General features: G+C 37.4%; 1 protein-coding gene across 3 annotated transcripts; it reads left to right on the top strand.

Moving 5' to 3' along the window:
• Positions 1–30,108: 30,108 nt before the first annotated feature.
• npffr2.L (neuropeptide FF receptor 2 L homeolog) lies at positions 30,109–103,915 on the top strand. Of its 3 annotated transcripts, XM_041591053.1 has the most exons (5): positions 31,035–31,482; positions 51,165–51,232; positions 88,190–88,515; positions 89,822–89,921; positions 102,658–103,915. In XM_041591053.1, coding segments are annotated over exons 2-5 (1,287 nt in total). In that variant the 5' UTR covers positions 31,035–31,482; positions 51,165–51,230; the 3' UTR covers positions 103,517–103,915. The 3 variants fall into 3 exon arrangements, with proteins under 3 accessions (XP_041446991.1, XP_041446987.1, XP_018108019.1); XM_041591057.1 differs by lacking the exons at positions 31,035–31,482; positions 51,165–51,232 and adding an exon at positions 30,109–30,209; XM_018252530.2 differs by lacking the exon at positions 51,165–51,232.
• The last annotated feature ends 40,264 nt before the right edge of the window (positions 103,916–144,179 follow it).

The following is a 144,179-nucleotide window of genomic DNA, read 5'->3' as shown; positions in this document are numbered from 1 at the left end:
ATCAATAAGCCACTAAATGTATGAGTAATAAGACCTCTTAAGTTGTTTCTCTCATCTCTATATCTGGATGTGCTGGTTTCCTCTGAAAATGTATCTTTCATTATCCTTGATTTAAGATAATCAACTAGGAGATAATAAAGCTTTACCAGTGGTGTAACTACCGAGGAAGCAGACCTCACAGTGGCGCGGGGGTGGCGGGACTACAGGGTGCCCGGTGGGGGCCTGCTTCCTCAGTATTATGTGCAACTGGCAGGGACCGGTTTGGGGGATAGTGCTGGCAAAGCAGATCGCTACAGGTCTGATTTTTTAACCTGGAGTGCCTTGCTGCCTTCACTAATAAAAACAGTGGCAGACTGAGGGAGTTCAAGGGATTGTGCTCCACTTACGTGCCTTGCATGACCTCACCTGAGCAATACAATGTCCAATGGAAGGCAGGAAAAAGGGAGCCTGTATAAGTTGAACTTTCCAGGACTCTGCTGACAGGCAGGATGGATGGTCTTTCCCTACTCTGCTGCAGTTCCCCCCCCCTCCTCCTTCACCTACCAGACTATCAGCATAGAAAGAATGTGGGGCCAGTAAGGATTCACGTGTAGGGCATTATAACAACTCTATTTTCTTTATTAAGGTTCCCTGGACTTGTGTAATGTAATGTATTTGTTGAAACATATACGTCCATTGAACTTTATAATTTCTCGCCGTATGCAAATTAGCCTGAGGGAAGACCTCTAACGAATTTTATTTTATTTCTACAATCACTTTTGCTTTGATTGCCAAACTAACGCTAGCGAAAATTCGCCAGCATTTGGCGCCCTGGATGCAACTTTGCATTTTGTAAGTGTTGTCTGAGCAAATTTTCGCCTGGCGAAGTGTTGCGATAGCTGCGAAGCCGTTGCTGCCGAATTTTCGACACGTAAATTTGTTCTGATGATATGTATACATGGAATTGTCACTATACCATCCTTATATGAGTTCTGGGGTATTTATACAAGAAATTGCCACTGTGCCAGCCTTCTATGAGTTCTGAGGATATTATACATGAAATTCTCCCACTATTATGTGCAGAGGGTACCCTGAAATTTTTTTTGCAGGGGGCCTGGCATCCAAAGTTACACCATTGAGCTTTACAGTAATCACATCTGTATACTAAACGCACACATCAGGTAAAACATTACATTTTGCTCTGTGGGCATGGTATAAAGCTGCTCAGCATTCCTTTAATATACTCTTATATTTTGAGCATGCTTCTAGTTTCTTTTAGCTTGTGACAAGTATGTAATTTAACTGCAGAGAAAATAAAGCAGAAATAAAGCAACTAACTCTGATATATACTCTCTTGGGCTTATGTCAGCATTGTGCTCTGTTGGTGCTTGGGTCAGCAACTTGTATGGAACAGTACATCTTAAAGAGATAAGCAAGCGCTAAAATGTTTACTTTAACAATCATTGCCATTGCCATTGCATTTATTTAATTCCAACATTTACTCCTATACTTTGCAAACTATTATTGTATGTTAAACCAATAAATCAACTTTCGAAGGTAGGAGAAAATGAAAAATGTATTAACAGCTTACAAAATTGAAGAATTTAGAAGGAAAGGTAAATGCTAGACATGGGATTTTGAAAGTAATGTGAATTGTAATTTATTCTAGTTTTATTCAGATGAGGGTACATCAAGACACTTGTGTATTGTGGAGAGTATGCAACATAGGACCACTATACTGGTGGTCTTAATTGACTGAAGAACATATAGCTAGCTACCTTTTATTCCTTTCCTATAAACATTTTCATATATGATGGCTATTATAACTCCCATATTGAAAGTCTAAACATTTTAAATATAATCTCTGGACCCCTGGCTTGTAGGTTTAAATGGACAGAGCAGTGACTGACTTTTACTTCCACATGTATTCTGGTGATGCACAGGACAGAACATAACGGTGGCACAAGGTAAAATATTTAGATGGACAATATTTAATGATATGTATATACCAATTTCATTAAAAAAAATGGTTATTTGGATCTAAATTACCTGTAGGATTGATTTTGTTCAGAGCATACAGTTCTCTTTTATATGAATTATATAACCATATCTTATATTTAAACCAGAATAACTGGTTTTAAGGGTTTTCATTGTTTCATGTTCAAGGCCATCTAATGAGAGTTTGCTTCTAGTTTACTATTACAATTACATTGTTACAAGCTTTTGTGCTTTTGACCTTTAAAGGAAGCGTAAACCCTCAACAAATTAATGTAAAATTCTGCAATTTACATTAATTGATTTTTTTCTAATTTTGCATTATAATGAAAGAGCACAATTGATAGAATATTATGTTAGTAAGAGAACAAATGCACTTTCTATCGATTGTAGTCCAGTTTTCCAAAATGAAAAGTAGCTAGCAATGTTTCAAATTCATTATGGGAGCAGTGTGATAACTTCTAATATCAAGATAATTAGAAAAAAACAACAAATGGAAACTGACAGTGCTCAGAAGAGGCTGCCACAAGGTATCAAACTAGGATCTCTCATCATTCATAGTTTATAACAGAAGTCTCATCAATGTTGCTCACAGAAGTGGACTGAAAATTGGAAGGTGGTTATTTGTGACCATAGCCCTAAAGGTAATTATTGCTATATAACACCAACTGATAATTGACAAAGTTATTGACAAACAGATTATTGTTTTAAATGTGTAATATTATATAAATTGAGAAACTAAAGATTTGAACATGTTTGCTTTGTTTGGTATTTAAAAATAGCTGTAATTCAAGAATATTATTGCTATTATTGCGTGAATATGATCTTATGTGCAAACAGCATTCACTAAAAACCAAACATGTTGACACATTCTGATTGTATATTTATAGCGAGGATCATTTTTCTGTCCCGCTCTCTCTCACACACATATATTATTTAATATACTAGCCGAATATAATAGCTTAATATTTTACTTCTACAATTCATATTCATTTAGCAAGGGAAGCAATGCATTCTAACCATCTTTTGATGCTTCCATCGAACATATTATGAAGCAGAATTTCTTTAACACTGAATTATTATTATTCAACTTCAATTCCATTCTCACATGAGAATGACTGTTTCACTTTCCCATGCGTATTTGGTTTCTGCATATATGCTTGTTTTTTTTTCTGGAGAATTTCAGTTATTATTTCCACTTCAAGTCTGTGATCTGATAATGAACAGGATTCTTCTTATCTTTTCTCTTGCTTTCTGTGCTATCCAATTTAAGTTCAATCCTATTCAAAGCAGGGGTCCTTCTGAAGAACAGTTTGAGTACTCTGAAAAATAATGTTAGAGATAAGTATATGATGGGTAGGTGTTTATCTGTGATTTTATATGCCTCCTCTCCAATGCCATTTTATGGTAACACCCAAATTTGAAGAACCAAAATGTTTTTAAAAGATTCTTTTACAGTCAATGTGTTACTGTAAATATTTTGCTGTGCCTACAACCACTTTCAAATTAATTAGATGCTGCGCTCTGCTCAGTAGCCATGATGGACTAATGACACATTGGGCTGTTTCATGCGTGTAAGCATGATGTTTCCTGTTGGTGCTTTATATGTTTAAAGTTATTAATGTGTGGCAGCCATTGCCAGCAACAAAATAACGGGCTAATTCCTAGGTTCAACAGGTCTTGACTACAAAAAATGGTTTCTGCTTGATGATCCCAGAGGTGTCAATTGCCAATCCTCTTGTCAAATTCATTAAAAGTGCATGGAGAAATAATGCCACTGAATTTATCTAAGATGATAAACTTTACTGGGCAGGGACCTCCTTCCTCGTTTATTTTTTAGAACATGGCAAATAAATTTATTGCAGTGCTTGTCAAGAGTCATGCAAACATCTTAACTGCTGTACATATTTTATGACCTTGCAGACTAATTGTTGCTTCATCTACAACTTCAGTTCTCTCAGTAGAAAATGCTTCAATTTGCATAAATTATCAGTTTGAAACAGAATATTTTATACGCCTCCATACATTTAGCAAAACGTGCTAACATCACAGGAAATCAACATAATACAAACACACAGGGATTCCTTTTTAAAACTGAAAAAGTTATATCAAACCCAGTGGCTATAATAACTTGAAATCAAATAATTCATTTGATAATGTACATGATACGCTTTCCAGGTTTAAGTTTAAGTTATTAGCTGAAAGAATAAGTTTTCAGCATTGGTAGATCAGCTGAGAAAATTGTGGATGATGTCACAAACCATTCAATGCATCAAACAAAATATGTAAATAATGCATTTCTGACTTAGAAGGGACATAGTTATGGACATAGGCAGCAGAAGATGGTTTTGGCAGGGAAGAGAAAGAACATAGGTGGGACTCCACCCACTTTCCCGTGTGCTTTCACTGAATTTTCAGTAACAGTGGGGGCAAAATTTGCTTAAAGTCTGGCACTGCAGGTAGGGGATATTAACACCTCATGTACAATTTTAACTGAAAGCTGTGAATACTGCACTACAAGCACATCATGGGGAAAAGGGGGGAAAAGATTCTGGCACCTAAAGTACATTACATACAGAGACTGTGAGGTACTCAAAAGACATACAAAGGAGCAGTAGGTACTGATCTCCCAAGAACATAGAGAAGGCAACACAAGCACTATAAAGAATATTATATAGTAAGAAGCAGAGGGCATTGGCAAACAAAATACATTAAACAATGGCACCACGAGCAGTAAGATATAGAGAATACTGGCAGGCCAAGCACAATAAAACAAAGTGGGTATAAGTACAAGAATGCATTGTATAGTAAGAATCATGGAGCATATGCGCTCCAAACCTATTTATCTAGCACCTCCTGATGCACTGCCTCACTCTATTGCTCTGCCAAAATGCAAGGTATGAGGAGCTGTAGGCCTAAACATTGTGCAACCTGTAGTAGGGAAAGCCATGTAGCAACTGCATTAGTATGTGAAAAATTCAAATATCTCTTGGATCATGGATCCCTTTTATGCTAGTTAAACAGCAATGTTATATTATAATGGGGCAGTTTTACAAATTCTCCAATCCCACTGCATCAGCATAATAATTATATATTAACATAGTAATTTAGTTTGAAAAAAGACACGTCTAGCCTTTTGGCCTAAGTAAAACCTTTCTAACTTATAGCTGAAAGGAGAAGGAGAACAACCCCTTCTAAAGCTTCTCCAATTTGCTTCTTAAAATTTCTTCCTGACTCCAAGATGCAATTGGACCATTTTCTGGATTAATTTTGTACTAATATCTTTAACTCTGTATTTTCTGTATAATACCCTGCCCAAAAAGCAGGATGGCACAATAGAAATTCCAAGTATAAATACCCCTAGAACTCATAGTAGAATGGCAACTTAATTTTATAAATCCCCCAGAATTCACAGCATAATTGCAACTTCATTTATAAATACCCCCACAATTCATAGCAGAATGGCAAATCCATGTATAAATATCCCCACAATTCACGACAAGATGGCACCATGGCAATTCCATGTATAAATAACTACAATAAATAAGGGGTATAAAGGGCAGGTACTTGAGTCCAATGGTACCTCCCCCTATAATAGAACCCACATGCAAACCAGTTCAGGCTATGTCGCCAAGTATTTTGTGATAAAACACAATAAAGGACTACATTAAAACTTCACCTTTAATATTAAATATTAAAAACACTGCAAATCACTGGGCCGAGAAATAAAATCTTAAAATAGCAAAGCTTTTATTATGAAATACAGTACAGTAACTCTGCTTCCGCTCCTCTTCAGAAAAGGCGACACGGCGACCATCCATACTGCGGAGCTCGATTTCTCCTCCCTGGCTATTCTAGTGACAGTGTTTCCTCTGCCCCCATCTCCTTTTCCAGCTCTCGGTGCCGATACCTCTTCCTGCGCTGCGATATCAGTCGACAGCTGCGAATGCCACAAAGAAACAGGACTTCTTCACCAGCCTGGATGAGACCCTATTGGCCCGAGCAGAAGCATTCACTGCGGTTGACATCGCCATGTCCCAAGGCAAGAGCCATCCCTTCAAGCCAGATGCCACGTACTATACTATGAACAGCGTGCCATGCTCCTCCAACATCACTGTGCCACGCGGCCCTCACCATCACCACCATCAGGTGCTGGAGCCCGAAGACTTCCTGGAACACGTAACCTCCCCGTTCCTAGCATTGATGACCAGTCCCGAACATGAAGGAGTCAGCGGCGGCGGTGGAGGTGGAGGGGGAGGAGGTGGTGGCGGAGGCTTGATCTCTACCTCGGCCCATCCGCACAGCCACATGCACGGACTGAGCCACCTGTCCCACCAGGCGGCCATGAACTTGACCTCTGTCCTTCAGCACCCTGGACTGGTCACCCCTAGTTTGATCCTCCGCTGCTTGAATCGCTGAGCGAAGGCTTCCAACTCGCGGGGGTCAGTCTCTGAGTCGGACAAAAAGCAACATTGTCTATTTAGTAAAAGATGAGCAACACACTTCGCTAGCGAATCTCTTTGCCAGGTGAAATAGATTTGACTGGTGAAATAATACAATGAAGCTACATCCTCAACATAATTAGGTCAATGACATCATATCCTGTAATCCAAACAAGTCATAAGCAAAAGTAAAAAAAATGGCATTTTTTCATAGTTAAAATGGGAATATTTTTATAAGTTGTAACTGTTAAAAATATTTTATTTACACTTTTTTTAAAACATTTCATGCTCATTCTTTTAGGATGAATTCATGGCCTAAGACAATAGATGATCTCTGTCTTCATTTTGCTGCCTTGGACATTTTTAATAAAAAGTGTCCACTTCCAGCAATTTCACTAACATCACTAATAAATACATACACATTACCTTTCTATACCCACTGAATTTAAAATGACATAAGCGTAAGTTAACAAAGTTTCACTAGGAAGAAAATAATGCTAGAGAAAATATGTTGTGAAATTTTCTCACCAAAAACATTGTTGGCAAAAGTGCACCAGCATTCTTTTGCCGAGACTAATTGCGTTGGTTTCTGGGAGGGGTTATTATTTTTGGTCTCTGGGAGGTGTTAATATTATTGTTATAACACTGTTATTAATATTTATGGTTATGTATTTTTATTACTTAATGCTTATTTCTTGTAATAAAGCTGTGGCCATCATAAATTCCAAGACAAGTGGTAATTATTATTGGGCCAGTAGTTGGGGAAATGGGGTAGGAATTTCGACCAGTCTTTGTGATGACATGGAGAGTTTAATTAATGGACACTGACTTTGTGTGCAACTGCATTACACAACTATACTCAAAAACTTAATTTTGCACAACCAAGATCCTCGAGGGATCATAAATATGCCCATATATGCTCATAAGACTCAAATCCCTTTAGTGATTGCAGAATTAAACCCATTTGCAGCACATAATAACAATTAAAAACAATTTGTATTGTCGCAGGTCAACACAGGTCACATTGGTGTCTTCATTTTAGATCATTTTGGTACACTGGCCTGTAATAAATAATACTCCCCACTATTTATTGTCAGTAAATATATTCTTGTGGTTACATAAATAGTACATACTTTCCACTTTGCATGCATCAGGGCATATAAGAAAAAGAAAAGGAACATAAGCATAGATTTCCCTAGCACATGAGATGAAAGAAAATAACCACCTTAAATTAGATCGTGGAGAAAAGTTCTTCAAAGTTATCTTTAGCCAGTTGAAAATGAAAGAGAATGCCTCAGGATATACACTAATGCTATTTTTGATGTATTATTCATCAACCTTACAGAACAAAGATATGTTTTTATTTTTTTATTATGTTTTAATTATTTCTAGATTACATTGACCGGGTTCATAGATGGAAGCATGTATATCATAGGATAAATCACCATAAGCTGCCACAAATAACTAATAAAATTCTAGCCAAAGAGCTTCAAAACATTAATAAAACCACAAAACTGTCTGTAAGAACAAGAGCCTTGACCAATATTTTACAGTACTAATGAAAGGAACAGTGAGGCAGAGTGTCCTCTATAGTAAGGCTGCACCTGAATTTCAGTAGCTACAGCTTGGGGTGCTTAAGTTAGACTTATTAAGTTATTATATATTTTCTACAAGGTAGGCTCATATTCAGAGATAGGTGCCAACTGTAGCTATTTCGGAGACTCTATGACAAAAGACAATGATTGCATCAGTCAAGGACACATTGGCCTAGAATAGCTTCACATCACATGGCAGCATTGTAACCTATACTTTCTTAATCACAATTCATAATCAGCCCTGTAGCATCAGCTTCTATGACAGATATAACCACATTTTCTGCTATGTTTTGATGATTTCCAACAACTTTTCGGCAACAGCAGCCCAGAGCGCACAAACAAAGTCACTGACACTCAATAGAGGACAAGATCATAAAATGGAAAGTTACTATTGGCAACTTTGAAGGCATGGATCATATTCTACAGCTGCCACATGTCTGAGCTGATAACATCAGTTAAAGATACAACACTTCAGGCCATGTTTTTGTTGGCTTTTGTTCAGGATTCCCCTCTTTAAATTTTCATGATTTTAAAAGGGTTTTTTTTACTTAAAAGTAAGACAGTTTAGCAAATTACAAAAACAGCAACAATTGGCCATTTGGTCCTGACTGCTTTCTGTTTCAGAGACCTGTGACCAAATTAATATAGCACTGTCTGCCTTTGCCATAGTTGTATTTGGGAGGGGCAGGACGCAATGGAGCCATAAAGGCTTCCCACTGTAAGGTGAGGTATCCCAGACCCAGAACAGATTTCAATGTTCTGGTCACAGCCCACTTTTCTGCTTATAGCAGTCGCCTTTGGCTTTAGGAGGAGCCCTCTGTTACACAGGTGCCGCCAAGTATTATTGTGGGAGAACCAGGGAGAGAGTTCTGGGGGAACCAAACATGTACAAAAGGAACAGTGGAGCAGGCAGCATAAACAAGAATAGGCCAGGAAAACCAATCAGCAATGCGGTACCAAATCAGAGATGAAGAACAAAGTCAAAGTCACAGGCCAAGGTCATACACAGCGCAGAAACACAGAACCAAATCAGGATCCAAAGAATAGTCAAACAGCAGGGGTCAGTTCAGGCAGTGAATTGACATGGTCAGGAACAGGCAAGGATCGAAAACTGAATATCAGACTAACAAGAGACTTAGAAACACACCCAGGAACTTTGAAAGGAACCTTATGTTGTGCAATTGGGACAAGTCAGATGCTCCTTTAAATATTTAAAACTAGTGCCAAACATGATAACATTAGACGAGTCAAAACCTAGAAGTGCACGCTTCAGAGAGGATCTGTGTATGTATGAGGAACCAGGACATGGTGGGGTCCAGGCGGTTCTCCAACTCCCACAGGTACCCTGTCACTCCCTTCCCATCCAATAATGTTTGCATTATACAGACACATGTTAGGCTGTGGCAAAGGACACAGGCTGCAATTGGGCCCTGTCCTGAGAGGGGCTGCCCCCCTGTGCTATGGTCTATAACTTGCACCATATTTTTTTAATCTGGATCGGGATGCACAGCGCAGACAGACTAGGAAAAGAAGCACTTTGTAGCAGTGTCGGACACCGGGAAAAAACCCGGTGGGCCCCCGCCGGGCCAGTCCCCCTCTCCCGATCTCAAGGACCTAAACACTCCAGAGTGAACTTTACTTTTACCTTAAACAAAAAATAAAACTGCTGGGCCGCACAGTGTGGTTCCGGATGCGAATGCGTGCCGTTCCTTGCTCATACGTGTGCTGTTTAACTCTGTGCGGTTCCGTGCGCACATCGCAGATGGGGGACAGGGGGTCCGGAGGGGGGCCCTGGACAGCAGTCCTGGTGGGCCCCGGGCCCCCCAGTCCGACCCTGCTTTTTAGTGAACATACATGTGCTGTTGTGTCACTTTCCCCTGGTCTAAGTAAATGACACCTTTTTTATATATGTTACTTTAATTTCAAAAAGAGGGGAACTGCTGCTGCCACAGCTTATTTTATTAACAACCATAGCCCTGATTTCTATAAGCATTACAGTGTTCTTTTGTAAATTACGCATTTTTATTCATTAATGTTTGGGTATGTCATTCCCACTTTTCAGAATTCAGCTTCTATGACAGATGTAACCACATATTCTACTAATGTTTTGATGATTTCCAATTACTAAGCAACAACAGCAGCCCAGAGCACAGAGCATAAACAATGTCACTGACAGTGAAAAGATGGCCTGAAAAGATCATAACATGGAAAGCTACTGTGGGCAACTTTAAAGGCATGTATTATTACTATTCTAGAGCTGCTGAACACCTGGGCTGGAACAATAAGTTAAAAATATAAAATACACAACATGAAAAGTGCAGGAGTAGATCGGAAACAGACTGGAAGGATAGGACAGGATGGCACGTGCATAGACCAGGAGCAGACTGGAAGGATAGGACAGAACAGTTGGATAGCAGGAGGACTGGATCTGTATAGATAAGGATCAGGCTAGGCAGACGAGATTTAGAAAGGAGGGCAAAGGAAGAAACATAGGGCAAGGTGCAAGGTAAGGTCAAGGCAAGATCAGGATTGGAGCAAAGCAAGATTCAGAATAGCAACAAAGTCAGAACAGGGCAAGTTCAAGGCAAGGTTAAAGCAAGACAAGATAAAGGTCAAAGCAGGACTGGAACCAGAGTAGGAACAGGCAAGGCAAGGTTTAAAGCAGGACTGGAGCAGAACCGGAAGGGGAAGGCAAGGTAGATCAAGGTCAGAGCAAGACAAGGTAAACACAACAAAGTTTAGGGTAAGGCAGGATAAGGCAGAACAAAGCAAGACAAGACAAGACAATGAAAGGAGACCAGAGCAGGAACCTTTATCTAGGGGCATGCCACAGTGCTAGTAAAGGTAGCCAATGCTCAGGCAAGGAGGGTGAGGGGGCTGACCTTAAATAGGGCAGAATCAGCCCTATTTGGCTGACTCCAAACCACCAATCAGGCTGCTGCTTGACTAGGGCTGCAAAGGCCAGGTAATAGACAGTGAACAGTCCTCTAGGCTGCTCACCTGGCCCAATGGTTAAGGCACTGAGCCAGAAACCCAGAGGTCCCTGACTGGAATCTCAGCAAAGCCTGACAAATGCCTAATACAGTAGATGACTACTTTTGAAAAAACGAGGTGGAACAAAACCATTTCTCTATTATCTGTTGCCTTTGCTTTCCTACCTGTAATCTTTCCCAATTGTAACTACATCCAGTTATTCTAATGGAATCCCCTGTTTGCCTTTTAAATTAAAGCCATAGAAACAAATTTTTATGCAAATCCTGTAATTACAGAAAATTAGCTTGTGGCTAATGTAATTAGAAGTCTCATCAAAAATACTTGTAGTAGGGACTGGTAAATCCCTGGCATGTTATGTATACATCAAGTGCTCTTAATTCATATGGATTTGATTTTATCACTACCAGTGATGGCCGAATTTCTCCTGTTTTGCTTCGCCGAAAATTTCCACTGAAATTCGAAAAATGAGCATTAAAGTCAATGGGTGCCTAATTAATGTCGCCGGCATCGGAATTGTCGCCGCTGAATTTTCGCAGCAATTTCGCAAATTTATTCGCCGGCAGCACCTGGCAAATAAATTTGCCCATTACTAATCACTACCTTCAAATTCACATAGGAAAAGAGGTGATGAACTTTAGTCAAACGCAGTGGGTTGCTGCAAAATAAGTGCTTTTATTTAACACTACGGGGCCGATTCACTAACTTCGAGTGAAGGATTCGAAGTAAAAAAACTTTGAATTTTGAAGTGTTTTTGGGCTACTTCGACCATCGAATGGGCTACTACGACCTTCGACTACGACTGCGACTTCGAATCGAAGGATTCGAACTAAAAATCGTTCGACTATTCGATAGTCTAAGTACTGTCTCTTTAAGAAAAAACTTCGACCCCCTAGTTCGCCATCTAAAAGCTACCGAACTCAATGTTAGCCTATGGGGAAGGTCCCCATAGGCTTTCCTAAATTTTTTTGATCGAAGGATATTCCTTCGATCGTTGGATTTAAATCCTTCGAATTGTTCGATTTGAAGGATTTTATCGTTCGATCGAAGGAATAATCCTTCGATTGTTCAATCGCACTATTTGCGCTAAAATCCTTCGACTTCGATATTCGAAGTCGAAGGATTTTAATTCCCAGGCGAATATCGAGGGTTAATTAACCCTCGATATTTGACCCTTTGTGAATCAGCCCCTACATGTTTCGAGTTTAGCTCTTTGTCAAGTGTAATACATTTTTAATAGTAATACATATTTTTACAGATTCACTTTCCACTTTATGGATTTGGAATTGCACAGTTATCCTTTATGCTGTCATTAATATGGAAATTGTCAACACACTGTGGGACACTATATACTGTATATATTTAATATATTTAATAACTTTTTTCGGATGGGGTCAGGCTGGATAATTCCCTAACAGCAATAACCTGCATCCGATCATCACTAATGAAGGGTGGAGTTAAAGTCATATAAGGTTGTCTGTTGTTCCTTTTGTATTACACTTGACAAAGAGCTAAGCTCGAATCATGTAGTGTTAAATAAAAGCACTTATTTTGCAGCAACCCACTGCGTTTGACTAAAGTTCATCACCTCTTTTCCTATGTGCTCTTGGCTTCATTGGACGGAAGCACAGTGATTGAACAGTCTGGTTGAATCCACTTTATTTGTCTACCTTCAAATACAGACAGTGTGCTATGTCCCATGAAAATGCATATCTTATCTTAATTATATTACAAATATGGGATGGTTTGTCTTAAAAACACCAATATCAAGAATTCTCTGGAAATTAATCATACCATTCCAACACAAAAAGCCTCATTTACAAGTACAGTTACAAGTGCATTTTTTTGGTAGAATAGATACAATTGTTGCATGTATTGGCAACATTGATTAATCAGGCAGTACGGGTATGGGACTTGTTATCTAGAATGCTTGGAACCTAGGGTGTTCTGGATGACAGATATTTCCGTAATTTGGATGGTTTTGCTTCATTAAGGATTAATTACATCTTAAGTGGGGACCAGTACAAGGTACTGTTTTAGTATTACAGAGAAAAAGGAAATTATTTTTAAAACTTTGGATTACAGGTATAGGATCCCTTATTCGGAAACCTAATATCCAGAAAGCTCCGAATTACGGAATGGCTGTCTCCCATAGACTCCATATTATCCAAATTTTTAAAAATGATTTAATTTTTCTTTGTAATAATAAAACAGTAGCTTGTACTTGATCCAAACTAAGATATAAGTAATCCTTACTGGAAGTAAAACCAGCCTATTGGGTTTATTTAATGTTTAAATGAATTTCTAGTAGACTTAAGGCACGAAGACCCAAATTACGGAAAGATCCATTATCCGGAAAACCCCAGGTCCCGAGCATTCTGTATAACAGGTCCCATACCTGTATTTGAATAAAATGGAGTCTATGGGAGATGGCCTTTCCATAATTTGGAGCTTTCTGGATAACATGTTTCTGGATAATGTAATCCCATACCTCTGCATGCATCCAAACATGCTCCATGCACTTCTTTATTGTTGTGCTGTGCTTGATTGTGCCTTCTAAGTCCACTCTAATGAATAATAAGCAAGTGCCCCTATTAATAACCAGAACCCTGGAATTACCTGAATGTGGCAATAAGTATATGGTTCCGATGGTAGACTATGTCAATAGCCACAAAAGAATCACACACTTATTCCATTTTAACTTTTTATCCTGGAAATAATGCAGTCCCCACTCCCAAAATGTTAGTCACAGCTTGCAACTGATTGACAAAAATGGGTACATTAAACTCAATTTTGATGCTTTGTGTGCAATTGTGGTAGATGTGCTCAGCAGCAATGACACTGAAATTCTGGGGAAAAGCTCAGTTATTGTTTTTCATGGTATCAAGTTTTTATCCAAATACAGCCCACTGCATTGAGTTCTTAAATGAGGCTTAACATATTTCTTAAACCCTAATTTGCTCTTATATAACAATAATTGGGCTCATTTATATAGATGAGACATAACACTAGCGCAGTTATAGTTACCAAATATTTGCTTTCATTTTCTAAATAAACTGTTATTTGGTTCCTATTGGCAGCTATGCATTTGTAATTTAGTACATGTATTGCTAACTAAGCTTCTACTTGATAGTAACTAAGACTATATCTATAGCCAAGTCTATATCTATAGCTAAGTTATTTTAGCAATAGTCTGCCACAATTTTTACATGTGAAAGGAGTGAAAGCATAACAAGCTTTAAAAGCTTCCCTTTATTTTGAATCTAGTCTCTTTCCTTTGATCTCCAGTATGTTGTAACTGTAAGTATAATTACAAGTTTCTCCCTCGCTGTATTAACCCTTGGAGCTGTACTTGTAATAACTGTTACTGAACCCAGGTTTTGACATTCAGACAGTAGTTCACTGATACACATACTGATAAACATCCCATCTGTCAGAGATTCATATAAGATACAGAATTACAATTTTCTGTTTCAGGCTTGAGTTTTATCTGGAGCTCCAGTGTTAGCACATTATATATTGGTGGAACAAAAAAATCTATAAAATCAGGGAAAACGTAAAATGTAAAATTTAGGTTTCTCTGTAATTGATAATATAGAGCGTGTACCATTGAATAGTCATCTCTCTTAGAAGATGTATGGATACATAACCTGTTAAAAGGCAGGTATCAAACTGTGATGGTGTCACAGGTACTGTACCGTATTGTTGTTGGTTTCATGCATTTCTGATCATAATCTTAATCATACTAAGCTATTTGGCTGCCATGTCAGATCAAATAACTAATTTAAGATGGGAGGACAATGTGCAAAAGTACAAAAAATAGGTGCCACATCCTATTTGTTTTGTTATATGTGTTGTTACCTAAAGCACAGGTCTTTACACTCCTTTATACTTCTACAAATCCCTTCCCTTGAAATACAACACAGCCTGTGTTCAGCAATGCCAAATTAAGTCATCCCTTGAAAGGCAGGCTAAGGAGCAGCAGGGGCTGGAAGGTGCGGGAGAGCCCTGCGATGTTAATGAATGGTCTTGCTCCTGACTGCACTGTGCTTTGCACCTTTAACTTGGCCTGCATAGCTATTGCAATTGCTCTGTTCAAGGGCCCCAAGATGTCTTGCGTTTGCATCAAAGACAATGCTAAATTAGCCCTTATATATTTTGAAATCATTATCCTTAAAGTCCTTAATGTCCATAATGTGTCCTATGTGAGCAGCTAATGTTTTGCTATGTTTGCTCCCATGTTCATAATACAGCTTTCTATTGAACATCAAGAATATAATGTAATTACCATTCATTTTTTACTAGATTGAGTGCAGACGGCCGTATGTTGTAACTCTAGTCTATCTTTAGAAAGGAATCATTAAACCCCAGTGTTTCACTGCTCCTTTCTAAGAACACCAATGCAAAAGGACAGAAGACAGGAGCATGAGCTGACCAGGAAATCATATAAATTTACAGTCTCTCTGTAAATCATCTTCATTCTGTTGTATCAATATGTAATAAGTCTTGTTAGAGGTCCCATTTCCCGCTATTGGGCGCTTCATCAGAGGAGGACCTCCTCTGATGAAGCGCCCAATAGGGTGAAACGTGTCAGGAGGGTGTGGCTAACGCAAGGTAGGCAGACGGGGGGAAGACACTGCACTGTGGTGTGTTTGTAAAATGTGTTTATATGTAGTGATGGGCGAATTTGCGCCATTTCGCTTCGCCGAAAAATTCGCGAAATTGCGCCGGCGTCTCGTTTTTGACGCTGGTGCCCGTTTTTGACACCGGCGCCCGTTTTTGGCGCCGGCGTCCGTTTTTTCGAAAAAAAATTTTGACGTTGGCGAATTTTTGCCGCGATTTTCGCTGGCATTTTGCGAATTTATTCGCTGGCGGCGAATCGCGCAAATTCGCAGCGAATTCGCGCCTGGCGAATAAATTCGCCCATCACTATTTATATGTAATTTTGCTGTGGTAAAAATGCACAAATAAATGTTTTAAGTGAGAAGCTGTGCATGGCTTTAATTAATATATAACAATTATAGTGGACCTGTGCATGGTTCTCACTATATAGATAGCATCTACCCCAAAATCCTTAACTAATAGAGGTCCCATTTAAATTTAATAAAAAAGATATAAATTTCATTCACCAGTCTATGTTGCAACAAGTAAAGTATAACTGTAGAATGTGGTGCTATTCCAGAGAAAGCCAATACAAACCATAACAGAAAAGCCTTCCTTTAAAGGGGAACTATCCCAAAAATTTAAATTTAATATATGCTTCATCATACTGAAATAAGAAACTTTTTAGATACAACCAATTAAAAATTCTGTACCATTTCTGAAATAATCAAGTCTATATTCACTATTCCTCTCTCAGCATCTGTTTCTCTTCATTCTCTCCATGTAGGAGTTGGATGTCAAATAATCATATATGATATATTGGATCTAACTGTCAATGACTATCTGACACCCAACTGCTGCATAAAGAGAGCATGAAGAGAAACAAATGCTGAGAGAGGGATAGTGAAGATAAACATGATTATTTCAGAAACAATGCAGAATATTTAATTTAACTTTTACAAAGTTTCTTATTTCAGTATGATGATGCTTATATTAAATTTTCATTTTTGCAATAGTTCCCCTACAAAGAGCGAAACTGCACAATAAAACTTTTTTCTCTATTTACTTTTGAACATATTTTTTTTGTTTTATATAGTCATGGAAGACTTTAAAATATTTTTTTCTAGCCCTGAACAGCAAGCAAAAAAAGCAAATAGTAACCTCAATATTTTACTTAACATTATTAGGGATGATTCTACTTTTTTATCTACAAATAAGTTTGTGTTGTCTACTTTGGAGAGGTAGGGGTGAAAAATAGTTGTTTTAGGTAAGGTTTATGTCCCCTTTAACAAAAGTACATTGGGTCTGAGAATCAAAATAGATTGAAATCTTTATATTACCGTTCCACTTATATATTTTTTCCCCACATATCAGTGCCCTATGGTTACAGATTAAATCCTATGGCATATAGTAGTGATGATCAAATTTTTTCATCAGCCATGGATTTGCGGCGAAATTTGCATTTTATCATCTACAAATGTTTTCACAAAACTGCGGCAAAAAAATTGCCAATGAAAAATCTGCCACAACAAAAAAAGTGCCCATAAGAAAAACGCCCATTGACTTGCATTAGCATTTGGACAAAAAAGTCAGAGACAAGAAAAGTTGGCTCAAGAAAAAACTCCCATTGACTTTAATGCATTTGGAGCAAGAAAAATTGTCACTCGCATAAAAAATGTTGTGTAAAAAAATGTTGACGCCAATTGACTTCAATGCCTTTCACCTTTTTCGCCATTTTGCAATTTAAATTTTTTTGCATTTTTGCTAGTACATATAGCTCTCCCCACGACTAAAGCTTCCAGGACTTTAAAATACTTTCATTGGAGTCAAGGAGAATTATTTATTACATGTGGTCAGTTGTTGGCCCCTGCTCCCATAAGTTGGGAGTTGGCATAGAACATGGGTTCCCAACCTTTTTACTCGTTAGCCACATTCAAATATTAAAAGAGCAACACAAGCATGAAAAAAGTCCTTGGGAATGCCAAATAAGGGCAGTGTTTGTTAGCCTCTGTGTGGATTGGCAGCCTACAAGAGCCTCTCTTGGCAGTGCCTCCACCTAATGGAATCCGGGAATATACCTGTGGGTGGCTCTATTAGGAAAAACAAATCAAAACCACTGTTTGCAGTAAAACATATACCTTTATATAAAATCAAAGGCAAAGTAACTATTAATTCATAATAATGACCCACTACCCTGAGGAACCTGTTGCAGTCCCATCCTGGCACCTCCTTGCCAGGTAAAGTCCCACACTCCACTCCTGGTGGACAAAGATTCTCCCTTTTTACTTTCCCCAGGTAGCACTACCTACCCGAATACCTCTTCGGTTGGACAAAAATATATGCTCTCACGTAGCAGACACATGAACAAAGCCTGTTTCAAAAACAGGAGACACGCTAGATCCTCTCTCTCTCTACCCTCCCTTAGGCAGACTCACCTGAGGGCTCACAAAGAGCTTAAACAGGCATCCACAGCGGTGAAATCCTTCAGCATAGTGCACACAGCTTGCTTTATTCTTACGCATAGCTCTTAGCACTCTCCATAGTGCGAGCACATACAATCCTCCTCTGTTGTACTATAGCTCCCAGCACTTTCCATACAGCGAGCAAATAAAAGTCCACCTTTGCATTTGGAGCTCAAGACCTACGTGGTCTTGCTCCCAGGCTTGGAACTCCTGTACCCCAAGCCGTTCCAAAGGCTTCATATCTTGGCAGCAGTTTTCATTCACTCTGTCTCCAGTTAGTAGAAATGAGCAATGGCAGTGTGAGCACATGGCTCTAACTATATCATATAGTTGCGCAGTAGCAAAACTTTGTGACACCCTCCGGTATCTGCCGGACACGCTGCACAGGGACAAAGGGCTTCTTCCCTTTACCCTGTAGCTGGACAGGCAAGGGATTTCCAACCATGTGGTTTCACAGGAACATAGGGGAATTAACCATTAACCATATGGATCCCTACATAAATAGAATGAATGCCCCACTCCAGAATGTGCAAGCTTTAATGGTACAATATGGCACATACAGTATCGCACCCCCAAGAAAAGCACATAGGATGAGGGGGAAATGGCATTGTCTTTAAAATCACCTAATTTTCATGGCATCTCTTCTTCATGGAAAATGAATGGTCTACAGTGGATTCAACCATTTCACTGATGCTTTTCTTATGTGTTGCATGTCACATTTGCATATTTGCTCAGCGGGAGCTGCATTTATCAAAAGGTTCTTCAAGTAAAAATACATAATGTTTGAAAGATCTTGTATATTCCTTGCATCATTCAGGATGCCAACTATTGCAGTTTGTAGTGACAAGATATGATCTAAGAATAATCAGAAGAAATCTATTTCTAAGGATACATATCACAATAGGGGTTTAATGCTCTCATATATCTTATGTTAAACCATATTAGTTTCTGTTTGGTAATAAAGAACTGATACTGGAAAAATACAAAATGCACTCGTAAATCATTGTTTGACATGAGGTAGAATTCCCCCACAAGTATATTCCTCTGAGAAATATAACATGCTAAACTGTCATATATTCAAATACATATTTTATTGTTAATTTTCCTTGCCCTCTGTTACACAGACTCAACAGACTTAACTCTCAGGTTTAGGTGTGCATTAGCTGGCCACAGAAATCCAAACAACAATTGAGTAAGAAACATGGCCAAGTGACTAATAGGATAAAATATGAAGTCATTGGGCACTGACAAGTCAAAAGATAAAATGACCATTCAGCTATAGCTCAGCTCAGTCATTCATTGCCTGCATCCCTCTACAACATATTATTTGCTGTTGTGTTTTCATAACAACACAACAAACAATGAAACTAGAACAAACTGTCTTCTTGGCCTACAATGAACTGCTACTATGTATTTAAAGGAGAACTACCACCCAATTCTTCAAAATCCTCATGATTTGACAAAAGTTAGCAATCCTTGTTTAGATCTTTTTTTTAAGTTTAGTTGGTTTATAACTTTACATTAAAAATATTAATTAAAAAAAAATTATCAGTAGTCAGATAAATATCCCCCTCTTAAATGTCACATTATTCTGTGAATGGAGGATTTACTCAGACTTCCAGAAATAGGTAGGCTGTGCAAAATAAAAAATGTTAGCCAAAAATGTAATCTATAAAGCCTGTGAGTGAACGTGGGTGTGTGAGGGAGGGGTGTGGAAATCTTATTTCAGTTAGTCACTGAATTCCAGCTATCAGTTAGTATTTGACCTTGGCCTTTCTGATTTTGATTTTGTATTGATTCTTGAGTACCATGTTGTCTAATTTAATGGTTACGAACTAGCTCTGTTCTAGTTAATGCCTTTGCCTCTGTTTAATCCCAGGTACTGCACTATTGCCCCTACCCCCTTGCGATCCGGCTAGCTTCCTGACTATGTTCCTTTCTTACCCCTTAGCATCACAGCTTCTCCCATGTTGTCTGACCATTCCTTTGCTACCAGTGTTCTCAGTGATGTGCTCACTCCTTGCCTCTCTGGCACAGTTGTAAGTTATAGTTCAGCATCCAGCTGTACTTGCAAAGGTGCTGGGGCTCACAAATACAATTTCTGGCACTGATTTGAACGATAGTTATGCATCCATGTACAAAGTTAAATATCCAGTTGCTGCTTTACATTAACACTGTGTCCTAATAATTACATACATCCCAATAGTCCTAATTCATGGACCACCAGATAGGGTACTGGCATAAATTGTCCCATTTTTGGAGATTTAAAGGATGGAAAATATGCAGGTGATGCCTATCAACAAAACAAATACATTTGCCTTAGGAATACCATAATAACTGTGGCCAGCACCCCTATAACTATGCAAACAAAAAAACTGTTAACAAAATGTATATGGATGGTTTTCCAGGCAAGGGTGCCAACATTTGTCACAGCCCATTACCCTTACAATTTACACTGCTTCCACCAAAATATGTAAGCAGTAATGCAACATCTTTTATGTGTTGTATAAACACAGAGCTTCAGTTCCAGGTCACTTGTTTAGAACAGATCTTTGGTTAATGCATATAGTCAAAATAAAAGTAAAGAAACAAGGAATACTAACCCTATTCTGAATCTAAAGTGTAAAGTAAAATATAAAGTTTAAAGTTAAAGCTCCAAGTGCTCTTATTAGCATGTTTGCAATTTAAATTTCTATATTAAAATGTTATTGCTCGGGATGGGCGACTTTATTCGACAGGCGCAAATTCGCGGCTAATTTCCGCGTTTCGCCGGCGGCAAATAAATTTGCGAAATTGCCGCAAAAATATATTTGATGGCCATTGACTTTAATGGGCATCAGAATTGTCACCAGCGTCAAAATTTTTCGCTGTTTCGCGAATTTTGCAGGAAATTCGATAATTTTTCGGCCAATCGAAACAGGACAAATTCGCCCATCACTAGTTATTGCCTATGTTATAAGCAGTTTTTGTAGCTAAGCTACTGTTCTCATGGATTTTTGAACACACACAGCATAACAAATGTGGCACTGCTATGTATACTGTTCTATGTTCCCTTAGGGTCATAGACCTGTATTTACAGCCAGAGAAAAGTATCTACCCTCCAGCACAGGTTTCTAAGTCCTTTACTTGACAACTATTGGATTGTATCGCCTTAAATAAATAGACCAAAAACACTCACACTCCCCTCAAGGAAAAGACAGTCCATGTTAAATGTGCATACTGTGCATGTAACGTATTTTAAGGCCAAATGACAGATTCTGTGGGGCATAAACATCACGCCATGGGCACCACCATCTTGGCAAAGAAGCAGAGTACTCCGCAACAGATCGCTCTCTTTACAGGACCAGAGGTAAAAATTCTGCCCCTCATTATTCATTTGAATATGATTTTTACTAGCCTATTTATTAATGGGTGCCCTCTCACTTTCACTCTTTGATAAATAATCCTCTAAAAATCCTATGGCAATTTATAGAGAGAGGCGGAATTTTACTTATGGCTGGCTGTAGCAATCTTTATTTTTTCTTTTAATAAATATAGCCCAATGTTTCATTTCAATCCATAAAGTAAACCACAGGTTGCCACAATGTGCTGCAGTACTGGGGTCTTAGGTTTGATTCCAGCCAGGGCAATGAGTTTGTATGTTTTCCCCATGTTTGCTTTCATTTCCTCTAATGCTCCAAATACATAAAGGCAATATAATCAGCACCTGAACTGACCATATTGTGTGTAAACGTGATAGGGACCTTAGATAGTAATCTGTAATAAAGCATGTGTTATGTCTGTAAAGCTTTGCAGAATATATCAGTTCTATGTAAATAAATGATAACAGACTAGGGAGAGGTAATCAAAATCACTGCACAGGAATCACATCACTTGCTGCGTTAATTCCATATTCCTTTGCTGATAAATTATTTTCTCTGGTGATCTTATTCTGAACTCTTGTGAGAAGTGTTCATTACCCCTGTCAGATATGCCTGTATATACCTCTAACCAAAGGATTATGAAAGCAGTCATATTCATTTTTATCCTAGATTCATGATTCCTGCTTATTTTGGGCAAAACACATGATTGAAACATAACTCTTAAAAGTAAAAGCCCATGGTTACACGTAGATAACCATCCTATACTAGTGAACCTAGGCATGAGTAGATTTTATTTAGTCCAGTTCTTTGCATACATCATACCTTTTTATGAGCAACTTTTACAATTAAATATTTTCAGTCGGAAAATTATTATATTTATGTTTTTTTGTCAAATAAAGCATGAAACCACATAGAGACTTATACAAGTGAAACTAAATTGGTTAGAGGGACGGAAGACTTAAATTATGAGGGTAGACTGTCAAGGTTGAGGTTGTTTTCTCTGGAAAAAAGGCGCTTGCGTGGGGACATGATTACACTTTACAAGTACATTAGAGGACATTATAGACAAATGGCAGGGGACCTTTTTACCCATAAAGTGGATCACCGTACCAGAGGCCACCCCTTTAGACTAGAAGAAAAGAACTTTCATTTGAAGCAACGTAGGGGGTTCCTCACAGTCAGGACAGTGAGGTTGTGGAATGCACTGCCGGGTGATGTTGTGATGGCTGATTCAGTTAATGCCTTTAAGAATGGCTTGGATGATTTTTTGGACAGACATAATATCAAAGGCTATTGTGATACTAAGCTCTATAGTTAGTATAGGTATGGGTATATAGAATTTAATTAAAAGTAGAGAGGGGTGTATGTATGGATGCTGGGTTTTCATTTGGAGGGGTTGAACTTGATGGACTTTGTCTTTTTTCAACCCAATTTAACTATGTAACTATGTAACTATGTAACAAGACACGAGCAGCTGTGAGTACCACTTCATTGCAAAATAATATTTATAGTAAGCATATGTTGAGCACTGTATGTGTGATATATATATAGTGATGTTAATTAATTTAAATATTGAAAACATGTTAACAAACATATCTACTGTTCTGATAGATCTAGAAATCCAATTTAAAGTTGAACCAGGTTTCTTACCCCTGCAGAATCAAAAATGCTTTATAAACAGTAGCAGAAATCCACCCTAGGAAATGTATAGGCCATGGATCTTTAAACACATTAACATGAAAGCACATTATCATTTGTTTAAAAGATCAAAATCATGGCTATGATTTATAAGTGACTTCTCTTACAAATTGTCTTTCATAATATTTTAAACAGAACCAGCATAGCATGACCTACTCTATATCAAATATCCTTTTAATCTGGCAACATAAAAGACATTCTTCAACGTCAAAGCAAGGCTGGGGTTAACAGAAAGTTGGCTTCTCTTTTATTTATTAAAAAAAATGTGATTTTGCAATAATCGACATTTAAAGATTTAACATGAAGATAGCAACTTAGTAAGAAAAGATAAAAATACATAATTTCATCACTTCCTGCTGTGCTGGTACTAGATACTGCATCATTTTATTTTTATACTGTATCTAAATAATCTTACTCAACCATACTGGGCATTTTAAATTTAGCCAAACTGCTATATCCAATTTACTCCAACATGTTATCAAGCTGGGTGCTGTATTTAAGCAACATTACTCACAAAAAAAGCTTTAATCAACCTTTTCAGGGTCATTGACACAATGAAGACAAGACTTCAGGATAAATTGCACTGGATCTGTGTTCTTTAATCCTGTAACTGTAGCTGGAAGCATTCAACACAAAAACTGAAAAGCCACATCTTTTCCCTCCTCATGTCTGATTACAGGAAGCCAAAGCAAATATCTCTGTATGCTAGATAACAGCAAAATTATTTATGGGTGCAGGTAAGTAGGATTCTCATGATTAGTATTTTTGTATATGTAATTAAGTTTGGGTACCTACGTTAGCATTCCCTTTAAGGTATATGACTGATCCGACTGTGGAATACAAATTGTATAATAGCTGATTACAGTGTTGTTCTCTTTGTTGGCAATCTGTTGATCTATCAAGCAGTGAAGGGGAGCTACTGCTTGTTTCATTTCCTTATCTGCCTTTGCACCATGCAGCTGATAGCAAGGTGCCTCAGCAGATGTAATTTTTAGCTGGGACAGAACAATGTAATCAGACAGGATCATAGTATGGTTTGTCAAAAGTGCACCCCTCCCCAGCATGACATACATGAATAGTTAGTAGGGCCGGCCTGTTTTTTAATTAACTTAAATAAAATGAAGTTTTAAATAAACCTATTGAATGGTTCCCAGTGTGCACTCACTACTAGCGGACTGTTATCGATAGTGTTTGGAGTAGCACTTGGGTAATTTGTTCATTCCAGTGGAGTGTGGACACACCAAGGCTTTACAGAAATCTCTGAATTACGAAATGGCTCCCATAGACTCCATTTTATCTAAATAATCCACATTTTTAAAAATTATTTCCTTTTTCTCTGTAATAATTAAACAGTACATTGTACTTGATCCCAACTAAGATATAATTAATCCTTATAGGAAGCAAAACCATCCTATTGGGTTTATTTAATGTTTAAATTAATTTCTAGTAGACTTACATGAAGACCCAAATTACGGAAAGATCCGTTATTTGGAAAACGCGAAGGTCCCGAGCACTCTGGATAACTGGTCCCATACCTGTAGTAGTAATAGTCGTAAGAAGTTGCACTCACAGGTCTTAAGGTGAAAAATATTTTATTATCAACGCACTCAGAGGCGCAACTAACTTTTTCAAAGTGCAAATACAAACACAGACACCATTTCAAATACACAATTTTGGCCTTGTGGGCTGTTTCTTTACCTCTTTACTTCTGCTGTCTGTGTTACATGGTACCTTAGACCATAGACTTTTAACCACCACCTCTTGGCACCGGTGTTTTGAGCATGCTTATTCTACTTAACTTGGCAGTTTTTATTACACCCCTTTGAGCTCTCCCACCCACAACAGGCAATTCTGGGAACAACCAGTTGATCAGTGGTCCCACTGTACATTCAAAGTGGTCCCAGCACCACTGTATTGAACCAGCACCCGGTAGATCTCATACGCTTTTTGAGCACACTTTGCCCACAGTGCTGTCAATTCCTGAGCGAGTGAAATGACATATGGATGGGGAGGAGCTTCCCCTCTAACAGTGTATCCTGTATTTGGTGCACACCGTAGCACCTCAACAAAACTGAATTGGCTCCTCTGGTGAACCCAATCCGGGCTTGTAAAATACACTAACAGGCTGATTTATCAATTTTAATTTTTAAAATACACTAACAGGCTGATTAATCAATTTTAAATTTTTTGTTACAGCAATTTATCTTAATTTTGTTTGAGTTAAAATACACAAGTTGAAATGAGAGTTTTCAAAACCCAAATTTTTGAGATTTAAGCACAAAAATCTTGAAAAACTCAAATGTAAAATTTCAGCATCTAAATGGTGACAAATTTACATAGATGTCAAGGGTAGTTGTCTATGGCAAAATCAAAACAACTTATTGGGGGTTATGTATCAAAGGTCAGGTTTGTGAGGTTTTTTTCTTCCTCGAACAAACTCACAACTCGAATGTTTGCTTATATATGAAAAATCCTAATGTAGGAAACTTGATTGAATGCAAGGAAAAAACTATGAATACCTCAAATTGATCGAGTTTTCAAGCAAAAACCATGGTAAGAACCCGAAGTCATGAATGCAAAAAATATCTTCAAATGGTTCAAGGAACCTCTGCCATTGACTTCTACATGATCTTGACAGGCTTTAGCTAGAGTATTTTCGGATTCAGGCTTTTAGCAGCTTTGGGGCATAATAAATCTGAAAAAACTTTTTTTATATCTCAAATTTTTTTGTGAAATTACAGTACCCTTGAAAAACTCGACCTTGAATAAATAAACCCCTTTAATTCAAGTTTTAAGAGTTGGTAGACCCATTGAAAATGATGAGTAGAATAATTGTCCTTAGTTTCCATGGGTTACTGCAACCTGGGTTAACTTAGTGCTGTTGTATAACATATAATAGATAATGTGCACCCTACTGTAATTTATAAAGATATTATACAATTTACAGGATATTCATGGCATCTTGCTTATTATAAGGATATCATGTATAGTCTGGTCCCTTAGAGAAATTTTCAAACTGTAGATTGCAAGGTGTTATATTCATAAATTGTTACTGAGGCTCTTTCCTATATATCTAGCTACGTGATTGTTTGGGTAAATGTACCCAAAAATTTTTATTTTTAAGTAAAAAACTCTTTTTAATGTATGTGTGAGCTATTACAGAAAATATATACACACACATATATTTACAGGGAATCTTTGAGTTAGAGACACCCGACTTCCATACAACTGTTACATACAGCGGCTATTACAATAATGTACTGTGGTTTGCTTAGCGTTTTTTAGCATTTACCTTTAATAAACCACCTGACCCAATCCGAGCAGACCATATATATATATATATATATATATATATATATATATATATATATATATATATTATATATATATATATATATATACATATATATATATATATATACATATATATATATATATATATATATATATATATATATATATATATATATATATATATATATATATATATATTACAGTGATAAATAATCACTGTAAATCAGTCTTATGTGGAAACAACATTTGAATTGGTTTTAGCTAGCCTTACGCTAAATGGGGCATAAATAATGAAGCTGCTCCTTGCCTTTTCCAACAACATTTATGGAGCCATTGTATTTGTAAATGATTACAGCATGTGCTCATTGACAGAAAAATCCTGTTACTGTTTGCTGAAGTGCTGCTAGTTATCTTCCATACAATGATGGGTTTCCAGGGAGGAAGCAGGACTGCCGAAGAAGATCTTCACTTACTCTCATGTCAGTGAGCCATGAAGCCTATAAATTAGTTACTTTTTAATGAATTCCCGTGTCCTTCTGCTGTAACAGTTGTCAGATATCTGAAGTGAAATACTGTGAACTAAATGCAATAAAGGTTATTCTGTGTCTTTAACATTAGAGGCATCCCAAGGTTTAGACACATCATTGTTTGAATCTGGCAACAATCTTTTTTCATGACATGCTAAATACAACCTTCTTTAATTACGGGTTTTGTAATCTGGCTAACAATCCTTTGCAATATACTGTAAATGAACATGAGGATATCTCATTTACTTTTTAAATTTGGGTTCACCAATATTATATACACACATAAACACAATATAACAAATACACTATGGGGAGGGGTCATAGAATAATATTTTTAGAGACAGAAGGCTTTTGAAGGCATAAGTGTATCAGGAGGGGCATGCAGAAACTTACATTTTTTTTAATGTAGCTTGACAAGCCTGCACTGCAATGTCTGTATTAGTTTAAGAAACGTTGAACAATATCTCAAGCCGGTGAAGATGGCAGAGCCACTGATTAATTGTAGACAGCTGCATACCTGTAAATGTGTCTGGCAGTAGTATTTTGTTAGCATTTAATGGAGAACGTCTGCTAGCTAGCTTTGTGATTAATCAGTGTGTCCTTCTCTTTTCAGCCAGAAGGACACACCTTGTGTTTTGGTGTGTGTTTTTGGATGGGATTCTTATGTGAGTGTTCACAATGTGAGTTACATGGGTCTGTGAATACCCCGCTATACCCAGTTGCATGCGACTTGACATAATAATAGGTGTCAAATAAATCTGTGGTGGAAATAAGAAAGGTCTCATGGGAAATATCCTTGGCTGGGGTCAAAAGAAGACCCTCTTTTAGCCTAACATGCCACAAAACTGTTAATGTACACTCAGAGATGCCATATAGTATATACATACATATCATAGGCAAATACCGAACATGATGTTTACCCCCCAAAGCTCCGTGCCAGATGTTTGAACATCGAGTAAGTACTGTGGGGCACATTTACTTAGCTCGAATGAAGGAATAGAATAAAAAATACTTTGAATTTCGAATCGTTTTTGTGGCTACTTCGACCATCTTTTATTTACTGCTGTTTCTACTGACTTTGCATTGTGTCTTGACCTTGCCTCTTGGTCATCCTTATGTGGAACTCTGCTTGTTTCTTTTACTTTTACCCCCACCTGTTTATTGTTTTACCACTTGCTGCCTGCCCATGAAAACTGCCTGCATTGTGATTGATTACCTGTTGTAAAGCCAGATTCCTTCAACTATTCTTGGCTCTTGCACCCCTCTGTCACCACTCTCTCTCTGTCTCCACTTGAGGGTGCACTGCATGAAGAGTTGTAAGAGCAGCCTCCAAATTAAGCATCCTGCTTACTACTGACGATTCTGGGCCTACTACCAGAAAATCATCCAAGTATTGTGCTATACCACAGTGGCCTGACTTTGTTTCCAAACACCAGTCTATGAACATGCTGAAACACCCACAACATACTGCACAAACCAAAGGAAAAAAATAACTCTGCATAAAATATTTCTCTTGAAAAAAGCATCCAGTACATTTAAAACTTTCTGTGTTTAATGAAAGCAGCCAGAAAGCTTTAAACCTAGCCAAGGCAACTTTGCATTTAGCCTTCCGGATTTCACTACCTTAAATGCTTGGTCAAATGACTGATACCAGATGATACTGGGTAGACCATTGTTCCTTGTCAATACCATTATTTACTGAACTATCTTTTGGGTAGGATAAATGCTAAATACGTCTAAATGTGTCTGTCTCATTCATGGGTTCTACTCCGTCCTAATCAGGATAAAATCAAATCTTCTTGAAGGGTCTTAAAAGGTTAAATTATCATATCAAGTAGCACTTTGTTTTTACTGGGTTGTCATATGAAGATTTTATTTTATTTTTTATTATTCTTATATTTGTCCCACTTGCTGGGGTTTGAACTGGGATCTTAAAACCTTCAACAAAAACTTTCTACAGTTTGAAAACTTGTTTAACCAGGGAATCTTTTTATCCTAATTGGGGTTAACGCCCTTGTCAGTATTGCTTTGAAAGGAATTACTTATGGCTATTGCTTATTTTTTCTTTTTGCACAATCACCTGCAGGGTGGTTACCTATACAGTACGAACAACCCTTATCACATCTCTTCTCATTAAATCCCCAATATTATTTAACTTTGGGTGGTGGCAGACGGGGAGTTTAGTCGCCGGTATGATCGTTTCAGATTTCCGGTCACCCCAAGTTGCCTCACTAGGAATCTTGGGTCGACTTCGGAAATCTGAAGCGATCCTGCTGATGATTCGTATTATTGCAGGTGGGAAGGCAGTTCGGGGAGATTAGTTGCCCGCAGTAGAGTAGATTTGTTTCTGAGGAGATTCAATTCGAGGAGAAAAAACGTTTCTCCAAATTTAGTTCTAGTATTTTCCTAGAGAGTTTTCATGCGATAAACCTTGAGATATGTTTTTCTTTCTCACTGAATTGAATCCAGCCCCATGATGGGGAAGGATCATCCCTGAATCCCTGTGAGTGTCCAGCTGCACGCCTTGACTGTCTGCTCTCCATCACACAGTTCAGCATTTTTTCAGCTCCTGTTTAACTTTCAGCTCCTCTGCAGATTCTGTTCCAGCTCCTGAATCCAAAAATAAACATTAAAGGGGTTGTTCACCTTCCAGCACTTTTTTCAATTCAATTCTAAACCAAATCATGTTGTGTAACTGTTCATTTCTCATCTCTGCCTCAGCTCAGATTAGCATTTATTAGTTGCTGTTGCTAATACAAATCATACTCTTATGTCAATAGTATTTGCTATTCAACATTCTTGCAGTTTGGGAAGCAATGAAACATACTATTAAATCCAGCAAAGAGCGGATAGGTAGGCGATCTGTGGTTCAGTGTTCCAGATGCAAACACAGCATCATTCAGTGCCCGGCGAGTGAGTATAAATACGCACCACTCATCTCAACCTGCTTTACGCACAATCCACTTGTTTATCAGCACAACTAGCACCACAACAATAACAGGATAGAGGGTGAAAACATAGTGGAGCTAGGCTACCCTTCACTGCTAGCCTATATCTGGGTGACTGTCTACTCAGAAAGAGAAAAGGCACCTGCTCCCTCTGCAGCTCAGAGCTGGGAAGTGTCTTTAGATTGCTACTGCCCACTAACCCAGAGACAGAACATATGTGGCTGCTGGATATCATCATCTGGCAAAGCCTTCCTCCTCCTCCTCTTGCAGATTTCTGCTTCCCTCTTGTCTTCTGTCACTTGCCTGCAATCCAGGTCAGTACCCTCTGCCTTATCACCTTACAGAAATCTGCTTTCAGTCTAGCTAAACATATACATTCTTCTCTGCAGTTCTAATTACTTGCCAATAAGGCTAATGCACTTTTTTTCATTTCAAATGAACAGCTTTTGCAATAAGATTCCTATTGTTGTCTTGACAACCTACAGTTTTAGTGCTGGGACCTCTTTCTCTTGTTTGTAGTTTTTGCTGCACAGTAACAAGGATTAAATATGCTGTAAAATCATTTAAGTGCATTTTATTAGGTGAGCTCAGGCAAAGAGGGGAGTTAATGGTGAAACCTAAGTCATAGGCAAGTCTGTTAATGTGTTGCTGTGAAGTACAGTGAAGTACAGTTCTCTGTGTGTGCAACATTGATAGAGAGTTTATAAATGTATTTGAGCTCATTTGCTCAAAGCTAAACTGATAGCAGCATATGAAACACACTATACAGTGATAAACAAATATATATTCATACATACACATGCACAAACCCAACCATTGAAGCACATCAAAATGATCTCTGTTATTATAATTATTTATATTGTTGATGTCTTTTTAAAATGTTACTGCCCATTCACTTGCTGCTTGGAAAGTCTCTGTTATTATCTGTTTGATCTCCTTACCTGATGATCTTGGCACTGCTGTGTCAGTTCATTGAATGGAAAAATATTTTAAAGTCACAGGAGCAACGGATGTACTGTAATATCATTTTTTTCCACCAAAACTTGAGTGAATTGAAAAACGTGTACTTCAAGAATGTAGACTGCATTGAATCCCCTTCAGTTCTGCCTGTTGACCGACAGAGCATTTTATCAGTATATTGGTAGTCTTCTTCCCCTTTAAACCATGGAAAACTGAACTTTTATTGGAGCACAATCAGCAGCTGCTAAGTGCTAGTGAGTGAAGAGGAGGTATAAATACGAACCACCCCTCCCAACCTTCTTTATTCACAATCCATGACGTGCACTTGCTCATCAGCACAACTAGCACCAAAACAATAACAGAAGGGAGGGTGAAAACGTGGTGGTGCTAGGCTCCCCCTCACTGCCAGCCTATATCTGGATGACTGGCTTTTCAGAAAGAAAAAAAGGCACCTGCTCCCTCTGCAGCTCAGAGCTGGGAAGTGTCTGTAGAGCGCAACTTGAGAGTGTATCCTGCTCACTAACCCAGAAACATCTGTGGCTGCTGGACAGCATCTTCTGGCAAAACCTTCCTCCACCTCACAGCCTTCTACTTCCCTCTGCCTTCTGTCACTTGTCTGCAATCCAGGTCAGTACCCTCTACCTTATTACCTTACAGATATCTGCTTTGAGTCTAGCTAATAACATACATTCTTCTCTGCAAGTCTAATTACTTTCTAATAAGGGCAATGCACTTTTCAAATTTCAAATGCACAGCTTTGCAAGAAGATTCCTATTGTTGTCTTGGTAACCTGCAGTTTTAGTGCCGGCAAATCTTTTTTCTTGTTTGTAGATTTCGCTGCACAGTAACAAGGATTAAATATGCTGTAAAATCATTCAAGTGCATTTTATTAGCTGACCTCATGCAAATAAGGGAGTTAATGGTGAAACCTAAATGATAGGCAAGGTTATTAATGTGCTTGTTGTGTAGTGCAGTGAAGTACAATGTGTGTGCCACATTGATGAAGAGTTTATCAATGTATTTGAACTCATTTGCTCAAAGCTAAACTGATAGCAGAGGATACACACTATACCGTTATATCCAAATATATACACATATACATACCTAACCTGGGAAGCACATTATGATGATTTCTGTTATTATCATATTTATATTTATAATGTTCATGTCTTTTTAAGATTGCTAACTATTTTAATCATCTTAAAAATTCTGTATACACTCCTCACACTGGCTGCTGAATGTTCTATAGAGAAACTTTAATAACCCTTAGAAGTTACTGCCCATTCACTTGCTGCTTATAAAGAGATTATTAATTTGATCTTTTTACCTAATGATCTTGGCACTGCTGTGCCAGTCTTCATTTTTTTTTATTTTTAAAGTCACAGCCACAACTGATGTAATACAGTTTTTTTTACACAAAAGTAGATGAATTAAAAAAAAAAGTGAACTTAAATGTATAAAATTTGACCTGCATTGAAATCCCCTTCAGTTCTGCCTGTTGACTAACCAAGTGTTTTACTGCTTGGTCTTCTTTCCATTTTAACCATAGAAAATAGAGCTTTTACTGGAGCAAATACCTCTTCTGTGTCTATGGCAATATTTGCATGGCATCACCAGTAACTTTATGATAAGACTTTAAAATTGTAAGCACACAAACAATATTGTTGTTGTAGGCAATTATATCATGTAACAAACACAATTGCTGTATATGATTGTTCTTATAGCATAAACATTTGTAATACCCTCTTAAATAGCATTTATGGTAATGGAAAATGTTCTTTTGGCACTGACTGTAGTGAGTAAGCTAATGTGTGTTTAAGCTATATTACATGTTTGTCGACTGCACCTGTCACAGTGGTCATAAAATGCATATCACAGGGAAAGGAAATATGTGTAGGCGTCTTGAATCCCATAAACCTGCCTTTCGCATTTAGCCTCAGCATAGAGAATGGAATGTTTCCTACAGATTAATAAGGAACCGTTTAAACTATCTTACTCACTTCCCCAAATGAACAGAATTAAGTGGGATTTGAATTTTAATGTTATCTGACCATGTACGGTGTGTTCACATGGGAACACAATTGTATGTGGTGTTAGGGGTCTGGTATTTCTTAGTTACAGATGCCCTCTAGTTCCTCAGTAAGCACTCAGTAAGTCTTTGTGTCTCTCTGGGAGAGTGATATCAAATAAAGAATTACAACTTTCAGGACCCAGAAGTTTTTTCCCCTCTGTGTAACAGATATTTGTATTATAGATCTTAAACTAATGAATAATCTTGTAATGTGCACAGCGTGTACACTAACTTTATGGTGCATTATGGATGTAATTTTTTTTTAAAAAAATGTATTTTAATAGGTTCCTTTATGTTGTTAAATCAGTTTAGATAAAAAATTCTTTAAATAAAGGCAAGAAAATCAAGGTATCAGAAGAACTTTTTTTCTAAGATAAGAGACTATGTGAAATATCTGTAGTTTGACATCATTAAATACTGATGCGTTCCATGATGTCATACGATCTGTAGTTGTACATCACTGCTGAACATACATTTTTTATGCTGGAGGCTCCCTAGGGTCCTATGAATTCCAGTGAAACCAACCTGTGCTAGAAGAACCAAGTCACAACTTTTATACACAGTATGTATGTAAGCTTGGCTTTCTGCTACTGTACTGTAGGAGCCTAACACAAGGAAAAAGACCATCACTGTATTGAAGAAGGTGCCCAAATCACTATGTTGCCTATGGCCTAATTTGGTTTTAATCAGTTATGCCATTCATGAAGCTGTTCCTTACATGTGCACACCACAGCTATTCAGACACAGTAATTCCCAATGATAATGATAGCCTCCTACAGAATTCAAACCATAATTGGTTATTATGGACTTCCTTTGTGAATTAGGTACCTGATTTTTTTTTTGTAATACAACATAATATTGTTGCATGTGATTAAACTAGATGTCTCAGCATTCATGCTGCTGGGGCTGCTGTGATGAGCATTGTCACAGCTTTTTGCCTCCTTTTTTGTCAAGGGGCAGTGTCTACAGAAATTAAACCTATCTCATCTACCTTCACAATCCAGCTCAGGAACAGTTGCAATAAAGGTTTTTTTGCTAAATTGTAATTTAACATCTACCATGCTGGAGATATTTGTCCTATTACAAATGATTACTTGGAGGTCTAGAATTAAGAACAGTTAGTGTATGTTTTGGGGTAAATTCTTATATTCTCTCTCATAGATATATTTGTAAGCCTTGTGGAAACCTATATTTGGAAAGCATTGTAGGATACTATCAGTGGTAGTGCTTAGTACTCATTTGCAATGATCCATCCAGAAACCTATATGCACCATGTTTAAAAAAAGTTAGTAAATCTACTGAAGAAAAACTCAATTCAATACAAACTATAGGAAGTAGCCTACAATCTTTTTTGCAGAGGAACTACAATAATGTAATCCTTTACTCTGTATCAGTTTATTCAGTTTCTTTAGTTATGTTAAAATTTTGCTTAGTTGATTAGTCTTGCCTGTCTACTGCTCTCTTAGGCTGGCTGGCCACATTAAAAGGGGTGTGGCATAAAGGGACATAGTCTATACTAGTAATATGCTAAAATAGATAAATTTTTGCTGCAAAATACAGAAATCCTGCTCTATGTGTTACCAGGGGCAGCCTCAGGCTATGATTGCACTGGTTCTTATTTGTATTGTGAATAGCTGAACAGTGTAGGTAATTGGAGACTCCTGACATAGCAACAACAGGAATATGCTGTTAAGTTTGATTAAAGTCTACAATAAAACTAAGTTTGATTAAAGTCTACAATAAAACTATGCAAACACCTATCGTAATCTGTTTTTTTTTTGTTTTGTTTCTTTCTGTGTAGCTAAACAGGAAAATAGAAACGATTACAGGTTAGGTTCCTACAAAGTAAATAATATTACCAGTACACCCTGAATAATGAACTTATGTTTACACCCTTTGTTGTGATTGTTCTGTAAGAAGGAGTCCATTATGTATTCACTGAATTCAAGTCAAACTAGGAGGTATACTGTCCCTTAAAAATACAAGGACATCTCCCAATCCAAGTTTGGCATCAAATATTCTTCTTCCTTGATCACTATATTAGTTTGTCCAAAATCAATTCTGTCTCTATTAAGATAAGTAGTATGTTTTTATTAATCTTTGCAAAAAAACCTTTACAATGTTGTTTGCTCTGGGGGGTGATTCAAGTCCTAAACCACCTCACGCAGCTTTTACAACTCAAAGGGGGGTCCAGGGGGGGAGCTTGGAAAAGCAGAATTTTTTCTTCCAGTTTTTCTCTGCCAGTACTTCCATATAAGGCAAGGTTCTGAGAACAAACCCTTTTCTGAGAACATGACAATGGTACTGTCTTTTTGAGTGTGAATTTATGCCAATTGGTTGAAAACTTTTTCGATCTTTCAGGATTCCCCAATTTGATGTTTGATATTTGAGTCCATCATGGCTGCTTCCAGTTCCAGTTATGTTAACAAAAATGCACAGATAAATGTGCAGAATGATCTGTGCTGTTACCGTATGTTTACTTAATTTTAAACCACGTTCTATAAATGTTAAATGTAAAGCATATTATTAACAGCTTATTTTTTCCTTGAAATGCCTTACTCATAACCTAATTCTTTCTCTTACTTAAGGTCTTCTGATTTCTTGCTTAAAACATTAGCATGCTGCCATTTAGACCGTGATTACATTTGAATAGATTTTCATGTATTGTAATGAGCAATAAAAAGGTAAAACGATGCACATCCTTTTCTGTAACTAAACAAATGGCCTGCTCAGGGTCATGTGGTGCACTGAAATGTGTATTTATTTATTTATTTCAGGAATATGCTAAATGTGATGTTGCTCTTTATTTCCCAAACTAAAAAAGATTCTAAAGACACAGTCAAGCAAAGCAATAACCAGATGAAATAAATACGAATTTCAGTAAGATAGGATTATATTTATAAAGCCATAAAGTAGTAACAGTCAGGGCCAACAGCCAATTTTACAGCTGACAGTGGAGTCATTTAATCTGTAGACATCTTCCTTTTCTGTAGTAATAGCAATCCTTCCTAATAGCAAAGGATCCACTAGTCAAGTTGTACAACATGGACTGGCACTTGGTGGAGCAAAGATGAAAGACTAAGTAAGGACTGTCAATTATACTGAAGTGCCTATGACAGCATAGATCAGAATTCAGAAAATCTAGACAGTGAAGAATCAGTAAAGGAAAATATTAACACTATGTTGTTAGCAAATACTTTTGTGGATACAGTGGAGAGCAAAGAAAAGAAACAAACAGATAGATAGATATTTGACCAAGTGAAGCCTTTTCGACTACTTGATGACCGAAAAAATACTAAAGCAGTCTAACTTTTTACATATGAGAAGATCCAATAAAAATACAATTATGTTTGAAAAAAAATGCAATAAAAATAGGAAGGGGATGACTGGGAGGAAAATGGATAGACTCAACGGTCATAACCATCCCATTGAGAAACCTGAAAACCCAAACAGAATATATTCTAGTGAAACACTATCCATATGGTTGCCAAGAGTTGAAACTGACCTAATGGCACTTAATGATACAACTACTGTTACTACTAATAATAAAAATAGTAAAAAATTACTTTGCTAGTTTATGTTGCAAATGGAATTTTATAAAGCTTCAAAAAGCTTCTAGGAAAGTCAAAGTGATGTCAAAATTGTTGTTGCTTTGGTCAAAACAAAAATGTGAAATATTGCTGAAATCCATTTCAACATCTTTCACAAAAGAATTGATATAATTAATTCATGCATGATTGAATTCTTCTCTCATTTTGACCAAAACAAGTACTTCATCCTCCCACAGGAAATAATATGATTTCAAAAAAATGTGAATTTTTAGGCCTTGTTAAAAGAGCAAAGAGTGGGAAAAATTTCAAAGTTGTAAAAAAATGAAACATTTGGGTTGAAAATAACATTTTAATGTTAAATAAACGAGAAATCTGCCTGCTCAACTACTTTTTTCTTCATTGATGTTTTAAATTCAGTATCCTAAATCCTTACTGTTGTTATAATTAAAGTGTTGCACAGTACACAATAGAAGGTATGTGCTATGTTGCATATGCCCACACAACAAATTTCCACTACTGTGTGGTTCAAGGTTTCAAATTCCTGTGATATCTTACATAGCTAGGGCTGCAGTGCATTATTAAAAAAAAGTTTATTTTTCATGGTTCAGTTTATTTTGCACAAACTAGAACATGAACAATAACAAGAGAAAAGTTTTCTCCAAATAAGTAAGTAACCCCATATGTTAATTAAAGGTGGCCATAGATGGGTAGATTTTACCTGCTGATTCGGGCTCCTTTAGACCAATTCAGCAGCGTGATTGGGACCCTCTCATGGGCCTACCCAACAAATATCTATGTGTTGGATGTTGATCAGCAGGCGTGATCATGGACCACATTGGCTCTTCGATGCTCTCTCCAATGGACTGTATTCCCCTTAGGTAGGCATATCAAAGAAAAGATCCCGCTCTTTAGGTGACCTCAAAAATCACAAATCTTAAAATGTGTGGCCAACTTGCTTTGATGGACAATGCAGCAGCAATACAAAACAAAACAAAACAAATGTACATCTATCTATGCCTCCAAATAGTTTCTTAGTATACTGCATCTCCATACTAAATGGGGGGGGTGATTTATTTGAGGCTATGAAGGATATTTCTGTAAGGAATGAGAAAACCACTAGTGATTTTTCTGATATATATATGGTGCAGCATTCTTCTTACGAAACTTGCAAAAACATTTCACTTATCTTTAATTTCACATTACCATGGGAGAGGCAGTATTACATAAGCCATCACACTTTCCAGTTGTTGACTCATAAAACATCCAGTGCTGAATAAACTATACCCATATAGACAAAAATAAAGTAATACATTTAAGTATAAAGCATATCCATTTTCTTTGAGTCTTTTCAAGAAATAACATGTATTGCTAATTAATGTGATTATTCTAATCTTGTTAAAATGAAGCTCTGATCTAATTATTGATCCTTTTTTTGCAATATAGTTTTAACAGAGATGTTTGAAAAAAGGTGACATTCGACTCTCACCTGGATAAAAAATAATTAGCCAAAAAGTTGGCTAAACTATTTAATTCCAATACTGCAATGCACTGAAACTTTTAAAGTTTTCATTGTTTGCTGTTACACTGTTTTACATAAAAAATTTTAATTTCATTTATTGTATTATACAAGTGATAATCTTTCAGTGGCTGTTATGCAGGCCATAGTTATTTTATGTAAATGTTATTCTGTTTTGAATACTTTTTAAAATAACTGGCATAATGAAAGTGTTTTTTCTGTAGTTTAACACTAATATCTTTATATCTCAATAATTTGTAATTTTTCTAGGGTACATGTTTTATTTAGTCTTACATTGAAAAAACTACTGGCAAACGTTCTGCATGATTATTATATGATTATAACAATATCATAAAAAGGAACACTGGCTTCAGTGGCAGAATGAGAGATCAGTTGCAGTCTTTTTATGTTTCACAGTCTAGTAATATGTGTAGGACCAATGGGTTTACCCATGGATTTGGTGGGTTCAGGCCAACAATCTCACTGGATTTGCACCTCGGTTTGAGCTCTCGCTTACGCCATCTTCTGATGCAACTTTACACTGCCTGTCTTCTTCCTTTAGCAGCATCTATTTGTAAGCCTCCATTTAAGTGACGTCAGAGATGGGATGGGTCGGACACAGGTATATAAGTGACTAGCCAGGTCGAGTTGGGCTCAGGTTAGGAGCAGGCGGGTTAGGGTCATATTGATCATTGCTTTCATAGCAGGTGACTGAACATTAACATGTTGTGTTTGAACAGAATACCACAGTGACAAAATAATTATTTAATATAGTTTATCATCTAGTCCAAAACTGAAGAGCTGATCTACTACGTCTATCTACTATCACTAACATCAGTTGCATATACAGTAGGTGTTAGACTAATGGCACAATTGTTTTGAATGTAAGGAAAAAAGGCCTGGAAAACTGAAAGAGCTACAACTCAGCATAGACAAAATGCAGTAGGACATATTACAGAACATGCTAAAGAAATTTCGTCGGGACACAAGGGATTACGAAAAAGGAGAAGTCTATTCCTGGAAGGAGGGCAGAAGACCCCATACTTGAAAAAAAGGAAAAAAGTCCCATGTGTCTCCATTAGGTTAGAAAAAAATGTTTCCAAAAATGTTTCAAATAGTTCTCTCCAGGTGAAAGTCCATTAGTTAGTGATGTAACAAAAAGTAGCAAAACAGTCTGCAAATCCTTATATTATAAACAGTCTCTTCAAAATTGTATACTGTTTCTAATATAAGGATGAATATTTTTTCTTTAGTTTTTAAGATTTATAAATTGAAAAAAATCTTGAACATTTAAATGAAAAAATTTGGCATCTTTAACCTGGCAAGCTTCCGTATAATTCAATGGAAGGTGTATTTTCAACATTCATTCTTTGTACATGAACATGTAGAGCAGTAGATGCTGTAAAGAATATTTCATGTGGATGTCAATTAGAGACACACCAAACTTCAGAATTTTTGGTTTTAGCCAAATAAATCTTTCATAAAAGATTAGTCTCAAAGTAATCCGTCACTAAGGATAAGAGTCAAAATTCTCAAAGCTGGAGATGGGAATCCTGTAGAACATAATTGAAACCATTATTTTTATTAATCTAAGAATCTCTATGAATTGGGGCCCTACGTGGTTTTTTTTTAAGAAAAGATTTTATTTATTCTCAGAAGTCCAAATATCATATTCAGTTTGTTTCCCATATTGCATTTACTATCCAGCACAATCAGATGTCTCCAGAGCTTCCAGTGTCAAGTAATAGAAAATACTTTTTCTGCAGGAATAAAGATAAAATATGAAACGCCAAAACAAGGCTGCTACTGATTCAGCCGCAAAGACAGGTTTGTTTTAACAAAACTAAAACAATTTAAAGATCTGACATGCCTGTTTTCATATTTAAATGCTAATCAATGTTCAAGAGCTATGGCGGAGAACCTGCAAAAAATAGGCTTGTTATGTTTTGTGAGTATGCTATGTATCCTGTAATCTGAAAGGAATTGGTAAAGTATATTAGGTGGAAACGCAGCTTCTTTTTCTAAAGCAGCTGTTTCTAAACAACTAGCTCTCCTAAAATTGAGCTTAAGGCTAGAATAAGCATTAATTAGTATTAAGAGTCATAGGGAATAGGACTGGCATGTCACTTTTCATGGCCAGCCCAGCAACACTACATAAATAATTATTCTGGTTAAAAAAATATATATATATTTATAAATAATATTCATCAAGGTGCATCAAATCAACTGTAGGAATATAACATATATGTACTGTATACTGATCGTATTTCTTTCTCCATTTATTCAGTACAAAAATAAATACCGTGTGCATGCAACCTCTGCAGATGTGTACATTTCAACCATAACACAGCATCCCGAAGTATATGTGCTCATAGAAAAGTGAGTGTGGACAACAAAAGAGTATATATATATATATACTGATATATAAGGGAGTACATAAAAATAATACTTATCATTTCTGACATTTACAATATTTGGTAAGAAAATAAATGAAAAAGCACAAAAGTGATTGTTAATAATACATTATGAATATACTGCAAATGAAACAAATAGTACATGCTGTACTCTACTCTGTAAAAATAGACCCACCACTGCTATAAGAATAAGAATTAAAACACATCAAAGCTGCTATAGACAATAACAAGTACAAAGCATGAAAAAGTAAGCTACTGTTTGGGGGCCCCTGGTATAGAGGATTGGATTTGTTCCTGCAGGGAATGCATCATCAAGCCCAAGTATTTATATCTTTTATGTGAATTTAATTTAACTCTTACAAAGAATGAATAACGAGAAACATTCCTGCTAAACTAATATGTTTTGCTACATAGCTCTTTTGGACTTTGAATAGAGCTAAGTATATTGATTTAAACTCTTACAGGGGAATGTAATAAAAGTCGCAAAGAGCAAAACAATTCGCACCAATAAGACTAAAAATCCACATCTCGCAATGTAATATTGTTCCTTAAACTGTTACTGCATTGCGAATTTTAATTGCGCATTGCGAATTTTAATTGCGCACTCATTAGAAGTGCTTGAAGGTGTCGTAATCTTTTGGAGCAAACATAACGACTTTTTCAGTAAGAAGTTTTATTACATTGACTGCGCATTGGCTCAAACTATAAAAATTCGCAAACGGTCTTTCACTGTCGGAAGTAGTCGCTAAACAGTTTCCAGGCTCGCAAAAGCTATATTAAATTCGCACAAAGCAAAATTTGTTCGCAAAAAGGCATAACTTTTCGCATTGCGAATAGTTTTTCCATTAGCGATTTTTATTACATTCCCCCGTTGCTGCTTAATTAGTAATGCATGCAGTACAATGTCACTATTACATCAATTATCACTTTTTATCTTTATTAGTAAAATATTTATTTTGAAGTATATTTTCAGTCATATGATGGATTTATACATTCACTTTGAGACTTTGATGGTGTAGTATCTTGTACCACTTATTTCTGGAGTAATAATAGAATTATTTATATCTTTGTTGGAATAAAGTCCAATACACTGTTTTATTATTGCAGAGAAAAAAACCATTGAATTATTTGCTTAAAATTGATGGGTGATGGCCTTCCTGTAATTCGGAGCTTTCTGGAAAATGGGTTTCCGGATAATGGATGCCATACCTGTACCAAATTATGAACCATAATCAAACCTAATTCTCTTCTCTTTAAAAACTCTTTTCAAGAAAAAATAACTTAAGACAATTTTGAATATTCGTTTTCCATTGATATATTGATGATTAAAATAAAGACTCAAGGTATTATGTCACAGCTCACAGCTGTTGCCCTTTGAAATAAATTTAGTGGAATGCACATGTGTAATTAATGTATATTTCTACATGGAAAACAGGCTACTCATGTCTGGTATTTTTCTTATTTAAGCTTTAGTTAAATATAACTTTCTGGACAATAATATGTGTCACAGTAGAAAGCAATATCACATACCAATAGTTTATTATTATTTCTCCAGAATTTCTTCTGAAGGAATTCGCATTCGCAGGCTTCTCATTGACATTTTTTATGACTTGAGGTCTGACCATCTTGTTGGTGGTTGTCTGCTTGCTTCTTCTTTTTCAAGCAGTGTCCTTTTTAATGAACTCAGTTCTTATAATATGTCTAAGGCAACTATTAGTTTTTTCAGAATCTAAAAGAAGATCATTCATTCATTGGATCTATGTATAGTGCACCTTCTGTGAACATATAATGTACTACTAAAAGACTATCTGTGGGCAATCCATCCTTATCTTCAGTAAAAAGAAAAGAAAATCAATAAGGTTTTAATTACCTTTTAGATTATACCCTTTAAATGGTTGAAGAAGAACTTAAAGATATTGTTTAAAACATATCAGCATCTAGTATTTTGTGTTAAGTGACTTCATTTGGAGTCATTTGGGGCTTTCACAAACCAAAATAGATTAATTTTCAAACGGGGCACTATAATGGTATTATTATTTTGGTATTATTGAGCAATATTGCTTTAATAATACTCCCCAATATTGCTAGACTACTAGTGATGGGCGAATTTATTCGGCAGGCGTGAATTTGCGGCGAATTTGCGTGATTCGCCGCCAGTGAATAAATTCGCGAAAATTCACCGGCGTCGTTTTGCGAATTTCGCACTAAATTCACAAATTTTTCGGCGAAGCGAAACGGCGCAAATTGGCCCATCACTATAGACTACAAGTTCTACCATGCTTTTACTCTTAAGAAAATAGGATGGGGAATGTTTCTTTCTGAGGCCCAGGAACATTTGGGTGAAGCAAAGCAAGGGTTTCAGAAGGGTACACCTTTCATTTAAGGAAACAGGGTTGTGTATGCTTTTACTATAGTGGACTATTAACATGCACTGGTAAACATGTTTTGCTTTGTTTGTTTTTGTTTCAGAAACACTACTACAATTTACAGTTATATAAATGAGCTGCTATGCACTTATGTCGACAGTCATTCACGCCAAACAGAGCATAAAGATAGCAGCAGATAAGCTGTGCAATTTTTTAGTTGTTATAGAAGAAGTTAACCTGGAGACAAAGGCTGAGCCATACTCCAGTATTCAGTGACTTACAGCTACGTCTTACATGTAAAGGCATAAAACTGGATAGATAACCAGAAAAGACAATGCAGTGACTCAAATCATTGAACATCTAACAATATTCATAAGAATGACTGAAAACTAATTCTGTGTTAATAAATAGAGAGAACATTATTTTAAAGGGGACCTGTAACCTTGACTAATTCCAAATCCTTTTTTTTATTGTGCTAGTAAGGCAAAATAAACTTTATTGGCACTGTATAAATTATTTAATTCTTGTTTCATTCAGTCTTGGAATTCACGATCTTAGCAAGCAGTCAGGCAACATTTTGTGAACACTGTTACCAAGACAAGCCTTGCATTATTCCAAAATCTTGTTTATGAGCAAGAATGTGGCAATGTAATCTGATACACATGCCCATATACTGGCTTCACAATTATAGTAGAGTATATTAAAACTGGTGTCAAACTGTAGGACCTCCTCTGATTCTATTGTTGTTGCTTGAAATGTCAACAATAAATTCAATTCTGCTTGTGCCTGTTCCAGGACCTAAACCCATTTGCATGATTAAAATATTACATTTTAATTTCTCACTTCATGGTTTATGCCCAAAGTTGATTCAGCAATCTTGTTGATTAGGTATTTTGTGGCTGAAGACCTGTAAAAAATAAATTTCAATTTACCATAGAGTTTTATTCATTCCAATTAAATATTCAGTAAGAAGGAGAAACCAAATAAACAATTTCATTCTGTATACAAACTCACTGATAAGAACAGCATGAAATTAGTACTTAATATTGGCACTGATCTCCATTTGACCTCTACAGCATAGAAATACTGTTAGATAATGAAAGGTAAAAAAAATAATTTATTATAGCTTATAATTGCAAGTGAATATTGCACTTAAGTCAAGGGTGTTTGGATTCTGAACTGCTCTATATTTTAACAACCATAGAAGAAAAATTCATGAATTGTTTTAAGATGTGGAGAATGTTGGAGAAAAAAAACACAGTTCACATTAAAATAAAATAAATATCCTTTAAGATTGTTTATAATTATTTTTTTGTTAATGTGGACTATTTATGGATATATCTATAGAGTGTAGAATACTAAAAGTTGTTGATGTGTGCATAATCTGCACTACATATCATTCACTTCACTATAACAAGTATGAAAGAGGATTCCGTTAAGCCTTATTTATCTCTGAATTTTTCAGTTGGATCACAGTTTCAATAAATATGTAAAGAACTGGAGCTCAGATTTCTCCAAATATAAGCAACCCCCATTATAATTTATGAAATTGTTGGAAAACAAATACATATATATATATATATATATATATATATATATATATATATATATATATATATATATTCTATGTAGATAGTTGTTTTTTTGGGATTGAAATTAGACTATTTTCTATGGCAACGATGTGCAAATACCTAAGGAACATTGTTTTTATTTTGCCACATAATCCTTATACATGCCTCAGATTTGGTCATTCAGTTTGGTCAATTTTGAACTCATTTCCCAACCATCTGAGCATGTTAATTTTTTACATGTTTTTCACGTTACCCATTTATTAGCTACAAAGTGTGTCAAAAAAAACATGTCGGATAGAAGATGAGTTAAGTGCCCTTCACTTTACAGTGTAAATTGCTTCTATTATTTCTTCTTAAATGTTCCATGATTGATGTACCGCCAGACATCTAGGGTATGATGGTGTAATATTACGAATTTATCAACATTAACTATTTCAACTTGAAGTGAAAAGTCACCAATCCTATTTGCTTTGCACAGCCCATACAAAAGGAATAATGGTATTTGATCATTCTCATAGAAAGCTGAATCACATGGCGTGTGTCCATGCCACATTCAGTGCAGATTATTGGATACCTGGCAGAGGGGTCAGCCTGTGCCTGCCGTTACTAGCACAGATATATACAGTATAGACTGCTGTCTTCATGACAAGATAATCAATTGTAATGGAATAAAATGAAGAAACTCGCCACAATTAAGAAAACAAAGACATTGGTCCCAAAAAGTTGGACAGCTGGTACTGAGACCACTCCTTTATTTTCTTAAAGTTTTTAATGAATTCTAGTGCTCGCAATCTGATTAGAGCTGTCTCAGCTAATAATATCACTTTCTCTTTTGCACGCATTTGACGTTAACATCTATTTTGCATGTTGCTAAATGATTAACTTCACACTTAAATTATTTTTGCTTTTGCTCCCGGCTTGACGTAGATGCAAATAACATTAACTTTTCGCATTTTCACTGCCTCAACAGATGTTCTCCAAAGTTTAATATTCAAAGTTTTGTGACTGGTTTACTCATTTCTTTAGAACCCTGTGTGGCTACATATGTTCCCTTATGAAATGATTAATTCCAAAGAATTTCAGTACAAAGAATAAAAAATGTGCAAATGGGAAAATTATTTTGTAGATAAAATTTACCAGATACAAAATATAAATATTTACTCCTATATAAATATTCCTACAATTTATCCAAGTCGCTAGGTGTTAAGAAAAATATTGTGGCTAACATATGAATACATTTGATGTTTTTTCCCCTCTCATTTCTTTTTTACTAATATGAAGAAATTATTGATTTTATTGATTATTAAGAAAAATATTGCCCAGCAGCACCAGTTAAAATGAGGATTTTTTTTATTAAAATAATATAAGGCATCTATCCAGTGTTTATATGTTAGAACTGTGGAGTGGGGACTTTGTAGATATCGGAAGAAAAACTCATTATTTATTTCAAACTTTCGGTGAGGAAGTAGAAAACTTTTTTCATTATAATTGCTAAAACTTTTTTTAAAATGTCTAATTTCCTCTTTTCACAAATGAACCATTTTAAAATTACAGTTTCATGGTTGTTTGAAAAAAAGAGTATGCCTATATAGTCTCTAAAAGAGTCAACTGAAAATGAAGTTGAAGTGAACAGTAATAAGAGAACATTTGTTTTATGAATAGGGCCTTTGTTTCATACTAAAATAACCTATTATTCAATTGAATGTAAAAGTAACATGTAGCAGAGTGACTTTTCCAAAACATTTCCCTGTCTCTGTACTTTGTTTTGATTTTGTAAATTTGTTTAGATTATTTCTGTTAAGGGTTCTTCAGCAATATCTTGTACAATATAGAGTAGCTAAGTAAAAGAGTGAGGTGACTGACTCCTTCCAGGTAGAATAGCTCCTTCCAGCAAAATGTCTAATCAAAGACATGTAAGGGGGAATGTAATCAAAATCGCTAACGGAAAAACTATTCGCAATGCGAAAAGTTATGCCTTTGCGCGATACAAATTTTGCTTCGTTAATATAGCTTTTGCCAGCCCGGAAACTGTTTAGCGACCACTTCCGACATTGGAAGACCGTTTGCGAATTTTATAGTTTGCGCCAATGCGCAGTCAATGTAATAAAACTTCTTACTGAAAAAGTCGTTATGTTTGCTCCAAAAGATTACGACACCTTCAAGCACTTCTTATGAGTGCGCAATTAAAATTCGCAATGCGCAATTAAAATTCGCAATGCAATAACAGTTTAAGGAACAATATTACATTGCAAGATGTGGATTTTTAGTCTTATTGGTGCGAATTGTTTTGCTCTTTGCGACTTTTATTACATTCCCCTGTACATGTTCCTCAAATAAAAAACTTGTACAGTATGAAAGATTCAACCCTCCACCCTTTCCATCTTTGTGTGTATATCATACAAGAAAGACTTTTAGACCTCTCCTTCTTGAGATGCTTTTTATAGCTCTCGCATCACTTGATAGTCACAAGGAGGAAACTTGAAGACTTATCTGTTTATATTTTAGGTAGTTGTCTTAGGGATCAGAAAAGCATGTACATTCAAGGCACAGTGTTTAGATCTGTCAACAGTCCAGTGGTCAAATTGTACTGCAGGGAAAACAGAAACTATAAAAAGAAACCATACGAAGAACCATATATGATGTAAAGGCAGTGCTTTCCTAAAGAAAACATAATAACAACTATACCACATGCCACAGAAAAAGAGGTGATGCTATGTCAAATTAAGGAAGCTTGCCAAGGTTAAAGGGTACCCAAATATAGTATCATATTTTTTAAAAACAAAATGTAATTATATATAACATATTTGTGGAATAGTTTATGATACATTTGCTGATATTATATATTATATAATATATTATAAAATTAAACCATACACACATTTCAGCTTGCTTCTCTTGATGAGCCTAAGGACATTTTATTTCATGCAAAATATATTACCAGCCTTTTTCCATATGCTAAATTTCCTCTTTCAGAATGAATAATTCAATTCTTCTCATTTTAAATTAAGAGCTTTAATTGACATGATTTAAAGTGACTATATCCTTAATTTACAGCTGTATTATATCTGGATCTAATCTACCAAGCAAAAGTACAAATATATATATAAAATCTTGGGAAAAATAGAAAATTTGGAGATAATGTAATTGGTTACAGTAAAGGCATGCAGTAATGAGTGAATACAACAGTTAATTCTATGCCTGTGAGTAATCAGATTTTGGATGCTACTAATATATATTGTATTTATATATAAAGTCCATAATGCTATCTTGATAAAGACCCCATTGAGGGTCAAAACGTCGATTCTAATAAAGTTTTTTTTACTGCAAAAGTCCCTAGAGTGCAACAGCATTTTGAAAATTATATATATATATATATATATATATATATATATATATATATATATATATATATATATATATATATATATATATATATATATTTATACTTCCAGATGAGTATCCGCACTCCAAGGCAAATAATTTCAGCAAAGGGAGGGGTGCACGGTAATTATGTATACACCAATTATTCTCAGACCAGCACACCAATTATTCTCAGACCAGCACTCCCTGTTATAAAAGTCAATAAAAAGTCAATAATTTTTATTGTTACATCGTATCAATGCCAGACGTTTCGGTCCCTGTCGGGACCTTTTTCAAGGTCCCCCAACAGGGACCGAAACGTCGGGCATTGATACTATGTAACAATAAAATTATTGACTTTTATAACATTGAGTGCTGGTCTGAGAAAAATTGGTGTATATATATATATATATATATATATATATATATATATATATATATATATATATATATATATACACACACACACACTCACAGGACTAGTGTATTTATTAAGTAGTGACATTTCGCTAGCAGTCTCGCCTTTTTGTAGAAAACAGCCTAATAAATTCCAAGTGACGGGAAAAGTCATCCGTGATGTCATGGCACATCTCAGGTGTCAGGTGAAGGACTAACTAATAAATAAAACAGGAAACAGAAAAAGAAAATACCTGCATATAAAGGACAGCACACTACATATCAGTGTGTAAAAAAATAGTCCTTATAGGGGGGGCACCTACGTAATGTTAAAGGAATAGTTCAGTGTAAAAATAAAAACTGGGTAAATAGATAGGCTGTGCAAAATAAAAGATGTTTCTAATATAGTTAGTTAGCCAAATATGTAATGTATAAAGGATGGAGTGATTTGATGTATAACATGTCAGTTAGAACAGTACTTCCTGCTTTTCAGCTCTCTTGGTTTACTCTGACTGGTTATCCTGGCTACCAGGCAGTAACCAATCAGAGACTTGAGGGGGGGGCCACATGGGTCATATCTGTTGCTTTTGAATCTGAGCTGAATGCTGAGGATCAATTACAAACTCACTGAACAGAAATGTACCATGTGGCCCCCCTTCAAATCGCTGACTAGCTCAGAGTTATAGAGCTGAAAAGCAGGAAGTTGGATTCTGGATGTTTTATTAGACATCTGTTCACTCCAGTCTTTATACATTACATTTTTGGCTAACTAACTATATTAGAAACATTTTTTATTTTGCACAGCCTATCCATTTACCCAGTTTTTATTTTCACACTGAACTGTTCCTTTAAGGGAGAGGAATTCTCAACCCCTCAGTCCTTCACATATTGCAAAAGTACTCCTATTTTTTATTGCTTTCCATTTTTAATTGTTTGCCGTTTTTTCCAAAATCTAAGTTTAAAGTTTAATGTTTCTGTCTCTGGGGATCTGGCAACTCAGTAATTCAGGTGCAGACTCTATACTGTTGCAATTTTGCAACATTTAGTTGATACATTTCTCAGCAGCATCTCTGGAGTATTAGCAACTATTGTATCAATTCTAACAGCTGCCTTTAATGAAACTCAGGAATTCTGCTCAGCAGGGACAATGTTAAGAAATGTATTAACTAAATGTAACAATTTAGAACAATTTAGAGAGTCGGCGACCCCCCCTCCCAGAGCAGCTTTAGGTGAAAAATTAGACTTACACTTCAGTGTTAGAAAAATGGTCACAAATAGAAAATAGAAAGTAATTGTAAAACCTCTTTATTTCAGGGGAACTATCTGAAACAAACTGAACTGAAAAAAGTGTTGGACAAAAACTTTTTACACTGTTATTTTTTTACATAGTATCTATCTCCGCTATTTTTCTCTTTATATTTTGTATTTCTTGTATACCTGAGACCTGAGATATGCCATGATGTCACAGATGACTTTTCCCGCCACTAGGGGTTAGTAGGTTGTTTGCTACATATTTGTTCACTTTGCTAGACTAGACTTTGCTAGGCTAGCTGAAACGTCAGTCATTACTAAATGCAGTGCTCAACTTTTTAAGTCCTGTGAGTGAGGACCTTCTTTCGGGTTAGGCTTCTCTTATGGAACTGCACCCAGGCACTGATTGATTTTTTACGTGAGTACTGGCATCCTTCCTGTTGATATATATACTGTAAACTGTATATATATAACACACAGATGGCATCTACTATCAAGTGCTATAAAATAGAAATGCCATTTAATGCCATTTAAACAATTCTATTTTAAACTGATTTGCATGTTTTGTAACATTAAGACATTGCCTTGCAGAATTTTTTGATAGCAAAACAATTATGTTGGCACGTCCCAGTAGTCATCTCAGCCCCACTTAAAGGCCATCGCACATTGCTGCACACACACACACATCTGTTTTACAAGTTGTAGTGCCATGGGAGATTTCTCACACCTCCAGTTGGAGTGTCACAAATACAAAAAGAGTCTGGAATAAATTAGATGTGATTAACAGAATATTTAACAAGCATTTTCCCATAAGAAGCAGAATTAGACAGGCAGTTACTCTTAAGCCTAAGGGTTAGCACTTTTTTTTAAAAGATGAAGAAAGAAATGTGTAAATTTTCTATATCTGAGAATAGTGATAGCTTCCATGTGGCTTTCTATGTAAGTTTTCCTGAAGGGGGGTAATTAAGAGGATCATCAAATTATTTCATGAGGATTATGCATGCAGTTGCTGCTAAAAGATAAAAAAAAAGAGCAATAGTCTAAAAGTGTTGCTTTATTTTAGCAGAAACTATAGATTGTTATATAATATAAACATGGTAAGTAGATATTTGTATGTATATATATATATATATATATATATATATATATATATATATATGTATATATATATATATATATAATGTTTCCACCTCCACCTTTCCTTAATATAGAGGCTTGATACCTCTGTTGTATTTACCAACAGAAACACTTTGGCAATGTATCCCAGAGAGTCAATAAGAAATTATCTAATGGAAAAACCAAAGGGTCCTTGTATCTCTGTGCTGATTAGAATTGGTTTCCTGCACTACTCCAACATGCGGGTTGTTCTGCCAGTAACAGATGTACAAACAGTTTTCTGTGCAGCAGTGCTGCATTACTATAGTAGTGCCTATTAGAACGAGCGAGTACGGTTATTCACAAAAAGCAAGCTTCATTATAGATAGATAGATGATAGATAGATAGATAGATAGATTCATAGGGTTTGTTAAACCCCCCACGTGTTGCCTTTATATTTGATTGTAATCACTATCAATCTGGTACATGACAATTAATATCATGGAAGTGAGTTGTGAAAATGTGCACTTTCTATTTCTTATTAAAATTGCCTTTCTTATCTAACATATGGTATTTAAATTAACTGGAGATGTCATTATTATTTTGAAATAATCTCATTTGTTATCTATTCCTAGAATGTAGTGAAATCTGCACAAAAATGAGATGTGTTTTACTGCTGTGAATTATTCTTCTTTTTCACATTACTTCTCATCCGCAGGGCTGGATTTCATAGCGTGACGCCCCGAGGCCGCATGGTCCCAGCAACTGCTCATCCAATACTAAAATGTAAACATTTTGCTGCTTACTATATTTAACAAAATAACATGGACAAATATTGTCCAATTATAATTTGTAAACATTGTATTTGTATGTCATTAATGTACATAAAATGCTAGGGAACTGGTATATGCAGGACAGAATGATGATAGTATACAAACACATATACAGTATCAATTGCTTTACAGATTAACATTTTGAACTCTCATGAAATTAATGAGCATACCAATGGAGAATATTTAACTGTTCCACAATGATTATAATCTAACTGAAACAGATACAGATGTGGAAATAATGTAAATGCACAAGCTAAAGTTAAAACTCAGTGCTCAAGGAGCTACTGAGATGGTTTCATGGGGCGAACAAAAGGAATTAATTAGCCCAGCAAACAGAATGTTGGATTAAATAAGATTTTAAATTATGAAAATTTGAGTTATTATTTTTGTAGATAGACAATTTTCCCCAAATGCAAACAAGCCTCAGCTCATTTTTCATATGGTCTCCACTTACCTCATAATTCAGTATTTCTGGGCCAAGGTTGCAGAACACATTACACAAACATACGATATAGTTTATCCAGAGGTGTGGAAAGAAGGACGCAACTACAGGATTCCTGCTAATGTGCTATTTATTAGCCACACAACATGTTTCGGACAGCATGTGTCCTTTCTCAAGTGTGAACACAAGTGAAAAGCATACAACATATAAAGCCACACAGTGGAGTAAAAACACACCCACTTCCACCTGGCACCTAACTAAGTATCAATTAGGCACAGAAATAAGATGCACTGTGTTAGTGTCAATATAAATATATAACGTTGCAAAATGTCATACAGATACCGGTTGACTCTGAAAAGGATCCTGAAAGTTAAAGAACATAACATTTAGACTGTGATTAAAATATATAAAGTGCATATCCATATATAAACAGTAAAAACCGTTTTAAAATGATTAAAACCAATAGAAACTTGATATAAGGAGTAAGAACTGCCCACACAGGGCCTACTTACCCTCAGACGCATGCAGCCTTACATAATAACAATATATATGCTGTCCCTGCCCAACTTTAAATACAAGGCAATAGCTCTTACCCTTGTGTGGAAAACGTAAGTTTTCAAAATCTGAAAAGAGAAAATTGTATTAAAATGGATTATAGGAACGGTGTTAAGCTCCAATGGTCATTTAGACCCATAGGTAGCAAAGTATTCATTTTTTTAATCCATTTAGCCTCTTGTTGAAGCAATAATTTCTGTAAATTGCCACCTCTTTTTGGCAATGTAATGTTTTCCAAAACTAGCCATTTTAATTGCATATGGTTATGTCCCAGCGAGGCAAAATGCCTTGATACAGGTGTATCAGATTGAGTACCTGCTTTAAAATTTCTAATATTGCCCCTGTGTTCCTTAATGCGTTCTTTAACCGCTCGGCAAGTTTGTCCAATGTATGCCATTCCACAGGGGCATTTCAGCATATAAACTACATTTTTTGTTTCACAAGTAGAGAAATTATGAAGACGTCCCTTTAGTAGGGTGGTTGACTGTATCCCCTCTAATAATAGCGGAGCAACAAATGCAATTCAAACAAGCAAATGTTCCTCTTTTCGGAGGACCCCAAAATAATTTGTCCTTTTTTTGTGGGGCAATATCAGAGGGACAGAGAATATCTCTGAAGTTACGACCTCTTGTATAGCTGAATATGGGACTGGACTTAAAGAGGGCACCGTACTTAGGGTCCTGTTGTAGAATGGGCCAATATTTTTGGACAAGATTTTCAATTTGTTTACTCTGTCTGCCATATTTGGACACAAAAGGGATTCGATCAGACTTTTGTCGTTTATTATTAGACTGTTTCAACAATGCCTGTCGATCCATTTTATCAATGTCATTCTGTATTGAACGCAATTTAGAAACCTGATAACCACGTTTAACAAATTTATGTGTAAGAGAATCAGCCGCCTTCTTATACTCAGTGTTAGTAGTTGCTATGCGGCGTGCACGTAGATACTGACTCTTTGGTATAGCATTCAAAATACGTGGATTATGGTAGCTCGTGTGGAGCAAAAGGGTATTGCGATCTGTAGGTTTTGAATACATTTCAGAGGTAATGACATTGTCGCTAATCCTAAATTTAACGTCCAAGAAATTTAATGAAGTGCTGGACCATTCTCCCGTAAACTTTATGGTAGGGTGGCATAGGTTAACTGAAGATAGCATGTTATTAAAATCCTCTTCAGAGCCCTGCCATAAAATAAGAATGTCGTCCACATAGCGCCAATACTTAAAGATGTATTTATTATAGGGACCCTTTAGAAAAATTTTTTGTTCCAAATGGTGTACGAAAATATTGGCAAGGGAAGGAGCTACGGACGCACCCATAGACGTGCCTTGGCGTTGCCAATAGTATTTATCCTCAAATCTAAAATAGTTTTTTTGTAACACCAATGCAAGGCAGTCCAGCAGAAAGAACATTAAATGATGTTCTATGTTAGTTTCTAACAGGGAAGCCTCTACACACTGTAATCCTTCATTCTGGGGAATAGAGGTGTATAGGCTCTGTATGTCTATGCTACAGAGGTGTAAATCTTGATTGGGCAAGATTAAATTATTCAATTGTCTAAGTAGATCAGTGGTATCACGTAAACAAGTTGGTATACAACATACTATGGGTTGCAAATATTCATCAACCAACTTTGATAGCGGTTCTAATACAGAACCAATCCCAGAAATGATCGGGCGTCCTGGTGGATCTACTAGGGATTTGTGAATCTTGGGAAGTAAATGTAGAATTGGTGTACGCGGATGGTCAGTAATGAGAAAATCTTTAGTGGATTTATTAATTACGCCCTGTTCCCATGCTTCAGTAACCAAATGATCTACCTCATGTTTAATGGACAAAACAGGGTCTATAGAAATTGCTTCATAATGTTCTAGTACAGATAGTTGTTTATACGCTTCCTCCAAATATTGAATTTTATTCATTACCACGATTGCTCCCCCTTTATCGGCAGGTCTAATTATAATTAAGGGATTATTAGTAAGGGAATGTAGTGCCTCTTTTTCCTTTCTAGTAAGGTTAGGCTCATAAGAGCGGGCACCCCTTATATCCCATATTTTTTGAACCTCTTTCCGAATAACGTTTTCAAAGGTTACAATAGCAGGATTATCAATTGTGGGGTTAAAAGTACTAGGTTTTTTAAGTGATGGAGGATTAGAAGCGTTATTACAATCTGTAATAGGATAGTCTGCAAAATACATTTTAAGATTAAGGACTTTGATTTACTTCACATTGTGTATATATCTTTACTTTGCTACATTACACAAACATTAGGGGCAGCAGAGGACTGGTGCCTAGGGTATCATATAAGTTGTTCCCCCAAATCATCCTGCATGGATAAACCTCCTTAAAATCTCCCTATACAACAAGTTTGATAGAATATGGTCAACATGAAGAGCAGACTGGTGACAAATTACAATAATTTATTTTCCTTTCCCTCTAAAGCCATGGTTTAGTAATGAAGACAAACACGATTATCATAAGGAAATTGTCAAAAATGTGTTATTGTATTTAGCTTTGGTTTAAATAATGATTGATAAATATAACGACTCCCCAGACTTGATGTTATCAAACAAATACTCACTTTATTCACCTGGGCTATATTATATGTTCTTGCTTCTAAAACTCTGACTTGACCAACCCATTTTATAAACGAATGGATTGAAATAATCTAATACAAATGTGACCAAACATAGTCACTTTAAGTAATATTTACATAATACCCCCAAATGAGAAGCCATCCACTATTAATGCTACTCTTCTAGACAAGGATTTTTTGAATGCTTGTGATGTTTTCTAGCAATGTATTGATAAAGGTCAGGTGTTGCAGGCCATCTGCCAGGCATGCACAATGGTAGTACAACAAAAAGTATTTTCTAAGACATGTTTTTAATTATAATGATACTAAATTCTAAAGGGATTTACTGAACCTATTGTGCAGTTTTGCATATGATTAGTAGCAAGCACTGGCACATAGTAAAAGCTTTTAGCTAAAGGGTTGGCCATCCTTTCCATTATTTATACATTACATGCTTCTTACCCTTTTGTGCCTTCTAAAAACTGTATATCTGTTCTGTTGAAAGGCACTGTACATTTGAGTTGTATTTATTGTTAGTCAATATATATATATTGCATATGTGCTGACTCTTCCTTGCAACACATTTTATTAGCATTAGAAGCAAGTTCCTCCTTGAAAGTTAAGCATATCCATGTGTAAGTGCAACCTAAGTTTTGCCAAATGTCACAATGAACCTTTTTGTTTAGGGTTTTTGTTGAGTGTGAACATAACACACTGCAGTATGGAGGTGTCTATTATTTTGTATATTAACTGCCAATATTGTAGCTAAATTAACAATGTACTTTTTTAACACAATTTTAGATTTGTATATGATATATATACAATATATATATATATATATATATATATATATATATATATATATATATATATATATATATATATATATATATATATATACATTCACAAAGTACCTGCACTCCTTCCTTGTTGGTCGAACGTGGGTGCTTGGTCAATCAGAGTATACAATGTTCAAAGTGGACCAGCACACCAAAATCTTCAATCAAAAGAGGTTTATTTCAACATCACTCATGTGTCCAACGTTTCGGCCCACATTATCATCCTTGATAAAGGCCCTAATGTGGGCCGAAACGTTGGACACATGAGTGATGTTGAAATAAACCTCTTTTGATTGAAGATTTTGGTGTGCTGGTCCACTTTGAACATATATATATATATCATGGGCAGGACCACCATGAGAAAGACCACCATGAGCTGTTCACAGTTGCCTTTGCTTCATATTTAAGGTACATATATTTCTACTTTCTACGGAGGTCTTTACAAAAGTTGCATATGTTTCTATGTAATTCAAGCAAGTTTTAACATATGTTTAACATATGTTTTACTATATCTTTCTGGTGGGGGCCCTGGATATGGGAGTATAATAAGCATTGGGATAAGCAGTTGGTTTCAAGTATTTTTGCTCGCCATTTATCCTGTGAGTAACCAGCTTTACTTCACTCTGCATGGTGCATGGTGGTGGATCAGTCCCTTATATTTATGGTTAGATTTTACTTTATTAGTTGCAATAGTTATATTTGTTATAAAGTTATATTTGTGCTTCCTTTTTAAACTTGCTTTAAAACTTTAACATCATAGGAAAATATTGCCAAATGATACACATCTACAGTATGTACTAAACCCCAAGATATTGTCACAGATGTTTGTAGGCATCTGTGAGTGTGCAAGTAAGAGCCTTTTATTTAGGGTTTGTGCAGATGTTCATCCATGCTGCACCTAGGCATATGTAGGTTGTTTGTGCATGTGTGAATGAGAGCAGATCTGTGATGGTTCTGGTATACTTGCTGCCAGGTACAAAATGATTAGATTTATTAGGTACAAAGTATAATATGCAGAACTTTACCATATGTTGTCTGATATACCACTATTTATTTGGAGCTCATTTCTTGCAAAGTACAATATTCAATTATAATATCCAGAAATATGTCTGGTAGGTTAACCAATTAGCAGAAATGTATCTGGTTTCATATATATATTTAAACACATGTGAGATTGCTTTGGTGTCAGATATAATATTCAGAGCTGTAATGGGTGTCATATATCATTTGCAGAAAAGTATCTGCTTCATAGTTTGATCTTTACTTGTGTCATGTATAATGTGCAAAGCCTTATCTGGTTTTATATCATGTACAAAGATTTTGTTTGTGACTTGCATAAATGAACAGCTATATTTATATAAATTTAATATACAGACCAATATCTAGTGTCATGTCTTATGCTGTACTGTGTTGTGCCTTCTTCCTTCTCCCTTACATTCGTGTTATAGGGTTGTAATAATTTCATTTTGAAGGATTTTCAATCAACATACTATAGATAAGAGAAAGACAAGTCAGAAGGTGCTTTATATTGTAAATGTGGTAAAACATAGAAGAGATTAGGCTTAACATAAAAAATGAGCAATACAGAGATGTGTCATTACAGAGAGTACAAAGAAAAGAACTAATAGTTTCATTTCGATATATTCAATATAAATAATTGAAAATACTTTAAGTGGAATCTATAAAGCCTGACAACCTCATACTGATACGAATCTTAAATAAAGGGGAACTAAAGTCAATCTTACATCCAGGAGAATCCTGGATATTAAAGTAATGCTGACATTACAATTTTCTGTCTTGAATTCCTTCTTATACTGTATGAACATACACAAATCTGGAGTTTGTAGAGATACAATAACAATATATGTTACATAAATGTGAATGCAATTATATATTTAAATATGAAAGACCGATAGCATTTGTTATTCAGGAATGCAAACACATATGTAAAGTGCAATATTTTTAACACAATTGCATCAATTTAAATGCTATTCCACTTACATACTTACTTCTGTGCATATTTCTCTATATTTGTGTCTTGCACCAAAACTCGGACTGCTTCCACTTTGATGAAAAAATGTACAATTTGCAAAGTACAAGGCACATTGGCCCACAGAAGCCCTGGATTAAACATCTGCATTGAGATAATCTGTTGCCTGTCAGGTCCACCTTCTGCTCGGTGACCATTCACCAGATGTAGATTGGTTTGCATGCAACAGTGCAAATTTCTGAGCGCTGCAGGCTTTCCTGAACAAGCAACCGGCATAAAGTAAAATAGCTAGCAGGTCTTTGAAAGGATATTGGAGTGCATGTCTTCAACCTACATTTTTTTCTCCTGCTGCAAGTAAATGACATATGCTGAAAGTCCTAAATTACTAATAGGAAATATTTGAAAATTACAGTATTAATACAGCAAAATGTATTTATTTGCTTGGTTTAGAGGAGCACACTACACGATTTATAAAAAAAAGTATGTAAAATAATAAATAAATAATAAATAAATAAAACCCAAGTGTGAAGCTATGATTTTTCACTTTTAAGAAATGATTCTGATAATAGCCATGTCCTCTCACTTTTGTATGTATCACCTGCCTTGATTTCTCTAGTGTATGACTGGTGACTAATGAACATTAGTAGACATGATACCTCCTCCATAAATTTGCAATAAAAATGCATCATTCTGAATCAGATATGATGTAATACACATCATAAGGGTAGAGCAATGTGCAAAAAGCTATTTTCATACACAAGTCACAATATTTTTTCCCAGAATTACAGAAAAGTTGCAGAAAATGGGCGAGTTGTGTGTGATTCATCAAACTAATACAATTGCTTGTGCACATGTTAACTTATTAGGTACAAGTTACAGCTAACAATTGAAGAGTGGGAATTGCATCACTTCCTCTACTTGGCGTTTAATGGCATTAGCATGTGATTCATTTGGCACAAGTCTGCTGTGTCTATTGACATGGTGACAGGGCCCCCCCCTGTCAACAGGTATGGTTCTGCATGATGCAAAAGAAGAGACAGGATTGACCCAGTTGAGTTTAAAACAACTATACAAAAGGCAAGGAGAAAGTTTAGACACAAGAACCTTTGCTAATGGCTCCAATATGCCCAACATTTGCACCCATATTAGACCTTTGTGGCTACATTTGTAAATTACCTCTCACATCTTGACATGATGCCATTTACACAATGTTCGCCAATCCACACAGTTTTTCATATTAAAACCTTCAGTAATTTCCTAAGACCTTCAGTAATTTACAGCATTTCTGAACAAGAATATGATCTTCCATGAATTCATGTTTTATGTATCAGTATTCAAGATGTGAGTTACATACAAAATCATGTATAATATTAATGTGATTACATTAATTAATTACAGGTCATGTTATCATTGCTGTAAGCAAAAATGTCTATGTATACAGTAAATCATTAATATTGCCACTGCCAATACACATTTCTGTTTGAGAAAAAAAACAACAGAAAATCTATATACTATGCACATTGTATTTTGCTGTTAAGGGATATGCCTTGTAATTGCTTCTGATTAAGCATTGATCTCAAAGTCCTTTGAGATCAACATAAAAAGCTATTAAAAGAGAAATAAAGCGTAACAAAGTAGCAAGCTAGAAAATGCTGCATGCCATGATTTCGGGTTCTGTACCAGCCCACGGTAACCACAGCACTTTAGCTATGAAGGTCTGTGCTTTTGAAGATACCCCAGTATGGGTTCAAAGCACATGCTGTGTGCTGCTTTCAGTAACCTGAGCTTAGGGACTGACAAAATACTGAATTTATACATAAAATAATAATTAGTTATTAATTCAGATTCACATTACATGTCAGATCCAAAACCAGTGCAATTAGCATTAGAAAAAGTAATAATCAGCCCTGTATCATCAGCTTCTATGACATGTGAACCTCATTTTCTGCTTGATAATTTGCAACAACCTCTTAACTTTGCTTTTCAATAGCTGCTCAGACCAGATGGTGCATGCACACTCCTACCAGATTCCAAGATGGTCACCCCCTGTACCTTTGAAAGTCAGAATCATTACTTATAGGGGGGTATTTACTAAAATTCTAATTTTTCTCATTTTTTTTATAGAATCAAATTCACCCTAACTCCCATCCACTATGCCTTAATTTATTAATTCTGGTCAGGAAAAAGTCCATGCAGGAAAAGTATCGACAAAATCGTGTCATGATTCAAATTGTATTACTTTTTCAGAGATGACACTTGATTCACAATGCTTGATTTTCAATTGTCGCTCGATAACCTTGACTTTTTCTTATTATCAAATGAAAACCATCTTCAAATTGTAAAAGGGACATCTGCCATTGACTTCTACGTCATATCGACAGGTTTTACCTGGAGTTCCCAGACTGATGGAAACAAGATTCAAATAATTTATACGGTGTAATTATAGTTTATTATGCTTGACTAATGTGATAAAATAGGATTTGGATTTTTTTTTTTGGGTGATGGGTCCCCTGTAAGAACTTTTGGTGCACAACATCTCTTCTGAAAGTTTGTTTTCAGATTGAAAACTATTTAAGTGATCTGCAAGGGCACAGAAAGAGAGTTACACACAATAGTGTTCTGCCTGAACATTTGTAGGAGTACAATAAACCCATACCCATGGACAGCTAAAGTAAATGAAGATTATAATCATCTCTAACCATAAGAGCCAGTAAAGTGGTATGTCTGTGTCACTCTTCGCTCTACAATCTATAGCCACACAACTAACCATAAATCTATATTTTCCCATAATTTGGCTAATATAAGATGAGCTGAATACAAATCATCACTTGCAACTGTTGAATATTTTAAGCCTATTACAGTCAATATATATATATCTATAAATACTGGTATTCTGCTAATGCATTTATTAGCATTTTGTGTTTTAAAGTTGTTGCTCCGTATAAAGAGCATTTAAAAAACTGTAGAACATGAGATGTCATTACATTCATATTTGCCTCATTCTGCATAAAAAGTCTTGGACATGATGCCTTAAGTGTATTGTCTATCTCTGTTTTTTTACATTTCTTTTCTTTTTTTATTAGTAAAACTTGAAAAAACAATTTAATACAACAATCACAACTCCTAAGAGCAGAATATTCTATGTAGAGCAAAATATTTGTAATATGTAAATGTTTCAGAGCATTGCCCACTGAAAAAGATGATTGTTAACTCGAAACTGGAAAAAGAATGACCAATAAAAATGTATATAAAAAAAATCTAATTTTTTATGTTTGTAGGATCGACCTGCAAAATCGAATTGAATCTGAATCGAATTCGATCAAATTCAATTTGCGTTTTTTCAAAAAATAAATTCATTTTCAAAAATCCACCAAATGACTCCAAATTGGTTGTAGGAGGTGCCCCATAGGCTAAAACACCAATTTGGCAGGTTTTAGATGGCTAATAATTGAATTTCGAGTTTTTTTTAACTCAAATGGAAGCTTTGGCTTCTCACAGCATGGACGTTTGGCAGGGAATGCTTGCCATAGTAGGGAGGGGCTAGTACCCCATGTGTATATACGTGACAGTCAAGAGGGGAAGTAGGGGACAGAAGAGTAGGGGGGCTGGTCCACAGTTTGTCCAAAACAGCAAATTCGCCGTTTTGGCTGAAGATGCTGGGGAGGAAAACTCCGAACTGGCGTGTATGGAGCAGGCTGACTCTCGGAGCACCCCGGGAGGCAGTGGCTCTAATACGGGTGGTGGGGGGGAGTGCAAGGAAGGAAAGGCAGGTTCTAGTTATAGGGGATTCAATTATTAGAAAGGTGGATAGGGTAATCTGTCGCAAGGCCCTACATGCCGAACAGTCTGCTGCTTGCCTGGTGCTAGGGTTCGGCATGTGGTGGAACGAGTTGACAGATTATTGGGAGGGGCTGGGGAAGACCCAGCGGTCTTGGTACATATAGGTACCAATGACAAAGTTAGAGGAGGTGGTGAAGTCCTCAAAAATGATTTTAAAAAACTAGGTTCAAAGCTGAGGGTGAGGACTTCCAAGGTAATTTTCTCAGAGATATTACCTGAGCCACGAGCAACGCTAAGGAGACAGCGGGAGCGTAGGGAGATTAATGCGTGGCTGAAAGATTGGTGTAGGGAGGAGGGTTTTGGGTTTTTGGAGAACTGTGCTGATTTTTCAGTCGGCTACAGGCTCTTTGCTAGGGATGGGCTGCACCTCAATGATGATGGGGCAGCTGTTTTGGGAGAGAAGATGGCTAGAGGGTTGGAGGAGATTTTAAACTAGGTGTGGGGGGGAGGGTTCAGTAAAAGATTCAGTGGTAGACAGGTTAGATGAGATAGTGGGCAAAGAAAGGGAAAATGGGGGAGGAGATTTGGCTGGGGATACTGTTAAGGATAGGGAGGACCACATGTCATATGTTCAATATGGTGCCAGTATTAAATGTATGTTTACAAATGCAAGAAGTCTGACTGGTAAAATGGGAGAGCTGGAGCTGCTGGTGATGGAAGGAAAATATGATGTGATTGGTGTGGCCGAAACATGGCTGAATGAGTCGCATGACTGGGCAGTAAATATCAGTGGCTATACTTTGTTTCGGAGGGACAGAGGCAATAGAAAAGGAGGAGGGGTATGTCTGTATGTTAGGCAGGATTTAAAAGCTCATATAAAGGAGGAGGTTATGTTAGAAAATGAGGGGCCAGAAGTCGTATGGGTGGAGTTCTTCACCAATTGTAAAGAATCCAGCAAATTAATTGTAGGAGTATGCTATAGACCCCCTAATGTAAGTGAGGAGGAAGAGACAAAGCTCCTAATGCAAATAGAAAAGGCTGCTAGTTTAGGTAAAGTAATGATAATGGGGGATTTTAATTACCCAGATATTGACTGGAGCAACGGTACTGCTAGATCAGTTAATGGGAACAAGTTTATAAACTTATTGCACGACAATTTTTTAGCACAGGTTGTTGAGGAGCCTACCAGAAAAAATGCTATTCTTGATTTAGTGATCTCAAATGACCCAGAACTTATAGCAAATGTGCAAGTCATTGAACCCCTGGGTAATAGTGACCATAATGTTATATCTTTTAATGTCTGGTGCAAAAAACAAAAATATACTGGGGCAACAAAAACCATGAATTTTGCCAAAGCTAATTTTAGTGCCTTGAGGGCTGCCCTACAGAGCATTGATTGGGGCATTAGGTTTTCAGCTAAAAACACAGAACAGAAATGGTTGTCCTTTAAAATGATATTAAATCATTACTGTTCTCAATTTATTCCCTTAAGGACTAAACGTAGAAGCTCTAAGAATCATCCTGTGTGGCTTAATACAGAGGTAAAGATGTTAATGGGAAAGAAGAGAAAGGCATTTAAAAGCTACAAATCTGTAGGGACAGAAGCTGCATTTAATGAATATAAACACTGTAATAAATGTTGTAAATCAGCAATCCGGAAGGCTAAGAAAAGAAATGAAGAGTTAATTGCGGTGGAGGTGAAAACTAATCCTAAAAAGTTTTTTAAATATATTAATAGTAAAAAGATGCAGGTTGAGAGTGTTGCTCCATTAAATAATGGTACCAGTATGGTTGTAACAGATACAGATAAGGCAAATGTGTTAAATCAGTTCTTTTCTTCAGTGTATACAATAGAGGAGTCTGGGTTCACAGGCTCACTTAATAACTGCACGAATGGTTCAGCTCAATCTAGTCAGTGGCTGACTCAGGATATGATTCAAAAAACTTTAATACAAATTAATGTAAACAAGGCTCCAGGGCCTGATGGCATACACCCCCGGGTTCTAAGAGAGCTTAGTTCAGTTTTAGACCAGCCCTTATTTCTGATTTTCTCAGATTCACTGTCATCTGGTATGGTGCCTATGGATTGGAGAAAAGCTGATGTTATTCCAATATTTAAAAAGGGATTACGATCTAAGCCTGGCAATTATAGGCCAGTAAGCTTGACATCTGTGGTGGGCAAATTATTTGAAGGCTTGTTAAGGGATCACATTCAAAATTTTGTCCTAATGAATGGCATTATGAGCAACAATCAGCATGGCTTTATGAAGGATAGGTCATGTCAGACGAATTTGATTGCATTTTATGATGTGGTAAGTAAGATTCTGGATAGGGGGGGGGGCAGTAGATGTGATCTATTTGGATTTTGCCAAAGCGTTTGATACTGTGCCCCACAAACGACTGCTTTCTAAACTAAGGTCTGTTGGGCTTAATGAAGTCGTTTGCACGTGGATAGGAAACTGGCTACAGGATCGGGTACAGAGAGTGGTTGTTAATGGGACATTCTCTACTTGGAGTAAGGTTCTTAGTGGGGTCCCCCAGGGCTCAGTATTGGGTCCACTTTTATTTAACTTGTTCATTAATGACTTAGGGGAGGGTGTTGTAAGTAATGTATCAGTGTTTGCAGATGACACAAAATTATCCAGCCCAATTAATTCCATCCAGGATGTGGCATCCTTGCAACAGGATCTTGACAAACTGGCAATCTGGGCAGCTAAGTGGCAAATGAGATTCAATGTTGATAAATGTAAAGTCATGCACCTGGGATGTAAAAATATCCAAGCCACTTATACCCTTAATGGGACTGCACTAGGCAAATCCATTATGGAAAAGGACCTTGGAGTCCTTGTAGATGGACTGTAGCAAGCAATGCCAGTCAGCAGCATCAAGGGCAAATAAGGTCTTGAGCTGTATTAAAAGGGGCATAGAGTCACGGGAGGAGGGGGTCATTCTTCCACTGTATAGAGCACTTGTAAGGCCCCATCTAGAATATGCCGTACAGTTTTGGTCTCCATCACTCAAACAGGACATTATTGTATTAGAGAGGGTACAGAGAAGGGCAACTAAGCTGGTAAAAGGTATTGAAAATCTTAGCTATGAGGAAAGACTGGCCAAATTGGAGATGTTCACGCTGGAGAAGAGGCGCTTAAGGGGTGATATGATGACTATGTATAAATATATAAGGGGATCATATAACAATCTCTCTAATGCTTTATTTACCAGTAGGTCTTTCCAGCTGACACGAGGTCACCCATTCCGATTAGAAGAAAAGAGGTTCCGCCTAAATATTCGGAAGGGGTTTTTTACAGTGAGAGCTGTGAAGATGTGGAATTCTCTCCCTGAATCAGTTGTACAGGCTGATACATTAGATAGCTTTAAGAAGGGGTTGGATGGCTTTTTAGCAAGTAAGGGAATACAGGGTTATGGGAAATAGCTCATAGTCCAAGTTGATCCAGGGACTAGTCCGATTGCCATTTTGGAGTCAGGAAGGAATTTTTCCCCCTCTAATGCAAATTGGAGAGGCTTCAGATGGGTTTTTTTTGCCTTCCTCTGGATCAACTGGCAGATAGGTAGTTAATAAACAAAAAGAAAAAAAAAAAAAAAACGTTGAACTCGATGGACATGTGTCTTTTTTCAACCTTACTTACTATGTTACTATGTATATTGTGTGGATTACCAACTTGTGTCCCGGGAGGTAGGAGTTCGGAGGGAGGCCTCCTTATGTAAGTGGCAATAATTCAGTAGGTAGGGAGGGGTAGGCTCGACAGGTATATGCCTTGACACTGCCCTGGTCAAGGGGAAACTGAATTGGCTAAACATAGTTACATAGTTACAGTACATAGCAAGTTCAATCTTTTAAGTCTTTATATATAACCTGCCTAACTGCTAGTTGATCCAGAGGAGGGCAAAACCCCAATTTGAAGCCTGTCCAATTTGCCTCAGAGGGAGAAAAAATTCCTTCCTGACTTCAAGATGGCAATCGGACCAGTCCCTCGATCAAAAAGGAGAACAGTCCCTGGATCAAAAAGTAGAACATTAATCATGTCACAAATCCACACGTTAGCTTTTCACAGTTGTTAAATGAAGAGGGGTTTCTTTTTGTATGGAAAACTGTCTGCTAGCCAAGGTTGAAAACACCTTTTATTACTTTTTACTTTTTTTTATTTTTACAACCCCCAAACTATAGTCTCCAGAAACTGCTGTTTATAACCTAATACATTTAATATAAGCTGGACAATGAACATGTTGTATATAAGACATTTTCCCCACTACAAAGAATGAGCATTAAAAACGTTGTCATAAATTACCGTCTTTGTTTATATATGCAGCCATATCTGAAGGTAATGGTGTTAGAGACCATTAGAGGTTAGAGGTAATGGTGTTTGGCAGAAATCAGTAGATCTGGTTCCTTGCAAAACAGGAATGCATGTTTAAAGGAGAACCAAACCCTTGCTAATAAAAAAAACCCTACCCTACATATAACCCCCCTCCCTGCTCCCCCCCAGGCTAGGTGGTAACTTTGGTAAATGCCCCTAGCTCTTTACTTACCCCTCGGTGCTTATTCAGGGCATCAGAGTTCACGGGCGCCATCTTCTTCTCTTCGGTAATCTTCGAGTCTTCTTCCGGCACTTCAGCAATTTCCGTGACTTTCGGCGCAGTAGATTGCTCCAACTGTGCATGCGCCATTACGCTGCTCTCCTCCTGAAGATTACAGAAGAGAAGAAGATGGCGCCCGTGAACTCCGATGCCCTGAATCTGCACCGAGGGGTAAGTAAAGAGTTAGGGGCATTTACCAAAGGAACCACCTAAGCTGGGGGGAGCAGGGAGGTGGTCTATGTAGGGTAGGGGGGGGTAGGGGTTTTTATTAACAAGGGTTTGGTTCTCCTTTAAGAAATAAAGAGGTGGAGAAAATATACCATCACAATAAGTAATTCAACAGCAATTTGCTTCTAACATTAAACACTCAAATTAATCTGAGATGTATTAGGCACCTATAGTTTTTGAATCATACTTTTTTAAGGCAGGGAAAAGAGCAGAACAATTTATATATTAGAATTTGTGCTAGAGTATTATAGTGTACATTTAAATGAAGATTGGGTTGAATTATATGTCTGCTATGAAATATAAAGCTTACTCTGTGCTTTCTGTCATGATGTGCTGTAAAATGCTTCTTTCTTTGGCATTTATCAAATTGCATATTTCTAGACATCACAGCCTTTCCCTTGATAGCAATCTACTTTTATTGCCTTTATTCATATTGCATTTGAAAATTCTCATGTGTTATTTATTGTCTCAACTTTCCCATTCCTTGCAGAACTTTGTAGGCAGATGTATGTAAATTGTATAGAAATTATCGCCTCTCGTTATCTGTTTGCTACCTTCATTTTTCACTCAACTTAAAATAGCTTAATCTGCTGTTTGTCAGATTTCTCTTATAAACAAGGGTCTTTATTTCAAATTGTCAGGTTGAGCCACAGGTGAGTGGCTAGCAGGAAGAAGGCTATGTGCGGTATAACATGGAAATAGTGGTGTAACCCACCCCACAGGTTGCCCACATGTTCTATTTATTATTATTTTAATCAAGTATTTGATTGAGTGCCAACATATTGCTCAGCGCTTACCTCTAGGCGTGCTGACCGGTTGGTGCAGGGAAAGGCGCTTCTGACATGCTCCCATATGCTAACGTATGGGCTCTGTGCTAGAGATGTCGCGAACTGTTCGCCGGCGAACTTGTTCGCGCGAACATCGGGTGTTCGCGCTCGCCGGAAGTTCGCGAACGTCGCGCGACGTTCGCCATTTTGGGTTCGTCATTGTTGGCGCTTTTTTTTGCCCTCTCACCCCAGACCAGCAGGTACATGGCAGCCAATCAGGAAGCTCTCCCCTGGACCACTCCCCTTCCCTATAAAAACCGAAGCCCTGCAGCGTTTTTTCACTCTGCCTGTGTGTGCTGAAGAGATAGTGTAGGGAGAGAGCTGCTGCCTGTTAGTGATTTCAGGGACAGTTGAAAGTTTGCTGGCTAGTAATCGTTTTGATACTGCTCTGTTATTGGAGGGACAGAAGTCTGCAGGGGTTTGAGGGACATTTTAGCTTAGGTAGCTTTGCTGGCTAGTAATCTACCTTCTACTGCAGTGCTCTGTATGTAGCTGCAGTGGGCAGCTGTCCTGCTTCTGATCTCATCTGCTGACTGCTGCAATAACAGTAGTCCTTGTAAGGACTGCTTTTATTTATTTTTTTGTTGTTTTACTACTACTACTACTACTACTACTATAAGAGCCCAGTGCTATTAGTCTAGCAGTGTTGGGGAGTGGGACTGGTGTGCTAATCTGCTGCTCCTAGTAGTTCAGCAGCACCAACTTTAATTTTTTTTTTTAATATTCATTTTTTTTTATTTTACTTTTTTTTATTTTACTACCGCTGTAGTAGTGTATAAGTTGACCTTTTAGGCATTATTTGCCCTGTAGGCATTATTTGCACACTGTTTTCTTCAACCCGCCATCGAGCTGTGTGACCTTGTTCACATTCTGTCTAAATATCCATAATATTACCGTCTCCAGAAAAAACACCGGAGTCACTTTTTTCAAGCAGCCATAATATATTTTACGTAATCCGTATCCACCGCTGTAGTAGTGTATACGTTGGCCTTGTAGGCATTATTTGCACACTGTTTTCTTCAACCCGCCATCGAGCTGTGTGACCTTGTTCCCATTCTGTCTAAATATCCATAATATTACCGTCTCCAGAAAAAACACCGGAGTCACTTTTTTCAAGCAGCATTCATATATTTTACGTAATCCGTATCCACCGCTGTAGTAGTGTATACGTTGGCCTTGTAGGCATTATTTGCACACTGTTTTCTTCAACCCGCCATCGAGCTGTGTGACCTTGTTCCCATTCTGTCTAAATATCCATAATATTACCGTCTCCAGAAAAAACACCGGAGTCACTTTTTTCAAGCAGCCATAATATATTTTACGTAATCCGTATCCACCGCTGTAGTAGTGTATACGTTGGCCTTGTAGGCATTATTTGCACACTGTTTTCTTCAACCCGCCATCGAGCTGTGTGACCTTGTTCCCATTCTGTCTAAATATCCATAATATTACCGTCTCCAGAAAAAACACCGGAGTCACTTTTTTCAAGCAGCATTCATATATTTTACGTAATCCGTATCCACCGCTGTAGTAGTGTATACGTTGGCCTTGTAGGCATTATTTGCACACTGTTTTCTTCAACCCGCCATCGAGCTGTGTGACCTTGTTCCCATTCTGTCTAAATATCCATAATATTACCGTCTCCAGAAAAAACACCGGAGTCACTTTTTTCAAGCAGCCATAATATATTTTACGTAATCCGTATCCACCGCTGTAGTAGTGTATACGTTGGCCTTGTAGGCATTATTTGCACACTGTTTTCTTCAACCCGCCATCGAGCTGTGTGACCTTGTTCCCATTCTGTCTAAATATCCATAATATTACCGTCTCCAGAAAAAACACCGGAGTCACTTTTTTCAAGCAGCCATAATATATTTTACGTAATCCGTATCCACCGCTGTAGTAGTGTATACGTTGGCCTTGTAGGCATTATTTGCACACTGTTTTCTTCAACCCGCCATCGAGCTGTGTGACCTTGTTCACATTTTGTCTAAATATTGATAATATTATCGTCTCTAGAAAAACCACTTGAGTTACTTTTTTTCAAGCAGCATTCATATATTTTACGTAATCCGTATCCACCGCTGTAGTAGTGTATACGTTGACCTTGTAGGCATTATTTGCACACTGTTTTCTTCAACCCGCCATCGAGCTGTGTGACCTTGTTCACATTTTGTCTAAATATTGATAATATTATCGTCTCTAGAAAAACCACTTGAGTTACTTTTTTTCAAGCAGCATTCATATATTTTACGTAATCCGTATCCACCGCTGTAGTAGTGTATACGTTGACCTTGTAGGCATTATTTGCACACTGTTTTCTTCAACCCGCCATCGAGCTGTGTGACCTTGTTCACATTTTGTCTAAATATTGATAATATTATCGTCTCTAGAAAAACCACTTGAGTTACTTTTTTTCAAGCAGCATTCATATATTTTACGTAATCCGTATCCACCGCTGTAGTAGTGTATACGTTGACCTTGTAGGCATTATTTGCACACTGTTTTCTTCAACCCGCCATCGAGCTGTGTGACCTTGTTCACATTTTGTCTAAATATTGATAATATTATCGTCTCTAGAAAAACCACTTGAGTTACTTTTTTTCAAGCAGCATTCATATATTTTACGTAATCCGTATCCACCGCTGTAGTAGTGTATACGTTGGCCTTGTAGGCATTATTTGCACACTGTTTTCTTCAACCCGCCATCGAGCTGTGTGACCTTGTTCACATTTTGTCTAAATATTGATAATATTATCGTCTCTAGAAAAACCACTTGAGTTACTTTTTTTCAAGCAGCATTCATATATTTTACGTAATCCGTATCCACCGCTGTAGTAGTGTATACGTTGACCTTGTAGGCATTATTTGCACACTGTTTTCTTCAACCCGCCATCGAGCTGTGTGACCTTGTTCACATTTTGTCTAAATATTGATAATATTATCGTCTCTAGAAAAACCACTTGAGTTACTTTTTTTCAAGCAGCATTCATATATTTTACGTAATCCGTATCCACCGCTGTAGTAGTGTATACGTTGACCTTGTAGGCATTATTTGCACACTGTTTTCTTCAACCCGCCATCGAGCTGTGTGACCTTGTTCACATTTTGTCTAAATATTGATAATATTATCGTCTCTAGAAAAACCACTTGAGTTACTTTTTTTCAAGCAGCATTCATATATTTTACGTAATCCGTATCCACCGCTGTAGTAGTGTATACGTTGACCTTGTAGGCATTATTTGCACACTGTTTTCTTCAACCCGCCATCGAGCTGTGTGTATTATCGTTTCCAGAAAAACCAACTGAGTTTTTGTTGTTGTTGTTGTTTTTTTAAAAATAATGCCAGGCAAAGGCAGGCCGCCACGCAGAGGCCGTGCTAGGGGCCGTGCTGCTATGCAATCCTGTGGCCCTAGCAAATTGCCCAGTTTTAAAAAGCCAATGACCCTGAACTCCCAAAATGCTGAAGAGGTAGTTGACTGGCTTACACAGCACACCCCATCCTCTACCGTTTCTAACTTTACCACAACATCCTCCTCATCCTCCACTGCTATGGCCACCCCACGTAACACTTCCTCCACCACCGGTGCCCCTTCTTCACTGGGGTCAGAGGAGTTATTTTCCAATGAGTTTCTTGAACTGAGTAATGCGCAACCATTATTGCCAGAAGAAGATGAAGGAGATGAGGACCTTACACCAGATTTAATTCTGGCAGAGAACACGATAGAGATGGACATAATGAGTGATGAGGAGGAGGTCCCCGCTGCTGCTTCCTTCTGTGATGTGTCAGAAGAAATTGATGCATCTGAGGAGAATGATGATGAGGAGATTGATGTTTTGTGGGTGCCTAGTAGAAGAGAGCAAGAGGAGGGTAGTTCAGATGGAGAGACGGAGAGTCAGAGAGGCAGTAGGAGAATAAGACTTAGAAGAAGCAGGGAGGACAGCCCGCAGGGATCAGTAGGGCAACAACATGTATCGGCACCTGTGTTCAGCCGGCCAACGCACCCGCCATTGCCGCCAATACCGCCAACTCCGCCAACTTCTACTGTTACCGCCAGATCGCACACTTCCAAAAAGTCAGCAGTGTGGGATTTTTTTAATGTGTGTGCCTCTGACAAAAGCATTGTAATTTGCAATGAGTGCAGTCAGAAACTGAGCCTTGGTAAGCCCAACAGCCACATAGGTACAACTTCTATGCGAAGGCACATGAGCGGCAAGCACAAAGCACTTTGGGAGCAACACCTCAAAGGCAACAGGCAAACTAAAAGCCACACTCCTTCTGGTCCAGCATCTTACTGCTCTACCTCTGCTCTCCTTGACCCGTCTGAACCACCCTCCACTCCGCCTTCCACCTTGACCACCTGTTCCCATTCCCAGTCATCTGCCACCAGCCAAGTTTCTGTGAAGGCCATGTTTGAGCGTAAGAAGCCAATGTCTGACTGTCACCCCCTTGCCCGGCGTCTGACAGCTGGCTTGTCTGCACTCTTAGCCCGCCAGCTTTTACCATACCAGCTGGTGGACTCTGAGGCCTTCCGCAAATTTGTAGCAATTGGGACACCGCAGTGGAAGGTACCCAGCCGCAATTTTTTTTCTAAAAAGGGAATACCACACCTGTACCAACATGTGCAGAGCCAAGTTACCGCATCTCTGTCACTTAGTGTTGGGCCAAAGGTCCATATGACTACTGACGCATGGTCCTCCAAGCATGGTCAGGGCAGGTATGTCACCTACACTGCCCACTGGGTGAACTTGGTAATGGCTGGGAAGCAGGGAATGGGTAGCTCAACAACAACAGTGGAGTTGGTGTCACCGCCACGGATTGCACGCGGTTCTGCCACCACCTCTACTCCTCCATCGCTCTCTACCTCGTCTTCTTCTTCTTCTTACTCTGCTGCTGGGTCCTCCTTCTCCTCCTCCACACCTGTGCACCCCCAGCTCCCCTAGGCTATTCGACGTGCCAGGTACGCCGTTGTCACGCTGTCTTGGGGATGACGTGCCTGGAAAGCAAAAACCATACCGGATCTGTACTCCTGTCATCTCTGCAGTCACAGGCCGATCGGTGGCTGACCCCACACCAACTGCAGATCGGAAAAGTGGTGTGTGACAATGGAAGCAATCTGTTGGCAGCGTTGAGACTAGGCAATTTAACACATGTGCCCTGCATGGCACATGTGTTAAATTTAATAGTCCAACGATTTGTCTCCAAGTACCCAGGATTCCAGGACGTTCTCACCCAGTCCAGAAAGGTGTCGGCCCATTTCAGACGTTCCTACACAGCCATGGCACGCCTTGCTGACATTCAGCAGCGCTACAACATGCCAGTCAGGCGTTTGATTTCTGACAGCCAGACTCGCTGGAATTCAACGCTCCTTATGTTGGAACGTCTGCTGCAACAACAAAGGGCCGTCAACGAGTACCTTTTTGAACTGGGTGGTAGGACTGGATCTGCACAGCTGGGGATTTTTTTCCCCCGTTACTGGGTGCTTATGCGCGATGCCTGCAGGCTCATGCGACCTTTTGAAGAGGTGACAAATATGGTCAGTCGCACCGAAGGCACCATCAGCGACCTAATACCCTTCGCTTTCTTCCTGGAGCGTGCCGTGCGACGAGTGACAGATGAGGCTGTAGACCAGCGTGACGAGGAGCTGGAAGCGCACGATTTCTGGTCGGAATCACCAGAACGAACCCAGGCACCTGCTGCAACGCAGGGAGAGGTGCCAGAAGTGGAGTCAGAGGAGGAAGGTGGCTTTGTGGAGGAGGAGGAGGAGGACCAACAGGAGCAGGCTTCCCAGGGGGCTAGTGGTGACCTTTTGGGGACCCCTGGTCTTGTACGTGGCTGGGGGGAGGAGACCGTGGATGATGCAGTCCTTGATAATGAGGAAGCGGAGATGGATAGCTCTGCATCCAACCTTGTGAGAATGGGGTCTTTCATGCTGTCATGCCTGTTGAAGGACCCCCGTATCAAGAGGCTTAAGGAGAAGGACCTGTACTGGGTCGCAACGCTACTAGACCCTCGGTACAAGCATAAAGTGTCAGAAATGTTACCAACATACCACAAGTCCGAAAAGATGCGGCATTTACAAACCAGCCTGCAAAACATGTTGTACAATGCTTTTAAGGGTGATGTCACTTCAGGAACTCATCAACATTCCAGGGGCAGAGGTGCCAGTAATCCTGCCACGAGCACACCTGCAAGGACAAAGCCCTTTGGCCAGTCTGTAACGTCAGACATGCAAATGTTTTTCTGTCCAAGGCAGCGCCACAACCCTTCTGGATCCACCCTCAAAGAACGCCTCGACCGGCAGGTAGCGGACTACCTGGCATTAACTGCAGATATCGACACTCTGAGGAGCGATGAACCCCTGGACTACTGGGTGCGCAGGCTTGATCTGTGGCCAGAGCTGTCACAATTTGCCATGAACCTCTTGTCTTGCCCAGCCTCAAGTGTGCTCTCAGAAAGGACCTTCAGTGCAGCAGGAGGGATTGTAACTGAGAAGAGAACTCGCCTAGGTCACAAAAGTGTCGATTACCTGACCTTTATTAAAATGAATGAGGGGTGGATCTCGGAGGGTTACTGCACGCCGGAAGACTTGTTCTGACTTCTATGCAGCTGTCCTTCTCTTCAAGCCTCATGACTCCACACACAGCTGTCCTTTAGCGTCCTCCTCCTCCCTCCGCCACCGTTACAAACTAGGGTGCAAACCCTACTGGTTTAATTTTTTCTGGCCTCTGTGCTTCAGTGGCTGCGACCAAAAAAATGCCTATTTTCTGCATTTATATGACATAATTTTTCTGGCCTCTGTGCTTCAGTGGCTGCAACCAAAAAAATTTATATTTTCAGCATTTATATGGCATAATTTTTCTGTCAACTGTGCTTCAGTGGCTGCGACCAAACAAATGCATATTTTCAGCATTTATATGGCATAATTTTTCTGGCCTCTGTGCTTCAGTGGCTGCAACCAAAAAAATTACTATTTTCAGCATTTATATGGCATAATTTTTCTGGCAACTGTGCTTCAGTGGCTGCGACCAAAAAAATGCATATTTTCTGCATTTATATGGCATAATTTTTCTGGCCTCTGTGCTTCAGTGGCTGCAACCAAAAAAATTTATATTTTCAGCATTTATATGGCATAATTTTTCTGTCAACTGTGCTTCAGTGGCTGCGACCAAAAAAATGCATATTTTCTGCATTTATATGGCATAATTTTTCTGGCCTCTGTGCTTCAGTGGCTGCAACCAAAAAAATTTATATTTTCAGCATTTATATGGCATAATTTTTCTGGCAACTGTGCTTCAGTGGCTGCGACCAAAAAAATGACTATTTTCAGCATTTATATGGCATATTTTTTCTGGCCTCTGTGCTTCAGTGGCTGTGGCCAAAAAAACTGGGCAAACAATGCCTACAAGGTCAACGACGTTGACCTTGTAGGCATTGTTTGCCCAGTTTTTTTGGCCACAGCCACTGAAGCACAGAGGCCAGAAAAAATATGCCATATAAATGCTGAAAATAGTCATTTTTTGCCATACGTTGACTCAACGTATATGGCAAAAAATGACTATTTTCAGCATTTATGTGGCATATTTTTTCTGGCAACTGTGCTTCAGTGGCTGCAACCAAAAAAACTGGGCAAACAATGTCTACAAGGTCAACGTATGGCGAAAAATTACTATTTTCAGCATTTATATGGCATATTTTTTCTGGCAACTGTGCTTCAGTGGCTGCGTCCAAAAAAACTGGGCAAACAATGTCTACAAGGTCAACGTATGGCGAAAAATGACTATTTTCAGCATTTATATGGCATATTTTTTCTGGCAACTGTGCTTCAGTGGCTGCGTCCAAAAAAACTGGGCAAACAATGCCTACAAGGTCAACGTATGGCAGTTGTTTAAAGAGAACAGTAGATTACTAGCCAGCAAAGCTACCTAAGCTAAAATGTCCCTCAAATCCCTGCAGACTTCTGTCCCTCCAATACAGAGCAGTATCAAGCAGATTACTAGCCAGCAAACTTACTATCATCTGTCCCTGAAATCACTAACAGCTCTCCCCCTACACTATCTCTTCCAAGCACACACAGGCAGATTTTTCAGATACATTTTTGCCCTTGATCCCCCTCTGGCATGCCACTGTCCAGGTCGTTGCACCCTTTAAACAACTTTAAAATCATTTTTCTGGCCAGAAATGTCTTTTCTAGATGTTAAAGTTCGCCTTCCCATTGAAGTCTATGGGGTTCGCGAACCGTTCGCGAACCGCTCGCATTTTTGCGCAAGTTCGCGAATATGTTCGCGAACTTTTTTTCCGACGTTCGCTACATCCCTACTCTGTGCCACTGCATACTGACATCATCAGCACACGTCCAGTTGAACATTAATACTGTGTTCCCATTGGTTTCATTCCAGTCTTGCCCTGTCTCCCTTCCCATTGGTTCCTTGACCTTTAAATAGTTCCCTCTCCTACTCCTCTTTGTCCAAGGTGGCTTCTAAATTTTCAGTTCCTGCTTAAGCCTTATTTTTGATTGCTGTTCTGGTTTTTGACTCCTTCTTGATTATTGACCTTGACCCTTAGAACCTGTCCTGATCCTCACCTGATCATGACTATGATTTTGCCTCTTCTTTGTCTGCACCAGTTTATTTCCAAACTGTTCAGGTTCCCTGTTGATCCAGCTGCAGAAAATTTCAGGGCCCCAAAAGGGTGTTGGTGAAATCTAGGGTTGTCAGGGGTACAGCAGATACATAAGAGATACTCTTACCAGGCCAATGGTCAGGGGCATCCGGCAAACAAGAAGAATCCAATAACTGTCAAAAAGGTTTAGGCAGGCAGCTGGCAAATAAAGTTCAATAGGAAGGCCTAGGTCAGGGACAGGCTGAAGACAAGGGTAGTCCAGAAAACAGTTCAAGGTCAATACCAGGAACAGAGTACAGGTAAGGGGAACTGGAATGGAAGAACCATGGTACAGAACAGAAAACCAGGGAGGAACCAGGAAAGGGAATCACAGGAGTACTGCAAAAACACAAGCTAGATCTGGCTGTCAGGCTTAATAATCAAGCAACAGGGGTTGCCGGGAGAAGGCTTATAAAGCCCTTTAATTGCAGATTGAAACCACATGAGATTACCGAGATAGTTGAAGAAGAGAGGACAGCAGGGAGACATAATGGAGAGACATAATAGAGACAGAATAACTGACCAGCACCATCCCATGAGCCCCCAGTGGTTCAGAATGTTAGTGCAGGTACAGTCCAGTAAGTAGTCCAGGGTTCAATTCCTCATGCTTCCTTCATGCTTAGCTTTGATCATTGGGAGATGCTTCCAATCTTCAAAGATTAAATATGGTGTTTCTTGCCGTCATAAATGCACCTGTGTATGTTGAAGGGTATATTGTCCAAGGCTTTATGACACAGTTATCATAATGGCAGCTGTACTTGAAATCAGTATGCAATTTCTGATGATGTGAAAATAATGATCTTCATGTACAATGTGGACATATACTTTTCAACTGGCACAGTGAATCCTGCTATAATTTATAAGGCTAATAAATGTTAGCCTGGATTTCTGTGTCTATATTAAAGCACAACACAAAGGCTTTTTATAATGTACAGTAGGGGTGAGTCAAGGTGTTTCTATCTTGTTATTGGTATTAATTATTGGCCCATCCAACAGTGTTTAAATTTTGATTCCTTGGTACTGCATATTTTGATTCCTGTTTGATCCGGCTCTGTTCTTGACCTTGTTCTCTGAAATATCCCTAGTGCTGTGTATATAGGACCCATGATTACGACCCAGCTAGCCTACTTGATTCTTTTAATCCTTGGTACTGTGCTTTAATTGTGTGTATGACCTTTGCCTGTCTGATTAATCTCCTGTGTCTGGCATCACTACGAAACCTGCTTACTTCTCACCACCAGTGTCTCCCAAGGGTTGAGCAGCTCTTGTCAGTCACTGAGCCACCGGTTCTACCCTTCAATAGTGCGCTGCTATCCTAAAGGGACGATGCAAGGTCTTCTGAGCACTATCCCTAGTACCTTGTGCAGGGCTCAATCCCAGCCTGATTTTACTCTAAATGAATCATTCAAGCTCACTCATTCCCTGCATAACTCACATGGGCATTGAACAAACATTACATTAAAGGGGTTGTTTACCTTTAAATTTATTTTTTGTATGATGTAAAGGGTGACATTCTGAGCAAATTTGCAATTGGTTATCATTTTTTGATTTGTGGTTTTTGATTTATTTAGCTTTTTATTCAGCAGCTCTCCAGTTTTCATTTTCAGCAATCTAGTTGCCAGTGTCCAAATTACACTGATATGAATAAGTAACTGGAATAAGAATAGGAGAGGAAACAAATAGAAAGATGAGTAATAAAAGTATTTATTTTTTCTCTGTAACAAGAAAACATTGTGGTGTACTTGATCCAAACTAAAATATAATATATATATATATATATATATATACACACACACACACACATTGAAGTATGGGGGGGCAGTAAGCTCTTTGAAGTAATACAGACCTGCAAATTCCTTTTACTTAAGTTCCTGGTAAGCAGCTGCAAATTTCAAGAAAAATAGAAGCTGAGGTCTGTAATAGCTAGAGCGCTGCAACCTTGACATGCCCAAATCTTACAATGATTTGCTTCGCTAATCCTATTTTTTTTACTAATTACCCCCATAAACAAATCAATTTTAATTATACGCATAATGATTGTGCTTTAACTCCATTATTTCTACTAATTTCTCTACTAATGATTCATATTTAATTAAAAAAACAAACATTTAATTATGTGTTACGGTGGTAAGATAACAGATAACAAGGGATGCTACATAAATGTAAAACCCTTGTGAAATAGTTCTAATATCTTGAGCTACTGTAGATGCTGACTGTAATCAATAGTGATAATTATTTTTCAAAATGTTAAAGAGATGGAGTAAATGTCATGCACATATGATGCCTGCTCTTGCATGTTATCAAGATATGAAGTGACTGGCAAAACAATTGATAATATAATGCATAAAATAGGGGAATTTTATTAAGGAATTTTTTTTGAATGAAAGAATGGGATAAATTATTGCAATTTTCAACCTTAACTATCGTACATGTGCTGAAGCAAAACCCAGTGACAGTGCCATTTAAATATAATGTACTACCTTCATAACAGACACATTTTATGCTGTTAGCACACTTGTTTATAATGTATATATCTGTTGTGTTAGATATGAGTTCTAACACTGAAATATAGTATAAATGCAATATTTATATTTTGCATATGTATGTCCACCTCCCCCAACAAAATCTTGCATTTGTGCATTGCATTGTGTGTGGTTCCCAAACACATCCATCCCTTGTTCAGCAGCGTGTGTCCTAACCTTCACTGTGGCCTTCCCACACATCCTGCCTAAGTTAGAATCTTTATTGTCCCAATTCTGGATACGTTTTACATGGACATTAAACAACTGGAAAAGTTTGTACATGGACATTAAACAACTGGACTGTGTTTGATGGACATCAGACAGGCTATTGGACATTTAAATTTCATCTGTTTGCCTCCAATCTTGATTAAGGGCATTTATGCACAAATTGATGTCACAGTTCAGCGGTACAATTCTGCTAATATGTGCTGCTTGTTTATGCAAAAATAGTTTATTATTTGTGGGTAGGTTACAAGGAACACCATTTGTGAACTTACCTTATCACTTAAAACTTTAATATACTGTACCTAACTTTTGGAGCTGTTGCAGGGCTTGCAATTTTTCTACAACCAGTGATCTTTTATAAGGCACAAATCAGGATGATTGCATGTTGTATTTGGATATAGTAACTGTATTTCCTTTTATATCCATGGCCACATCAAAATACACACTATTAAATGAAAACACATTCACACTGTCTGATGTAACTTCTACATCACTGCCTGACAACATGCAATTCTATTTAAAAATAACCATAAGGACATAATTACTAACAGCATACATGCTAAACTGCACGAGAGCAGTTGCCATTTAGATATTTGCTTACATTTTATTAAAAGGATGCAACTGTTCAAAATGAATTGCTGATCTCTGCACTCCAAAACATTTCAATTATCATGGAAGGCAGGATGCAAAGTGTAAAATATGGTGGACTGCACCTGTTTTTGCACCTTTCATTCTGCCTTCCATGAAGTAAGTATAATGCTAAAATACCTTCAATGCAAAATTATAGCCTTTTCACTTAATAGTATTTTTTTGTATTACATTGGTCCTTATTAGTGTCCTAACAAAGCATTATGTCAGGTAGAAATGTCTTCCGGGATTCTAATTGCACTACAGCGTAAGGGTTCTTGTGGGACACTGCAGAATGTTGCTTGTCTAAACATTGCAGCCTTCATCTGTGCACTGTATGATTCATTTTTATTCTGTGTTTTAGCAAAAGTCTAATAATTGTTCTACTATTGACTGCCGGTTGATACTGTACACCTTATTCAATAAACCATGACAAAAACAGGGGCATGTCCTCTTTATATCTGAATCATCACCTTTTAAAAAAGAGGCACTTTAGTCCTGTTTTTCATGTGGTAAACACCTTGGTTGGTCCAGTATTTGATACAGCATCCTTTTTTATATGGAGAAGTCCTAAAACCACAACCACTGTTTAATTTCAGTTAATTTAATTAATATATAATTAAATATTTATGTGAAGTACTATTCTGAGGTATGTTCTGTTTGCTGGCTAAGTTAGGGGGTAACAGAAACTGAGCACAAGAAGTCAACAGACACTCTATGCACTAAAAAGATCCTGCCTCCTTAACAATATCCAAAGTGCTATGTTTTGGATTGTGGATGTTCTTTCTCCAACATGAGATATTTGGTTAAGAATAAATATCTCTGAAATTTGATAAAGGTGTGATACCAATTCAGCTTTCAGTTATTGAGGAATGTACTTCACTAATGATATTGACATTGCTCCTTAAAGGACCAGTAATGTCAAAAAATTTAACTGTTTTAAAGTAATAAAAATTTAATGCAGTGTTGCCCTGCACAAGTAAAACTGCTGCGTTGGCTAAAGAAACACTACTATTGTTTACATAAATAAGCTGCTGTGTAGCCATGGGGGCAGCTATTCAAAGGAGAAAAGGCTCATGTTACACAGCAGATAGCAGATAAACTCTGTAGAACATAATGTTATCTGTTATCCACTATTTATCCTGTGCCATATAGCCTTTTTTCAATTTCCGCTATTGCTACTCAGCAGCTTGTTTATATGTAGTGTTTCTGAAGCAATCAGATCAGTTTTACCATTGCAGGGCAACACTACATGATATTTTCATTACTTAAAAACACTTTAATTTTTTGGTGTTACTGTTCCTTTAAGCTTTTCTAACCTGTAGTTTGAAGTATTAATGATCAGAGCCAAGAATTACGGGTGTTTCACCTAAAACCAATAAACATGTTGGTGTTGAGGGTCAGTGGTTTTTATAGCAATCTGGACAGCAGAGTATTTTTTTTTATTCTGAGCAGTACTCAAGGTTATACAATTTATTGTTCCACTCTACCGAATGGTTCTTTACAGAGGCTCTAAATTGTAGTTAAATGTGGAGACAGGGCAACCTTCCAACATCCATTTATACAGTCTTGTTTGAAGTTGATGGCCTGTTTGATGACAAGGTTAACATTGATTTTTCACTGAGCAGTACTACAGGACATTTATTTGTTCAAAAAAATATTTTACAGTCAACATAAACATGTTGGTGTTGAGGGTCAGTGGTTTTTATAGCAATCTGGACAGCAGAGTATTTTTTTTTATTCTGAGCAGTACTCAAGGTTATACACTTTATTGTTCCACTCTACCGAATGGATCTTTACAGAGGCTCTAAATTGTAGTTAAATTTGGAGACAGGGCAACCTTCCAACATCCATTTATACAGTCTTGTGTGAAGTTGACGGCCTGTTTGATGACAAGGTTAACATTGATTTTTCACTGAGCAGTACTACAGGACATTTATTTATTCAAAAAAATATTTTACAGTCAACGGTTTTAGGCATAGAAAGGGCGTCTCTTGATAACCTGAAAGTTTGCCTCCAATGAACCCTATCAAAAAAAATTATGCATCTAATTTAAGTATGATTACTGGAGTTACAAAGGATTTCATTAGATAGTAAACTGATTTCTATAGGGAAATAATACAGGATATTTCACCTGTTTAGAATTTGCAGGTATGGTGACATATTCTCATGACATAGCTATAGATCTAATCAATAAATTGGGACATGCAAATTAAATGGAGCCTTTTATAAACTCTTAGAAAAGTTATTTATTTTGCACTTTAATATAATGATATTGTAAAGTCATCTGGACAAGGTGCTTAGTTTAGTGGTTTAGCTAAGATATAAATATTTAAGAAGTGCAGATATCAAATTCATTATCCAGAAAGCTCCATAATGTCAAAATGTTATTTTGGTGTCCTAAGATAGCTAAAATTCATGTTGAAGGCTAAACATCCCTATTGGTATGTTGCCTTAAGCCAAAGGTGATCCCCATTACAAAAAAGATTCGTTATATAGACTGTATAATGGGATTTGAGTAAATTTATTTTTGTTCTGCTTTTTTTTTAACAAAACATGCATACCTTTGAACTTTCGTTTGATATAATTTAATTTCATCAAACTTTATTGTAAGATTTCATTAGTGATGATCGAAATTTATCACCAAGTTTCGCAGTGAAAATGATGCCCATAGACTATAATAGAAGAAACCAAGGTAGAGAGCTTAAAACCTCGAACACATACCTTTGCGGTACCAGGTGCTGTACTGAAGGACCCACGCCTGTTACAGGGCCAAATTATCCAATCAGAGCAGATATCAGCAGCACACCGTAGATATGAATAAACGTGAATTTTATTGCATCAAATCATTTCAAACAGGGCAACGTTTCGGGCCGCCCGGGCCCTTTATCAAGCCTAGTGTTACAATTCCCACATCCATATTTAAAGCATGAGGAGGGGGTGTGGTAAAAAAAGGCCACTCCCTCTTCCTGTGACATCATACACAATCAGTTTTATTTACTTAACCCATGATGGTCAAAAAAAAATTTTAAAATTTTTTTATAAATTTTTTTAAAAAAAGACTCTAGTTCATTACAGTGAACTCCGTAAAATGTCCATCTTCCACCTAGTGTTGTACACACATAAAATTGTAGTGATAAAAAGTTGTGTTTAAAATTTGTGTATAAAAATTAAAAAAGACATAAAGAGGACCAATTGTGATAAATTCTAATAGTGAACATTACAAAATTGGATAAAAAGAGAAAAGTTGTTGCTTTGCATAAAAGGCACATATATAAAAGAATAACATCCCATTTCGCGAAATACACCCCAAAATACATAATACATTCGAGCAGTATAATCTTTGTCACCTGAGGCACACTCCATATCCATTCCGCATACCGCACTCAGTACACACCCGAGATACATAATGATATGCCTGGAAATGATGTCGGCACTCAGGGTATCTGCTATCAGTAACCTTTGAAAAGAAGGGGGAAATATTTTACTAGTATACAATCACAGTCTCATATTAAATACAGGACATATATCTCTACCTAAGAAATAAACATGGCAGGTGTGTATTCTCTGTTAAGGCCCCGAGGCCAAATGGTATCCAACTTGTGAATCCACATCATCTCAAGTTTCTTGAGTCTAAGTAATCTACTACCACCCCTTCTCGGTTCTTCCACTGAATCAATTACTTGAAACTTCAACTGACTTATAGAGTGTCTGGCTGTATGGAAGTGTGACGGGACTGGCAATGCCGTTAGGCCTCTTCGTATAGTAGATTTATGTTTAGATATCCGATCCCGAATCTTTTGAGTGATCTCTCCCACATACAACAAACCGCATGGGCATTTCAACACATAAACCCCAAATGTAGACTCACAGGTGTAATAGTTATTTATCATGTACTTTTTGCCCGAATGCAGATGAAAGAAACAACAACCCTTAGTAATTGAATTGCATTGTGTGCAATTCAAACAAGGGAAGGTTCCAAATTTCGGATTTTGCAAAAATTTTTGCCTTGGGCCTTTTTTGCTTCCAACATCTGCCTTTACCAACTGATCCTTCAAACTTCTTCCTCGCTTGTATGCCAAAAGGGGTGCCTCACGAAACGCTGCCACATCTGGATGGCACGATCTCAATAAATGCCAATGCTTACGAATGATGTTGCCCACTCGCCTACTCGCTGTGGTGTAAGTAGTCACAAAGGCCAATCTCTCACCCTTCCTAGCATCTCTCCTGGCTGGGGCTAGTAGCTCACTCCTATTTTTATTTTGTGTCTTGTCCATGTTCATTTCAATAACCCCTTCCGGGTAACCCCTCTGCCTGAATCTCTCCCTCATCTCCCCTGCTGTGCTTTGATACTCCATATAGACTATAATAGGTGAAACATTTGTCGCACAAATTTTTTTCGCCAATACACTTCAAAGCATTTCAGCTAATTTTTGCAGTTTCACAATTTTTTTGCCAAGAGAAACGAGTCAGATTCGCCCATCACTAGATTTCATTAATATCTACAGATATGGGGGCAGATTTGTTAAAGGGCGAAGAAAATTCGCCAGTGTGACGTCAATCAGGCACTTCACTGATTTACTAACGGGCGTAGGTGTAACTTTGCTAGCAAAAGAGACAGATGCTATTGATCATTCGCACTCTATCGACAGGCGAATTTTCGCTCTGGCAAATGGATGAAACCCCAAATACATTAGGGGGCATATTTATCATGAGGTTTAAAAAACGGTGGGATAATTCACGACTCATCACCAAGCTTTACTGAGTTAAAAACGGCATAACATTTTTTCTTGTTTTTTTTTTTTTAGAGTGACTTCTGCCAGAAGAAATGTAAAATAACAGCAGCAAATCTGACGTTCGCATGGTGTAAAATAAAACACACATTGATAAATTCTCCATTTATTTTACAAAGCTTTTTACGCCATTCTTTCATCGAATTTCATTTTACACATCGTAATAAATATGCCCCTAAATACACAGAGAGACAGTAAGAACCTAGCTCCAAATACATTATATACAGTGAGAGACAATGGTTTCTGACATCCCTGCCCTCTCCTACCTTTCCAAAAAGCAGGTTACCTGAACCTGAAGGTTGGGGAAGGTGTCATGATAGTATATATTAATATTAACTCAAAAATCATCTATATTGCTAAACATGCCTAAGCAAGAGAAATAAGAGCCATAATCAACTGGGAAATGTGGATTGAATAGGTGAAACAACAGCTGCCTTAAATGACTGGCATTGTGATGTGCAGTCTGTTTTTGAAAGTGCAGGATGCATAATAAGCTGAGATGACATACTGTACCATTATTAAAAGTAAAATACTGTGTGTGTGTATATATATATATATATATATATATATATATATATATATATATATATATATATATATATATATATATATTGTGACAGCAGGTCAGTAGTGATGGGCGAATTTGCGCCTTTTCGCTTCGCCGAAAAATTTGCGAATTTCGGGCGAAATTCGCGAAACGGCGAAAAATTTGCGAAACCCTTCGTGAAGTCCTTTTTTGACGCCGGCGCCCGTTTTTGACGCCGGCGCCTGTTTTTGACGCCTGCGAAAAAAATTTCGCCCATCACTACAGGTCAGTAAAAGTTTGTGGATTTGTGCAGGATGATGTGTATGTCTGTCCAAGGTTTGAGCAGTTTGCTCTCAGTTTCTGGTAATGCAGCTCACAGACCAGTAAACGAGCTCAGCAGAATCGAATCTGCTGATCCAGGTTACTTTAAGAATTCCCAGCCTGCTTAGGGTTTCGCTCCACCCTGAAACCAGTTCTGACGTGAGATACAGTATCAGGCTGGGGAGTTCTGTGAAAGATTTATTTTTTTTGGTAAGCAAACTTTTGGGGTTTTGGGTGAAATACAAACCTTTCTTTTGTGTGTGGTAAAGACTGCTGTTGCTAACGTAGAGACCAGAGCAACGCAAGGTTGTTTCCGGTCTGATAGTCAGGGAAGCCTGAATGTATAGTTAGCTGCCAAGCTGGCAAGGGTTTATTTTGCTGTTTTGTTTTATTTTTAACCCTTTTTCGTTTTGTACAGCTCTAAATGGTGTAATAGGGCTGTTTAAATAAAAATCCACACGTGTGTTTCACTCAAACCCATTGTTCTACTGTGCCTGATTTAATCGGTGTACTCATCCAGGGAGTCACCGTTATCCCGTTGCTGGGCTAATCCATACAATATATATATATATATATATATATATATATATATATATATATATATATATATATATATATATATATATATATATATATATATATATATATAGAAACGAAAAAATTGGTAGCGCACTCCAGGGACTTGTAAATGATTCTTTATTCTTTATGGCATAATGATCGACGTTTCTGCTCCCCTCTAGAGCCTTTTTCAAGATGTCATTGAAAAAGGCTCTAGAGGGGAGCCGAAACGTCGATCATTATGCCATAAAGAATAAAGAATCATATACAAGTCCCTGGAGTGCGCTACCAATTTTTTCGTTTCTGCATTTTCAATCCCAGGAGCAGCACCCGGGCGGATGATTAAGAAGTTAATTGGAGGAGTGCGGATCTGTTTGGTTTATATATATATATATATATATATATATATATATATATATATATATATATATATATATATATATATATATATATATATATAGCGATGGATGAATTTGCGCTTGCCAAAAAATTTGCGGATTTCTCGAAAAACGGCGAAAGATTCACAAAAATTAGTGATACTCGGAAATTAACACCAGCGTCAATTTTGGACGCCTGTCCGAAAATTTGCTTGTGTCAATTTCGCCGCAGGTGTCAAAGCCAATGGGTGTCTAAATATTGTTGACGTGCTGCAATTTTAATTCAAACAGCTTTTCGAACATGCGTCCAAAATTTGCCGGCAAATTTTCATGGGAATTTTGCGATTTTATTCGTCGTAGCGAAACGCATAAATTTGCGTGTTTCGCTAATTTGTATATATATATATATATATATATATATATATATATATATATATATATATATAATACACAAAAGCCATGAATATCTTTTAAATTATATCCTTATAAACGGTGACTAGTGATGTAATCAGTTATATATGGTGGGTAGGGATGTCATTTCTGTCAAATGACTCACTAAAACTTGTGCATTATAGTACCCTTGTTGGAAAGAATATTATAAGTAACCTCGGAGTTCCATGACCTGTATAAAAGCACTCGGCCCTCAACCTCGTGCTTTTATATGGACATGGAACTCCTTGGTGACTATAATATCATTATATTTTACCATAAGGGGTACTTTGTTCAATATATATATATTTATTGGTTTGAGAATAAATTTTTAAATTATAAAATTAATTATTTGCAATTTGTTATATACCGTATATACTCGAGTATAAGCCGAGTTTTTCAGCCCCCAAAATATGCTGAAAAACTCTACCTCGGCTTATACTCGGGTCAAGCGCAAAAACGGTCGCAAGAATGGTCGCCAGCATCTAAAAACGAGACGCTGGCACCTCCAATGGGAGCAGAAACCCTCAATTTTTTGATTGAAACTTACCAGAAGCTGCTGCATTTCTCACCCTCGGCTTATACTCGAGTCAATAAGCTTTCCCAGTTTTTAGAGGTAAAATTAGGTGCCTCGGCTTATACTCGGGACGGCTTATACTCGAGTATATACGGTAGTATTGAAAATGACACCTTACAAATCATGATAATATATTTTTTCATAAAAATTTTTACACTGATTTTTTTATTGTAAGAAATAACAAAAGCCATAAAAGCCATAAGTTTTTTTCCCTAAAACAGTGGGCAAAATGTATGTTCACTTTTTATTTATTAAAATGTTTAAAAGGGGGATGTACTCCCTCTTTAACATACCTGTACCTTTTCCAGTATCTCAAGTCCACACATTTTTCTACCTTCAATATCAGCCAAAAATGCAAGTAAGACCCACTGCTAATAGTCAAGTCAAGTGGATTTTATTGTCATTTCAGCCATATACAGTAAATAAAGTACATAGTAGAAACAAAATGACATTCCTCCAGAACTCCCCAGTGCTAAATTTTTTTTACTTAAATTTAATTTAATATTACTCTTAACAGAGTTTAAGGAGATTGTACATTCATTTAGTTTCCATAGGAACAATCTCTTCCTACCTGTGATTGGCTAAAAATGTATAAATACGGCTACAAACTTACTTTTCTGATGATTTATTTTTACGCAATATCAGTCAGACTGAGTTTAATTATTGCTTGGAAATGAGCTTGCATTCATATCTTAAAATGACGTATATTGCTAGGCTTGTGTATCCAGGACATTTTCACAGATGATTTAGGAATATCCAGCTGATTTTAAAAATGTAAGCTGTGAAATGCCATAAATGCATTATAGATTTGCTCATCTATAATTATAATTATAGATTATCAAATCTAAAGCACAAAATCAATTCAGATAAGTGAATGTCACATCATGTTGCCTTTATACACTACCTCAAAGTCTTTGGATCCTGAATTGTTTAGGCCATTAGTTTTAAAGAAAGGCATTTAAAAGGAACCTACAGTTAGTAAAAGAAAATGCTAAATGTGTCCTCAATTGGATGGAAGCAAGTGTTGAAGAGCTCAATAATTAACATGCTCTGAATTTAATTATGGTGACATTGAATTATATATATTTCTGCCTGATACTGCATGCTACCTTCATCTCCTCTCATTCACATGAGTGTTAAGTGTCTGTCAGTGCTCATAACATATGCTTTCTAGACTAAACGTGCTTAAATGTGCATTGTAGGGCAATAAAAAGACATGACTGGTGTCACAATGCATACATTGATCACAATGACAGTGATCATTGTAAGTATTGGGTGAAACACAGTGAGAGAAACACTATTTGTACCATAGGCCTTAGAATATGTCTTACTAATATTCTAAATGACAAAGGTACTGTGTTATCACCATAGAAACAACTATAAACAGAATGTTAGATATACTGTATGTAGAGCAAAAGAAAACAATTCTCCTTATGGTTTTTCCTTTGTATCTTTTAGGTGCATGATGGATGAGAAACCTGACTCAAATTTATCTGTAATATGGTATAGGAAAAGCATCAACAAGACCCCAACCTACGAAGAACCTAACATTACTTATGTGGATTTCTATCTTCATCGACCCTCAGTGGCTGCAGTTTTTATTGCTTCATACCTACTTATATTCATTCTCTGTATGCTAGGCAACGGAGTTGTTTGCTTCATTGTTCTAAGCAGCAAACACATGAGAACTGTTACCAATCTTTTCATACTCAACCTTGCCGTTAGTGATTTGTTGGTTGGGATATTCTGCATGCCCACAACCCTCTTGGATAATATTATTGCAGGTATGTACCATTTACTTTACATCTAAGTTCATATAAATGTATTCCATCTAATCATAAAATTTGTGAGGTGAAATGATGACTGATACAGTTATACTGCAGAGAATGTATCACTATTAAATGCACAGTCAGATTTTTGGTGGCAATGACTTCCGGAAAGTGGCCATTCTTGTAGACTGAAGTGAACGCAACTACTGGAGTTTAAAGGAGAACCTTAGGTGGAGCAAATGAGAAAGACAATAAAGGGTCCTCGGTGTTGTAGTTTAAATCATCTAGGATGATTGCAGAGTTGATAAAGCAGAAAGTCCTCCAACTCCCAAAGAGTAGCTTTAAAATTGTGTGTAGAAGAGACAGCCTCAATGGCAACATCATTCTGGAGAGCCAAGTTAGGGCCTTTTTTCAGTGTGTTTGCTTCTTTCATGCAAAATGGACATTTTTCTTGGCGTTATTTTTCACAACATTGCCAAACTGCCAAAAAAAAATCACTCATTACTACAAACAGATTAAATGATTTTGAGTAAAACAAGTAAAGGTACAGTAAGATAGCAAGAGAGAAGAGATACAATATTGGATGAGGTACAGGTGTGAAAGGGTTTAACAAAGAGATTATATAGCCAGGGTTGATGCAAATGGAAATGAGATACAGTATACTTTAGTTAACTGAAAGCAGAAGAACCAGGGAGAAGGGGAGGAGGAAAGGGTTTGAAATTGATGTGATTGCACTATTGCAGTCAGTAAGAACAAAGGTCTTGTACTCACTGCACCGTAACCAGATTTATGATATGGTTCATGGGGCAGAAAGTAGTTAGGCACCTTTATAAATGATCTTTCCATGAACATAGAGTGTTGTTTTGCCTATACATCTTCTGTAAAATGTTTCCTTGCAGCTGGCTTCAAACTAATCTGGTATAAAACAAATGCCTTAGGTGTAAATAGGCACATGATGGGCATGGCCCAGCCGTAAAGAGTGTTTTTACTTTGCAAAGCACAGAGCACATATGCCTTAATAAGTGCCTCATTCAACAAAAATGTTACATTTTAACAGATTTTAAATGTGTGAGTGTAATCCATAAAAACAAATGTTTACTCCATTTGATGAAAAAAAAGGTGATGGGAAATTTATTTTCCTAATTAAAGTGATTCAGTAAAACCATTGTATTCTGCAGGACCTTTTACAAGGTTAATGTTATTAATGGCTTTTAAAAGCTTAAGTGAGGCAGCTTTAGGGCTGTAAACAAAATGCTCTCTGTGGAGCCACAATTAATTGCTGATGTGACTGCACTTTTAACCACTTTTCATTTTGTGACAGGTTGGCCCTTTGGCAGCACAGTCTGTAAGATGAGTGGCATGGTTCAAGGGATATCTGTATCTGCATCTGTTTTCACATTGGTTGCAATTGCAGTAGATAGGTAAGTTGTTTTGTATTTGTTGCACACATTACAAGCTGTTATAGTCTTTAAACAGGATGTATGCAAATTAACAAAATCTCATTTGTGCAGGCTTCTAGCAAACAGCTGAGCTACATATTAAACCAGAATACTTTTATTAAGTGGGTTATATACCCCAGCAATAATAGATACAACAATTCACTTTCTTATGAAATATAGACTGTGCAAATCGTACTGACTCCTAATAGTGTTATTTAATTACTATATTGGAAAACATATTTGAAATACAGCAACCTATTTCTACAATAGTTAATTATAACAAGGCTTAATCCATTGACTTTGGCTCTAGGGGCAGTTGTTAAACCACTTAAAATGCTGATGCACTTCGCGGTTATAGATTTTCACACTAGCAGGCACAGAAAGCAAACAATATCTATGATTCAGATTATGATAGCATCTAGAATATATGAATGGAGGACACCTCATCTTAGGACCATAGCACATGGGGACATTTCAATCTCCTGATGTCAATCTGCGCTACCATTGGCAATAAATGTCTATATAAAAAAAAAGGTTTTCCGTAGTATAAAATTAATAAAAGTAAATTGGATTTTTTTCATGATTAAGCCAGATCACCCTAATAGGGTAATAGGTTTTAATTGAGCCATCTTAATGTTATGCCACGGAAAGTCTTTTTTGGGAGATTTGTCCCCCACTGACGTGCAAATTTAACAGCAGGTAACCATCACCTTTAGATTATATAGAAAGTTTGGAAGTATCTTAATTCATTTTGGTCTTTCCTAAATGACCATGATGTACAGTATAATTTTCTGTAGGTGAAAAGTAATACAGGTATAGGGGGGAGTTTATCATTCTGATACCTATTATCCAGAAAAATCAGAAAAATTACAAATGTCAGAGCAGACCTTGTCACCAAACCTCTCAAGTAAGTGTTTTGGCACTGAGATACTTTCTATTAAGCAGTAGTAGGCGCAGAGATAGACAGTGGGGTTTTTTCCCTCTGTGCTTTTAGTAACATGCAAAATGTGTACCATGCATAATCCCCATCCTCCATGCTACCCGCTATGCCTCCTCTTATTAGCGCTGCTGCACTCTCAGCTGTCCTCATGGGGGTGGGCACACTAGTAATTCTGCCACTGGCTATTTTCTGCCAGTTAGCAGAAGCAAAAAAATGCCACAGGTTCCCCTGGACATATAGTTACAGGGAAATAACAAGTTAGTCTGTTGTGTTCAAACAGGATAATATGCAAAGTTATATCGCTGTGCTTTCTGTATATAATGACATATCTTCCTATACATTAAATAGAAGTAAAGTGAATGAATTAAGTGAGGATTGCATTGGATTGATGCAGTCCTCAACCAACGAGTCTCTATTGGCCCCACTATGATTATATTATTAACCCCTGGGCAATGGTCAAATCAGCCCACATTGACCTAAGGTGTGGGTGTTTAATTGAGGTGAAGTCTCCAAATGCCAGATATGTACATATAAGAACAGCTAAGTCTTCTGGTTGATCTATTCCATCTAATTTGGTTAGGAAATCAGTGAAAACATTAAGGCTAAGCAAGCACTGTAAAATGTCAGTTGTCAAATAAATCAGTTCACAACTATACACCCAGAAACAATGTTATCACGAGACACCTTTAAAAACACATGCTTTAGACTTGATTAATTTGACTGTAAATAATGCCTTATCTGCAAACAAAGGCAAAAACCATTTTAAGTGCTAGGAATGGGCTTGCGTTATAAGAACCTATTCATGTATAGGCTCCCATGGAGTTTTGTTACTCTCCCTAAGCTATATACTGAGTAATAATATAATAAGGGTAAACAGTACAAAAGACAATAAATAAATAAAAAACAAAAGAGGAAAATAAGGAGTTAAAGGGGTTGTTCATCTTTGAGATAACTTTTAGTATGATGTAGAGAGTCTGAGACAATTTGCAATTTTGTTTTTGAGTTATTTAACTTTTTATTCAGCAGCTCTTCAATTTGCATCTTAAGCAATCTGGTAACTAGGGTCCAAATTACCCTAGCAACCATGCATTGATTCAGCGATGCCCATTTTAAAGCTGCAAAGAGTCAGAAGGAAAAGGCAAATAACTATATAAAACTATAAAAAAATAAATAATGAAAACCAATTGAAAAGTTGCTTAGAATTGACCATTCTATAATATAATAAAAGTTACCTTAAAGGTGAACCACCCCTAATTCCATTTTCCTAACTTATGCTACATATACTAGGGTTTTATAACACAACACACAGTATTAAAGGAAAACTATACCCCAAAATGAACACTATATATTTAAGTAAAAACTGCCATTTTACATCTCTTGCCTTGAACCACCATTTTGTGATGGTCTCTGTGCTGACTCAGAGATCACCTGACCAGAAATAACACAGCTCTAACTATATCAGGAAGAAGTGTGGAAGCAAAAGACTGAACTCTGTTAATTGGCTCATGTGACCTAACATGTATGGTTTATTTGTTGTGTTTGTGTGCACAGTGAATCGTACGATCCCAGGGGGCAGGCCTTATTTTTTAAAATGGCAATTTTCTATTTGGGATTACTCAATGGCACATACTATTAAAAAAGTATATTATTATGAAAATGTTTTTTTTTACACGAAGTAGGGTTTTACATATGAGCTGTTTTATGCAATATCTTTTTATAGAGACCTACATTGTTTGGGGGGTTCTGTTTTCCTTTAATGGACAAGCAAAAGTATATTTTATATACAGTATGCTAGTGTATGGATAGTTCTGTATATGTTTGTGTGTGTGCATTAAGGCTGGATTTTTGGGAAGGCCACAAAGGGCCGAACCTAGGGTGGAATGATTTTAGGGACAGCATGCTTCCCGAGGGGCTGTGTATATATGTGTGTGTGCAACATCATTTGGAAGAGTTGAACTTGATGGACTATTTTCTTTGTATGTAATTAAATAAATTGTAACTTGTAATTAAGGATACTTTCATGTTCTGCCTCCTTTCTAAACATTGACAGTGTTATCTCTATAACTTATAAAGTTGTCTTGAGATAGCAATCATTTACAACCTCAGTAATGTTGGCAGACAGTTGACTCAATCAGAATGGCACCTTGAAGATTGTTGAGAGGTTTATTTCAAACTGTGAAGATATTGACAACAGTGAACATCCAGACAGGTCAAAAGATCATAATATGATCCACTTCAGCAATATTCATGTAGATGAAAATGGAGCCAAGCAAATACTACCGGACAATAAACCAACAAAGCACTACAGGAGGGGAGATGGGACAAAACAGGGAAAGCAAAGCATGAAACAAATGGTGCATGAGTAACATGCCACTTTAGATGAAGAGGATATAAATTACACTGTGCATCTGGCACACATGGCACACCGTTTATTACAGTAGGTTAAATAGTATGTACCTTCAGGGCCGCCATTAGAAATCACGGGGCCCCGTACAACAAAATTTTTGGGGCCCCCTGGGCCCCGCCCACACTGACGACCAAGCTCCGCCCCATATCCCGCCCACATCGCAGTTAAAAGACCACACAGACATCAGCGCTAAAAAAGTAACCCCCCCCCCACACAAGTTGTAAAAAGCTATTGATGGTCAGGGCCCCCTTATAAAAAAAATTGGGGCCCCAAAAAAAAAAAAATTAAATTTTTTTTTTTTTTAAAAAACATTGGTGGCAGGGGCCCCCTGTTAAAAAAAACTTGGGGCCCCAACAAAAAAAAATGTAAAAAAAACTAAAAAATAAACAAACATTGGTGGCAGGGGCCCCCTTCTAAGTTAAAAACAAATTGGGGCCCCAAAAAAAAATTTGAAAAAAAATTAATTTTTTTTGAAAAAAAAAAAAAACATTGGCGGCAGGGGCCCCCTTCTAAGTTAAAAACAAATTGGGGCCCCAAAAAAAAATTTGAAAAAAAATTAATTTTTTTTTGAAAAAAAAAAAAAACATTGGCGGCAGGGGCCCCCTTATAAGTTAAAAACAAATTGGGGCCCCAAAAAAAAATTTGAAAAAAAATTAATTTTTTTTTGAAAAAAAAAAAAACATTGGCGGCAGGGGCCCCCTTCTAAGTTAAAAACAAATTGGGGCCCCAAAAAAAAATTTGAAAAAAAATTAATTTTTTTTTGAAAAAAAAAAAAACATTGGCGGCAGGGGCCCCCTTATAAGTTAAAAACAAATTGGGGCCCCAAAAAAAAATTTGAAAAAAAATTAATTTTTTTTTGAAAAAAAAAAAAACATTGGCGGCAGGGGCCCCCTTATAAGTTAAAAACAAATTGGGGCCCCAAAAAAAAAATTTTTTTGAAAAAAAAATTTTTTTGAAAAAAAAAAAAAATGGTGGCAGGGGCCCCCTTACAAGTTAAAAACAAATTGGGGCCCCAAAAAAAATTTAAAAAAAAAAAAATTTTTTTTTGAAAAAAAAAAAAACTGGTGGCAGGGGCCCCCTTACAAGTTAAAAAAATTTGGGGCCACCAAAAAGAAAATTAATTTTTTTTTAAAAAAAAAACCCCAAAAAAAAACAATGGTGGCAAGGGGCCCCTTACGAGTTAAAAAAAAAATTGGGGCCCCAAAAACAAAAGTTTTAAAAAAAAGATTGGTGGCAGGGGCCTATAGAATATTAAAATAATACATTGGTGGCCAGGGGATTAAAAAAAAAAAAAAACACAAACTGGTGTTCAGTAGAATTGAACTCATGGCTTCAGTACTTCAACTTCGCCTCCTTTCGTGACTTCGGGTCTTTTCACCGCTTCAGGACTTCGGCTTCGGCTGTTTTCGTGACTTCGGGTCTTTGCGCTGCTTCAGGACTTCGGCTTCGGCTGTTTTCGTGACTTCGGGTCTTTTCGGCGCTTCGTGACTTCGGGACTTCGGCTTTTTCCGTGACTTCGGGTCTTTTCGTCGCATCGGCTTCGGCTTTTCGGCACTTCCGCATTCGGCACTGAAGAGGCAAGACGTACGGCTCGGGCGCTCGTAAGGGGGGCCCGGATCTTCAAAAAAATGCAGCGCTGCCGGGCCCCCCTTCATGCCCGGGCCCGGTACGCTTGTCCCCCCTGTCCCCCCCTGATGGCGGCCCTGTGTACCTTATACACATATAATGGCTACTGAACTGTTGTGCTGCAGTTTGTTATTGTCTAATGTAATTTACTTAGTGGTCTACTTATCTGTCTGCCACCTGCTTTTGAGTTTGATTTTTTTAAGAACTGTTTTTGGCAGTGTTTTTTTTTTGTTGTTGGTTTTTTTCTAACTAAATTCTGTATTCCTCTAACCTTGGATGTCGCTTACTGTTTCATTCATTCTTAACCTCAAAGAAGCTATGCATCCATTGGCATGGTTAGAAATGGTGTTGATATCCCTGTGCTTACCAACCATAGTTGCCCTTGCTAGGTATCTTAAACAAACTATCAATCCCATTGAATTGCAGTAAGTCTATCCATAGAGACAATCTGGTCAAATTATGCCATCCATTGCCTAGTGGATGTAAAACTGGCAGACAAAGGCAGTGATAGAGGCTGCTTTTCTATTAATTTGTTTTGTTAACCACAACCTTTAATGCTTATCTACCTGCTGATTGCCTAATAATTTTGAGCATGGCTCAGCATACTTCAATTGCACTGAAAGAAACACCCTGCTGCCATAAGAAGTGGCTTGGTCCAGATACCTTAAAAATGTTTCAGTCCTTTAGCTCCCATTGGATATTACCAAAGGAAAAGTCTCACCAACTAATAAGTTTGTGGAAGATATAAAAACTTTTGCAACTTCCATACAAAGTTTGTGACTTCTGTTGGCAATTGCTAATTAGAAATATGAGATAAAATGAGTAAGGTCGCAGCACAGTTTTCTGTAGTCACATTCTTTGCATTGTAAGTAGTGACTTTGTTTGATCTAACAACATCGCATATTTACTGCCTATACACAATAAGCTTCATCAAACAGACATCATGCCAAGGGTTCAAATTTTAAAAATATAAATAGATCAATGGGACACCTTTGCTGACATTCTGGTCCTGCTGAAACAATAAATTCTAATGCAAGACATTTATATAAATACATTTTAATTCTAATAGTAAAAGTATAAAATAATCATATCTTTGAGATGGTGACATTTTAATGCATATAATCTGATTTAGTGATGTCTGGTTGTGCTCTTTAGGCAGTTAAGATCACTGTTTATAGCAATTTACATTTTAAAAGTTACTAACCTGCTTTGTAAGAGTGAGCTTGCATTATTTGTTAGAGAAAAAAAAATTGAAGTGAAAAATCATTAAATAGCTAATGGGAAAAAAAGATAATGTTGACTTAAAGAATCTATGGTAATTGCCTTATACTGTATGCATAACGTAGTTTATTACATAGTTTTTATAAATATATAATTTTGCTAACTATGTCATGGTCATTGCCTCTAACATGTTCAAAAGAAAAGCTTTTTAGTATCGTTATTCATTTACACAGAGCTGTACAGAATTTGCATTTATTATACATTTATAACCTGATGACTTTATACCCTAAAAGCTAATAAATGTAATGTTACATAAGTCTGCAGTCTCAGAGTCCGGTGTCTGGGGCCCGCCAGGTCTTCCACCTCAGGAGCCCCACCACAGTCTTCAACGCTTCCACTTCTCAAAGCCACCGCCCACCTCCCATCCCCTTGGCATACCTTTTACTTCCTACTTAAAGCTGCAATTGGGGGTGAGCCTAGAGTGCCATAAGGGGTATATTTATCAAAGAGTGAAGTTAGAGATCTCCACAGTCCGCAGAGTGAAATTCCGCCTCTCTCCATTCATTTCTATGGGGTTTTTAAAGGCCTATTTATCAAAGGGTAAACTTTCACCCATTGATAAATACGCCTTTTAAAAGTCCCATACAAATTAATGGAGAGAGGCAGCATTTCACTCTGCAGACTGTGGAGATCTCTAACTTCACTCTTTGATAAATGTACCCCTAAGTTTCGAGTGGTGAGCATGCCTAGGTCAGGAGGCTCACAAAAATTCCAGGGTTCCTCTGTGCTAGTCTGACCCTGTAAATTTGCTTCAGGTTTTGTAATCTATGGTAGTGATGAGCAACATTTTTCGCCAGGTTTGGCCGCAAAGACAACACAATGAGTGAGAAAAATTGTTGCGTATCCAAAACATTTGTCACCCATTGCCTTCAATGTATTTGGCGACTTTTGACTTTTTGTCGGTTCGAAAAATTTTAGCGAATTGAAATGGGTCAGATTCACCCATCACTAAATTGCAATCAATTTGATGTAACCAGTAGCAGGTATTCAGTAAATGCTCTTTGATGATTGGATGCTATAGCTTACTAGACCTGGTACAAATGTAGTGCTATGATGCAAGCAATTGACCAATTAATGAGTCATTAGTCACTCCCTTGCCTTATATCTTCAATATTCTGAGTGATTTTACTAACCCTGATATGGTCTAAGGTACCACTGGTACACAGGAGTGGGATCTAATATCCATAAACCTGTCATGCAAAATTCTCTCGACACATGCCATACAGTGAAGTGTTTTATTAAATGTTTTCTCCGTGTTTCACTTTTTCTGTCTTCTATAAGACAGTATCTTGAAATTACAAATATACAAAGTGTACAAAAAAGTAAAATTTTTAATTCAATAATAAATCTGTGTAAACAAATAAATGTTATTTGCAATTGATAACTATTGCTGTATTTTATTCTAATGTTAAAAGTAAAACATAATCATATCTCTAAGATAATGACATTTTAATGCATAGCATCTGATTTAGTGTTATCTGGTTGTTCTCTATAGGTAGTTAAGATCAATGTTTATGGCAATTTACATTAGAAGTTACTTACCTGCTTTTTAAAAGGGTAAGCTTCCATTATATGTTTGAATTTTTTTTTTTTCTATGGAAAAAGCAATAAATAGCTAATGGAACGAAATACGGACAATGTCTACTTAAGGGATCAAATCTAATGCCTTTATAAAAGGTAATAATGTGCTATAGCTTATTCAGTGATATTTTTCAACTCCTGTTAAAAAAAACACTTAAGCGAATTGGGGTAAAGGGTAAGCAATAAGAGTCACAAAGGGTTGTTAAGCTCTCCACAGTGGCCAAGGCTTTCTCGCGCTTTAATCTTGAATGTAATTTCAACTTCTTATATTTTGTATATTGTACATAGTAATTTATGTTCATGCATAGATATTCTACCAAGATTAAATTCAGTACAGGTATGGGACCTGAGTGAAACATGATTTCGATACTCTGTCCAACTGTATGGTCTGTATTGACAAATAAAGGAATCTTGAATCTAGTTTACTAAAAAAAAACATTTAAACGTTAAACAAATTCAATAAAATAAACAATTGTTTTGCCTCCTATAAGGATGAATTACAGTTAGGTCCATATATATACCACAATGCATTGTAAATGAAACAACACAGATGCAGTTGAACTGCAGAACAAAAAGATTTCTGGAACATAAATATTCTAACAGTGGCCAGTAGTGAATTCCACATTTCGCCATCTGCAAATTTTTTCATGAAACTGTATCAAAAATTCACCGCAAAAAATTTGCCACAACAAAAAATTATCGCAAGCAAATGTATTTACTTGTTTTTAAAAAAAAATCACATGTGTAAAAACTTGTTGCATATAAAAATTGTTGTGCGGAAAAAAAAAAGTGTCGCCTATTGACTTCAATGCGTTTCACGAGTTTTTTGCTCATCACTAATGTCCAGCCTTATTTTTTCACACCTGAAAATCTTCTTTCCTTATATTTACTTTTCACACTTTTTTGTACTGGTTTGAGTCTCAGATCTCAAACTGCCTCCTAACAATCTCCACTTGGCTGAATTAACACCATCTCAGAAAGGTCTGTGTACAAACAGTAACGTTGATCCCAATAAAACTTTTTGTTTTTTCAAACTCCTATGAGTGCTGGATCTCCCGTGTTGTAAATAAAAATATACAGATATGGGATCTATTATCCGGAAACACATTTTCCAAAAATCTCCAAATTATTAGAAGTCCATCTCCCATAGACTCAATTTTATCCAAATAATCAATTTTTACAAATTATTTGCTTTCCCTCTATAACAGTAAAACCATATCTTGTACTTGACCCAAACTAATATTGAATTAATCCTTATTGAAAGCAAAATCAGTCTGTCATTTTATTTAATGTTTACATGATTTTTTAGTAAACTTAAGGTATGAAGATTCAAATTACGGGACCTGGAAAACCCCAGGTCCCGAGCATTCTGGATATACATCTACTGTATATCCTTGCATGGCCTCTGGGCCTAATTTACTAATAGCAGGTGCAGCACTAAGTACAAAAATACTTCAAGTCATTCAATAATGCTAGAGCACATGTTTTTATCATGTGTATTCTGGTTGCAGTTACACTAATGGCTTGTAGTTCTTTGTGAAGTTCTATCTTTGACACAGAAGGCTGATGGCACACTAGCAGATTAGTTGCCCATGATAAATCTGTGCTACCGAGGGCCATCAATCTCTTGCATATGGTGGGTAAACACGTGTTGCTTTGGTTTTGCAAAGTGGCTGAAGTTTCCTTGCAAGGAAACTTATGAAGAGCTGTGGTAACACAGATTTATCAAGGGCAATTAATACAATAGATACCTAAATTATTTGGTTTTGAAGTTCAGCAGTAGAATTAGCTTGCAATGTAGAAGTATTTTGTGGTCTAATATTAAAAAATAAAATAATTGGCCTTAACAATAATATTTAATGATAATTACACAGCATTTCCATGTTCAGATCTTTAAAATGGCCACTTCAAAATCCTTGGCAAATGTTTTGGTTCTACAAAACATTGAAATTTTGTCCAAAATCATAACTATAATATAGATATTGTTCCAGTGGCCGCACATTTTTTTTTAAGAGGAAACATGAACAGCTGCAGAAAACTGTGTTTTTATCTTTTTCCCACAGAAATCGGTTCAGACAAAATTTAGGTACTTAACATCCCATTTCAAATCCGAGCCATGTCATTATCATTGCTTAAGATGGGAGCCAAATTTCAAAATAATGTGCTAAGGAATGAAGGAATGTAATTTGCTTTATCCATAGTAGAATACAAGTGAGAAAATTGGGCACTTATTTGCCTCCACAAAGAACTTAACTGCTATTTTCACCTGGCTAACAAATGTAGCATTTGACAATAGAAGGCAATTAAAGACTGAGCATGTAAGCTTTGTGCTATGTATAACCCAAATGAAATAAATCATTATATGGCTCAATTATACAGCTGTACAGCTAAATACAAAATGTGCAAAATAGATCTATTATTTAGTATCTAAAATGTATATCTTAATAAGAATAATAAAGGGATATCTAGCCAGTGCAAACGTATGTTTTGGGGTTTAGTTTATAAACCAACAGAATAATGGTAATTTAGAAAAGTTCTGATAACAAAGCAGTTAAAAAATAATTTTTAACACTTTATTGTAGAAATCTTATCATTTTCTTTAAATAATCTATTTACATAGCTAATTGTAATCCCTGTATAGATGTATTGAGTTTTATGTCAGTTTATATGGATGTATCAGTGCATGCAGGTCCACGAGGATGCCACACTTGTTGTAATTGCGCTTACAGTGGGATGGATATACCAATTAATTGTCTTCCATATATATACATTTACATGCAGTGAGCACTGTTATAGCTCTTACATTGCAAGAATGATATCAGTCATTAAACTTCCTGGTCTGAACACCAGGAATTCTCATGTATCGCTTTCCATTATTACCAACGAAAATTGAGATACTGTATATGATATGTTATTGCTAAAAATGCAGGTAGAAGTGTTTTCAGACAATATGCATAACACATGAAAAACATGCATCCATATTTTTAATAACCATTATAGGAAAACACAAAAAGAGAGACAAAATGCCATGCAACATAAAGATTATAGGAGTATTTACTTCTCTAACATAACATAAGGACCTATGCTTCCTGAAGAATACAGTGTTATCAGCATTTGGCAGCACTATTCATGAGGGGCTGGCAGAAGAGAGCCATCCCTTTATTGGTCTTACCCACCTGGCAGGCACATGGTGCCAAGGAGCTCGGTACAGAATTCAGGACAGGATGAAGCACCCATATTGCAGACTCTGCTGCAAAAAACTTTATTCCGTACCGGCATTTTTCGGATCTCATGTACCCTTTTTTCAAGTTTAAAATACAAATATGAACCATAAACATTTTAACAAATGGTAGGCTCATGTTTGTAATTCACACTTAAAAAAGGGTCCATATGTTGGACCACAAACATGTTGTGACAGATTAAAGTTTTTTGCAGAAGAGTCTGCAGTTTAGGTGCTCCTTCTCATCCCTAGTTGTTTCACACTGTGATAATACAGTAGCTGGTTGGAAGGGTGAAGTTTACCAAGTCCTGAATTTGCAGGGGGATGTGGTTGTTTGTTTTCCTCTCTAAGAGCATTGGTCTCTGGGAGGTGTTGTGTTACAGTGGTTGAAGCATGCAATCCAGCATACCCACCATGCTGGAGGGCACAAGAGACTGATGGCTGGTAAACTTATCATGCACCTAATTTGGGACCATTGACAGGGATCTTGCAGATGCTGAGTATTACTAGGCTACTGTTATATCACTGTTGGTATTTATTGTTATAACACTGTTAATAAGTAAATATTTTTTATATTTATGGTTATGCATTGTTAATACTCATGTCTTGTAATAAAGCTGTGGCCAACAAAGATTCCAATGTAAAGCAAGTGATATGAGTTCATTATTTCTAGGCCAGTTGTTGGGGAAAGGAGAAAAAAAAAGGGGGAAAGGTATTTGGCCCTGCCCATGTCAAGTGCAGTAATGCACCATATGCAAGTGCTGGGTAAATAAACACAATGCATATCACAATGTTTGATCTCAGACTTGCTTCTGTGGGTTTTGCATTTGTTTGCATTATATTGAGGCAAGGGATATCTTGGTCAAAAAGTGACTTGCTTATTGGACTGTGGGGGTGCAATGTAATCACAGGTACAAAAAAGTCTAGTAACTGACCCTTCCTGTGCCTTACACTGTGGCATATGCATAATATGGTGACTGCTGCTTCCCCTCTGAATACACTACCAGCTGTTCTTCAGGCACATATAAAGCCCACTGTGCCACAGAAGTGATATCTTAAGATTTCTAAAAGAGCTATTTTCACACAATCTAAGTAACACTTAGCTTTTTTTTAAGAAAACTATACCCCCCAAACAATGTAGGTCTCTATTAAAAGATACTGAGTAAAACAGCTCAAGTGTAAAACCCTGCTTCATGTAAATGAACCATTATCATAATAATATACTTTTTTAGTAGTATGTGCCATTGGATAATCATAAATAGAAAATTGCCATTTTAAAAAATAAGGGCCGCCCCCTGAGATCGTACGATTCACTGTGCACACATACAAACCACATGTAAGGTCACATGAGCCAATTAACAGACAGAGTTCTGCCTTTTGCTTCCTCACTTCTTCCTGTTACAGTTAGTTGTAGTATTTCTGGTCAGGTGATCTCTGAGGCAGCACAGATAGAGTCACGAAATGGTGGTTCAAGGCAAGAGATGTAAAAGGGCAATATTTATGTAAATATATATATATATATATAGATTCTTTAATATGTCATTCAATTTGAGATAAACTATCTGTTGCTTAAGTATTCATTTTGGGGGTATAGTTTTCCTTTAAGTCAAGGCTTTATGACATTATAAACACAGCACATTCTTTTTTTTTTTTCTTATTGCAGGTTTCGATGCATCGTTTACCCATTCAAGCAGAAGCTGACTATATCCACAGCTGTTGTCATTATCGTAGTCATCTGGGTTTTAGCAATTGCCATAATGTGTCCATCAGCAGTGATGTCTCATGTTAAAGAGGATAAGAACTTTAGGGTTATTATTGGCAATAGCAACCAAACAAATCCCATTTACTGGTGCCAAGAGGATTGGCCTAACCCAGAGATGCGCAAAATTTATACAACTGTTCTCTTTTCAAACATATACCTTGCTCCTCTATCACTTATTGTGATCATGTATGCTAGAATAGGCATCACATTGTTCAAAAGTGAATTAAATGTTGAAAATAAGAATCACAAACAGCCAAGACATGCAGTTTCCCGCAGGAAGCAAAAAGTTATTAAAATGCTGATTATAATAGCTTTGCTTTTCATTCTCTCCTGGTTGCCACTGTGGACACTGATGATGCTATCTGACTATGCCAACTTGACGCAGAGTCAGTACCAGGTGATAAACATTTATATTTATCCATTTGCCCACTGGCTGGCATTTTTCAATAGCAGTATCAACCCTATAATTTATGGATTTTTCAATGAGAATTTCAGACGCGGCTTTCAAGCAGCTTTCAAACTACAGCTATGCTCTGAAGAAATGGAGAGGCGAACAATGTATTCTCATCGAGCTCAGGGAAATGCCATTCTACCAGCAGCTTCCCATAACTCGGCTCGTCAAAATTCAGCATTTGAAAAGCAAAGCAGCGACGACAAAGAGTCAGATAAGAGAAAGCCTCTTACAAGTGACCAAGATCTAATCATGGAAGACCTGGAAAAATGTTCAAATAATAATGGAATCCAAAAAGACATGGTTTGATTGGTGTAAACACACAGCCCCCTAATTGTCCTGATTTAGTAATTGCAGACACCAAAAAAGCTGGAACTTACCAGGATGTGGGGTTGATCAGGGGTGCCTGGGCATAAACTGGGAATTTCCAGGATTTATTAGGAGCATGTGCTAAAATGGCCTGATTTTTCTTTATTAAATGTTTGAAGGAAAACACAGCTTAAAAATTGTACATATTGTGTTCGACAAAGACTTTATCTTAAGCTGTTCTCACTATAAGATAAATGAATGTTCCATTGCCCAATTCATTCATGCTGTATTTATGCAGATCCATGGAAAAAAGTTATTTTGTACCTAATTTTGTGTAGGCTGTCTACTGGATGCTTCTGTAAATTTCCATTTTTCACATAAAAGCTAGCAGTGAAAGGAGAGTAACTGTAAATTAAGTTATTAATATATATTTTGTGAACAAAGAATGTATGAGCATATCTTAAACAGAGTATTTAATATTCACTTGTGCTACAACCCATAAAAAGGAGTATTTTTGTAGGGTTTTAAAAGGAAGAAGACTATAAAGAAGACATTTTATAATGTGAAATTAGGTGACAAACACAGAAATTATTTATGCCACAGTACCATGTTTTAATATATTCATGAAGAACATCACTAAATGTTAATAGTTTGCCTCAATTCGTTTATAAGAGTTAAATAATACACTTTTTAAATAAAGATAAGGATTTCGGCTTCTAGTTTGTTTCTACAATATTTATCATCTTTTTTTTTATTTGTAAAAATACAGTAGAAAAAAAGATAGGAATTTTTCACTGGAGATTAGGAACAGTTTATGCTCAGTTTCATCTGCAGAGGTCAGAATCAATAACAACAGTCATACAGCCATTCTGTAAAACATCCCAAATCACAAACATCTAGTAGTGGGAATCTTAGTATCTTCAACTGTTTTGTGACTTGAGCACTCATATCTTTCCCTTAGCTATGGGACTGGTAAGGGCAATTACAGGCATATCAATGCAATGTTTTGGGAAACACTGCAGTTTTTGCCCCATGCAGTGGTAGCCTATGACATCTCCAATGAATGAATATAATACTCTAATTGACTAGTGAATGGAGCCTGAAGGCACACCAGAGATGCTGAATTAAAGGGCCCACCAATAATTAACAACAATGTATTTTTGATGAATATGCCCATATTATATGTCCAAACTTTACTGCTAAACATTGACTAGGGTAGGGTGGGGTGAAGTAAACATAATCAGATCAACTCATATATTTACCCTATTTCACTTTGCATTTATTTAAACCACTGGTAACAAATGAGAGAGAGGGTTTTTTTGGAGTGACAAAGTCCACAACTTTTTATCAACAATATTGCAGTGTAAACATAAATAACAAAACCAATAATAGATTGGCATTCCCCTGCTAGTTGTGACAATGGAATAGTGTTTTACATAGGGTCCCTGCAATAAGGGAGGCTGGGAAATTTCTCTACCTACAGCTCTCTTCTACTTCCTTCTGCCCATGTGGTCAGTCACCCCTCCTCTTGCCCTGTCAGTGCTACACACTGATTTGCCAAGTACAGTAAGCAATGGATTTGAAAATGATTAAGGTATTTTATACAGATATCAAAGCATCCACTATGGCAGATTACACAAGGACAGTAGGTCCTTCCAGCTGATAAGAGGGCATCCATTCCAATTAGAAGAAAGGAGGTTCTGGCTAAATATTCGTAAGGGTTTTTTTACAGTGAGAACTGTGAAGACGTGGAATTCTTTCCCTGAATCAGTCGTACAAGCTGATACATTAGATAGTATTAAGAAGGGGTTGGATGGCTTTTTAGCAAGTGAGGGAATACAGGGTTATGGAAGATACTGTAGGTAATAATACAATTTGATCCAGGGACTGGTCCGATTTGCACCTTGGAGTTAGGAAGGATTTTTTCCCCCTTTTGAGGCAAATTGAATATTCTTCAGAAGGGTTTTTTGTACATAGTGCAAACTGTGTGAAAATTCAGGGGAATACAGTGGATACTGTACATACAGACAGACATGTAGTCACCTGGTTCAGGTGAAACGCTATCCCAGAGTATATGGTCTATAAGCTATATATGTAATATCTCTTCAATTTATACCATGCACATTCTTCCTGCCAGTCCTTTATAATTTGAGATTAGAAATACTCAGATGAAAAGATGAAGTAACAGTTTGTAAAAAGTTAATGCTCTGTGCTCCAGAAAAGGTTAGCTCCTGGGGAAATGCTGCTGCGCCGTGCTGATAGGTTACATAGATTTTAGAAAAAAACCTAGTACTGTACCCTTGCCCTGTCACTGCCTTTCACTTTCTGCTGTTCTGTTCCCTCTTTGCTTGCCTAACTTCCTTTCTTCTTCCTTCTTCCCCTTGTCTTATCTGTTTTCAGTGCACTCACCTGCATACTGTACACACATACTTTCGAGGTCTCCTTGCTTTTTATCTGCACCTTATCACCTGCCTTACAGCTGCACATTCTGACCTCACTCCATGAACACCTGCCAGCTATGCTCACACTTGCTCTCAAACCTGTACTTTCTTGTGTCTTCTTACCTTTCAACCTTTCAACTGTTTAATTTTACATTCTAAAAACAGTCAAACCTTAAAAGGGAAGTAAAGTCTAAAATAGAATAATGCTAGAAATGCTGTATTTTGTATACTAAACATAAACATGAATTTACTGCACAACAAGCCTAATCAAACAAATGATTTACGCTTTCAAAGTTGGCCACAGGGTGTCACCATCTTCTAACTTTGTTAAAAAAGACTGTGCACATGCTCAGTGTGGTTTGGGCTGCTTAGGGATCATCATAAATTATCAAAACAGCACAAGTCAAAAAATATCTGCCGATACAGCAAGACTGATTAATTATCTGAATAGGCAGAGTGCACTGGGTCCTGTGTTGTCATGTAATCTAATGTGGATTTTATAGTGTTTGTATTGTATAATATAAACTTTCTCGAACTCTGCAGAACCAGTGGCTGCAGAAAAATAATCCTCCAAATATAAGCCCAGTTTATCTGTTTAAATCTGGCTCCATGATCTTTGTCCCTGCAGCTGGAAACAGTAAAGGGGATGTAAGGCAAAAATAAAATCCAATACAAATCTCTACACAGTCGCTGACTGCTCTACAGGGAAAAAAATAAAGCTGCCTGAGTTCTGCATGGCTGCGAAGTAAGGTGGGGGCTCCCCCTGCTGTTCATAAGTATGATTGCTTCCCCAGAGCAGTTAGGGACCGTCTGACAATTCCCATCCACAGCAGTAAATAAAGGGAGAATTTCACTGCATACAGTCAGGTTTCTTATAAAAACAGTACATATTTTTTAATGAAAGTATATTGGAGATAGGTTTCTTTTTCATCAAAGAAAGTAGAAATATGATTTTGGTTTTTGCCTTTACGTGCCCTTTAAACATATGGCCTGAAGCTCAATAGAAGCAGGGCCCATCTGGATTTTCCCCGGTACCCCAGTGGGCAGAGGATAAACTATAGAGGTAGCAGACCATGCGGCCCAGGAGGTATAGGGGCCCCATAAAGCCATAATTTCTATACTGTTTCAATAAATATTGGTGAAACTATTCAACCTCTAAACATTTTGGGGGCCTAAAAAAAATTTGGTTTGGAGCCCAGTAATATCAAGTTACGCCACTGCCAGTGGGCAAGTCGAACCCAGACACTGCCATACGATTTTCTGCAAATCATTACATATGATGGAGAGAGATTTGTTTAAATGAAGACCCAAGCCATACATTGTCTTCACTGATGTTGTCACTTTTTGAAAATCAGGGGAAAGCTTTCCTTTGAAAAGCACATTTATAGACAGCACAGCAATAGCATTGACCTAACCTCCACTTTTTTTGTATTCAAAACAGACAAAACTCTGGGATTTCTGTCATGCTTGGTTTCAGATACTTTTATTTACATGGAATGCCCTAAATGGCTATAGCCCACAGCAGGAACTAATATTCTGGCTATTATTTTACACACACGTTGACTACAGTATTTATAGATTACATTTTTGGTTAACTATATTGAACATTTTTTTATTTTACACCACCTATTTACCTAGTTTTATAACTGTTCCTTTAAGGCACAGAGAAAGGGAGTCACTAATAAAATCACAGCTACAGTCTGCATTTTTCCTTAGCGGGGCTCAGAGCAGCACCGAGCATTAGATCAGCATAAAAAAATCCAGGAAAATTGTTCACAGGAACAGTGTTTTTCTATTGATCAGTATTATATACATTTCTATCATCTGTGGTCAAAGTGGGCCTTGTATTTTGATAGTCTCGACAAATGTTAGGGTCCTTCTTAAAAATAGAAATAGTAGATGCATTTTTTTGCGTAATGTTTGAGTCTTCTTTTACCCCTTTTTCCATTGTGTCTTTGAAGAGCTCTTACTAAAAGCTTGAAGATGAGTAGTGCTCTATTATAGTTGCTGTGAAAGGACCAGGCAAGTCATCCTGAACTTTTTATAGTTTTTTTAGTTGTAAAAGAACAAATAGTAGTGTTCTCTATTAGAAAAAACATAAATATATGTAGAAATGAATTATATTAGCTTGCAGACCACAAAATGTATGTTTGCCTGATGAGATAGATGATAAATAGATGATAGATAGATAGATAGATAGATAGATAGATAGGTGCATAAACACTATCTTAACTGGTGATGGGCGAATTTATTCGCCAGGCGCAAATTCGAGGCGAATTTGCGCGATGCGCCACCAGCGAAAATTCACGGCAAAAATTCGCCTGTGTCAAAATTTTTTTTCAAAAAAACGGACGCCGGCGTCAAAATCGGGGGCCAGCGTCAAAAAAACTGAATTTTTCGCCATTTCGCAAAATTCGCAAATTTTTCGGTGGAGCGAAACGCCGCAAATTCGCCCATCACTAATCTTAACTTCCAGATATAAATATAATGTTTTTTTTTCTACACAAATATACCTGATTGTACAGAAATCAATGATAACTTGTACAAACAGTTGTGGGGCGTGAAGTCCGTCTGCTTTCCAGAGAATCTGTGCAATACCCACTACGAAAAGCAGGACGACTTCAAGTCCCAGATAAAATCACTTATAATGGAAAAAGAGATAAAGGTGGGAGTATTTAGGGAAACAGGGGACTGTTCAAAGATAGAGGAGTATGTGTTCCTTTCAATCTGTAAAATCAGGCATGTTTGTGCAGAATAAAATATATTTAGATTGTATTTCTGATTGTGAATATGAACCTTTTCTATACCAGGCCAACTGTATGAGCTCAAAACGGAAGATATTTTTATGCTTTAATTAAAACAGCACTTCTGTGTTGGGTCTGACTGCACTATGCAGATCACACTGGATAAAAAATCCAGCAGATACAGCCCCTTGGCGGCCAGCACCTATCTTGTCCATCTGAATGATGAGTGATTTAGGGGGTGGGGGGAATGCCTATGTGCCCCTTATAAATACAATGCTGCCTGCAGTAAACACTGGGGCAATGCAGGTCTCTGTTTTCTAGGAAAAGGGAAAATGTATAATTTTTTTAATCCTGCAATCCTTCATTATTTTTCCAGTCTCTATTATTTTCCTACAGAGATATGTTTTTGATTTGTTACCCACACCAAAATCTTATTACAGCACGGATCCAGGATCCAGCCTGGATGAAGGTCACGGAAATAACAACGAAGGGTCATGAAGAAAGGATGGAGTTGTCAATACTTGAGAATTCATAGATATGGCACAGCTGAAGTCAGCAATATGCATCAGTTCTACAATTCATATAGATAAAGATGCAATGGAAGGCATTGTATTGTACACACTTTTGGCTATATTAAGCATTCATTTAGCATATTTCTCTGCTGTTTTCAGCAGCAGAACATCAATCTTCATATTTTTTTAATTGCTTACAAAGTAGAGTGATTGGCTGTTTCATTTGAAAGCTTAAATAACTGTTAACGGATGAGAAATCACTAAGCTTTTATAGTTAATATGCCTTCTTAGCTGCTGGAACTGAAGAGAATGGATTATCTAATTCAATATGCCAAAGCTATGGCTTTAGAAAATTTACCTAGACAATAAAAGAAGCAGGCTCCATTGAAACATACATTTATTTAATGAATTCTACAACACTGCCAAATAAGTTTTAGATATCGTGCTTCTTTGTGCCTATAATAGGTATTAACCTCTTGAATTGAAGTGTTCATTTTTTATTGTCAAAAATCACTGTGGATTTCTTTTTTGCTTTTTGACTGCTAAACAGAAACTGAGTCTTGAATAGTTTTATAGGGACTACATAAGTAAGAGTGTGAGGACCATCCCACCAAATTTTTATCGATCTATTCCCTCGACATGGACAATTAACCCTTGAAAGAGTGTTAAAGGGGTGGTTCGCCTTTACATTAATTTTAGTATGTTATAGAATGGCTAATTCTAAACAATTTTCCAATTGGCCTTAATTGGCCTTTTTTATTCAGGCTCTCTCCTATTCATATTCCAGTCTCTCGTCCAAATAAATGGGTTGCCTATATGACTGCACAATGGTAAAATGGAGATATATCTTACAGTTAGATCTTTGGGAACATTAACTATTTTAGCATATAGATGGGTCAATATGATAATGGTGGTTGGTAAACCACTTTGATACTTAGGGGGTCTAGTCATTGTGCTGTGTAAAAAGTGGAGTGAAACATTACTGGTATTGATGCTCATAGCAGCCAATCTTTGCTTTTGTTTTCTAACTGTTGAAATCTAATTGCTGATTGGTTGCTATAGGTAACATCACTGGTAATGATTCACTCCACTTTTACACAGTGTGATAAATAGGCTCTTCATTCACAGGCCTCATGGGATTTTAATGGCACAACAGGACCCAAGACCAAAAAATAAAATATCCCAGCTTAAACAGTTTATTTGCATAATTCAAATTCTCCCTTGCAAACTGCAAGGCGACTATTGATGGGGATTCTGATTTGTTTTGTTTCCCCCGAAAAGTCGCGAAAAAAGATGAAAATTCACCAAAATGCATTGAAGTTTATGGCCGAAATTGTTTTCACCTATTGAAAAACGGTGGCCCTATGTCCTTGTTTTTCACTAATTCTTGGTTTGGGCAATTTCTCTCCCACAAAAGCCTCAAATGCTAGCGGCAGGGGAGGCTTTAGCCTTTTTATTTGAAACCAACGCCTGTGAGACACTCATTATATCTGCTGCACTTATCACTAGGTAACATTTGCACTCATTCACATACATTACACTTATTACACTTCACATTTAGCTTTTCCTTTTTCAGTTTCTCTTTACATCTATACCCACACCTGTACTTATACCTATACTCACACACATACACACACAATTGTGCACCTATATATACAACTTTACTTTGCCTTTATTATAGTTTCTTCACAATCACATTTTTTGGTTTGGGCAGTCTCTCTTTCAAAAGCCGCAAATGCAGGTGGCGGAGGAGGATCTAGTCCACAGATTGAAACCAAGCTTCAGGAGATTTTAACTCCAAGTAATGCTGTTAAGCAGAGAGGTATATAACTTTTTATATTTTGATCACAGGTAAACAAGTTAGGGACCTTTACTTTGAAGTCTATGGTCAAAAGAAAAATGACACTGATCACTATTTGTGACCAAATGGCTTGCGTGAACATGCATAGTGTATTAATAAAATGTCACAATTGCAGGTGTTCATGCTAACGTTTGCTTAGCGATAATGAGCAATGTAATATTCACCAGCAAATGATTTTACATTGCCAGATTGGCAGGTATCTAAAGATTTCAAAGAGGCTGTACACTGATTACATTTTTGTGTGTGGGGGGGTTACATTAAGGAATGCTTGTCAGAATTACCCGCATACATTCCTGGGCTACCTGACATGCCAGCTCCAAAGGAGCTGGATGGGCAAATGAAAACAGGCAACCATGCCACTGCCTTGAGGGACTCGCACCTGCATTAAGCCTATATTGACACTGTGGATATCAGGCAAACACCAGTCAGCTATTTGCCGCAATAATCTTTGGACCTAAGCCCCCTCCACCACCTGCTGTGACCAAAAAAAAACCCTTGTGCCTTATAGCAAAAGTTACAACCACACGAGCCTCAGGTGGGAGGGACATTGCTCCCAGCTTCCCGACAGGGTTGTGCTGCCTCTGCTTGCTCTCCTGCAGTTAACTCGACCCCCTTACCATCACCTGTTGTACATCCCTCTCATATGTTTGAGTATAGGGCCAGGCTTCAATGACACTTCAAACTTTTCAAAATTTTTTTGAATATCAAATAATTTGTGCATGGGATACAAAATAGTTTTTTTATATAAAAAAGATAACACTTCATTTTTTTCACTTAGGATAGGACTGACGCATGGACATTGCCTTGATGGGCGCGTCAGCTTGTGCATGCTTTGTACAAACTTTGTAACTAAAAGTGGCTTTTTTAAGAAAGTTACAGTTCAGTTGTGCAAGAACATTTTTTCAGGGGGTTATATATTGAGAGTGCTGGGGCTACCTTGTTTAGTATGTAAATTAAGCCTTGCCCACGTGCACCCAATAGGAAAGGTGAGGAGCGGCATTTCAGCTTGTTTGTTTAAAAATTATTTATATATATATATATATATATATATATATATATATATATATATATATATATATATATATAGATAGATATATATATAGATATGTATATATATATATATATATCCGTATTCGTCTGGGTGGCACACTGTATCACATCGATTACCCGGGTGCACGGTAAAAAATTCATACACTGTTCAAATGACCAGCAACTCCAGGGATTTCAGTGAAAAAAGTTTTGTATTTAGATAAGTGCAGTTACAGCCAACGTGACGTTTCGGTCACGTTGGCTGTAACGTGAAACGTCACGTTGGCTGTAACTGCGCTTATCTAAATACAAAACTTTTTTCACTGAAATCCCTGGAGTTGCTGGTCATTTGAACAGTATATATATATATATATATATATATACATATATATACATATACATATATATATATATATATATATATATATATATATATATATATATATATATATATATACATATATATATACACACAAGAGGTTTTCTGCACCGAATCCATTATCAATATATTTAAGACATTTAGACATTTTGTGCATACAGCTACTAAAAAATACAGCCCATATCTGGCCAGTCCTATGCTCAATTTTCATCTGATTCATTATACAGTCTACATAGGGACTAAATTTTACCTGTAACTTACTTGCTGAGTTACATTAATATTAAGGAACAGTAGAATTATTACATAGAGCAGGGGCAGGGGTGCTCAATAGGTAGATCGGGATCTACCAGTAGACCTTTACCTTGTGAGTAGTAGATGTCAAGACTGTCAACAAACAGCTTGTCTAAATCACCCTCTTATTTCATGCCTAATTCAGATATGTATTATGTTAAGGTTACATGAGAAATGATTGTTTATTAAATATTGCATTAAAAAGTAAATATTTAAGTAATATTTTCCATGGAACAGAATTCTAACAATGTTTTTATGGATGTAGATCATATGGGACAACATCAATAAAAATAGACCTCGCATTAATAAAGTATGGGCACTCCTGACATAGAGGAACAATCCATATTGTGCTCCTATGTATGAGGCACATAGTTTGCCCAGGCACAATATTTATCATTTATTTAATATACTTAAATAATATAGAGAAGATAAATTTATGCAGAGGTTTACAGAGCTTGTCTTCATTCACATCAGCACCTGCCCCAATGAAGCTTTACAGATAAAAGATCAATAACATTTCTACAACAAACTAAGGTCAGTTTATGTAAGATTGGATGATAAGGAGGATTGATTACTGAAAAGTCACCTTAATGAACCTCAAGAACTTAAACTATTCAAAAATCAGCAATTCATGAGAAAACTTTAAACAAAACAAGGTGCAAAAGTGCAAGTGGTACAATAACACACATCAAGCACTCAGTCGTTTGTTTTTGCAATTCTAGATGCACTTGACTAATTAAAGATAATTGGTGAGTGATTGATATTGGTTGCAGGACCTGTAGCAAACAAATAAGCCCCCTGAGTTTTTCAGATATCATAGATCATCGATTTTGCTGTCTGCTAATTAGATTGCTATTAATAATTCATGAATCACAATAAAACCACATTTTTTTTATTTGGCTGAAATCAAATACATATAAAATATGCTCCTAAGGGAAAGGGGAAAAAGCAAACCACTTTTTTATTCCTCTAGCTACAATTCTCAGGCTTACCCATTATTTTCAGTATGTTTTTAAAATTAAATTGCATTTCATTTAATTAGATCTAATTCCAAATATATGGTTTATAAAACCTTGTTTGGTTTGAAAATGAAGTCACTGACTGACACTGTCAAGAGTGAACATATTTTGTCATCTACAAAAATCCATAAAGTCTTCTAAATTAAGGTCTTTGTCCCCCACACTACCATTTAAGTGTATAAATAACATTTATGTTATTTCCACAAAAATGTATAACCTTGCATTCATAAACATTGAAACGTATTTGTACATTTTTGTAGGCTGATTTTGCTTTCAATAAGGATTAATTAAATTGTAAATCTTAGTTTGGATCAAGTACAAGATACTGTTATATTAATACAGAGAAAAGGGTAATCTTTTTTAAAAATTTGGATCATTTTGATGAAATGGAGTCTACGGCAGACAACTTTTTCAAAATGCTTTCTGGCTAACTAGTTTCTGGATAACAAATCCCATACCAGTAATACATTTCACAATAACAAATTCAATGCCAGTGCTAAGATTAGGCAATTGTCATAACTATACTGTATATATTGTAGTTGTTGCATAGCTAATCTTTTTATCTCAAACCTTTTGTATTTTAATCCTCTAAAGGTGACAAAGTCATTCATGGAAGAAAAGTATTAATTTCCTTTTGCTTTATTTGTTTACATTTGTATAGGCAATATTTGTCTAAATATTTAGTGAAAATATTACCATCACAGCCTGCAGTTTTAGCCTTTCCTCAGCAGCCATCATGTCATTGCAGACTGGCCACAAGCTCCTTATCACCTCCCCAAGGGCTCCTGTTGTGTTACTATTTTCAGTACACGAAGCCTGACTAGCAAAAATGTCACTTGGTCATAGCCAGCCAAACATGGTATATCTTAGCTTTTGCTTTATAACATTTTGTAGCATGGATACTCCGTTTTTTGTAGTTTGTACATGGAGATACTTCAAACTGTGCCAGTATAGCTATTCTTCTGCAATAAACATAAATCTGCTTGAAAACATGAAGGTTTGGTAGCCATTTAAAAGAGACTTTTAAGCTTACAAAAGATTTCTACCCTCAAAGTAGTATATTTATGCCTAAAATATATAAAATATTACCTGTTCTATATCTGTACTGACAAGATATAAAAATTGTTACTGTATGGTCTACAGGCAGATTTACAAAGTAGCACTGGATGAAGGGGCACGTCCCCGAAACGTTTGCTGGGATCTCACAAATAAAAGAAGCTTTTTTCAAAAGAATGTTTGCAGAAGCAGTATGTGGAGTGTGCCTATGTTCTATTTTGTTTGTGAGATTTACAAAGGTCCACTTGTGTTTTTCCAAACAATTTGAGTAAAAAAAAAAATCAAATTTTACAAGATTTATAATGACCCAAAGCTTGAAATTGCTTGATCCGATAATACTCCAGCTAAAATCGGTCAAGGTCATGTAGAAATCAATGGCAGAGCTTTCTTGAACAATTTGAAGATGTTTTTAGCTTTCATGATGTTCGAGTTTTGTTTATTGGGTTTCTCTTGAAAACTCAATCAATTCGAGTGATTCTTTTTTTTCCTGCGGAAAGTCGATTAATTCGAGTTTTCTTGATGTTCACCCCGAATTCACTGGTTCGAGTTTCTTTACATTCGAGTTTCTTCTTATATATGAGGTATAAAAAACCTAAAATTTGGCCTCTGATGAATAACCCCCCACGTGTTCCAAACATTTGTGCAGGAAAATAGTAATCAAAATATTAATCAAATCCACCTAAAACAACAATAACAAGTTTAATGACTGGGGGTTGCAATTTGTCTTTTTGCAGAAAAAAAACTATTAGCCCAGGTATTATTTTAGTGGGGTTCAATAAATTGGCAACCCCAGTGATTTTTATTTATTTAAATAAATGTAATTACAATTATATTTAAAAGGAAATAAACAGAGAGCATGCTTGACTGATATACTTGAAATCATACACTCAATTTTATCTTTGTAGTATATCTGTTCTGCTCCATTCTGTGCTGCTTTGACATCTAGTGCAACTAGTCAACTGTACATACATCTCTATAAACACACTGTAATACATTTGATAAAGAAGTCAAGCTTTTTTGTCAAAATAATCTTTTTTCCTTGCTTTCTTTCTTTCCTGATTGGCTTCCCTTGATTTTTTTTAACAGAATAGAGACAGCCAGACCACATCTGAGAAAATGTTACAAAAGAAAAGTAAAAATAACATAGACAGGATTAAATTTCTTCCCAACCACTTTACAGTAAAAGCTTTGCCATATACTAAGATTCGTAAGTATTATAGTTTTTTCCAAAACATGACTTGACAGGGAAATGACATGATGTGGCCTCAGCTAAAGTTAGTTTCTTTCTTTTGTACCAAACATATCTGTAAAACATGCATCTAAAATACTGAGTTCTCCAGTTCAATATTTCCAGATTGTATGCAGAATTAAATTATATATCTTCAAGGCAAATGAGAAGTGATATAAAGAAGCAGTTAAGCTATTATATAGTGAATAAAGTACCCCCTCTTGTAAAATATAAGGATATTATAAGTTACCGAGGAGTTTCATGACCATATAAAAACACGAGGCCGAAGGCCGAGTGTTTTTATATAGGTCATGGAACGCCGAGGTAACTTCTAATATCCTCATATTTTACAACTGGGGGTACTTTATTTATTATAATACACAAATTTTATTGAGTCATGTGACAGAAATGACATCAGAACCACCGTTTATAACTGATGACATCAGAACTCATCGTTTATAAGGATATAATTTACAGGATATTCATGGCTTTTATGTATTATATCAAAATATGTTACATAATGCCTTTAAAAGGGAAACAGTGTAGATGCAGTTGCACCTGTTTCTGTAGACAACATCCCTATGAAACAAATGTATGCTACCTAATCTGCCCCAGCTCAGCATATGGGTTTGTATGCCTATGTTCTGCCTTGTGTGCTGAACATAAACAGTGCTTCTATCTGGGCTGCTGATATGGGTATGTCAAAAGGTTCCAGTTAGGCTGGTAGGTGGTGTAATGAGAAAGAATAAAAGGGTTTTTTCTGTATAAGGTTGTTTAGGGTAACCTTTTATCATTTAGGAAAGAATAAAACATACTCAGACCCCATTGATATTTTAACACCTCCCCTTCTTTCTCTTAGGTTCTGGTTTGGGGATACAAGTCCCACAGACCCATTTAATTACAGAAAAATCATGAACTTTATCCTCCCACCCACTTAATATTATTTTAGTCTTTGTTCATTAGTAGTGATGGGCGAATTTGTGGCGTTTTGCCTCGCCGAAAAAATCACGAATTTCCCGCGAAAAAGTGTAAATTCGCAAAACTGCCGCGTCCATTTTTGACGCCGGCTTCCGTTTTTTTTACATGAATTGTCGCGGCAGTTTCACAAATTTATTCGCCACCGGCGAATCGTGGGAATTCGCCGCAAATTCGCGCCTGGCGAATAAATTTGCCCATTGCTATTCATTAGAAAGGAAAAAAAATTAACTGGGATAGAATGGAAAAAATGCAGATATCAGTATTCGTTTGTGAGCCCAAAGCAAGGGAAGCAGAAGTCTGAAAAGTTTTGTCAACGATAACCACTTTTACTAGTCACATAGAAACCCATACCAACCAGTCAGCAGGTTTCTGCAGTTGAAAATGAACATCAGATTGGTTGCTATGGGTTACTTGATGTGTGCAAACTTAAGGGGGATCTGTTGTGAAATTATTTTTTAAAGTTTATATAAGCATGCCAATATAATGTATTAGAATATTTGGAAAGATCTCAGTTGTTTCAAAGAGATCTCATTCATAGGTGCGTTTCTGTTCCTGCCTTAGGCCAGATCTGCATTGGAGTCAATTTAATGAGATTAATAATTCAACTCCACTCTTAATGGCTGTCATACTGTCAGTCAGAAACCTTTTTCAGACCCTGTGCTCTGTCACTGTGCATGTCCAGCATCTAGGTTACTTAAACAACATAGCTGAAATATGGCAGTTAAAGGAAAACTATACCGTTATACTTTTAGAACAGGTTTTATACTAGATTTTACGTTTTCGATTATAAGACAAGCTTGTCAAACTGGAATATATATATATTTACTGATATATACATATATATTGTGGTAGAATGACCAATGAAATATATAAAAAGGTGAGTTTTGCCTCACATGTTGTAAGCACATCCCCCAGTGTAATTTATCTTGTCGTCAATACCAGCAATAAAAACATAGCTGTGAGTGTCAGAGCAGGGAAAAAAGTATAAAGATGAATTATTTCACTATTCCAATTATGGACCATATTAAATTCAGAGAGAAAAAGGATTATCACACGAAAAGCCATGGACGAGATTCAATTTGAGAAATTCAGAAAAATTCAATGGGACTCCTCAATTGACCCTTTGCTTTCAGCTATCCCATTGAATCCCATTGTTACCTATCGTAGTGAAACACCAGGAGCCAGAATTGGTGAAAATGACCACATCATTTATTCACATTATATCAAATAAATAGGACCTTGTCAGCCTCACCCCAAGAAAATATTCAAAGGTAGAATTCCATAAGAGATCGCTAATATGCTAATACACAACTGAGTATTAGGCTGCCACTACCTACAGAGGGGATGGCTCCAAACTCTGCTACGAGCAGGAGCTGCATCTCCCACCATGAGAGTTCAGCAACCCTGCTGTTGGTCCAGAATCTGCAGTGTGTCAATGATGGGAAATCCAAGAAGCTGTCACCTAGCACAAGCAGTAGTAGCATTGGTATCAATCAACCCATTGTGCAGTCACAGGAGAGAACCTCCCTTCCTCTTTTTAATTTACCTGTTAAGTAATCTGACAAGGTCCTACCGCTGCTGTGACAAATAAAACTTAAAAATACATTATCATATGTCCACTGTTTTGATCCAGAGGAAGGCAAAAACCCAGCCTGAAGTCACTGGCAATTATGCCTCAAGAGGGAAAAAACTCCTTCCTGACCCCAATGGCGATCAGAAACATTCCCTGGATCAAGCATTTGACATTCATTAAACATGAATAATAACATGCAAACTCTCTCATGTTTATACTGTATAACTGTACCGAAACCAAAATATAAAAGTACATGAAGGAATACATCCACATTTGCTTATTAATAGATAATATCATAAAGAGAAACTCCTGACATTTCACAAAATATGCAAAAAGGGGAGGGTGGGTGGGATGTTTCTACCTGCTCAGAAGATAAGGAAGTGAACTGCTTCTTTCCCTGACATCACATCCCTCTCTTTCTCCACCCCCAACCTGGCATTTCCCTGCCTTAACTCATTCCTTCTCACAGCTACATCTGATTTTGCCAGTCTTTACACAAAAAACAGTGTAATTTGGCCGCTGGTCATTTAAATCCCTAGTCATGCAGCCCCTGTGTTTATAGCTCCAGGGTTTTCCTTTTCAGAAAACTTATCTCATGGTTTATCATGTGAAAACTATTGAAGTCTATGGGAAAAACTGGAACAGAATTAGGAGAGAGGTTTTTCTTGAATCTCGTCCATGATTTTTCATGTGATAAACCAGGAGATAACTTTTTCTCACTGAATTGAATCTGGCCCATTTATGAGAAAGAAAGCCAGAGAGGGATGCTCTGGTACAAAACTCCAGAACAGTGGGAATAGGGTATTGGCTAAAAGGAAAATGTAGGAGGTTTACTGTGCAGGGTTATTATAGGTGCAAACTGGGAAAGGGGAGAGAGAAGAGGAGAAAAAGTCTGAATCCGGAAATCCTCCTTCTCAAACCTGCCAAGGTCATGTAGAAGCCAATGGCAGATGTATCTTTTACAATTTGAAGATAGCTGGGGTTTGTCCAATAATCTAAGGTTTTCAGTTGATAACCAGAAAAAAATCGAGCTTGGTTTAATAACAAAAATTAGAATTTTAGTAAATAACCTCAATGAGTAATTTCTTTTCTACTCAAAACATCACATGTAATCTTGTGGAGGACTTGTCTGGAGTCCACATCAAGCTCTCTTCTCTGCCACTAAAACCTAAAATTAAAAACAAAACCCCATAATAATTTAACCAAATAGTTCCCCTACAAAGTAAGGTTTCTACAGAATTGGTATTGGGAATGACTGAACTTTACTGGCCTGCATAGAGCTCTGACATCAACACAACTGAAAACCTTCGTTATTATCTGGAACGCTAAATGTGATCCAGGCTTGATCACCTAACAGCAGTGCCCAACTTCCCTAATGCTATTGTGGCTGCGTGGAGGCAAATCCCATCAACAATGTTCTAAGATCTAGTGGAAATCCTATTGCTGTTATAGTAGCAAAATTACGACAAACGATATCCAATATAAGACATATGTACTATAACCCTATTTAAGCAATTTCACAATGCGATCTGTATTTTAGCACCCAAAAACAGATAATGCGATTTCAGATGCAACTTGCCAGTTATTTATTCTAAAAGGATAAGGAAAGGCAAAAAAATAAAATCCCATTTTTACTTTCTTTAATGAATCCTATCTCCAATATACTTTATTTAAAAAATGTGTACTGTTTTTTTAAGAAACCTGACTGTATGCAGTGAAATTCTCCCTTTATTTACTGCTGTGGATAGGAATTGTCAGACGGTCCCTAACTGCTGAGCGGGGAAACAATCATACTTACTGTATGAACAGCACGGGGAGTCCCTGCCTAACTTACCAGCCATGCAGAACTCAAGCAGCTTTGTTTATGACGATCCCTAAGCAGCCCAGACCCCACTGAGCATGTGCAGGGTCAGGGTCAGGCAAAGATGTTTAATAAAGTTACAAGATAACAGCCCCCTGTGGCCAACTTTGATAGCATAAATCATTTGTTTGATTAGGCTTGTGGTGCAGTAAGTTCATGCTTATATTTAGTATACAAAATACAGCATTCTAGCCTTATTCTATTTAAGACTTTCCTTGTCCTTTAAAGGAACAGTGCAGTGTAAAAATAAAAACTGAATAAACAGATTGTACAGGCTGTGCAAAATAGAAATTGTTTCTTATATAGTCAGTTAGTCAAAAATGTAATCTATAAAGGCTGGAGTGACTGGATGTCTAACAGAACAGAACACTACTTCCTGCTTTTCAGCTCTCTAACTCTGAGTTAGTCAGCAACTTGAAGGGGACCACATGGGACATAACTGTTCACTGTGTTTGCAATTGATCCTCAGCATTCAGCTCAGATTTAAAAGCAACAGTTATGATCCATGTGCCCTCACCTCTCAAGTCACTAATTGGTTACTGCTTGGTCACCAGGGTAACCAGTCAGTGGAAACCAAGAGAGCTGAAAAGCAGGAAGTAGAGTTCTGGCGATTATGTTAGACATCCAGTCACTCCAGCCTTTATATATTACATTTTAGGCTAAGTAACTATATTAGAAACATTTTTTATTTTGCACAGCCTATCCATTTACCCAGTTTATATTTTTATACTGAACAATTCCTTTAACACTTGTGAGTAGTGATAAGTGATTTTTAGTCAGGTATGGATTCATGGCGAAATTCTGCATTCCATCATCAGCAAATATTTTCATGACACCACCACAAAATTTAGCCAAGAGAATAATACCCATTGACTTTAATACATTCAGAAATGTTCCTGCAGATTAGCCAAATGTTTTGATGAAGCAAAATGGGACATTAATTGTGAGAATGGATGTAATTTAAAGTGGTAAAAATTATATTTCCAACTTGAATAGATTGATATCAAATGCTTTACATACCCAAGTTGCAGAGTTATCCCAAAGTCATATGTAAGACTAGTTTTATGCAATTGTATTTACAGCTGCTTCCTGATTTGTATTTCTAGATGTGATTGAAAGCAGATGGCTCAAAACAATGCAAATGCCTTTAGGTATAACAGTTGCTGCATCTGAATATATTAATAGCTTCAAACTTATGAAAAGTGCCAGAAACATCAGAAAGTAACATTTTATTTACATTTAAATATATCTGTTTGTTCACCACCTGCAAAAAATGTCTTCGTAGGTGGATAAATGTTTTTATTCTGTAGGTGTGAAAGCCATAACTTCCATTTACCCCCTGCTATAAACCAATTATCATTTGTTACCTGCTGTTCAAAGTGGCCCATAACCCTGTTGGAGCTTGATAGATACTTCTATGGCTGCATGGTACATTTTTTTTTTTTTTTTTATTTAAAATTTTTATTTTGCAAATATCAGCAGGTAGCAAAAATTGGCACATAGTCAAACTCAGAAACTGCAGGTACTGGACAATCCTCAGGCTGCAGTAGTATCACGGCACATAAGCACAAAACCTTTATTCCTGAGTAGTATAGCAAAGTAGCCCAAGTAGCTGACAAGAAAATTAAACAAAAAGAAAAGGAAAAGAAACAGAAAAAGGAGGAAGAGAAAAGAAATAAGCAAAAGTAAACCAAGAACTGAATAAACAGTTGCCTATAACACTTGTGAGTACTGTCAACATCTCTGCACTAACTGGGACAGCATAGGACAAGAAAATTTAGGGATTCCCCTGAGTCAGAGTGGGAGGACATGCAAAAGAAATTAGGTTGAGGAAATATTTCGGTAAGATAACCAGGGGGACCAGACTTTGTGAAAAGATTTCTGCGAACCGTTCGTGTAGCTAGTCAATTTCTCTAGGATTAGGACGTTGTCCAGCCTCCTTTTAACCTCAGGAAAGTCCAGGATAGGAGACTTCCAAGCTGCAGTGATGACCTGCTTGGAGGCAGAGAAAATATGTGTTAACAATTTCCTGGTGAATTTGTTAGTCCTTGGGATTCTCATATTGATCAATGCTTCCCCCGGGTATTTTTTAAGCGAAAGTCCTGTCACATTTGTAATCATCGTGTATATTCGAATCCAGAATCGGACTGCTTTGGGGCATTCCCACCACACGTGGAGAAACGATCCGTGGCGGCCACAGTTCCGAAAGCACAGGGGGGAGCAAGCAGGGTACCACCTTGCCAATGTAGAGGGGACCATATACCATTGGTGTAGTACCTTCTGGGAGGTTTCCTGAATGGAAATGTTCACTGAACAATGTATGTTGTCGTTAATGATATCAATCCATTGATCTGCCTCCATGCAGATACGCAAATCTTTTTCCCACAGTTGAATAAAACGGAGGTCCTTAAGAGGAACCAGATGAATCAAGTGGTCATAAATCGCAGAAAGAGCCTTCTCCCGTGGGAGTATTTGTAAACACATTTTCTCAAACAAGGTGGGATTAGGAAATTTTTTGTCAGGCCAGAGGGAAGATATATAACTTCTGATTTGTAGGTATCGGAAATATTCAGACTGAGGGGCTTGGTAAGAGTCTTGCAACTGTTGCCACGACATTAGTTGGCCGGTTTTGGTCAAAGCATGTATGCTGTGGAGGTTGTTCAGTTTCCACCACTGAAAAGACCCTTTCCCAGCCCCCGGTGAGAACTCCGTGTTGAGGCTAAAGTTGACCACCGGTTTATGGGGGGAAAATAACTTGTGCGAAAGGGGAACAGACTTCCAGACTCTCAAGGAGTGCGAGACTACTGGACTGTAGCTGCCTCGCTTGGGGGGAGGTTTAGACCACAGTAGGTTATGTAAAGATCCCACAGGGAGGGTATCCCGCTCAATAGTGGCCCAGATCGGGTTGTCTGGGGAGTCATGCCAATGGAGCAACTGACCAACTTGGGCAGCAGTATAATATTTTCGCAGATCAGGGATACCCAACCCCCCTTTGGAGCGGTGTCGAGCAGCCGTTGAAAATTTTAACCGTGCCCTTTTACCGTCCAACACAAATTTATTCATATGCTTTTGTAGAGAGTTCAACATTCCCGTAGGGGGGGAGACCGGGAGGGTCCTAAACAGGTACAGTAGGTGAGGTAAAGCCGACATTTTGAGGGCATTGATCCTGCCCATCCAGGAGAGCTTGAGATTGCTCCATGACCGCAGTGAGCGTAATATCTTATAAAAAATTGCGTTGTAATTAGCCTGTGAGAGTGAATCATAGTCCCGGTGTAATTCCACTCCAAGATATTTTAGCTTATGTGGTTGCCATTGGAGTTGGAAGTTAATTTCAAGTAGCTTTAGTAAACTGGGGGGAAGATTGATATTTAAGGCTTCTGTTTTGTTGGCATTCACCTTAAGTCCAGAGACTGCCTCAAATGACTGTAGCAAATCGTACAGGAACGGGAGAGAAGTCATTGGCTTAGAAATGGAAAGCAAGATATCATCAGCATACAGTACACATTTATAATCAATATCTCCCACTCTGACTCCGGAAATTTGGGGATGTGATCGAATCGAAATCGCAAGGGGTTCGATGGCAAGGGCAAACAGGAGGGGGGACAAAGGGCACCCCTGCCGTGTGCCCCGGCCTATCAAAAATTTAGAGGAGAGGAAGCCCATATGCTGAACTTGTGCCGTAGGAGTATCATAGAGGGCTAAGATTACATTGAGAAAGGGCTCGGGGAAGCCATACTGTGAGAGAGTTTTACGCAAATATAGCCACGAGACCGTATCAAAAGCTTTCTCCAGATCTAAAGAGAGAAGCATGGAGGGTATAGCAGTAGATTTAGCTATGTGTAGGAGATTAATTAATCTGCGGGTATTATCAGTCACCTGTCGTTTCGGAATAAAGCCCGACTGGTCTTTGTGGATCAGTTGGCCTAGAAAAACATTCAATCTCGTAGCCATAATCTTTGCTAGCAATTTAATGTCCAGGTTCAAAATGGAGATGGGCCGAAAATTTTTGCAAGCGGAGTGGTCTTTATCGGGTTTAGGAATTACTGCAATGTGCGAGGCCAGAGATTCGGGATGGAATTTGTGGAGGCCAAGTTGAATATCATTGAATAGTTTAAGCAATCTTGGGATCAGGAGATTATAATCTTATAATATTTCCCGGTGAGACCATCTGGACCCGGGGATTTTTTTAATTTCAGCGATTTTATTGCCACTAGAATCTCTTGTGGATCAATAGGGGATATTAGGGACTCTTTCTGGGTGTGGGAGAGAGAGGGGATATCCAGATTCTCTAAAAAGGAGTCTATATTTGCTTCCTTCAAGGTTTGCGTTTGGTAAAGAGATTGGTAAAAGGAGCTAAATTCTTCAACTATTTTGACCGGGTTGGCCGTTAGCAGGCCCTTGCTATTTCTAATCTGGGTAAAAGGGGATTGTAGGAATTTATTGGACAATCTACGAGCTAGCATGGTGTCAGCTTTGTTGGCCTTATGGAAAAATTTCTGTTTCACCCATTGCAGTTTCCTGACATCCCTTTCAGTGAATAAGAGGTTTATTTCTGTACGTAGTAAGTCAACTTGTTTTCTAAGTGGGCCATCATGAGGGGCGAGTTTGAGCAAGTCCTCTTTGGTTTGCAAAAGGAGGGAGAGGTCAGATAGTTTTTTGTTTCGAGCCCTAGTCAGTCTCGCCTTCGTTTGTATAAATATGCCTCTAATGTAGGCCTTGTGGGCAGACCATAATGTGGGGCTGGAAACTTCAGAGGTGTCATTAAGTAGGAAATACTGTTTCAATTCATTTTCTATGGTATCTTTTATCTGGGGGTCAGACAGCATACTGTCGTCAAGTCTCCAGCGATAGGTAGAGGGTCTATCCACTATATTGGAAAGATGCAAAGTTACTAGGGAGTGATCAGACCAAACACAAGAACGGATATTAGACTGGGCGACTTGAGGCAGCAACTTCTGATCTAAGACAAACATGTCTATCCTGGAATTGGAATTATGGGGAGGGGAGAAATAAGTATAGTCCCTGAGTCGGGGATGGCATTCACGCCAAACATCCACTAGTCTATTTCTTTCTAGCAGTTTAGCAAAGTAGTGCGGTTTCCTGGAGTTAGCAAATTGTGAGGTAGCAGTAGTTAGTCTGTCATTAACGGGGTGAGCAACCTCATTAAAGTCCCCTCCAAGCAAAATGGGACCGCTACTGAATTCCTCTAAGAGGGGGAAAAATTTGTTATAGAAAGTTTTCTGGTTATCGTTAGGACCGTACACCACTGCCAGCGTTACCAATGAATCTTGTATGTAGCCATTAAGGATCAAGTATCTCCCTTCTAGGTCAGCTTTGGCCGAGTCCAAACGGAAATTAACTCTATTATGGACACATATGGCAACCCCCCCCATGTTTAGTCTCAGAAGAGGCAAGGTACACCCTGCGGTAAGCGTGATGAAAGTATTTCGGAAAGGAAGATCTAGAGAAATGGGTCTCCTGTAAAAAAAAGTAGGTCCGCTTTCATTTGGTTATACTGTCTGAAGGCTTTAGACCGTTTCAGCGGGGAGTTAAATCCCTTTACGTTATGAGATACACAAAATAATGCCATTTTCCTAGCAGGACAACAGATAGAAAGTGCAGTAAAATATAAGTACTCAGTTCAATAATGTGAGGTAAAACAATAACTGAACAAACATCAACATAACACTGTACAAGAGGCACTATGAGTAGGAGTGCCGACATTAGTAAACAGGGCTCACTGGCAAGCCAGGAAAGGTGACAAGTAGGCCTGTTTGTGGGGGGGGCACCGACCGGACGGTCCCAGCATGGTATAATTGAGGAAATATAAAATATATTACCCATAACAGAAGTCACTCAAGTGTCCCGGGCAGGGCTGGTATTCCAGAGGGGTGCAATCGGGGGACCACCAGAGCCCTGAGGTGGGGATGGAGAGTTCCGAGAGGCGCATGGTACATTTTTTATATAAATTATATTACAGCTTCAGAATCAGACACGCAGTTATATGATCAATGGCAAATGCATAATAACTTAAATATCATATAGCAGAGACAAGTGGATTTCTGCTCAGAATCACTAATTCAAGCTCAAAAAGTAAATAAATATTTTTCAGAAATAAAGTAAACCCACTTTTTTCCCAAAATGCAATTTTATGCTATAAACTGGTGTGTCGAAGAAGAAACCCTTTTGAATAATGAATTATTGGCTTATTGACACATTTCTACAAACATTCTCAACAAACAAAAAAGTTATTTGCATTCATTTTATCATAAATGATTCAATGTGATTAATTAGTTGAATGATTTCATTTAGACAAAATATATATAGATGTGATTATTATTTTTTGATCACCTGAAAAAAAGTTTCCTCCAGCTGCTGACAGAAGAGGAAGGATAGAACAATAACACTTGGAAATGACTGGTGGATTGATGATAATGACTGATATCTATGTACAATGGATATGGAGAGGTTCATGAGTATGCCCTGTTTTAAAATCTAATGTAATGCCTTACAGTATGGAAGGTATTTACTAAAACTCATTTATCAATAATTCTTCTTGTTAAAGTTGGTGCAAAAAAATATCAAGACAAAAGCGTGCATCAATTCGAATCGTATAACTTTTTCGAACTGACACTCAGAAAACTCGGTTTTATCAAATCGTCACCGTGACAACTCAAATCTATGAGATTATCGGACGTAAACAGATGAGAATCACCTCAAGAAACATCTTCAGGGACATCTGCCATTTACTTCTACATGACCTCAACAGCCTTTAGTATTTTCAGCTTTTAGCAGCTTTGGGGTATAATAAATCTATAAAAGATCAAGTTGTTATTTCTCCTCTAAAACTTCAGATTTTCCCCCTTTAAAAACTCGACTATAAAAATTGGAGCTTTAATAAGTGTCACCCAGACACAAAAAGCTGTATAATAAAAGACATTTTCAAATTAAACTTGAAATCCAATTTCTATTTTTTATTAATGCATTCTGAGCTGTTGTAAACTCATCTAAAAATCTCAGCTGTCCAGTATCGGACTGGCCCGGCGGGACACCTGGAAAAAACCCGGTGGGCCTCAACCCTCATGGTTGACCAGCACCCCCAGACCAGCACCCCTCTCCTGATGCTCGTTTTTAAAAAAAACGGCATGCATGCAGAGGATGTCGCCATATTCGCATGCGCACCAAGGGGCGCTGCACGTTGCATCATAGTAGGGGGACGGGGGGCCTGTAGGGGGGCCCTGGACTGCAGTACTGGTGGGGCCCGGGCCCCCCAGTCCTACCCTCTAGCTGTCAATCAAATATTGTCTGCCCCTTCTCTGTACCTTAGGCATAGAGGCGGGGCAGACAATCACTTTCACTTTCCATTCAGCACTTCCTAGATGTCACTGCTCTCCTGCATTCCCCAGTTCTCTTCACCATTTAATTAGGGATAGACATCAGGTCATTCTGGTCCTATTCTGGTGCACAAACAAGATTCAAACAATTTATATAGTGTAATTAAAGTTAATTTTACTTGACTAATGTGATAAAATAGGATTTTAATAATTTTTGGGTCCCCCTTTAAGTCCTCTTGTTGCTTAAAACTCTTAGGGTTAAAACTGATCATCCATATCTGTTATTCCTGCCTAAGCTTTATTGTTACATACTTTTCTGTTGCTTCCTTCTTGTAACTTTACTCCAATCCATTAGGAATATTGCCACTGAAGTTTGCTTCTCCCTGAATAAAATGTAGTTCCTATTGCTTGGATGTGTGGATTTTTTATGTTCTTGTGTTTGTATTGTCAGTCTTATAATAAGATATACTACAAAATTAAAGTATGCTGTTTGCTCATGCTTTTGCATGTTGTGTGTTAAAGGACTAGTATTACCAAGAAATTAATATATGCTAAAAGAATTTACACATACAGGTTAATTCATCAACCTTCATCAACCTTCAACAACTTGTATCAAGCAGTAACAATAGTAAAACTTTTTTAAAGATTGCTGATTAATTGTTCCAGCAGAAAAAAAAATTCTCAGAATCCTTTTCCCTGTACATGCAATATGGTTCTGGAGTCAGGATTCCGATGAGTGCCAATGATTATCCCAATAGATCAAAATGGTGTCCAACTGGTCAAAGCAGTTAAACACATTTTGATGAATTGACAGAGGTATCAGTTATGATAACTATTGATCAAAACATTCCTGACTGTCAGGAAACTTTTAAAAATAGGCAAAATATTGAACTACTGGAAATTCTTAATTACTTTGATATTTTATAATGCAACCCAATAGTGTTCACTTTGTACCTTTGAAATGTTCCATTTTATTATATCTGTATCTGAGATTTTTTGTAGGGATTTTGAGCACAGTTATGTAAGCCCCCCCCCCCCAAACAGACCAACTGGGGCTTTGTTTGTACAAAAGATAAAAGGTAACTCAACACAGCAGACATGACAGTAAACATATTGTATTAAAAAGTTGGATAATTTTAGTGCCTCCTGTGCTTGCCCATAAACAAGAGTGCAGAAATGCAGAATCTACAGCATTGACACTCTGGTTCTTGAGTTATACTTGAGTGTTAGTGTAGATTCTATTATCTCTGGAATTTAAGTTTAAAAAAGGAAGAGTTTTAAACGCACAGCACTCTCTCTTAAGGTGGCAACGGGTGATTTAATTATCCTGCCCTACTGCTACTTGCCTAGCTGATAAATCTCCAAATTCTGAGATTAGAAAAGAAAGGGTTCTGATTTTACATTTAACCCAAGATTAATATTAGGTCTAATTTTCCTTGCTTGTCACTAGCTGTAACACATTAGTAAGCTCTAATAAATGGTGCTCTTTGGTCATATTAATACTGTTTCTTGCCCTTACTGAAACACCATCTCTCCATTACTAATTATGCTGTGACCCACTTTACTGAGTGCAGTTGATTGATCATACATACATATTTTTATGTACATAGTTCTAAATAGTGATGGGCGCATTTATTCGCCAGGCGCGAATTCGCTGCGAATTTGCGAGTTTCGCCGCCAGCGAATAAATTCGCGAAACACCCGCGAAAAATTCGCCAGAAAAAAATTTGCGTCAAAAACGGGCGCTGGCGCCATTTCGCGAATTTTTGCCGTTTCGCGAATTTCACATGAAATTCGCACATTTTCCTGCGAAACGGCGCAAATTCGCCAATTACTAGTTCTAAATAGTCTGCAGTTATTTACTCATCCACATTCTCATGCAGCAAAAAGCCTAATTCTCTTACTTTCTCACTTAAAGTAAGGTAATGGTGCCTGCAACAGATGGCGTAATTGTAGACAGTCTTAAATATTTTAATCTAATGTTCAAGGGATATATTTACAGTACAATATGCTCTAGTTTGCATCATGTGACATATGATGGATATTTTAAAGGGCCAGTAATGCCAGCAATTCAAATGGCTTCAAATACATTTCAAGATTATGTATTGTTAATCTGTGTTGTTGGAATCAACAATTTATATCAAGTAGTGTTTATTTTAACAGCCCATTCAGTCCTATCATGGTACATGTTGTCATTAGCCAATGCATATAACTGTAGTATGTAGTAACAATGTAGTCTAGTAATAATACTAATAGCCTAAAAAATCAGCTTGAATTGTTTCTCTCTGTAGTTAGGTTAATTTATTTTCATGAAATTGTTCTACCATTAGCTTTTAGGGTGGTGCACTTAACATTTACACTACATTTACCATATCATTTGTCTTGGGGCATTATCACTGAGTGATTTTTGGTATTAAAATTCGGCCTGCACCCAAAAATGCATTTTGGGGTATTATACATAAAGTTTGCACTGCTTATATCCTGCCATGAGTTCTTGGGGCATTATACCTCAAACTAGAAACTGAATTTGTCTTGCTAACAATGTTATATATGTTTACAAGGGGCCATATATTCTATGGGGCAGATTCACTAAAGGGCGAATTGTCACCAGCAACTGTTTCACACACATCGCACCACTTCGCCAAAGGCAGCACACTTCTGCAGCAATACCCATAGCATCAAAGATCTTCGGGTCACAGTTTTAAAGGGTAAATTCAAGACACAACAGGAGCGGAAGGAGTGGGAATTCAAACTCATGAAAGTTTAACACCCTAGAATGTGACAGGAGTTTTATGTCCAGATATAACTAAGGGATATGACACCTAGATAAAAACACAGCCAAGAAAAATCTACATTTTATAAAATACACTCTCTTTAAGTTGGCTTCACCTCACAACAAGGTGCTGACTGTACTAGTGCTCACCCTTGGGGGCTTATCAATATCTGGGCTGAAGTATTGTCTTATCCTTACCGGTCACAATTCTTATTTGTAGATTATTTGTTACAATCTGGTATGGTGTGTGAAGTGGATAAATTCTGATTCCATATGTTATCCCACTCAGTGGAACCCTTACCTGTATCTTTACTTTTTTCTTGTCCAATTCCTAATTTGCATTGTTGTGTTAACCATACCCTATTCTGTCTTGTCTAGTTGAAACTATGGTGCAAATACACTAAAGCGCGAGCACCTAATGCTAGCGCAAATTTGCCAGCGTGACGTAATTTCGTTACTTCGCCGATTGCTGGCATAAATTGCCGGTGCTGGCGTAAATTGGCTAGAGAAGTGGACCTATTCTAGTGCTACTTAGCACCCTTATGCCAGCGATGCTGCGCTATGGCGAAGGGACGTAACTATGCTAATTCACTAACTTGCGCATTTTACTGAACGTTACCTCTTGCGCCAAACTTGCCTTCACCACCTCAGACCAGGCAAAGTGCAAAAGAGTAGATAGGGATTGCTTAAAAAAAAAAGTTGAAATTTTTTCTAAGTCCCAAAAAACGCTGGCATCTTTTCCTAGGCTGAAAAAAATCGTAAATTTTTTTGGGGGCACCCTCCTTCCCCCCTACATTTCCTAACATATGGCACCTAAACTATACAGTGGGAATGTCATGAGTGCCCGATGGCGCAGATCTCCCCGCTGCGGCTCTTCCCTGCAGCGTTGGATCCAAGATGTCGGCACCCATGATCTCCATGTGGGTGTAGAGATGCCGGTTCAATGCCCATTCGTAGGAATTGTTTGCTGCATTCCTGGGTGCTTGTATATTTCTCTATTATTGATTCCTGGATTCCTGACCCTGCCTGGACTTTGACCTCGCTGTTTTCTGCCTGCCTTTGAACTCGTGCCTGGATATTGACTCTGATTTCTCCTGATCCTTATCTGTACCGCAAACTTGGACTTTGATCCCTTGAACTTCTTCCTTGGTCCCGACTACTCCTGCTGGGAGCCGATAGGCCCCCTGAGATTACGAACGGGCCATGGACCCCACTGAGGAAGCTCAGCCTGATTTCTGTGGGGCCTTTCATGGTCTGCATTCTCGCATGGAGGCATGGAGGCCTCTGCCTATCATCGCCAAACCAATGGGGCAGCGGAGCGGGTGAATCAAGCTTTGGAGCAATTCTTGAGAAATCGTGTTTCCCTTTGCCAGGATGATTGGGGCACTGGCGCGATGACGTCACCGGTGCAAAATTGAAAATAAAAGCTTCAATGCCCGTTCGTAGGAATTGTTTGTTGCATTCCTGGGTGCTTGTATATTCCTCTATTATTGATTCCTGGATTCCTGACCCTGCTTGGACTTTGACCTTACGGTTTGCTGCCTGCCTTTGAACTCCTGCCTGGATATTGACTCTGATTTCTCCTAATCCTTATCTGTACTGCGGACTTGGACTTTGACCCCTTGAACTTCCTCCTTGGTCCCGACTACTCCTGTTAGGAGCCGATAGGCCCCCTAACAGGGCACATGTACAGGGCAAAATAACAACTCTATTTTATTTTATGAAGTTTTAATGTGTAATGTAACGTATTTGCTGCTACATATACGTCCATTGTACTTTAACTTGGTGCCGTATGCAAATTAGGCATCACTAGCGTAACTTCGCTTTGCTTGACGAATTAACGCTAGGGCAACTTCGCTACCGTTCGCCTCTCTGAGGGCAAATTCGCATTTTAATGAATTTGCATAGCGCTGGCGAAACTTTACATTTTCAATAAAAGGTATCACCAAACTTTACATTTTCATAAAGTTAACAGAAAATCAATTCATCTGTGTTTTAACAGCATGCATTCACGACTTTTCCCCACACTGGGGTTCTTACCATAAAAATTGGGTTCCACACTCTGAAATATTCCGGCTTCTCATTAAGCCCTTTACTCTCCCCTCCAGGGACACAAATTCACCAGCTTCAGGCCTGTCTCACCTTTTGGCAGCACTTCAATCACTTTAGACCCAATCGAAATCACCTAGTCACATCTCCCTCTGCTCCTTGCAGTGACAGGTAGCACACCAGCCCCTCTGGGAGTTACTAACACAGACAGGTAACCTTCCTATGCTTATGCCATGTGCCCACAAAGCAGGAAACATGTAAGGCTACATTTTGGAGATTTTTTTTGTTAAATAAAATACTATTTAACTGCATCAAATATTGGAGTGAAGTCTGGTTTGTGCCAGCCCTACAACTAAATATAAAGGCAACCTTCATGCTGTGCCCTTCTATGAGAGACCTTCCTAACAGTCTCATTACAATTAAATAACTTTATACAGGATACCCTTCCTATGGAAAGTGAGCTCCAATATGTGAACTGGATTACTGGAATGGATTGTCTGGCTTGCCTTTCCTTTCAGAACACTACAGGGCCAGACAGCAATATCCTTTAAACAGATAAAACCATTCTCTGTTTAGTAACATCTCCCTTGCAGCTTTTATCTCCTATTGGGGAGAAATTAAACTTTTTTTTATCCTCGTCATTGCAGACATTATCTTACGATCCCTGAATATGAATATGCCTAAAAGTTCTTTATAGGGAAACTGAAAAATCTGCATTTGCAATCATTCCTTGTACAGGATGTCCTTATCTATACTAGGGATGTAGCGAACCGCCGAGTATGTGTTCGCGAACGCCGTTCGCGAACACCGGCAAAAAATGCGAACAGTTCGCGAACTGTTCGCGAACTTCGAACATCCGAAAATCGTTCGATTCGAACGATCGTAGGATTTTTAATCGTTCGATCGAACGATTTTCGTTCGAATCGAACGAAAATCGTTCGATTTTAGCGATCGAATGGTCGAACGATTTTGACGCGAACGTCGCGCGACGTTCGCGAACTTGCGGCGGACGCGAACAGCCGATGTTCGCCGCAGAACAGTTCGCTACATCCCTAATCTATACATGTTCTATTATTTCTGAAAGAATGTTCTGGCAAACTCTTGCTGTTAATGCACAAAGCGTCAGGAGCAGTCAGAAGTGTTTCTTATGCTTAGCCGGTGCCTGCTATACATGTTACAAAGCTTAGGGTGCATGCCAAGCAATTCTCATTACCTATTAAAAGCAGAACTAGAAAGTGAAAATGAAGAATCCCTGCTGTCATATGGGAAACACAGAAAAAAATACAACTTAATAATTAAATATCCATCTATTCAACCACTGGCAGTATCTATAAGCTATGATCTTCTTTCTTTGATTTCATAAAAGATCTGTTTTGCTTCCTATCCTTCGAGTAAAAAGGAAGCAGTTGTATGTGCTTAGAGTTAATCATTTCCTACAATCAGTGATATCACTGACAGCAAAAAGTGTTTACTAAAAGCCCCGAGATGTTCCAATGGTGAGAGCTAGGGTTGCCAGCTGGCCGGTATACCGGCCTGGCCTGTAAAAATGATGGTTGATCCCAATGTTATTAATAGGGTAAAAAGCTAAACATATAGGAAGGCCTGCGTTTTTTTCCAGAAAAGGTGACAACCCTAGTAAGAGCCTACAGCTGTTGGGGGACCAAGGAGAATAGGGGGCCCCACCTTTGGGGAATTAATTGATGTGCAATTTAAATACAGTAAAATCTTGCTTTTACATTCCCTAATTTTAAGTTTTCCCTCATTTTACATCGTTGTTTTGTGATCACACCTTTATAAATTTACCTGATTTTAAATTTTTACTGATTTTATACCATTTTATTCTGGTCCCCTGAAAAAAGTAAAACGGGGGTTCCACTGTATATGTTTGAGAAGATAAACATGTACCTGAAGGTTAAAGATTTGCCCAATATGGTCACCTATGTTTGTGAACCTATCCAAAATAGCAGATGTATGGTCACATTCACACACTATGGTCAGTTTTTAGGAGCCAATGAACTTGCCTGTATGTTTGTGTTTTGAGGCTCATGAGAAGATCTGCTCAAGCATGCAGATAATCCCCTGGTGAGTACTACACCTAGACCACTGGTACTGTCCTTACTTTTAATCATTGTTATTCATCATATATAATGGATAATGTACTCCCTACTGTAATTTATAAAGATATTGGAAGTTACTGAGGAGTTCCATAACCATATAAAAGCATGAGGCCACAGACAGAGTATTTTTATACAGGTCATGGAACTCCAAGGTGACTTCTAATGTCTTTATAAATTTAAGTAGTGGGTACATTATCTATTATAATCTACAAGTATGCATACTGTACATGCCATTATAAAGAATAAGGACAAGATATATTTTGCTCTAAATGTTTTATTAGGTTATTGGTGAGGTCTGTGAATTAGACAGGAACACTTTTGAAACATATTATGTATATGTTTTGTTGTTAGTTTGTATAACAATTCTTTTAAAATTTGTATTCATAGATTTGTATTATTTTGTAACAGTATCAATTTGAAGAAACTTTGAAATCCAATAAGCTTTGACATGTTACATGTAGTCAGATTCTGAACTGCATATAGTTTTCTTGTCTTTTTAGGAGGTCCTTGTGGTGGTTTTGTGGCATATGTGTATTGCAATATTTGAATTGTTGAATACACAATTTGGACCAAAAAGGGATTCTAGTATATTTTTGGTAATGTCTGTCTCTTTTGTTGGAAAAAAATATTGGTAGTTGGGATTGGTTGGGTGTTTGTAGCTGATGATGTGGGTCGTTGCTTATTTTCTGTTTCTTTTGGTAAATTCATCAGTTTTTTTAAGGATTTTTGAAATTTTTATCTGCTTTTAAGTATCTTTGAAATTTTCATCTGCTTTTTTCATTGAGTGATGCATCGTTATTGATTCTGCTTAGACTTTTATGTCTGGATATTTGCACTTTTTTTGTTGGTGGTACATTGCTGTCTACTAGCTTCTGGATAGTGTTTTTCAACTGGAATGGTTTGTAATTTTTTTGGAGTCTGTTAAAGATGCCTTTAGTTTCAATGATGATATCATTGTTCTAATTTTGTTCATACCTTCAGTATCGTCATTGTTATAAACTACCTTGAGTAACCTAGTTTGAAATTAAAATTTGATGCTAGGTAGAAAGGGGAGCTAAGTTTATTCATGGTTTCTGGGCAGTTATCTCTGTATTTTTTATATGTGGCTATTGAATTTCTTTGTGGGTTTTCTGATATGTTGTACATGCATGGTTTTATTGGGAAAATATTTTTTGAATTCTCTCCAGTGCTTGTTTTTGTTTGGAGCTCTTTGTATTCAAGGAATTTTTTGCCAGTCGAGTCAGTTTTTAGTGTTATGTCACCCCAATGTAGGTCACATTGCTCTTGCATTCGAGTGCAAAATGTATTCCATTGTTGAAGAACACTAAGTTGAGTAGGCTTGCTGAATTATCTAAGGACATTGTGCCTGAGTCATTCAATTTGTTTATTTCTTCATCTGTTAATGTTTTTCCTTGTTGGGTTGATTTCCTTTTCCTTCTTTCTTTAGAAATTTAGAGAAAGATTTGCTCTAGGGAAGTCATTTGAGGGTCCAAACATTATAGTGTGAGGATATTTTTTGTCTTTTTAAATATTGGTCAACGCTGCTTAAAATACAGCGTAGTGGATGTGGCTCACATTCTTTTGAATCTTTTCTGAGAACAGATATTATGAAAGTTGTCAGAATTTTATCTAGTTCATGGTGTTCAATTCTCCTGGTTTCTTTTATCTCTTTCAGAAATGATAGTAAAGTTGCGATGTCACTGTTGATCTTTTTTATGGTGTTATAATTTTTCTGTTGTATGATAAAGTTTGTTTGTTCTTCTTGTGTTAAAATTTTAAACCTTGTTGCCATCTCTGTATACACAGAAACCTGTCTGAAGAGGTAAATAAATTAGAATGATTGATGGAGCCTAAAGGATTAGTTTACATCTAAATTATCTTTTAGTATGATGATGATGATGTGATTTTCTCAGACTATTTGCAACTGGTCTTTTTCTTTTTTAGTTCTTGAAGTATTGGAAAGTTTTCTGCTAGGATCCAATTTACCCTAGCTATCAGGCAATCACTACGAATGAGAGAATGCGATATGAATAGCAGAGGGCCTAAACAGAAAGACAAGATATAACAATAACAATACAATTACTCACAGAGCAATAGTTGCTTGGCTACCAGGGACAGTGGCTCCTCCCTTCCATTTAAAGGCAAATAATTTGTCTACTATGAAAGAATTTAGACCAATTGAAAAGTGCTGAGAAAAGTTAACTTAAAAGTGAGCTACCTCTTTAAAAAATTCTTATTTTGGATAATAAAAGGGGGGTTGAACAAAAAAAAACATTGCTTTAAAATTAAAGTTCACCTTTTACATGTTGAACAACTGAGAATGCCTTTTGTATGTAGGCAGTGTAAGTGTAAGGCTCTGCTGCATTTTTTGTCTAGCGGGGCATTCTGTGTGCCTCTGAATAAAGTTTAGGCTTTGGGGACTATGGAGTCTAACATTAAGTGCTTCGTTGTCACCACTGTATGTGTCATGAAACACTTGGTCGGCCATCATTGTGTTTGTCATGAAATACTTGGACGCCAAAGTGTCGTAAAATGCTTAGGGGTCACAATGTGTCATAAAATATGTGTTAATCACAGTGTCTAATGAAAAATTTGGGAACTACAGTGCAGGCATCCTATAATTTGAAAAGTGCAAAGTAGGAAAAAATAATTGCCATTAATATGACAGGATGGGGGTCATGTTAAATTTGTTGTTCCTATTATGTATGCAACATGCATTCATGTTCATTGGGTGTAATATTTTTTGCTTGTGGCTACAAATTCCACTTTATGTAGATTTTAATGTCATTTTAAAATAAAATGTGTGTTTTGAATAATTTTATCAGCGTAATTTTTTTCAGTAAATGCTGTTCTCTATGTTTGTGTGTGTTACACTGTAGTTCAATAAGTTAATTGTATGCGTGTATATATAATGTTATTGTACTTACATTAAGGTTATCCAATAACATACGTGTTGTGATTTTAGATATGTATTTTCTTATTTCTCTTTCAAATAGATAGGTCAAGAAGTCTTTTTTGTTGTACTGGTATGACAGGGCATTGTGACTTGTTACAGCTTTTAATCTTGAGCGCTTGAGTTTGTAAATAGTTTTATTGATATAAATAAAATTTCCCATAATTCATGCGCGCTAGTTGTGCCACGCATGCACAGTTTTGTGGAAGAGTTTTACATGGCAGATGGGAACTTCAGGTCCGGTTTCTAGTCGTTTATTAGGATTTAAACTTGGCAATTCGCATGGCAATACTTAGTAGGTATGATACAGGCTTATTTTAGTTTTGCTGGCACCTTGTTTTATTTTTTTTTCGTAATGTGTTTGGCAGTTTTGGATCAGTTGTGTGTATTGAGTACTGTTTTTATTGTTGTTAACAAAGTTGTAAACAGCACGATTCTGCATCATTATGCAACGTTTATAAGGTTATTTACAGTGTTTCTTATGGCATAAATGATGAGTTGTAGATTATAACACCATTATTCTCAGTGGTTTACAGAGATTATACATAATTCTTTTAAATTTAGTGTCACGTCCCTTTAAGGCATTTTCATTACTAAATGAATGCCAGTTTTCTGCCAAATGGTGGCAAATATCTGTTCACCTTTAATTAATATGCCCCCTTGTGTACCCAGATATAAAAAAGTGGGGTTTTCCTTTCTATTCATTCAATTATACAAAAAACCTCCAAGCAATAAATATAATTTATATTAGAAGAGGATGTTTTATTTATAATTTTAGTTGACATGCAACAATTTTTTACTTCTACATCCCCAGCTGAATTGCTATAGCGCATGCAAATAGAACTTTAATGAAAAAAGTCTCTCCTCTTGTCTTTTGACATTATCAAACACTACGTTATTTTTGTTTGCTATTATTAGATCTGTGAATTTGACTGATGTTCTAAAAGCAGTGACAGAATATCTTGAAATCATAATTGTTTTTCTGTTTGTTTATCTCTGTTATTATTTTCTGCTGCTTCTTCAGATCTAATTTCCTTTGATGATAACACAACTGTAAATAGTTAATTTCTAAAATCTCCACATTTTATCACAAACAAAAACTCAGATATCATGTGCATTAGTCAATGTACAGAAATGTACTGAATGTAATATACTGGTACAACAATAACAATTCTATTATAATACCTGGGAGGCCTCCTCTTCTGCACACTGCCGGCACACACCGCTGCTTCTGGGTTTGACACTCGTGGAATTAACTCCGGCATTGTTTTCATTCAGTGTTCCACATGATGTAATTTCAAATTTCAAATATTATAATATAATGTAAGAGTCATATTGCCCAACGTAGGTCTATGTCTGATAGTTCCTGGCTGTGCTTCTAGTCTGTTTCTCTATTCCTTAACCCCTGCCTTTTCTTGACTACCCATGTAGTATTGCCTGAACTGACCTTTGCCTGTATTTGACCATTCTTCTGGATCCTGACTTTGTAGTGGGTTTTCTGATTGGTTCCCTTGCCTGCCCAGAACATTTACCCTGGTTATCTCACTTTAAGAACTGGAGACATCCAAGTAGTGGAGGGCTCCTCCCGAAGTGAAAGGCGGCTCTCATAGGCTGAATCGTGAGCCATGACCAGAACCTTGGCATCTGTTCTAGATTTGGGAAACCATATGTGACATTGGGCCAGACATGGATGCCGACGTAGCAGCTGCTTCTGCTACAACTGAAGCAATCCTGGCAAGTCTCCTCCAATGTCTCAGGGAACAAGAGGCAAAGTATGGTCCAATGGTCCAATTCCTTCAAAGACTGTCTGTAAGGTTGGACGTTTTCCAACAACAACCTGTTGCTACTGTCCCGGGAAGCAGACTGCTATCCCAGTGTCAGGGGTATATCGGCTCCCAGTGGGGGAAGTCCGGACTAAGGAGGAAGCTTCGGGTAAAAGTCCAAGTTTGCGGTAACAGACAAGGGATCACGAATAAGCGTAGTCAAATCCAGGCAGATAAATAGCAAAGTCAAGGTAGAGGCAGGGTCAAAGGTCCAGGAATCAATAACTACAAATTTAGGAACACCCAGGAATGTTTAAAACAAATCCTATAATCAGGTATTGAACCAGTGTCCTGGGCATCCTTTTATTTCGAATTTGGCACCAAAACATGGTGTCGTCACATGACATGTAATGTGTTTGTACGCTACCGTCAACGCGTCAGTGCCCGAACCCATGCGGCGACCATGGGTGCCGACAACTTGGATTTTCCGCGGACGGGAACAGGAGAGCCGCAGAGCGCTCCTGACACCCAACTAGCTCCTTAGTGGAACTTCAGATATTCCCTGAATAATTCACCAGGGACCGTAGTAAATTTTTTGCTTTCCAGGAGGTATGTAAACGACATCTTTGGTTCCTACCCTGCTCCTTTCCCACCGAGGAGTCTAGAGCTAATTTTGTTATTTCAAGTGGATTCCCAATTATGGGCCTTTTGCTTATCCCCTTCCGATTCAGCCTGTCTCTAACTCAACTTCTTTGGTAAGGCCATGACTATTATCTATGATGACCCTGACCCTGATTCAGCAATCCATGGCCTCAGGCAGGGTAAATGATGGGTAGAGCAGTATTGTACTGAATTCCGTCTCTGGGCGGTAGAAACAGGATGGAACGATATTGCCTTAAGCAGTCAATTCAGAGTGGGTCTTTCAAATGCTATCATAGATAGTCTAGTTAATTTTCCTGCCCTGTCCTCCCTTGATTCCCTCATGCACCTCGTTGTACAAATTGATAGGAGGCACAGGAAGAGATGTCAGAGAAAAAACTCTGCTGCTCTTCCTCATAATATCGCCTCAGAGTTGGAACCCAAACCTGAAGTTACAATATCCAAGGCCTTCATAGGAACCCATTAATTTCAAAAACCATGACTTTATAAATACATATTTACATATTTCAAAAGAAAATGTTTTGCCATTTGCGAAACATGGAAGTTCGCAGCGAATCTGTACATGGCAAAATATTTTGCTCGTCATCACTTGCCCTAATGCAATTTAGAGAAATTAGCTATTGTCTAACCATGAAATTAACATTTCATAAGAATCAACCATTACACATGTCCATTTCCGCTACCTGAATGAAGTTAGCCAGAGGCAGGCTTACTGTATGTAAGCCCTTAATTGATCAGACACATGGAGTAAAGAGGTGGGTTGGGGAAAGGGAGCAGCAAAATACACATCAAAGTAGCTAAGTTGTTTAGTGCAATGGCAATCCATTTCATAGTCCAGGGATCAAATCCTGACATTCTTTTGGCTCAACATTTTATTGCATATTGAATATTGAAATTACAGTTTGTTATTACTACACTACAACAGACTGGACATGGGCAGACTGTAAACCACCTTAGCAATCTGCTTTGGAAAGTGCCATAATTATACTATTTTTTTCCAAGCAAATACAATAGAGTGAACATTAGCTCACAAGAATTCTTCCTGTGCTGAGGAGTTACACTTAGCCACTCCCATTTTCCCAGTGGTTATCAGGGAGAGAGTGGCAATCTGTGGATTCTGGCAAATGCCACATTGGCTGCTGTAAGATGCCATAGACAGTCAATATTTATTGAGCCTGTGGGGCTGTTTATGCCTCTGTGTTGAAATGCCAAGGCTCATCTTAAATCCCAGTCTGAACCTGGTGGGTACCTACTGTATTTATTAAAACACTTACTCCCCCAACCTGATTAAGCACAGCCCCTGTTATACTCTCCTATTTCTTATAGAGGATTCTGGGGCAGATATATCTAACCACATATATTAACCTGTTTTTTAACAATGTTCTTGGTATTAGGTAGATCAAGGAAATTTAAAAAAAATAGTTAACACAGCAGAGGGGCAGCTGGATGGGGTCAGTATCTGAAACTTCATTTTCTTAGTCAACTTCAGTGAGTTGGTATGGAAGGTCATGGCTATGAAAATACAATCCTGAAGCTTTATATATGCTACATATTCAAAATTCAAAGCAAGACAAAAGTTGACTCAGTTGGCAGCAGTGTCTTTGATCATTATGAGACTCTCATTAGCCCAGGGACCGAATGATTGCATACGTTGGACCAGTGTGTTCTCTTTAAAGTTAAGAAAGGGACCTTGTCAAATTTGCTAATTTTTTAATGCCCACACAGCTATACTGTACATTGGACACACTAGGCTCAGCAAAACCTTTCCATTATCACTGTGGATGCTGTCCCTTTTGTTAGCACAGTTTATGAAATAGTTATTCTTTTATACAAATGCACATGCTGCTCCTCTGTTATGTTGATTTTAGCATTACATTTACTGTAAGTAGTTAATTTGTTTGTGCATTTTGGTGCATACTTATTTCAACTTTAAAGACTAAAGAAGCTAGAGAGCTATCAAGCTTTATATTAGACATTTTGATTTACTGTAATTCAGCAATTAGAAAATCATTCAACCTGTACATTTCTTGCCTTTGTTTTTCTTATAACAAATTACATCTAGCTTTAAAAAAAATTATATAGTTCTATAAAATGTCCACCCTAAAGCAAAATACATGCATATTATTAATTTAATATTCAGTCTCTATAGCCTGAAGAGAACATATTTGAAAATGAACATTTTTGTTAAATTTCTAATAATCTAGCATTAATGCAAGAATTATTCTTTGGCCTACTATGGCAACCAACATTGGACTGCAGATTCTGCCATTAGTGTGTGTGTGTCTGTGTGTTCTTGTGTGTGAAGAAACATGGAGATTACAATTTAGAATTATTTGTACAAAGTGGACTCTATGAGCAATAGCCTTTTTGGATACCATAACTGTAATACTGCTTCTTCTGTGGTGATGCTACAAAGATATTAGGGATCACTTATACAATAGGTTAGTGTATTCAAAATAGAAGTCCTATATGCAATTATTTTTACTTGGCAGAGACCACAACCCTTTAAGGCAGTGCTGTCCAACTTCTGTGGTACTGAGGGCCAGAATTTTTCTGGCCTACGTGGTAAGGGCCGATAATGGATGCCAGGGTGTCCCCTTTGTAAAACCACACCCATGTTATCACAAGACATGCTAAGATGATACCAACATTAATAAATGGTAGAACACAGAAAAAAAAAATGGTTGGTGTTCATTGCAGGGATATCAATCATTACTCGAAAAAATGTAAGTTATATTAAAATATATCCTTAAATCCGTATGCCTCCTCCTCCCTTGTGGATAACACTGCACACCCCCCAGCACATGATTAAACAACTTAGGGGACAACAACAATTTACAAATGCTAACGAACCCCCAGAACAAACCCCTACCAGGCTCATGTCCACAGGAAGCATAGGGCAGGCAGAATACGGCACACGCAGGAAGCATAGGGCAAGCAGAATATGGCAAACACAAGCAACATAACACAGACAGAGTATGGCACACACAGGTAGGCAGATTATGTAACACATAGGTAGCATAGGGAAGGCAGAATATGGCAAACACAGGGAGCATAGGGAAGGCAGAATATGGCACACACAGGCAGCATAGGGCAGGCAGAGTATGACACACACAGGGAGCATAGGGCAGGCAGAGTATGACACACACAGAGCCCATAGGGAAGGCAGACTATAGCAGGATACAGGGAAAGCTATCAGGACCACTCTAAGATGAACAGTACATACTGTGCTACATACACAATGCTGGTGCCCCTCCAGCCGTTTGTTTGAGGTGCGAACAATGTGGACACTTTCGGTCTGAGGTGTGAATAGTACAGGACTTTAGGGAGAGGGTCACAAAAGGAGGACCCATGGGCTGCCAGTTGGACAGCACTGCTTTAAGAAGAGTGGACCATAGATTCCATTGAGGTTGCTCTGAAAAATTATGAGAATCTGAACTTTGAAAATATTTCATCTCTGGGCCCTTAGCTGGAGTCCTGCAGTAGATTGGGTACCCACTGAATATCTATAAATCAGTTGGGACTCGGTCAGAATATCATTCATGTCTCAACCATACTGCCAACCCACGGGCACTCTTTTGGTATAGGTATGTGAATTGTAGGCAATTGGGGGGGGGGAACAAAAAGTAAAATCTGCTTTACTTCGTGTAACTCTAGAACACAAGCAATAGCTTGATGTCAGTTCCAGTTTCTGTGACATCACTTCTGGTTTCTGTGTTGCTTGTGTTGGGGTTGTGTTTATCATAATAGGAACACAAATGCATGTGCAAGTTGGGAAGATGGTTATCAGGTACAGGTTGGGTGCAGATCTGCAAAAGCAGACCCATGAAGGACTTTACCCTCAGCTATTCCTTAAGCGACCAGGCAAATTACACAAACATTTGTGTACATTGTAAAAATATTTTGTAACATATTGTAAATTTGTAATGTTACTAATGTCATGTATATAGTACTGCTAGATGTATATTCGGTTATAAAATGAAGAAGTAAATATGTAACTTTGGTTAGAATTAGAAGCTTCTACAAGACAGATACATAGACA

The sequence above is a fragment of the Xenopus laevis genome, chromosome 1L (assembly GCF_017654675.1).
Source record: "Xenopus laevis strain J_2021 chromosome 1L, Xenopus_laevis_v10.1, whole genome shotgun sequence".
Classification (NCBI taxonomy): Eukaryota; Metazoa; Chordata; class Amphibia; order Anura; family Pipidae; genus Xenopus; species Xenopus laevis.
Note: the sequence above shows the minus strand (reverse complement) of the source record. Positions and strands in the feature narration are given on the sequence as shown.

Excerpts from the sequence above, each read along its gene's own strand:
- npffr2.L (XM_041591053.1), top strand. Across the intron at positions 88,516-89,821 it reads CTTGGATAATATTATTGCAG|GTTGGCCCTTTGGCAGCACA; the intron begins GTATGTACCATT and ends ATTTTGTGACAG. Across the intron at positions 89,922-102,657 it reads GTTGCAATTGCAGTAGATAG|GTTTCGATGCATCGTTTACC; the intron begins GTAAGTTGTTTT and ends TTCTTATTGCAG.